At 38.5% G+C, this 144,179-nt stretch overlaps 1 protein-coding gene across 1 annotated transcript; it reads left to right on the top strand.

Moving 5' to 3' along the window:
- Positions 1–70,324: 70,324 nt before the first annotated feature.
- Positions 70,325–143,534, top strand: LOC130911236 (hepatocyte nuclear factor 1-beta-A-like). The gene is made up of 10 exons (XM_057829069.1): positions 70,325–70,991; positions 74,081–74,280; positions 84,537–84,804; positions 87,841–88,067; positions 115,794–115,942; positions 125,590–125,716; positions 125,784–125,966; positions 126,040–126,158; positions 131,740–131,784; positions 143,370–143,534. Exons 1-10 carry the CDS (start codon positions 70,570–70,572, stop codon positions 143,388–143,390), a joined length of 1,761 nt encoding a protein of 586 aa, XP_057685052.1. The 5' UTR covers positions 70,325–70,569; the 3' UTR covers positions 143,391–143,534.
- The last annotated feature ends 645 nt before the right edge of the window (positions 143,535–144,179 follow it).

Below are 144,179 nucleotides of genomic sequence, written 5' to 3'. Positions count from 1 at the left end.
AACTCATAAATGCAGGTGTTACAAGTTTTTTGTTCGTTCGTTTAGAGGTGGGATGCGCTATTGGAGCTGGAATTACCGAGGACAGCGGAAGAAAGCCCGTCTGGAGGCCGTAATGTTGGGTGAAAGTTTGGCGAGGTTCCGGAGCTCTGCTGTCTGATATCGCGTTCTCGTATGCTATTTTTCTAATAATTTTATGAATTGTGATTTGTTGACCTGTTTTGTACATGCACCAATCGTTTAAAATAAAACAAAAAATGGAATCATGTTGTCCAACTGTTTTATTGCGATCAATATCTGCAATTGTATTAAAAAAATACATACAGTACTATTTTTGTTCATATGTACATAAAAAAATCTGTGTCAGTCCTTCTGCATTGGGCAAATGTAATATAATTTGTAATATCACCTCATTTTGGTCACTCAAGTGGCCGGCGTATCAATCTATACCTCACGTCAACACGGATTGACAAGTTGTTATAAATTTGTCCACGAATGATCAACGAAGTGGTAAGAACAATCATACAGTCTCATCTACGTCGTGCTGAATCTATTTTTGAAGATTCTGTGAGTTCCTCTGGCTTGATTTTGCTGCTTTAAATAGGAGTGGGAACCTCTTGGTACCTCACGATACGATACGATTTGCGATACAAAGCTCACGATAACGATGATCTGACGATATGGCGATACGACGATTGTTGATACATTGGTCAGGAAATCATTCTAGGATATTCTACAAAAAACTAATAAGCAGAAAAACAAGTTTTTGCTGTGAATTGGAATGAGTTTACCACAAGTAGACGTCCAATCCATTTGAAATGGACTTCAAACGGATTAAATGTCTATGGCTGTCAGTGGTAGCCAATGCCAGTCAATGAGGTAATTTTGGGCCATTTAAGGTCATTTACCTGTTGATTTTGGGGTATTTTAAGGGTCACTTCCTGTTTGTTTTGAGTTACAGAAGAGGAAGTGACCTGAGAATCACCCAAATGAATAGGCAGTGACTCAAACTCAACAGGATATGACCCGTAAATGCCCTAAAATGAACAGCAAGTGACCTGTAAATGCCCCGAAAATTGGACCGAATGACTGTGAATGCTCTGGTTTTGAATGAACAAGCTTTCCCAGTCTAAATGGATTAGGCGTCGAGCACCGTCAATGGCAGCCTTGGACTTAACCGAGACACTATTATGGTGGAAGATTTTGGTAGCAATTTTATGGTTCCTTCTATTCTTGACAAGGGCATATCGATAACCTTTTGGGATACAAAGTATCACGATTTTTATATTTTGTCACATCCCTAGTTTTAGATTTGTCAACAAACTGCTTACTTCAACTGCAATTCATGTTCTTTCTAAACCGGAAGTTCGGAGCAGACATTTTTCAAGATGGCGCCGCCCATATTTCGCTCAAGAAACTTGTCTATTGCTCTTGGATTTTGTAGTCTTCAGTGCAAGACTAAAGGGCTGCTTACATGGTGATGCTCCAAGAATACGACACATTTCATGTTTGCATCTACATCAGGGGGTGTCCAAACTTTTTGCAAAGGGGGCCAGATTTGGAGTGGTAAAAATGTGGGGGGCCGACCTTAGCTGACATACTAGAACAATATATTTAAGCAAATTTTAGCAAGCCATTCTGTGTGTCACATTTGCTTTCTTATCATTTTTAATAATTTCAACAATCTCGCAACCGGCCTTTGTAGTGTTCTCTTTCGACTCTCGGGCTCTTGCGAAATACTGGTGCTGTGGAATTAAACTAGCTTTAAGTTGCTTCAATTTCTCACTACTTATCTTCCTGTGATATTGTCGTACATATCAGAGTGTCTTGTTTGGTAATATCGCCTCATATTTAACACTTTAAAAACAGCGACTGTCTTTTTGCAAATGAGGCAGACACAGTTGTTGCGTATTTTAGTGAAGAAATAGTTCAATTTCCACCTATCCTTGAAGTGTCGGCCGTCGCAGTCAAGTCTTTTTTGTTGTCGCAATTGTAGAAAATTGGGAGTAAAGGGTCACACGAGGTAATGTTGCTTAAAGTGCTGTTGCCTTTTAGTGGGTAAATGAGGAGTAGCATTTAGTGTTTAAGCTACTTCATATGCTGGTAGCAGTACTGCTAACCAATTTATTAAGTCTGTGTGTGGGCCAGACGTTATTGATTTTATGACAAAGGCTGGGGGCCGGATGAAATTTGACCACGGGCCGCATTTGGCCCCCGGGCCGGACTATGGACATGTCTGATCGACATGGTTCCGTCTCCATTGAAGGATGTTGCAGTTCCGTGTATAAACGATGTAGTATCCAGGCCAGGCCCGAGGGAGCAGTGCAGTTTTACAAGATGACAGCCAATGATGCACTTCCTTGACAACAACCTCCTCAGGCTGGAAGACCACATACCCGCCCACTTAAAGCAATGATGTCCGCAAGTTTTTTTCCTTTTGCTTCAAAACGCACAAAAACACGAACATAAAATATATTTAAATTAAAAATGTTATAAAAACAGTAAATTAAAGCCAACGTTCCACCATGTTTGCTGTTTTGAATGTTTGACAGCATGACTGCACATGCCCGAAGTGACCTGTGCGAGTGCTGATGTCATCGGAGCGAGAGCATTCCATTCATATAGTTACATAGCAATTCCCGCAATCGAATAGTTCCGCTATGAGGCCGGAATCAAAAGTTTGCATCTTTGTCGTCACCGTGTAAAGGCGAGGCTATTCCGCAACACATTCCTTGCGTCTTGGTTTTGCAGCGTAACCGTGTAAATGGCCCCTAAAAGTGAGGACTATATTCTGGATTCCTTTAACTATAGTTTTAAATTGTGTTATTCTCGGAAAAAAAGATAGTCATACTACAAAATATTTATAAAAACTGACACTACAACTAATTTTCTGGGAATTACACTTAGAAATTTTACAAGAGTACTTTGTCATATTACTGCAATTTATACATCTTGATGCTCTTATCCTCTAAAAAGAATTTTTGGGGTCAGAAAATAAAACAGTTTCTCCAAATAGAATAGAAATAACCTAAAAAAAGAAAAACGTGAAGATTCTCGGAGAAGAAAACTGTCAGAAAAGTAATTTAACAAATACATAGCATTATTTTTTAGATTTTTTATGAATTTATACCTCTTAACTGTTTTATTCATGTAGTACTGTATATTTATAGTACAAGTGACCATAAGAGGGCAGTCTTGTCCTTCACCATGTGAAGTCATACGTCAACTTAAGAGTACAGTAAAACAATACACAGTGCATAAAAAGTATAAACTTGTAGGGCTGAATAAAACCCAAATCAATTATAAATATGGATAATAAACACACAAATCTACCTCCATCATAGGCGGAGTTTGACTTTTTTGGGGGGGGGGGGGGGGGGGGGGGGCACAAGATGTTGATGACCCCGAAACGCAGTGTCAGCAATAAAATTAACTTACAAGATTATTTATAGTAATAAGTTGACAATGAGCGTTTTTTGTTTACGATCATTCTTAAGGAGAATTCTAAGTCAGGCTGCCTAGGCAATACTTTTAGTCAAGATCGTCATCCATTGAATATGGAACCCCCAAAAATTGTATCCCCTGGGTGGAGCCATATGGACGTAGATTTGTGTCTTTATTATTTAATCAAAAAAAAAGTTGCTTCAATTAAAAAGAAAAGTTGTTGCAATCAAAATAATGCATGTGAAAGCTATTTTTCCTTTGAATTTTATTTTTTTAAATTGAAGTAATGGTAATTTGTGTTTGGGCCACACTTTGGCTAGGATGTTTTTGTCTTTATTATTCAATCAAAAAATAAGTTGCTTCAAAAAATATAGATTTCAATCATGGAAAACGTTTTTAATGCGAACAAATATTTGAGATTGAAAAATTTGCATTTTAATACTTAATTTTTCATTGAAAAAGTTTTCTTTGATTGAAGCAATCCTTCGGGCCATATTATGGGTACGACATTTGTGTCTAAATCATTCAATCTCCCCCAAAGTTGCTTCAATCAAAAGAAATATTTTCAATCAAAGAAAAAAATAATTTGAAAAATAAAATTGCCCTCCCCTATTTTTTTCCCTTTTTTTTTTAATGCAAAGCAAATGACCGTCTAAGGTGCTAGTCACATGATCTGTTCGAAAAATAATTTTGACCCATTATAAAAATGTATTTTTTTGTTCATTTCATTCATTTTTATTGCTTTACAACAATGCTATGCTACCATGTTAGCAAAATGTTCCATGCAAAGGCGTAGGTTTGATCTCAACATTGGTAGGGACGATAGAACAGCATAACCTGCATGTGCAGGTTTTGCCTGCGATGGGACATTAATTGGACTAAACAGATGGGGTGAACAAACAGACTCTAAACAGCTTCTTGCGCACGTATTTCATGGTTCTATAGTTTCCAGCAGAGTTCACTAGACTTTTCACAGTTTACTTAACGTTAACAGTAAAAAACACAAACAGAAGAACACTTCTCTCTAAGCAGCATCCTACTCGAGTTTTGCAGGTTAGCAAGTACACACAGTTTAATGTTATGCTAACTCTGATGCAGGTCGGACTTTCAGTAGCAAAATTAATGGTGTGTTTCCCTCTTCCACAACATTGGCGTCTTTTTAAATTATAGTGGCTGCTGATGACCGAGAAAAAAACAATATCCCGCCTTTTGGAAGAAGGTGGAGGAGGCGGCATGTTGTCGTCATGTATTTCTGTCGGGGCTGTGTGAGTGTGAACATGCGTGTGCGTCAGGGGTGGGTCAAGTCATCAGCCAATCAAACGTGCATTTGGGAGATTAAGGGTGGGGGCATAGCCCCGCTGGTGGCCAAAAATGTCATTGCATGTAATTGATTTTCCTATATATGAATTTAAAATGAAGATTTGCCGGTAAAATTTTGTCTATAAAAGTTGTAAAGCAATTAAAAAAAAAAAAACGAAATGGACAAAAAAAATTATAATGGGTTAAAATTATATTTCGGACACATCATGTGACTAGCACCATAGAGACTGCCATTTGCTTTGCTTAGTCAAAACCACCTGAGGACAGATTCTGGCTGGAATATTCAGTCAAAAAGGATGCGGCGCCTATTTCTCCACTAGGTAAGACAGAAAAACGCGCACGCTCACGCACGCGCACACACAGCTGGAATGCCAGTATGTACTAGCATGGGCTAAGCTACTATCCGAGCATATATCTTGTAAGTTCTTTTTAATTGCTGACACTGCATTTTGGGGTCATCAACATGTTTTGTCCCCGCCACAAAAGTCAAACTCTGCCGATGAACGACGCATTCAGCAAGTGAAAAGGGGTAAATGTAAGTTTGAACAAATAAGAATAATTCACTTAATAATGGCAGGGTCAATTCTATCCTTACAACATATGGAAGGCAATCTAAATTTCCTGTAAAACTGAACTCATTATATAATGCATTTAAGGTTGCTTAAAGGTTGATGGGGACAATTTGAGCACCTTGAAAATTTGGCAGTGTTACAGTGGGGCTAATAAGTATTTAGTCAACCAACAATTGTGCAAGTTCTCCTACTTGAAAAGATTAGAGAGGCCTGTAATTGTCAACACAGGTCAGTCGTCCTGGTCCCTTTGCAGAAAAACATCCCCAAAACATGATGTTTCCAACCCCATGCTTGACAGTGAGTATGGTGTTCTTTGGATGCAATTTAGTATTCTTTCTCCTCCAAACACGAGAACCTGTGTTTCTACCAAAAAGTTCTATTTTGGTTTCATCTGACCTTAACACATTCTCCCAGTACATTTCTGGATCATCCAAATGCTCTCTAGCGAACCGCAGACGGTCCTGGACGTGTACTGGCTTCAGCAGGGGGACACGTCTGGCAGTGCAGGATTTGAGTCCCTGGCGGAGCATTGTTTTACCGATAGATGCCTTTGTTACTGTGGTCCCAGCTCTCTGTAGGTCATTCACTTGGTCCCCCCGTGTGGCTCTGGGGTTTTTGCTCACTGTTCTTTTTATCTTTTTGACACCACGGAGTGAGATCTTGCATGGAGCCCCAGATCGAGGGAGATTATCAGTGGTCTTGTATGTCTTCCATTTTCTAATAATTGCTCCCACAGTTGATGTCTTTACGCCAAGCGTTTTACCTATTGCAGATTCAGTCTTCCCAGCCTGGTGAAGTTTTACGATTTTGTCTCTGGTGTCCTTCAACAGCTCTTTGTTCTTGGCCATAGTGGAGTTTGGAGTGTGACTGACTGACATTGTGGACAGGTGTCTTTTATAGACCCTACTCACATGACGTCACAACCACGCCTCCGCGCCATATTGTCCGTCAACTCGTCGTGTTGACGCATTACCGCTACGTAAATTCCTCCTATTATGGTGTGTTTTTCTGCTCGTTAACATTAATAATCAAAATGGTGAAGGTGTGTGTGGCGGTTGGATGCAATAACAGAGAAGATAGACGGAGAGACTTGAAGTTCTACCGTATTCCGAGAGACCCGGAGAGGAGAGCGAGATGGACTGCTGCAATTCGACGTGAAAACTGGGCTCTAAACGATTACCACAGATTATGTAGTAGTCATTTTATATCTGGTAAGATGCATTTAATATATATTTAGAGGGCTTGGGGCTGACAACCACAATTAAGATCCTTGCGAGGCTAATCGCCGACAACATACAGTTTCAAATTCAAGATGCTTATTTCTTCCACCATCATTACATTTTGAATAATATTTAGCTGGTACCAAGTGAAAGAAGCTGGCCTCGTCTTCGGATCATCAGTCAAACAGGTGTGTCCAAGCCTTTTGCAAAGGGGGCCAAATTTGGTGTGGTAAAAATGCGGGGGGCTACCTTGGCTGATTCACATAGAACAATATATTTAAACAAATTTTAGCAAGCCCTTCTGTATGTCACATTTGCTTTATTATTTTTTTTAAATTCAAAATTTCAACAGTCTTGTCTTTGTGGCGTTCTCTTTCGACACTCGGGCTCTTGCGAAATACTGCTGCTGTGAAATTAAACTAGCTTCAAGTTGCTATAATTTCTCGCTGCGTATCTTCCCTGTAATGTTGTCATACATGTCAGCGTGTCTTATTTGGTAATATTGCGTCACATCGAACTCTTTGAAAACAGCGACTGTCTCTTTGCAAATGAGGCAGACACAGTTGTTGCGTGTTTTATTGAAGAAATAGTCCAATATCCACCTATCCTTGAAGCGTTGGCCATCGCAGTCAACTTTTTTTTTTTTTTTATTGATTGTCGCCATTTTAGAAAATTGGAAGTAAAGAGACACGGGGTAATGTTGCTTAGAGTGCTGCTCTTAAAGTTTTTCAAACTTTCGTGAGAATAGGCTGATTTTCTGTGGACAAGATAGTTGTAGATATCAGGGTAGCAGATGTCAGGCAGAGAGGGCGAAGACAGCGGGTCGAAAAATATCGATTTAGGCATCAAATATGGATCTGGCGAATGGATAGACTGAAGCTTTTCCACATAACGCCTTTTATGCAACGCATCCAATGAGTTTACAGCGTCTGAAAGCACCGGGGCTTCCATGAATTGCACTATAAATTGCACGACAAATTGAAACCATTGAGAATACGGATAAACAATGATGGAAAATATGGCGGCCGGATACAGCGACACGTCATTCTGTGACGTTGGTGAGTAGGGTCTATACCGATAATGAGTTAAAACAGGTGCCAATACAGGTAACGAATGGAACTTTGTTACACCTTGTTAGAAGAAGTTAGACCTCTTGAACAGCCAGAAATCATGTTTGTTTTCCACTGTAATACTTATTTTCCACTGTAATTTGGAAATAAATCCTTTAAAAATCAAACAATTAGATTTTTTGGTTTTTTTCCCCACATTCCGTCTCTCACGGTTGAGGTTTACCCATGTTGACAATTACAGGCCTCTCTAATCTTTTTAAGTAGGAAAACTTGCACAATTGGTGGTTGACGATATACTTATTTGTCCCACTGTATATAATTATCGGATTGCTTTATCAGTTGATTTTATAACAATCTGGATTATCTGTGTGACGTCATAAATGCCATTATCGGCCGATAACTATCGGTAACCGATATTATCGTGCATCTTTACTAATGAGTTAAATGACTCCCCTATAAAGGGTGAATTATTGTGTCCAACATGCACGAATGAGATTTTTGTCCTTGTGTGTAGGACACCCAGTTGGTTGGGGCAAGACATGCTTCATAAATGACACCCCCTCCCTACCAGGTTTGCTTTGCTGCACCATGGAGCAAATCTGCGAATCGGTCACCCCTTGCAGTTTCGTTCAGTTGCGGTATCACTCACATGCTATTAGGCGCATTAATGGAGCCAGTCAACAGATTAGGAAGGAAACCAAAGGAGGGGCATTCACATTGCAACAGCAAATAAGGACACCACACTGAATCTCAAATTACAAAAAGAGAAATGAAAAAACCCAGGTCATTTTCAAGTAGATATCAACCAATCAGCAATAGGTTGCTTGGCCAAAACCGATGTTGTAAAGCTTTTTATGGTTTTACGTTGCCCAACATCACATGCTTGCCCGCCGTTTCGCGATAGGACGGGAGATAAGAGCACAATGTCGCCTGAAACTGGACATTTGGATCAGAGAGTATCATTAATGATAACCATGTCATGATTGATTAAAATTCTTCATCTACTTTGAAATATCCTAATGTCAACTTGCTGTATTTGAGCATTTTATACGTTGTGGTCGCGCCACTTCTATTGAAGTACAAGGTGTGAGTACTTTTGCTGCCTGCATAAATCATGTGTTTATGATAAGTCGCTGATTTTATCCTTGACAGCAGCGGGATTACGAGGCGATGCGATTATGAGGTGATGAGGTGACGCTCCATAAAGGGTTCGGCACTGATAAGAAGGCTTTTTGTTTGACTTAGGGACAGAAGATTGGTCTCATTTCCTTGACTTCAACAAACTACGGGGAAAAAAACAAACACATGGGATGATGATGATGTGATCCAATGGAATGTACTGTTCATATCTTGGCATGTATGTAGCGTGTTGTACGTCGCGTGTGCTATCAGAGCAATCCATAAAAAGATGGCGGCGTCATGAAAGGAAGCAATGTTGGACCTTTGAACTCCACAGTTGGGAATCACTCCCTATCTACTATACTAGGGGTGTCAAACTCCTTTGTCGTGGGACACGGTAGTTCTGGTTTCCTTCGGAAGGCCACTGGGTCTGCTACGATGAATCCACTGATCAACTACTAATGGATGATTAAATGGATCGATAATTATTTTGACGATTGATGAATTTCTTTAAAACATTGTTGACATAAATTCCAATCCTTTTTTGAGCTTCTTAACACATTGGCTTCCATTGATAGGGCTAGATATCTAATCCATATGAACTCGAAGGGCTGCAACCCTTCCAATTCAAATGAAGTGGACATCAACTAGTGACGAACTCATTTAAATTCATAGCAGAAGGGCAGGACTGGACAACACATGATTGGACATCTATCATTGTAAACGGCACAAAAAGAGCTAATAGCAATTACTCGCCTATATTTTTATTTTTGAATTAAAAACAATGGAATAACACTCAAATGTTTTTAGTAAGTATATGGCAGAAAACACAGACAAAACTGAAAAAGCAGTTTCTGCTCTTGCACCCCTCTTTAAAATAAACTCCTGTATTTTAAGCCAGAAGAACTGTTGTTTGATAGGACAATATGTCGATATGCTGCCATAGCAGATTCATAGAGCATTAACCCCCCGAACTTGTCCGTTTTACCCTGGAGACCGCCGTTTACAGACCTCGCGCAACTGCTTTTGTTTCAACCTAGCCATAAAAAGAAGGTAATTATATTTATTATTTGAAATGTCCATCATGTTTAGCTTAGAATCATTAATTGATGTCTAATATTTGGTTAAAAAAGAAAACGACATTAGAAAATTATTCACTCGCATATTTTAAACTTTTAAACAAATTATGCCACAATGAAAAAATGACGTCTGTATATAAGTCGCGGATATCTACCTCAAAACTATCGCTTAATTGTATTTTTTTTTTTTTTGTTACTGTCGGATTTTCCCCGATATGTTAGATGATACATAATCGATTCAAACAAAACAAAAAAAATGGGGGAAAAAAATATTTAAAAGGGTGAATATATGAAAAAGAAAAACTCGCCCACTTCTTGATGTCTGCGATTTTATGGAGGTAGATTTGTGCCTTTTTTATTCAATCCAAAAAAAGTTGCTTCAATCTAAATATACATTTTCAATCGAAGAAAAAGTCACTTCAATCAAAAAAATGTGTTTGAATGCAAAAATAAATTTGAAACTCAAAACAATGTGTTTGAAAACTATTTTTCTTTGATTGAAAAAAATTTTTTTTGATTGAAGTCAAGTTTTTTTTTATTGAAGGAATGTAATTTTGAATTTGGACTACATTTTGGCTAGGACATTTGTGTCTTTATTATTCAATCAAAAAATAAGTTGCTTCAAAAACAAATATATTTTCAATCGAAGAAAAAGTCACTTCAATCAAAAAAATGTGTTTGAATGCAAACATAAATTTGAAACTCAAAAAAACGTATTTGAAAACTATTTTTCTTTGATTGAAATTTTTTTTTTTGATTGAAGTCAAGTTTTTTTTTTTGATTGAAGTAATGTAATTTTGCGTTTGGACCACATTTTGGCTAGGACATTTGTGTCTTTATTATTCAATTAAAACATAAGTTGCTTCAAACAAAAAAAAAAATGTTTCAAAAGAAAAATCACTTCAATCAAAAAAAAAAAAAAAAAAAAAAAAAAAATCAATTGTAGAAAAACAGGTTTTGAATGTGAAAAAACAGTTTATATTCTCTATTTTTTATTTTTGTTTTATGTACATGTTTTCATAAAACAGAAAAAGGAGAAAACCAGTAAATATTCTTTCTTTTTTTATTTTAGTGAGAAACATGCAGTCTCTGCACATGATTTAATTTCACGTGCAACACAAAAATAATGTGGCGAACCGTTGATGTCGTGTTTTTTTTTTTTTTTCTGGAAAAATAGATTTCGGCAGTTTCACCTTCAACTCATTTCCCTAAAAACCTTCTAAGACCCTAAAACTGTGTTCTACGACTTGTATTTCTTTAGTTTTGGATTTTTCGTCAACCACGACAATGCATCGTCACAGTCGGTGTCAGACAGGTAAGTGATGGCCTATAGATTGCCCCCAAGTGCCATAAAAGTGACTTTTTTATTTGATTGCTTTTTAGTCTGTCCCTGACTCGAGTCAAGGTTTATTTAAAGACAAAGGACACAAGGTGGTATGTTGCTGTGCGAGGAGGGTCACGCAGGGGTAAGTCACACAGGTAGGGAACACGGACACGGGCGGTCACCGATTCTAAATCTACAAACTGGATCTGCATGAGTGGCCCCGGCCAAGCTGCCTAATGGCCCCCAATTATAGTTTCTCTGTCCTCCACAAAGCAGTCAGTGTTGCGTAACCTCAAACACCCCCCTAATAACTCTTCCCCATCAGCCAATGGCAACAAATGACAGGTTAAGAAAAAGAGATGGATACAAGCGCTCATGATAAGTTGATGTGGTATTTGAAAATTCAGCCCCTGGAGCCTGTTTGACTTACCAACATGGAATTAGGTAGGCATGTCCGTCATGAGTAGATCCACAAAAAAGTCTCAAAAAACCAGGGCTAAAAATGTACAGGAAGTTGGCTATTTGCCATTAATTTGTGCTCTTCATAGAAAAAAACTTCTCATGAGGAGACCCACAAAAAAGTCTCAAGAGGTCATGCCAAAAAAATTCATAGGAAGTTAGACATTTTTCATTGAAGCAGCCATTTTGCCATTCATTTGTCCCAGTCAAAAGAGAAATTTACCTTCACGAACAACTTTTAAAATTCAGCCCCTGGAGCCTGTTTGACTTAGCAACATAAAGTTTAGTAGGCATGTCCATCATGTGTTGACCCACAAAAAAATCTTTAGAATTTTTAAACCTGTCCTGTTCAGGGGTTTGACACGGAGAATGGAGGTCTAAGTGCCCAGTTGGTCTGAACAGTTTTAAAGGGATCCTCTATTTTTAAGACAAGTAGTTCCTAAAAGATAAATGTTAGTATGAGTTATAATAATTTGGTATTAAAACCCCTCTTAATGTTTTTCTTTTAATAAAGTTTGTAAAATTATTTTAAGTGATAGGTCGCCATTCTTGTTATGGCGCAGTGCGTGACGTCACTGGTCCAGTTGCCGAAATTTCAGCGTGTCACTCGTTAGCTCTCCCAACATGTCGTCAGTTCTTCCCTTCCTATTTGAATCAGTTCTGAAAAGTGAAGAGCAGGAAAGCACTGTCAGTCGTTCACAAGACGAGCTTCAGGGAAAAATGCGTGCAACAAATACCTGATAAGACAAAAGTTGGGCAAAACTGGTGATGCGAGAGTGTATGCTGTTTGGAACTCCGGTTGGAAGCGAGAGTGTATGCTGTCCGATTTTATTAGCAGATATTCAAGGTAAGCATATTGCGTTTTCAAACTTATCCCAATATAATTGTGTAGATTGTTAGCATCCAGAGCTGTCGTGTGCTTTACATACAGTACAGGCCAAAGAGCACACCTTGTGTAATCCATGTCTTGTACATTGTAATGCGTGGTAGCTAGGATACGTGTATAAAAGTACGAAAAAGGGGAGAAGCTTCCACTATGCACATTTATTCACAAAAAATATTTCCACCTTGACCACTATTCACTCGGGAGCTCAGCAGTAAGCAAACACGCGTTCCCTGACGAACTCCAACATTGTTGTGAGGTCCACGTCAGAGTCATTGTCATCACTGTAGCGTGCCACAGTGCTTTAATTATTTAGTATGATTTGGGGAAAACTCCCACGAAGAATAGTCAACATAAAAGATAGCAATAGTAATCCAAATCCGTTTTTTACTCACTCGAAGATCCAGGAATTAGACCGATCCCATGGCAATGTCGCAGCCGTCGATTCCACAAAATAGACTGATCCGAAAAGCTGCTGTGGGACCGACGAATAAAAAAAAATGGACAGATCCGAAACCAATATTGCAGACGTGGTGGGACAGTCGGATCCAGAAAATAGACGGATCCCTTACTTGACTGAGGATCCAGGAAAAATGTTCGGGCGCCAGTTGTAACGCGTGGTGGGTAGGGTACGTGCATACAGGGACCAAAAAGGGGGAGAAGCTTCCACTTATGCACATTTATTCACTAAAAATAATAATTCCACCTTGACCACTCACTTCACTTCCCTTGTTTCCATTTGACTGGAAATGGCATCCAAAAGCAGCACATCGTGGCATTTTACTTCGGGAGTTTAGGCAGCAATAAGCAATTGTTTAACATTGTTTAACAATTGTGGTTTATCAGAGCCTACATGTATTTAAGTTAGAGGATCACTTTAATGTTTCACATTGAGAGTATGGCATACTCCCATTGTGATCATTCAACATACCTCATTTATTATGACAAAGCAGCGAACAGGAAGGGGTTATGGGTGAAAAGAAGAAAAGAAACACAAACAACACCAAGAAATACATTGAACGTCTACACTAACTACTAATATGTTGGTGCTATCGTCAGCTAGATGTATTTCCGGTTGACACCATGTGGGGGGCCTGTTGATTAGGGATAGAGGGGGACGGGGGTAGGGGAGTCTATACGCTAAGTGGTTGAAAAGGGGTAGAGTGTACACAAATCAGCTCTATGATCTGTAACCCAGTAATCGTGTGAATCCCTTGTGAGTGTAAGCCCGTTGGCGACCGACCCTACGCCGCCCCATCGGCCCTCCCGGCACCGGGACCCCCCACCCGAGCGCGCTTTATCACATCCAGCTGCATGCGAGCCCCACCAAGCGCGCGACAGCCACGCAGACGAGCGGAGACGCCACGCAGGCGCCAACCCCGAAGTGTGGAAGTGCCACATTTTTCCTTGAAGCAGCCATTTTACCATTCATACGTGCCATTCAAAAGAGAAACGTACCATTTCTAATAAGTTTTAAAGTTCAGCCCCTGTTGCCTGTTTAACTTAACAACATCCCAGATAGCAGACAGACGTTGAAATGATGTTGAATCAACATTCCGCTGTCAATCTTGTGTCGTTTAATCAACGCTAGGGTGACCAAACGTTCTCTTTTGCCCGGACAAGTCCTACTTTCACATAGTATCCTCGTCGTCCAGGCGGGTTTTATAAATTCATAAAAATGTCCGTTTTTTATGATTTTTCACGGGACCAATTTAAAGAGAATCCCTCCAGCTGCTGGGTGGCAGCGCCTGCCTGCGATGACATGGCTCCTAGTAGTAGGAAGGGAAGAAGTAGTTCTTCTTGTTTTTTTGTTTTTTTTGGGCAGTTTACCCCTATCATGAGGCATTACCGCCATCTACTGGGTTGACGATTTGGCCACAACGCCTGCCCAGTTGTTAAGATTTTTACGATGAATACGTATAAAATGGCAACTGTTGAGTTCTGTTGGAGCTTTGACTGTAAAATCCCGTTTGGTGTCGCATCGTTGCGCTGCCGATGATTGTAAACTTTTATAACAAAGTTTAATTTTTTGCCTCAGCTAGCTATCAGTAAGCTAAACCACGCTAGGCATTATGGGAAACGTAGTTTTGAACTGTTACGTTTGTAAACATGCTGGTTGAATAGTTTGTCAGTTTATTTCGGTTATTGTTTGTGTGCAATCTAGAACATTGAATGAGAATATCAATTGAATGGGAATAGCAATTTGTCAAGGACAATTGTCGTGATAGTAATTTATAAAAATGTTTAGTTGGCACGTAGTCTACTGTCTGTATGTGTACTGACTGGACTACATTTCCATGGGTCTGTATTATATACACTCACCGGCCACTTTATTAGATACACCTGTCCAACTGCTGGTTAACACTTAATTTCTAATCAGCCAATCACATGGCGGCAACTCAGTGCATTTAGGCATGTAGACATGGTTTAAGACAATCTCCTGCAGTTTAAACCGAGCATCAGTATGGGGAAGGCAACGTTTTTCCAATCTTCTATTGTCCAATTTCGATGAGCTTGTGCAAATTGTAGCCTCAGTTTCCTGCACCCGGCGTGGTCTTCTGCTGCTGTAGCCCATCTGCCTCAAAGTTCGACGTACTGTGCGTTCAGAGATGCTCTTCTGCCTACCTTGGTTGTTATGGGTGGTTATTTGAGTCACTGTTGCCTTTCTATCAGCTCGAACCAGTCAGGCCAGTCTCCTCTGACCTCTGGCATCAACAAGGCATTTCCGCCCACACAACTGCCGCTCACTGGATATTTTTTCTTTTTCGGACCATCCTCTGTAAACCCTAGAGATGGTTGTGCGTGAAAATCCCAGTAGATCAGCAGTTTCTGAAATACTCAGAACAGCCCTTCTGGCACCAAGAACCATGCCACGTTCAAAGTCACTAAAATCACCTTTCTTCCCCATACTGATGCTCAGTTTGAACTGCAGGACATTGTCTTAAACCATGTCTACATGCCTAAATGCACTGAGTTGCCGCCATGTGATTGGCTGATTAGAAGTTAAGTGTTAACGAGCGGTTGGACAGGTGTACCTAATAAAGTGGCCGGTGAGTCTATATGTGCGTATATTTTAGTCATGATTTTTTTTTTTTTTTCAAACTGCATTTTTCTATCCAGAGTGAGGAGTCACACCTTAAATATATTAAAGTGATATAGGCATCTTTGTGTGAACTTTGAGTAAAATTCAAGTATCTTGAGGCCGGGCTGAGTGTCCTCTTTTTTGGAACTCAAAATATGGTCACCCTAACCAACGCTGACACCCGACGTTGATTTGTCGTCACTTTTGCACCCTCGATTAATGTTGTTCCAACTTTGAAATCCTAACAAAACCAAAACGTAAGTTCGATTATTAATAATATTAACGCGGTCTGGTGCATAGCGTAGCCACTTCTGCACAAAAGCAGCACCCTATCTGCCTCTTCAGCAAATCTGAAAAATAGCAAGGAAGACCATATCAAGGAATTCAAGCAGTTATCATGAGATAGTTTAAACATACTTTTAGTTTAAACATACTTCAGTATTTTGTAGTGAAGTGAGTTTCTCAACCAATCCCAAACCAAATTAGGGCTACATATGGGAACAGAGGTGGCTGGTTAGCTACCTACGATGGAAAAATGACCGCATTGACTTGGGTGTTCAATAAATTTGTTCAGACAAGGCTCCATTGTGTCATATCTAGTGATTTTAGCGATTTAATGGAAAAAAAGAATTATGTTTGCCTGAACTAAGTCCTACTTAGCTAACATCTAGGCTAAGTAGGTCTTCGCTTGTATGTCGATGACAGCAAATGCACCGTTTCTTACAACTTCGGCAACTTTGTCACGTCATGTCAGGCAAACCGTTTTATATACAACTTTGAAGTCCGGTTATTTCTACCGTAAGACATTATTGCTGATAAAGGCAATGAAGAAAAGCAACCGGCTTACCTTTAAATATGGCTATCCTTAAATGAGGCGTTTCCAGTGGAGTTTGTTTGAGGTGATATGCTGTCTACCCACTCAACCATGAACACAACTATTTGTTGACCATAACTCCCTCTCATCCATAATTCGAAGACTTTTCAATCTTACTGTGGTATGGAAAAGTATCTGAACCTTTTGGAATTTCCCACATTTCTGCATAAAATCCGCATCAAATGAGAAATCTTTGTCAAAATCACACAGATGAAAAAACAATGTCTGCTTGAACTAAAACCACCAAAACATTAATAGGTTTTCATATTTTAATGAGGATAGTTTGCAAACAATGACAAGCAGGAAAAATAAGTAACTGAACCATCACATTTAATATTTTGTGGCCCCTTCCTTTGGCAACAATAAGTTCAACCAGACGCTTCCTGTAGCTGCAGATCAGTCTGGCACATCTATCAGGACTAATCATGGCCCATTCTTTACAAAACTGCTGTAGTTCAGTCAGATTCCTGGGACGTCTGACATGAATCACTGTCTTTAGGTCATGCCACAGCATCTCAATGGGGTTCAAGTCTGGACTTTGACCTGGCCACTCCAGAACATATTTTTGTCTTCTTAAACCATTCTGAAGTTGATTTACTTCTGTGTTTTTGATCATTGTCTTTTTGCAGCATCTATCCTCTTTTTAGCTTCAACTGTCTCACAGACGGCCTCAGGTTTTCCTGCAAAACATCCTGATAAACTTTTGAATTTATTCTTCCATTATTGATTGCAAGTTGTTCAGGCCCTGAGGAAGCATAACAGCCCCAAATCATGATGCTCCCTCCACCATGCTTCACGGTGGGGATGAGGTGTTAATGTTGGTGAGCTGCTCCATTTTCCCCCCACACATGACATTGTGTTTTACTCCCAAACAATTCAACTTTGGTTTCATCAGTCCACAAGATATTTTGCCAACACTTCTGTGGAGTGTCCAAGTGCCTTTTTGCGAACACCAATCTTGGCCATAGTTTTACATATAGTTGATGTGTGCACGGAGATATTGGACTGTGTCAGTGATTTCTGTAAGTCTTTAGCAGACTCTCTAGGGTTCTTTTTTACCTCTCTGAGTATTCTGTGCTCAACTCTTGGCGTCATCTTTGGTGCACAGCTACTCATTGGGAGGGAAGCAACAGTGCCAAACTCTCTCCATTTGTAGACAACTTCTCTGACTGTCGATTAATGAACATCCAGACTTTTTAGAGATGGTTTTATATCCTTTCCCAGCTTCATCAGGGAAAAATTAATAAGATCCTCAGCACCCCCTGCTGTGAGTGTCTTCCAGCGCCCCTGTGTATAGACCAGGGGTTGTCAACCCAAAATGTTGAAAAAGCCATACTGGACCAAAAAAACAAAAAACAAATATGTCCGGAGCCGCAAAAAATTAAAAGCCTTAAAGTGCCTGCGACAGCAGGAAAAAAAAAATCTTAAATAGCATTATTATTTGAATTATAATCATATTTTTTAGACGATTCAACTGTATAAAACAATTTGACAAAGTGCAGATGACGAGAAATTAGTCTCTTAATCTGCCGTTTAGACCTGCCTGTCAGTATAGCGCTCTAGCGTCCACAGTTTCAGTCTCTGTACTCCAATATTTTTACAGGACATTCTTTTATCTAAGTATTTTTCCCCAATTTCTAAATAAATGGTATGGTCATGACTCATGACAAATAACAGTCGTGTGCTAAATGGAATACGAAATATTAAAAATGCAATGATTCAGTACGACAGGGCAAAATTACTGCATAATGGTCAAAACCGGCAACTTCTTCCCCTCCCGAATGGTATTTTATGCCACCGGGGTTAGTCCGACTTTTGTCATTTCCCTGCCCCGGCTTCAGAGACAGAGGACAGAGGGTTGTTCTGCTGCAGCCCCAGTGCTCGTCGCTGGAAACAAAAACCGAAAATAGCCAGTATTTGACATAATATAAAATACGTAGCTTATTTCTCTCAAGCACCTTTGTCCATTTACAAACATGTTTGAAAATGCTCCAGGGAGCCACTAGGGCAGAGCTAAAGAGCGGAATGCAGCTCTCAAAACACGGGTTGCCGACCCCCGCACTAAATCAAAGATTAAGCCTAATGTCAAAAATTCTGAATTTCGGGTTAGGATTTAGAAGTTAGGGTTAACAGCATATCAGTGCTAATGTAAAACAATGCAAATTGCACAATAATCAACAACACACCAATGAATTGCACAGTGCAATAAACACAAAGGTGGGGGTGGGCGCGGATGCGTGCGCACAACCCGGAAGTACGGCGTACACACACACACAGTCAATTTGGCTACAATACGTGGCGGCAACTTAGCACTATACACTCAATTGGACTTACAACATATCCCAAAGAAGCGAAACGAAAACGTCACCCCGCGGCATAAATGTACAACACGAATATTATATAAACAATGCTCGCCGATGAGTACCTGCCGTTGCAACGGCAAAGCCACGCAACAGTCGCGCATGTAACAGCTCCAACTATAGCTGGAACCCTCCAGAATGAAGGAAAAATATGTTCATTCATGAACACACACAAATCAACATTATCTCACACATCTCAACAGGTGGCTGCACATTGCTCGAATGTGCACTGGCACACGCCCAAAACACTCAAGACCACAACAGGAAGTAACTGTGAGTGGTTACCATGGAAACGAACATGTAGTGCGAAACTCTTACATTTTCTATTCAAAATACTCTTCGTAAATGACAACAATACTCTTTATTCTACATACATTATGAGGCAATGACAAAATAGTAACGCACATACACTAAGGAAACTAACTTTAATCCGAAAAAATGAACATGTTACATTACTCATTACTCATTACTGAAAGAAAGTAATCCGATTACAGTAACGCGTAAGTGACAACATTGGTATTGATTAGAGTGGAACCACAAAAAAATCTACAAAGCCATACTCAAAAAGACTCAGGAAGTCTGCCATTTTGACTTGAAGCTTCAAAGATGATTCCCCCAAGAGATTTTGTCTGATTGCTTTGAAATGTGGGAAATTCAGCCTCCAAAGTTAGTTTAATTGAGCAACATGAAATTTGGAAGACATCTTTATCATATGTAGACCGGCAAAAGTCTAAATAGCCAAGCTCCAAAAGACCCATGAAATCTTGCATCTCCTCATGGAGATTTTGTCAAACTCGACTTCAGGGCAAACTTAAATCGTGCTGGATTAGCTGAAAACACACAGGAAGTCTGCCACTGTTGAGTCAGTTTTTGCGATTTCATTTCGCGATTTTATTTCATGCTTTAAAAAAAAACATTAGAAAGAAGCTTCCCAGTTTCTCCGCTAAACCAACTGCGCCATTGTGGGAACGTAACCCAGAGTGAAAGGTCAAACTGATGTTTTGCCATTGAGCTACAGACATTTTTTCCAATAGGATGCCTCCTGAATTCGGAGGGGGAGGGGGGCTTAATGTGCTTGGTGGGCCACTCGGAGATGTGCATGTGAATTAATTTTCGGGATGAGCAGAGAAGCGTGGAGACTGATGGACAGAGTCCACTGGAGGAAAGGTGCTGGGGGGGGGCCAGGAGGGCAAAGTCTTATACAGTGTCCACCTGATAATGACAGAAATCAGCAATTGGCACCTTCAAGATGTACAGTGGGGCAAATAAGTATTTAGTCAACCACTAATTGTGCAAGTTCTCCCACTTGAAAATATTATGAGAGGCCTGTAATTGTCAACATGGGCAAACCTCAACCATGAGAGACAGAATGTGGGGGAAAAAAACTCAACATTGTTTGATTTTTCAAAGAATTTATTTGCAAATCATGGTGGAAAATAGGTATTTGGTCAATACCCAAAGTTCTTCTCAATACTTTGTTATGTACCCTTTGTTGGCAATAACGGAAGCCAAACGTTTTCTGTAACTCTTCACAAGCTTTTCACACACTGTTGCTGGTATTGTGGCCCATTCCTCCATGCAGATCTCCTCTAGAGTAGTGATGTTTTGGGGCTGTCGTTGGGCTACACGGACTTTCAACTCCCTCCACAGATTTTCTATGGGGTTGAGATCTGGAGACTGGCTTGGCCACTCCAGGACCTTGAAATTCTTCTTACGAAGCCACTCCTTTGTTGCCCTGGCTGTGTGTTCGGGATCATTGTCATGCTGAAAGACCCAGCCACATCTCATCTTCAATGCCCTTGCTGATGGAAGGAGATTTTCACTCAAAATCTCTCGATACATGGCCCCATTCATTTTTTCCTTTACACAGATCAGTCGTCCTGGTCCCTTTGCGGAAAAACAGCCCCAAAGCATGATGTTTCCACCCCCATGCTTCACAGTGGGTATGGTGTTCTTCAGATGCAATTCAGTATTCTTTCTCCTCCAAACACGAGAACCTGTGTTTCTACCAAAAAGTTCTATTTTGGTTTCATCTGACCATAACACATTCTCCCAGTCCTCTTATGGATGATCCAAATGCTCTCTAGCGAACGGCAGACGGGCCTGGACGTGTACTTTCTTCAGCAGGGGGGCACGTCTGGCAGTGCAGGATTTGAGTCCCTGGCGGCGCATTGTGTTACTGATAGTAGCCTTTGTTACTGTGGTCCCAGCTCTCTCTCACTAGGTCCCCCTGTGTGGCTCTGGGATTTTTACTCACCGTTCTTGTTATCATTTTGACGCCACGGGTTGAGATCTTGCATGGAGCCCCAGATCAAGGGAGATTATCAGTGGTCGTGTATGTCTTTGTCTATGTCTGCCATTTTCTAATAATTGACATTTTTCTAATAATTGCTCCCACAGTTGATTTCTTTACACCAAGCGTTTTTATCTAGTTCAGATTCAGTCTTCCCAGCCTGGTGCAGGTCTACAATTTTGTCTCTGGTGTCCTTCGACAGCTCTTTAGTCTTGGCTATAGTGAAGTTTGGAGTGTGACTGACTGAGATTGTGGACAGGTGTCTTTTATACCGATAATTAGTTAAAACAGGTGCCATTAATACAGGTAACGAGTGGAGCATCATTGGACCCCGTTCGAAGAAGTTAGACCTCTTTGACAGCCAGAAATCTTGCTTGTTTGTAGGTAACCAAATACTTATTTTCCACTCTAATTTGGAAATAAATTCTTTGTGTTCTATGGGATTCAGGTCTGGCCACTTTAGAAGTCTCCATTGCTTTCTCTCAAACTATTTTGTAGGGCTTTTTGAAGTGTGTTTTGGGTCATTGTCCTGCTGGAAGACCCATGACCTCTGAGGGAGACCCAGCTGGGCCCTACATTATGCTGCAAAATGTATTGATAGTCTTCAGACTTCATAATGTCATGCACACGGTCAAGCAGTCCAGTGCCAGAGACAGCAAAGCAACCCCAAAACATCAGGGAACCTCCACCATGTTTGACTTTGGGGACCGTGTACTTTTCTTTGACGGCCTGTTTTTTTTTCCCCTGTAAACCCTATTCCCAAAAACTTTTGTCTCATCTGACCAGAGAACATTCTTCAAAAACGTTTTTGTCTTTCTCAGCTAGGTTTTGGCAAACTCCAGCCTGGCTTTTTTTATGTCTCTGGGTCAGAAGTAGGGTCTATCCTACCATAGAATCCCTTTTCATTCAGACGCTGACGGATAGTACGGATTGACAGTGGTCTACCCTCGGACTGCGGGACAGCTTGAACTTGTTTGAATGTTAGTTGAGGTTCTCTATCCACCATCCGCACAATCTTTCGTTGAAATATCTCGCCATTTTTTTCTTTTCCGTCCACATTGTGGAGAGATTAGGGCTTTACACTTTTTGATGACACTGCGCACGGTAGACACAGGAACATTCAGGTCTTTGGAGATTGACTTGTAGCCTTGAGATTGCCCATGCTTCCTCATAATTTTGCTTCTCAAGTCCTCAGACAGTTATTTGGTCTTCTTTCTTTTCTCCATGGCCAGTGAGGTACACACAAGGACAGAGGTTGAATCAACTTTAATCCATTTTAACTGGCTACAAGTGCGATTTAGTTATTGCCACACCTGTTATGTGCCACAGGTAAGTAACAGGTGCTGTTAATTACACAAATTTCACAAAAGAAGCATCAGATGATTTTTCAAAGGGTGCCAATACTTTTGTACGGCCCAAATTTGGAGTTTTTTTTTCTTTTCTTTTTTTTCCAATTCTCTTTTGTGTTTTTTCATTGCAAGCAAAATAAATGAAGATATTACAAAAAGCATTTGTAATAGCAAACATTTTCTGGGAAAAATTGAGCATTATCTGACATAATTGCAGGGGTGCCAATACTTTTGGCCAGCAGTGTTTGTACAACAAAAGAACAATTGGCTAACTTACATCGCAAAAGTTTGCTAGCTTGAATGCTATAAAATGCTAACTTAAAATGTTTTTTTTTTTCCCAATGCTCCAAACAAATGGTTCAAACACATATTTCCACAAAAAACTGCTAAGTATACCAATAAACAATTTTTTTTTTTACAATGCTCTTAACAAATGCTTCAGACACATATTCCCACAAAAAACTGCTAAATATACCAATAAACTAAATTAAAAATGCATTAAAAAAAAAAATTAGCTCAAACAAAAACTTGTTATGTAAAAGTAGTTTGTTTATATTGGTCTTAACAGGGAGCAGCTGGATTCAGTGTCAGATTAACTGTTGCCACTCGAGGGCAATGTATCCACCCAAATCAATAAAACTAAATGCAAACACTTTCAAAACAAACCATTACAACAAAAGATGTCCCGATTGATCGGAAAGTATCGGAATTGGCAAAAAAACATCGGACATGCCTTTTTAAATTTTTTTTTGTTTTTTAATTAAATTGTTTTCTAATTGCATTTAACGTTACAGACAAAATATCTTACACTCATCCAGAGTCTTTAGTTTTGGCTTAAAGTTGGGCTATCAAATTTATCGCGTTAACGGCGGTAATTAATTCTTTAAAAATTAATCACGTTAAAATATTTTAACGCATGCGCTGCGCGACCCACTCATGCATTGTCGCTTACAATCTATGATGGCGCCGTTTTACCTATATATAAAGCTAAAAAGCAGCGTAAAATGAGTAGAGTGGATTTTGGCAGTCTTTGGAGCCTTTTTTTAGTTGGCTAAAGCCTTACAATCCCTCTCCCAACAATTAGAAATATCGTTGGAAGCAACGTGGGGGAGAAAGGTAGTAGTTGATCTTTTTCTTACCACCCTGTTATTTCCCAATGCAGAGAAGATATATCAATTGGTGCCACTACGCACAGTCATGGTTGCACTTCACATCATGCATTTGGGCAGAACAGTTACTAAATGGCTACAGTATCATTTACTGAAAGCTCAACAAATATACTAGATGGCAATATTTAGTCACAATATACAAAGTCACATTTATCCTTTAAGAATTACAAGTCTTTCTATCCGTGGATCCCTCTCACAGAAAGAATGTTAATAATGTAAATGCCATCTTGAGGATTTATTGTCATAATAAACAAGTACAGTACTTATGTACTGTATGTTGAATGTATATATTCGTCCGAGTTTTATTCATTTTTTTCTTAATGCATTGCCAAAATGTATATGATCGGGAAAAATTATCGGGAATGTTTGGAATTGAATCGGGAGCAAAAAAAAAAAAAGCAATTGGATCGAGAAATATCGGGATCGGCCGATACTGAAACTAAAACGATCGGGATCGGATCGGGAGCAAAAAAACATGATTGGAACAACCCTAATTACAACACCACTTTAATTAAACGAATACTTTAATTCGAATCTTTTTCCTAATCAAATTACTCGAGTTGATCGATTTATCGGTGCAGCACTGGTTCCCTTTAAGTAAAAAGTATAGACACCCCTGCCTAAAACTAATCTTCTCCACATCGCCAAAAAATGGATTTGTGAGTGTCAGATTAAAGAGTAACAGAAATTTAACCGGATTAGAGAGATGAGAGTGTGGAACGTGAGGCGGACAGTGCTTTAAGACACCACACCGGGACGAGACAGACGTCACGGTCCACTGAGTGTGAAGTCGTTTGTCTTCACTCGTGAAATAATAGATAACCATGGCTTGCGCATTAGGTGGCGCCGAGCCAGAATCTTAATCGTTCTGTCAGTGACTTGAATAAACAAACAAAAAAAAAGCAGTAGGATGAAAGTTCATATTTACTGTCAAAATTATAAGAAATATCAATACAGCTTTAGCCCGTTTGTTTCTTGAAGGATTTGTGGCGTATAGTCATGGTTCAGTGCCATTGACGGCGATTGCCAGTTACCAGTTCAAATGGATTGGACGCCTGTGGCCGTCAATGGCAGCAAATGAGTTTAAAATGCATAGACATCATCACTATTGACGTGTCACTTTGACATTCTTTGCGCGACGCCTTATCAGAGGTGGCCGAGCTTCATTTAGTAATAGCCGAAGACGGCACATGTCGGATTTAAGCTTGGATTTACTTACGATTGGATTTAACTATGAAAGCTGTATCGCATACAAACAGGAAGAATTGTCTCAGGAGTGATTTGTTCGAGGATTCAGGTTAAGTATTATATTTTTCGTACCATGCATGCGTGATTGAAGCATTTATTCGCAGGAATTTTCTTCTTTGTTTACACATAGAGGCAGCTTTTTTTTTGTAACTGACTAGGCTCATAGTTGGCAATATTTACGCGAAATAAATGCTACCTGCACGTTTTCTTTGCTTTTAACCAAAAATCGAGACTGTTTTACATCCATATCGATGAAGAATTTGGGGATTTAAGCAATTATTCACAAGAATTTTCGCCAGAAAATCTCCTTTTACGCCAGGCGGCCGCTAGCCTCTTTCGCTAACATAGTAGCATGGTACTTCGTCAATATACGTAAAATAAACGCTAACTGTATGGTTTCTTTGCTTTTAACCAAGAATCGAGACTGTTTTACGTCCATATCTATGAAAAATTGAGTAAATTTATTCACAAGAATGTTCGCCAGAAAAGCTCCTTTTACGCCAGGCGGCCGCTAGCCTCTTTCGCTAACATAGTAGCATGGTACTTCGTCAATATACGTAAAATTAACGCTAACTGTATGGTTTCTTTGCTTTTAATCGAGAATCGAGACTGTTTTACGTCCATATCTATGAAGAATTGAGGAAATTTATTCACAAGAATGTTCGCCAGAAAAGCTCCTTTTACGCCAGGCGGCCGCTAGCCTCTTTCGCTAACATAGTAGCATGGTACTTCGTCAATATACGTAAAATAAACGCTAACTGTATGGTTTCTTTGCTTTTAACCAAGAATCGAGACTGTTTTATGTCCATATCTATGAAGAATTGAGGAAATTTATTCACAAGAATGTTCGCTAGAAAAGCTCCTTTTACGCCAGGCGGCCGCTAGACTCTTTCGCTAACATAGTAGCATGGTACTTCGTCAATATACGTAAAATAAACGCTAACTGTATGGTTTCTTTGCTTTTAACCAAGAATCGAGACTGTTTTACGTCCATATCTATGAAGAATTGAGGAAATTTATTCACAAGAATGTTTGCCAGAAAAGCTCCTTTTACGCCAGGCGGCCGCTAGCCTCTTTCACTAACATAGTAGCATGGTACTTTGTCAATATACGTAAAATAAACGCTAACTGTATGGTTTCTTTGCTTTTAACCAAGAATCGAGACTGTCTTACGTCCATATCTATGAAGAATTGAGGAAATTTATTCACAAGAATGTTCGCCAGAAAAGCTCCTTTTACGCCAGGCGGCCGCTAGCTTCTTTCGCTAACATAGTAGCATGGTACTTCGTCAATATGTAACATAGTTAAATTAGAGTTTTATAAAATCCAGTTAAATTGAGAAATGCGTCATCTTGTGGTGCAACCGCGTAATTGCAGGTCCCTTTGCTGCAAGTGGTTGTGGGAACGTATCCACTTCAGTCGTCATGGATTCGTTCTCAAGGTAGCATGTTGCTGAAGTCTGTGGGCAACGTTTTCATGATTTAATTGAGAAATAAGAACATTGAAGTGGGTGGCTTCGTTTAGTTAGCGTATGTGAGTCTCTAGGTGATATCAGTGTTCATTTTTTTTGTGTATATTGCACCGTTTTATCCACTACATGAGCGAAGCCATTCACAAGTATTGAGTTGCTAAATGCTAACGCAATGCTATTTTTCTAGATGGTTCTGTTGCCCACGTGACGTTGCCTTTTTCTTTTCCCCCTTGCTGCAAATGCATAGGTAGGTTGCAGAAGTTTGTGCAAACATTATTTTGTATTCAATTTGCAATTGCTCAGTGTAAAATGGAAAAAAATGTTGCTTTATTTGTTGGAAACTACAGTGTATTTTTGTTTATCGTAAAAGAAATGTACCACTATACGATCACAATAATGAAAGTCAGTCGTCATGGATTCGTTCTCAAGATGGTTCTGTTGCCCACGTGACGTTGCCTTTTTCTTTTCCCCCTTGCTGCAAATGCATAGAAATGGTCAACAATAAAGAAAAGCTGTCAACACAAGTCACAAAGTCTCCTCGGTTCCTTCGTGAAGGCATCCCAGAAGACAGCGTTACAAATATACGTAAAATAAACGCTAACTGTATGGTTTCTTTGCTTTTAACCAAGAATCGAGACTGTTTTACGTCCATATCTATGAAGAATTGAGGAAATTTATTCACAAGAATGTTCGCCAGAAAAGCTCCTTTTACGCCAGGCGGCCGCTAGACTCTTTCGCTAACATAGTAGCATGGTACTTCGTCAATATACGTAAAATAAACGCTAACTGTATGGTATCTTTGCTTTTAACCAAGAATCGAGACTGTTTTACGTCCATATCTATGAAGAATTGAGGAAATTTATTCACAAGAATGTTCGCCAGAAAAGCTCCTTTTACGCCAGGCGGCCGCTAGCCTCTTTCGCTAACATAGCAGCATGGTACTTCGTCAATATACGTAAAATAAACGCTAACTGTATGGTTTCTTTGCTTTTAACCAAGAATCGAGACTGTTTTACGTCCATATCTATGAAGAATTGAGGAAATTTATTCACAAGAATGTTCGCCAGAAAAGCTCCTTTTACGCCAGGCGGCCGCTAGCCTCTTTCGCTAACATAGTAGCATGGTACTTCGTCAATATACGTAAAATAAACGCTAACTGTATGGTTTCTTTGCTTTTAACCAAGAATCGAGACTGTTTTACGTCCATATCTATGAAGAATTGAGGAAATTTATTCACAAGAATGTTCGCCAGAAAAGCTCCTTTTACGCCAGGCGGCCGCTAGCCTCTTTCGCTAACATAGTAGCATGGTACTTCGTCAATATACGTAAAATAAACGCTAACTGTATGGTTTCTTTGCTTTTAACCAAGAATCGAGACTGTTTTACATCCATATCTATGAAAAATTGAGGAAATTTATTCACAAGAATGTTCACCAGAAAAGCTCCTTTTACGCCAGGCGGCCGCTAGCCTCTTTCGCTAACATAGTAGCATGGTACTTCGTCAATATACGTAAAATAAACGCTAACTGTATGGTTTCTTTGCTTTTAACCAAGAATCGAGACTGTTTTACGTCCATATCTATGAAGAATTAAGGAAATTTATTCACAAGAATGTTCGCCAGAAAAGCTCCTTTTACGCCAGGCGGCCGCTAGCCTCTTTCGCTAACATCGTAGCATGGTACTTCGTCAATATAGGTAAAATAAACGCTAACTGTATGGTTTCTTTGCTTTTAACCAAGAATTGAGACTGTTTTACGTCCATATCCATGAAGAATTCAGGAAATTTATTCACACAAGAATGTTCGCCAGAAAAGCTCCTTTTACGCCAGGCGGCCACTAGCTTTATTTGCTAACAGTATATAGCACAGGTCGGGAACCTATGGCTCGTGAGCCAGATATGGCTCTTTTGGAAAAAAAAAAAAAAAAAGTTTCGTTATATAATGGCAACGGCGGAAACCTGGCGGGCGTAAGAGCCACAGGGGAAGTGTTAAAAAGAGCAACCAGTAAGGGGCGCTCACATTTTTTCCATTGGCAAACCCAGTGATCAGGCGACATTCGGGACACTACAGACACTACAGGTGCGGCAGTGGAGAACGTCTGAAGTCAGATGATGCGTGTGGCAGTCAGTTGAAATAATAGCTATGGATCTGTAGCGTGGTGCGGACAGGGATGAAATGCTTCAGTCTGTTGCTTCACATTTAATTTGGCTTTATTTTCATTTTTCTTGTACAGCTGAAACAAGAAAAAAATAAAACAACGTCCGTCTCGCATTGCTGCACACAGACGGCTCATTTCTTATTCACTCTAAAATGTGGACTCTTACATAATTATATTAATAAACAAATACAAGTTTTTGTGACAAAACATTTAACTTCTGCATTTTAGACACTACTAGTATTCACTCGTCATCCGCTCGCGATTATGAACACATCTGCAGTCACACATAAACATACTGTAATAGCCCCGAATGGGGAAATAGGAAGGAGTCGGTGATGACTTTCCCACTTTATTGTGGCAATCATAGAAATAATAAACAAAATAACAGCGTTATCCGCAACATGCTAACTTTGCTCTCACGGCGTACGCTCTCTCCTCCTTGCTTCCCGCTACGTCACTACTCTGCCGTCTGATGGCCTCTTCAAGGGCCCACAAATAGTTACGGACATTACAATCCTTAACGATTAACATATTTCTGAACAATATTAACACACAGCACACATCACAATCATCATAAAATAAAGCAATCGGCTAATATACACAGTCAAATTATACTCTTTTTCTCACCTCAAACAAGAAAAAAATACTAGTTTACAACGTCCGTCTCAAATTGCTGCCAAGACGGCTGATTTCTTATTCGCTCTAAAATGCGAACATTTATTGCCCATGCACACCACGTAGTGAACGCCTCCCCCCTGCTGGTTTAAAACCGTAAGTACAACAGTCTATCTGTGGACACAAAATATTAAAATAATTATTTTTAGGGCTGTCAAACGATTAAAATTTTTAATCGAGTTAATTACAGCTTAAAAATTAATTAATCGTAATTAATCGCAATTAATCGCAATTCAAACCATCTCTAAAATATACCATATTTTTCTGTAAATTATTGTTGGAATGGAAAGATAAGACACACGACGGATATATACATACAACATACTGTACATCAGTACTGTATTTGTTTATTGTAACAATAAATCCACAAATGGCATTAACATTCTTTATGTTAAAGTGATCCACAGATAGAAAGACTTGTAGTTCTTAAACGATAAATGTTATAGTTACAAGTTATAGTAATTTTATATTAAAACCCCTCCTCAAGTTTTCGTTTTAATAAAATTTGTAAAATTTTCAATCAAAAGTAGAGTTAATATAATAATAATAAGAATAAAAATAACAATAATAAAAATAGAGTGACCAAAGTCTAAATTTTACGTGTATTTTGCATAGCTATTTTGATATGGAATGCCAGTTCATTTTGCATTGTTGTTTAACTGCGTGTCAGAATAGGGCCTCAATTACTATAGACTGAAGTGCTTTTCTTTTTGTGAACATTATTTTTTTTTTGGAGAGGAATATTATTTTTGTTGTGCTTTCACTAAAAACGATACTTATGTTTGTTGTGAAGTAGTTGCCAATAAACGGCGAGGTCCAAAGAACGCCTGTGTCCACTCGCCTTTACTGTATAACATATATCTGTACATATCTTACCCAAAATACAACAAGAGACACATAATTGCCACTAAAAGAAAGAAAACTTACCGAAATATGTGTGGAGCACAAATAGCAATTTGCATTGCATTGTGAATACAGCATAAACGTCTCACAACTACTAATTCTCCCATGTTTAGAAGAAATAACATGAGTATGAAACGGTGCTGCCCCCAAGTGGCCGGTGGCATTCTCTTCACTATTAATGTCCATAAACGGCCTCATTGTAATCTGTTTGAGGCAATATGCGAGCTGGTCATTCATTGCATGTGTTAATTGCGTCAAATATTTTAACGTGATTAATTTAAAAAAATAATTAACGCCCGTTAACGCAATAATTTTGACAGCCCTAATTATTTTATTTAATTATTGTTATTTCTAAACTATTAAAAATAATTCAGAGACTTATTGTACTTTAAAAGTGTTGAAATTACATAAAATGCACATATTATTTGTATTTTTAGTTTTAAACGTATTGTATGGCTCTCACAGAATTACATTTAAAAATATGTGGTGTTCATGGCTCTCTCAGCCAAAAAGGTTCCCGACCCCTGGTATACAGTGTATAATGATAATAAAGGCCTATTCTATTCTATAATAAGTTGTGATTCTATATAGAATTTATTAATGATCTATTTACATATTATTTATGAGATTCTGCATGTTGTCCTCAAGTATTACGTGTCTGATGTTAAATTGAGTGATTTATTAGCTGTTGAAAAGTTGCGGTAAATAGAAAAAAGTTGCTATTTTCGTCAAAAACTTGTATGATATGTTAAATATTGCTATTGATCCTTAAAATATAGGTGATAATCTCTGTTTTTGGTGATTTTTGTGCATCTAGTGTAAAATCTGAGGATTTTATAGCCATTTTAAATTGCGATATACAGGAAATAATTAGTAGGGATTTTATAAGGGAACGACTTTGAATTTTTTTATGCCACTGCTCACGGAGACTCATATATGGCTGTCAAAGAGGTCTAACTTCTTCTAACGGGGTCTAACGAGGCTCCACTTGTAACCTGTATTAATGGCACCTGTTTTAACTCATTATTGGTATAAAAGACATCTGTCCACAATCTCGGTCAGTCACACTCCAAGCTCCACTATGGCCAAGACCAAAGAGCTGTCGAAGTACACCAGAGACAAATTCGTAGACCTGCACCAGGCTGGGAAGACTGAATCTGCACTAGGTAAAACGCTTGGTGTAAAGAAAGCAACCGTGGGACCAATTATTAGAAAATTGAAGACATACAAGACAACTGACAATCTCCTTCGATCTGGCGCTTCATGCAAGATCTCACCCCGTGGCGTCAAAATGATAACAAGAACGGTGAGCAAAAATCCCAGAACCACACGGGGGGACCTAGTGAATGACCTACAGAGAGCTGGGACCACAGTAACAAAGGCTACTATCAGTAATTGCCAGACGTGTCCCCCTGCTGAAGCCAGTACACGTCCAGGCCCGTCTGCGGTTCGCTAGAGAGCATTTGGATGATCCAGAAGAGGACTGGGAGAATGTGTTATGGTCAGATGAAACCAAAATAGATCTTTTTGGTTGAAACACAGGTTCTCGTGTTTGGAGTAGAAAGACTATTGAATTGCATCCGAAGAACACCATACACACTGTGAAGCATGGGGGTGGAAACATCATGCTTTGGGGCTGTTTTTTTGCAAAGGGACCAGGACGACTGATCTGTGTAAGGGAAAGAATGAATGGGGCCATATATCGAGAGATTTTGAGTGAAAATCTCCTTCCATCAGCAAGGGCATTGAAGATGAGACGTGGCTGGGTCTTTCAGCATGACAATGATCCCAAACACACAGCCAGGGCAACAAAGGAGTGGATTCGTAAGAAGCATTTCAAGGTCCTGGAGTGGCCTAGCCAGTCTCCAGATCTCAACCCCATAGAAAATCTGTGGAGGATCTGCATGGAGAAATGGGCCAAAATACCAGCAACAGTGTGTGAAAAGCTTGTAAAGAGTTACAGAAAACATTTGGCCTCTATTATTGCCAATAAAGGGTACATAACAAAGTATTGAGATGACCTTTTGGTATTGACCAAATACTTATTTTCCACCATGATTTGCAAATAAATTCTTTAAAAATCAAACAATGTGATTTTCAGTTTTTTTTTTTTCCACATTCTGTCTCTCATGGTTGAGGTTTACCCATGTTGACATTTACATGCCTCTCTAATATTTTCAAGTGAGAGAATTTGCACAATTAGTGGTTGACTAAATATTTATTTGCCCCACTGTAGGTGCCTGTTTTGGTTTTTGGTCGGTAGCAGCTTTGGTTTTGTAAATATTTGAAGTTTTTGAAAATAGGCCCTCTCCGAATCGGCCCCGTTTCCCGGGTCATGTCAATAGGTTATGAAGTCTATGTTAAAATGATACGCAAAAATCAAAAAACAAGTGAGGAATTAGGGAATAACAATCGTATGTTTTTATGATCAACAAGTATAAGCAATGTACGGAAGATGAATACATGAATGAATAAATCAGTCATTATACTTTTTTTTTTTTTGCATTGAACGTTGACAACGACACCGTTGATCGAGCTTGCATCGATCAACGTATGACGAGGAGGAAATGTGCTGATTCCTCTGCAGCCAGGTTATATATTAACTGTCAAGGCAGAACAAGAGAGAAGGAAATAAAATTAAAAAAAAAAAAAAGAAAAGAAAAAAGAGAGCTGCCAGGTCTGCTACTTGAGATAACCTGCTACTGCGTCTTGTCACATCAATGGCTGACAGAAAGAATAATCTCCACGCTAAAGGTCGACACGGCTACCGTCACATTTTTCTGCTTATTGGACATTTTACGGCGCAAAATAAAACGAGACGCTCTGCTCGTAAATTTAAGTGAGGCCAAGGAGTATGTCGGCAATCGTTTTGTTTCACGCTTCAAGCAGGCGACAAAACAAAAGAAATAACACGAAAAAAATGAATATGATTCTTGAAATAATTGCAGGTGGATTAAGAGAATGAAGTTGGAATATTATGAGTGAAATTTTTGGAGACAGGCAATGGCGTAGGTTTGCATAGGGACAGTCGGGACATGACACGACCAACTTTTCAGTAGGGATGGGAATTGATAAGATTTTTACGATTCCGATTCCATTATCGATATTGCTTAACGATTCGATTCTTTATCGATTCTCTTATCGATTCTAATTTGGGGGGAAAGAAGAACAAACGTTTTGATTGGCATCGAGTTTGTTTAATCAGAAGTCACAACCTTACAAACTCACAACGAGATCAAAAGAGGCCCAAAGCCTCAATGTTAACTGTGGCAATAAATGGCAAATACACAAGAATGTGTAAAATTTTACTGAAACATTTATCTAATAGAAATAAAAAATATTGGTATATATTGGCAGATAGGTTTTTGTTCTGCATTTGGCAATATGAGTTAAAGCAGGGGTCCCCAAACTTTTTCCTGTGAGGGCCACATAACTTTTCCCTTCTCTGATGAGGGGCCGGGGTCAGTTTGTAACAGAAAAAGTGTGACGATTGCAGAAGTGCATAAATGTAAAAAATTATTTTTTTTCAGAAAGCCACAATCAAATAACCCTTTCTGAATTCTTAATAATAATAATAATTAATAATAAAAACACTATTAATTAAATAGATAATAACCAAATAACCCTCTCTGAATTCTTCAAGGAAAAGGCCAGAAAATAAATAACACGATTGAGAAAAAAAAAAAATTCAAAATGGCCGGACCAAATGTGGAGGCGGGCCGTATTTGGGCCGCAGGCCGCAGTTTGGGGACTGCTGGGTTAACGTGTATTATATTACCATTACATTGAATTGCGTGCCTTTTAGTTTTTGTGGCGCTTACACGCTCAAGTGGGGGCGCCCTTGCGCTTCCTCACGCAAAGACGAACGTGCTCACGTGAATAAGAGCTCGCTTACACCCAAAGAAGAAATGCCGCATCCAAGTGAGTGAGCGAGTTAGTGAGAGAGGGAAACACTTCTACGAGCCTACGTTCTTTGTTAATGTTAATATCTACAGAGGCAACGCCTGTATGTATCATCTTTTGTGTTGTTGTTGTGTTTCCACTCGCGATCGGACACTTAAATCCAGTTGTGTAGTGGTTTGAACGATGTGCTAATGCTAGCGAACGAATGCTAACCATACTGTTATTAGCAGCTAATCATCGCTGATTTACGTTGATGCAAACCTGTTTGTTATTGGGGACGAAATTGATTTGTTTCATTTCTATTCTTAGTTTCACTCTTCAAGTGATGGTTGAATAAAGTCAGCAAATTATACCAACGTCTTCTGCATCGTCATTTGGGAGTTTAGCTAGCTGTATAGCCAGGACTGAGCCTTAGCCTCTCTGTGAGGACAGCGCAGTCGTATTCCCTCCCGATGCAGTTATCTCCACCTTGCAATGACTGCAAGTCGCTTTGTTGTAATTTTTCCTCGTGAAGTGCAGACACACTTTCGAGCGTTTGAACCTACGTGCTGTCATTGTTATGTTTATGGCTGCAATGCTCGTGCTTACCCGTCGTAACCTTTCATTTTCATACTCTTTCCTGGTGCAGTGTAGTCAAACTTTGGAGCGAGTGGTTCTTGGCGCCATGCTAGTTTGATGCGTCTGGACAACAACACACGTCACGTCGCAATATGCGTCTTTAGGAATCGTTAAAGGGATCGTTAAGGCTTTTTCATTGTGATGTCGAGGCCTCGAAACACTCGGAACCGGTTCCGAATTGGAATCGGATTTCGATTCCCATCCCTACTTTTCAGGATGCTCAAATTATCCCCACCAATTTTTAAGCAACCTTATTTGCATTGTATAATGACTTCAGTTACAGTGGGGCAAATAAGTATTTCGTTAACCACTAATTGTGTAAGTTCTCCCACTTGAAAAGATTAGAGAGGCCTGTAATTGTCAACATGGGTAAACCTCAGCCATGAGAGACAGAATGTGGAAAATAACCCTGAAAATCAGATTTTTAAAGAACTTATTAGCAAATCATGGTGGAAAATAAGTATTTGGTCAATACCAAAAGTTCATCTCAATACTGTGTTATGTTCCCTTTGTTGGCAATAACAGAGGCCAAACGTTTTCTGTAGCTCTTCACAAGCTTTTCACACATTTTTGCTGGTATTTTGGCCCATTCCTCCATGCAGATCTCCTCTATAACAGTGATGTTTTGGGGCTGTCGTTGGGCAACGAGGACTTTCAACTCCCTCCACAGATTTTCTATAGGGTTGAGATTAGGGATGGGAATTGATACGATTTTCACGATTCCGATTCCATTATCGATATTGCTTAACGATTTGATTCTTTATCGATTCTCTTATCGATTCTAATTTCGGGAAAAAGAAGAACAAACATTTTGATTGGCATCAAGTTTGTTTAATCAGAAGTCACAACCTTACAAACTCACAACGAGGTCAAAAAAGGCCCAAAGCCTCAATGTTAACTGTGGCAATAAGTGGCAAATCCACAAGAATGTGTAACATTTTACTGAAACATTTTTCTAATAGAAATAAAAAATATTGGTATATTTTGGCATATAGGTCGTTGTTCTGCCTTTGGCAATGTCCCCAAACTTTTTCCTGTGAGGGCCAAATAATTTTTCCCTTCTCTGATGAGAGGCCGGGGTCAGTTTGTAACAGAAAAAGTGTGACGATTGCAGGAGTGCGTAAATATAAAAAAAATATTGTTTTTCAGAAAGACACAATCAAATAACCCTCTGTGGATTCTTCACGGAACAAAAGTAAATAAAATAAAAATAATAATATAATAATAATATATAATAATAGCACTATTAATTAAATAGATATATATAATAGAATAACCAAATAACCCTCTCTGAGTTATTCACTGAAAAAGGCCAGGAAATAAATAACACTACTGAGGGAGAAAAAAAAAAAAAAAAATCAAAATGCTCTCTGGAATTTTTCAGGCGGCCGGACCAAATATGGAGCCGCGGGCCGTAGTTCGGGGACCCCTGTTTTTATTTACCAGTATATTGAAATGCATGCCTTTTAGTTTTTATGGCGCTTTCACGCTCAAGTGGTGGCGCCCTTGCGCTTCCTCACGCGAAGAAGAGCGCGCTCACGTGAAGAAGAGCGCGCTTACATGCGAAGAAGAAGAAATGCCTCATCCAAGCGAGTGACCGAGTTAGTGAGAAAGGGAAACACTGCCACGAGCCTACGTTCTTTGTTAATGTTTATAAAATATCTACAGAGCCAACGCCTGTAGGTATCATCTTCTGTGTTGTTGTTGTGTGTTTCCACACGCGATCGGACACTTAAATCCAGTTGTGTAGTGGTTTAAACGATGTGCTAATGCTAGCGAACGCATGCTAACTGTTTGTTGTTACTGTGTTAGCAGCTAATCATCGCTGATTTACATTGATGCAAACCTGTTTGTTATTGGGGATGAAATTGATTTGTTTCATTTCTATTTTTAGTTTCAAGTGATTGTTGAATAAAGTCAGCGAATTATACCAACGTCTTCTGCACCGTCATTTGGGAGTTTAGCTAGCCGATAGCCAGGACTGAGCCTTAGCGTCTCGGCGAGGATGGTGCAGTCTATTCCCTCCCGATGCAGTTATTTCCATCTCGCAATGACTGCAAGTCGCTTTGTTGTAATTTTTCCTCGTGAAGTGAAGACACACTTTCGATCGTTCGAACCTACGTGCTGTCATTGTTATGTTTACGGCGGCAATGCTCGTGCTAAACTATCGTTACCTTTCATTTTCACCCTTTTTCCTGGTGAAGTGTAGCCAAACTTTGGAGCGAGTGGTTCTTGACGTCATGCTAGTTTGATGCGTCTGGACAACAAGACACGTCACGACGCAATATGCGTCTTTAGGGATCGTTAAAGGGATCGTTAAGGCTTTTTCATTGTGATGTCGAGGCCTCGAAACACTAGGAACCGGTTCCGAATTGGAATCGGATTTCGATTCCCATCCCTAGTTGAGATCTGGAGACTGGCTAGGCCACTCCAGGACCTTGAAATGCTTCTTACGGAGCCACTCCTTTGTTGTCCTGGCTGTGTGTTTGGGATCATTGTCATGCTGAAAGACCCAGCCACGTCTCATCATACAGCAATACAACAGAAAATGATGACAGTAGCTCAATTGTGAATGAAAGTAAAGACATCAACACATTAAGTAGAGAACAAAACAGTCACATGTACTGTGCACACAATAGCACTCATGCTTTTTTGATCCTCAAATGTTTTCACCAAATAATCTGTGAGAATTGGACCATTGCTGTTTCTTTTGGAGAAAGGTCATTACCTGCACAGCGTGTCTCATTAATGCAGCGGCACGCACAAGCCAACTTAGCAGCAAGCTAGCGCCACGGATGGAATGTTCTAGACAAACATTGCATGCTAAAGGACATTAAAAAATATATGCCAATATTTTTACTTGAATGTTCTGTTAATTTTAATAATGATAAAAAAAAAAGATAATCATAATATGATGATTATTTTAGAATGAAAGGTTTGTGCTCAAAGAACATGTTTGGTTTTAAAATGAAGTCTTGTTATGAGTTTATATTCAGTGATGGAATTAGACGACTAATCTATTTGCCTGTGAGGGCAATCAGTGATCATTCACTGCCAATCCTCTCAGTCCAACGTCTATTGCCGTCAATGGCAGCCAATGAATTAAAAAACAAACAAACAAAAAAAAAAAACAACTCAAATGTCAATGTAAAATTTATTTTTCTAAATACAATGGGGCAAATAAGTATTTAGTCAACCACTAATTGTGCAAGTTCTGCCACTTGAAAATAGTAGAGAGGCCTGTAATTGTCAACATGGCTAAACCTGAACCATGAGAGACAGAATGTGGGGAAAAAAAAAAAAAACAGAAAATCACATTGTTTGATATTTTAAAACAATTATTTGCAAATCATGGTGGGAAATAAGTATTTGGTCGATACCAAAAGTTCATCTCAATACTTTGTTATGTACCCTTTGTTGGCAATAACAGAGGCCAAACGTTTTCTGTAACTCTTCACAACTTTTCACACACTGTTGTTGGTATTTTGGCCCATTCCTCCATGCAGAATCTCCTCTAGAGCAGTGATGTTTTGGGGCTGTCGTTGGGCAACATGGCCCTATTCATTCTTTCCTTTACACAGATTAGTCGTCCTGGTCCCTTTGCAGAAAAACAGTCCCAAAGCATGATGTATCCACCCCCATGCTTCACAGTGGGTATGGTGTTCTTCGGATGCAATTCAGTATTCTTTCTCCACCAAACACGAGAACCTGTGTTTCTACCAAAAAGTTATATTTTGGTTTCATCTGACCATAACACATTCTCCCAGTCCTCTTCTTGATCATCCAAATGCTCTGTAGCAAACCGCAGATGGGCCTGGACGTGTACTGGCTTCAGCTGGGGGACACGTCTGGCATTGAGGGGTTTGAGTTCCTGGCCGCGCATTGTGTTACTGATAGTAGCCTTTGTTACTGTGGTCCCAGCTCTCTGTAGGTCATTCACTAGGTCCTCCCGTGTGGTTCTGGGATTTTTGCTCACCGTTCTTGTTATCATTTTGACGCCACGCGGTGAGATCTTGCATGTAGCCCCAGATGGAGGGAGATTATCAGTGGTCTTGTATGTCTCCCATTTTCTCGTAATTGCTCCCACAGTTGATTTCTTTACACCAAGCGTTTTACCTATTGCAGAGTCTGTCTTCCCAGCCTGGTGCAGGTCTACAATTTTGGAGTGTGATTGATTGAGGTTGTGGACAGGTGTTTTTTATACCGATAATGAGTTAAAACAGGTGCCATTAATACAGGTAACGAGTGGAGCCTCGTTACACCTCATTAAATCTCGTTAGAAGAAGTTAGGCCTCTTTGACAGCCAGAAATCTTGCTTGTTTGTAGGTGACCAAATACTTATTTTCCCACTCTAATTTAGAAATAAATTCTTTAAAAATCAAACAATGTGATTTTCTGTTTTTTTTTCCCCACATTCTGTCTCATGGTTGAGGTTCACCCATGTTGACAATTACAGGCTTCTCTAATCTTTTCTAGTCGGAGAACTTGCACAATTGGTGGTTGACTAAATACTTATTTGCCCCACTGTATTTCATAATATAGAAATAACTGATTATTTGATCAATAATAAAATTTGATTATATAATTCAATACATATTTACAGGAAACATAAAGCAAATGATAGGCTTCTTATAATAATTAAAACAGACTAATAATAACTATTGTAATCATAACAGTAAAGTAATAGAACGTTACATTTAAAAACCTGTGTAGTAGATGAATGAACACTGACAATATCTTTAAAAAATAATAATAACATTTAAAATGCAAAAATAAAGATAATGATAAACCCTAGAAAATACTTTAAAATTTACAAACCTAATATTTATCATGATCAGCAAACACTAAAAATATATCACAGTGTTATGAATAATAACCACTAGTACATTCTGAAATACTTAGAAAATAAAATGAATAAACATAGTCACAAAAAAAAAAAAAAAAAAAAAAACACGCATTATATTTATAACTAATTTCACATCCCTGAAAAAGTACGTTTTAAAAAGTCTTTAGACTAATTGTCAGATTTATTCCCGTACGGTACACTAGAGGGCAGCAGTGAGTTCAGCCACAAACCATTCAAAAAACTGCTTCCTTCCAACACAAAAGATTATTGTGCTGTGATGTCTGTCCTGTACTCCACTAGCACCAGCACTCCACTGTATGCAAAGTGTAAACTTATGGCAGCTTCAGCTGCTGCATGCAAATATCAAGCCTCACTCACAAAAATGTATTTAAATGGGCAGCTATTGGACACATGACTATTTTTTGACTAAATTAACCCACTGAAACATTAGCATTTAAAGCCAGTCCTCACAGTTTAACCCTTTAAGGTCTGGGCCTATTTTGTCTGATTTTGCATGCCTTTGAAGTTGCCTTTATATTTCAAAGAAAGAATTGTTTACAATGGCCTGGTTTGGTCCCTTTTTTTGTGGCACCTTGAACTTCATGTCCAAATTGTTGTTTCCTTCACTGATCAATTATAAATCATCATTTTGGGCCCAAAAAGACCAAAAATTCCAAAATCGTTTTGTCAAAATTTTTAATATTGATGTCCAATTGACAACCAAACATGCGTAACGAACCGTTTTGAAACTTTGTAATATTTATTCAACATGTTAGGATGAACATTCAACCAAAAAAAATTTGAATAAATAGTCTTATATTTGACAATTCAACATAAACAACAGGTATAGCCATAGGCGTTTTTTGCCTATATACATGCTCCAGTCAAAACAGGTTATATACAGCAGACCTAACAGTGAAGAACAGTGAAAAAATATATACCATCTAACACAAAAAGTGTTTAGAGGCCATCTCTTTATGAGTTTAGGTATTGCGGCCAATCGCCTGATGAAAACTATGTACACACAATCAAGCTTCTTGAACACACATTTATATACACAAATTGAGAAGATTGATGTGGGAAAAAAATATATATATAACATTGGGGGGAAAAAAGCATTTTCAAAAATATTTACAATAAACAAGTTAAATTTTTTTCAGTCATGCCACTCCGAAAAGCAGTTTCGTCCTGGAATTAGACATGGCTACATCACACAGCTCACACTTCCATGGGGTGTCGGTCCTCTTTCCACCCTTCCATTTTCATTTCACTTTGCTTTCATTGTCACTATAAATGTACATGAAAATAAGTCAGTATTTATGAAAATAATAAAGTATAAAATAAAAATATATACAGCAATAAATAATAATGGAAATCTATATGTATGACAATAGAAAGAATACCATAGATGAATATGTGCTACATCCCTAATCTTCATATAGAAAGAAGAACACCACAAATTATAAATTCCTGCCTGGGATACCCACAGTGCACGTACGACTTTGATCTGATATGCACATTTTATTATTATATACACAAACACACACTTATATTGCATCAAAATTAACTTTGTCTTGCAATATCAAAAGAAACTTTCAAAAGAAACGTTTTCAGCATGAAAAAAAAGAGTGAGTTGGTTTACCTCTGCTCGTCGATGGCGTCACCCACGTGTTCAAATCCGTCACTATCTTCACTCGAGGACTCTTCCGAAGAAGACGATGATGACGAATTTGGACCATCCTCTTCCTCAAGTTGATCAGAAGCACAATTGCTTGCGCTAAATTTAGTTTTCCGTTCATTGTCAAAGTCACACAAAGTCGCTGCTCGATCCAGCAGTATCCAACTGGCCGTCGCTCGCCACCTCGCTGCTTCAGAACACTCCTCCTCCCTCTCGTTCGGTTGAACCTCGCACCGCAGTTATATTTATAAAAAAAAAAAAAAAAAAACGCATTTTGTGCTTCCACTGTGACTTCGAAAGGGTTCGTTTGATTTGTGTTTTTTTCATGGAGCTTCCGTTTTGAAAAAGGACTAGAAATGATGGAAATATAGACATAAACAAATGATCCATGCAGCGTTTTAATGTTTTTTTGAGAGGACAATAAAACTATAAAACTTAAATGACAATATCTCACGTTCTAGTTGGTCGATTGACTTCAAATAATAACGAGAGTAAACCGCAACTTCCGCACTTTAAAACGAGACCAACCAACGGCATGTGGGTGACGTAATTAAAACGTGAGGGCGCTTCAAAGACGACGTGCGCTGAGGACGCGCCGGCGCGTCCTTCGACTCTCAAGGGTCAAAGCAACACTTTTACTTACTTTTCAGTTTTGGTTGATTTTAGCGACGCCGGTGGACAAAAGCGGTAGTTTTTTGCCTGAAATTCCCTGTGACAGCATAAAAAATATCTTAAATAGCATTATTATGTGAATTAGAATCATATTTTGAGACGATTCGACTATTTACAACAATTTGGCAAAATGCAGATGACGAGAAATTAGTCTTTTAATTTGCCGTTTAGTCCCGCCTGTCATGATAGCTCTCTAGCTGGATGATGACGTCGGCAAGATCACGATTTCATCTGATTTAGAATTCAACCCATTGAGGGGGAAGATTCAGAATGAGGAAAATAAGACACAGAGCAGCAAAATGTAGTCATTGTTTCAATCTTTCAACTCCAATATTTTTACAGGATATTCTTTTTATCTAAGTATTTTTTCCCAATTGCTAAATAAATTGCATGGTCATGAGAAATAACAGTCTTGTGCTAAATGGAATATGAAATATTAAAAATGCATTTATTCAGTATGACATGGCAAACTTACTCCATAATGGTCAAAACTGTCCACTCCATGCACCTCCCGAACGATATTTTATGCCACCGGAGTTAGTCCGTCTTTTGTCATTTCCCTGCCTTGGCTTCGGAGACGGAGGAAAGAGCGTAAACAAAAAAGGAGGTGTGACAGCTAACCCACATGCTAACCTGAACTGAGCAGAGTTTCCAAGTCTTATTCTCGCCTTTCGAAGCGAAAAATCACACAAAACTACCCCGATCATGTCCACGACGGCGGGGTTGTCAATTGTCTTCACCAATAAGCAACCCCACCCGGCGTTGAGCAAGTTACAGCTCGTCGTTCCCCTGCTGCGGGCAGGAGAGCTCGTTTGCAAGGGAAGCAGCCGGAGAATGACTGCCGGACAAACCGGCCGACGTCAGAGCGGGGAGCTGCTCGTAGCAGAGCCGAAGGAAGCGCACTCTCGGCGGGCACGCCTTTATCGTCGGTCGTGTGGCGTTCTCGGTGGACTAGGGGTATTTTCACCCACAAAATGCAAGTCATATCCTTATTAAAACGTGTGCCATGATCCTAGCATTTGACATAATATAAAACACGTAGCTTACTCACCTCACAGTTGTCAGACTTGTTGTGGCCATTATCCGCTGTGGACGGGAACATTTTGAAACCCAAAAGGCTCACACGCCTGTCCCTGGTGCAGCAACAAGAGCCTGCAGCACACAGGGCTGGTGTGATGCGAAAAACGAAATAATCCGCAAAATAGGCTGAATCCGCAGGTGTTCTGCATACTGCAGTATTGGCTTTATACTGAAGATGATTATCCCGCTGACGTCACATTCGCAGTCTTTGTTAATCCAGGAAGTCACTGATTTTCGTGACGCGGGATTTAAAAAATTGAATAAATGTATCGGTCGCTTCCACACACATCCAAGTGGTCCATGTCATTCAGGAGCATAAAATACCACGGGAAATATGAAAAAGGCATGCTTTTTGCTGTCATTGGCACTTTAAAGAAGACTACGTTTCCCATGAGGCTCAGCGCACACCCGTACCGTGTCGTAAAATCATCAATCACTCAAAAATCAATCTTCCCATCACCTGCAGATGGATGAAAAAACATTTGTGTTTCCAGCAGCTGTCTGAAGGATGAATAGTGATAAGGTAATTAATACGGTGGTGGCTAAACAATAGCATATGACGGTAAGCAACCGTGTGGCTTAGTGTGGCTAAACTCCCAAACCTTCCGAGTTCGGTTGAGGTGGGTGTTGGCGTCACGCCAGCGAGTGTAAACCGGGCCAATGTTTATCCTGTATATCCAGGTAGCCTGCCTTTTGCAATTATTCATTAAAAATATAGAAAAAAATATTAATAATAAAAAAATAAAATAAAATCATAACTATAATAAAGACCTGACATCCACATATGTGGACATCATATTTTGGGTCATGTGGACCACACTATTATTGTGGCCTAAGTATTGCATATGTTACACTCATCCAGGGTCTTTATTTTAGGCTTAAGGTAGGGTAATCAAATTTATCCCAATGATGGCGATAATTAATTAAAAAAAAAAAAAGTATCACGTATAAATATTTAACACAATTAATGCATGCGCTGCACGACCCACTCATGCATTGTCGCGCTCAATCTGTAATGGCGCCGTTTTACTTATATAGAGAGATAAAAGGCAGCGTAAAATGAGTAGAGTGAATTTTGGCAGCCTTTGGAGCCTTTTTTTAATTGGCTAAAGCCTCACAATCCCTCTCCCTACGATTAGAAATATCATGGGAAGCAACGTGGGGAAGCAAGGTAGCAATTGATCTTTTTTTTTAACACCTTATGTTATTTCCCAACGCAGAGAAGATATATCAATTGGTAGCACTATGCATAGTCATGGTTCCACTTCCCATCACACATTTGGACATGGCTATAGCATCATTTACTGAAAGCTCAACAAATACGCTAGATGGCAATATTTCGTCACAATATACAAAGTCACAAGTCTTTCTATCCATGGATCCCTCTCACATAAAGAATGTTAATAATGTAAATGCAATCTTGAGGTTTTATTGTCATAATAAACAAATACAGTACTTATGTACTGTATGTTGAATGTATATATTCGTCCGAGTTTTATTCAATTTTTTCTTGATGCATTGCCAAAATGTATATGATCGGGAAAAATTATCGGGAATGATTGGAATTGAATCGGGAGCAAAAAAAAGCAATCGGATCAGGAAATATCGGGATTGGCAGATACTCAAACTAAAACGATCGGGATCGTATCGGGAGCAAAAAAACATGATCGGAACAACCCTACATAGGACATGGTTGCAGTAATTCATGTGTTTCATTGACGTGTCTTCAGCAAACTGTTTGCGGGCTTTCTTGTGTACCGTCTTGGTCCAGGTCTCTTAGATTTGATGGGTGCCTTCTCCAAACTGCCATTTTCAGATCGCTCCACAGGTGTTCTATGGGATTCAGGTCTGGACTCATTGCTGGCCAAGTCTCCAGTGCTTTCTTTCAAACCATTTTCTAGTGTTTTTTTTAAAATGCGTTTTGGGTCATCGTCCTGCTGGAAGACCCATGACCTCTGAGAGAGACCCAGCTTTCTCACACTGGGCCGTACATTATGCTGCAAAATTTGTTGGTAGTCTTCAGACTTCATAATGCCATGCACGTGGTCAAGCAGTCCAGTGGCAGAGGCAGCGAAGCAACCCAAAAAACATCATAGAACCTCTGCCATTTTTGAATGTGGGGATTGTGTTCTTTTCTTTGAAGGCCTCGTTTTTTTTCATGTAAACTCTAGGTTGATACATTTCGCAAAAAGCTCTACTTTTGTCTAACCAGAGAACATTCTTCCAAAACGTTTTTGACTTTCTCAGGTAAGTTTTGGCAAACTCCAGCCTGGCTTTTTTATCTCTCTGGGTCAGAAGTGGGGTCTTCCTGGGTATCCTACTATAGAGTCCCTTTTCATTCAGACGCTGATGGATAGTACGGGTTGACACTGTTGTACCCTCGGATCGCAGGACAGCTTGAACTTGTTTGGATGTTTGTCGAGGTTCTTTATCCATCATCCGTGTCATCTTTCGTTGAAATATTTCGTCAATTTTTCTTTTCCGTTCACATCTAGGAAGTTTAGCCACAGTGCCATGGGCTTTACACTTATTGGTGACATTGCGCACGCTAGTCACTAGGGATGGGAATTGAAATCCGATTCTAATTCCGAACCGGTTCCTAGTGTTTCGAGGCCTCGACATCACAATGAAAAAGCCTTAACGATCCCTTTAACGAGTCCTGCAGACGCATATTGCGTCGTGGCTGTCTTGTTGTCCAGACGCATCAAACTAGCATGGCGCCAAGAACCACCCGCTCCAAAGTTTGGCTACACTTCACCAGGAAAGAGGGTGAAAATGAAAGGTTACGATGGTTTAGCACGAGCATTGCAGCCGTAAACATAACAATGACAGCACGTAGGTTCAAACGCTCGAAAGTGTGTCTTCACGAGGAAAAATTACAACAAAACGACTTGCAATCATTGCCAGGTGGAGATAACTGCATCGGGAGGGAAGGTGGCGATAACTGCATCGGGAGGGAATAGACTGCACTGTCCTCACTGAGACAGCTATACAGCTAGCTAAACTCCGGAATGACGATACCGAAGACGTTGGTATAATTTGCTGACTTTATTCAACCATCACTTGAAGAGTGAAACTAAAAATAGAAATGAAACAAATCAATTTCGTCCCCAATAACAAACAGGTTTGCATCAACGTAAATCAGCGATGATTAGCTGCTAATTCAGTAATAACCAAACAGTTAGCATGCGTTTTCTAGCATCGCTTTCAAACCACTACACAACTGGATTTAAATGTCCGATCGCGAGTGGAAACACACAACAACAACACAAAAGATGATACATACAGGTGTTGCCTCTGTAGATATTTTACAAACATTAGCAAAGAACATAGGGTCGTAGCAGTGCTTCCCTCTCTCACTAACTCGCTCACTCACTTAGATGCGGCATTTCTTCTTCTTCGCATGTAGGCGCGCTCTTCTTCACGTGAGCACGTTCTTCTTCGCGTGAGGAAGCGAAAGGGCGACCCACTTGAGCATGAAAGCACCATAAAAACTAAAAGGCATGCATTTCAATATACTGGTAAATAATACACTTTCACAGGGGTCCCAAAACTACGGCCCGCGGGCCGGATACGGCCCAGCCCGACATTTGGTCCGGCCCCCTGAACAATACCAGAAAGCATTTTGAAATTTTTTTTTTTCTCAACAGTGTTGTTAATTTTCTGGCCTTTTTCTGTGAAGAACTCAGAGAGGGTTATTTGGTTATTATCTATTTGATTAATAGTTTTATTATTATTTATTATTATTATATTATTATTTTTATTTTATTTACTTTTGTTCCATGAAATATCCAGAAAGGGTTATTTGATTGTGGCTTTCAGAAAAACAATTTTTTACATTTAGGCACTCCTGCAATCGTCACACTTTTTCTGTTACAAACTGACCCCGGCCCCTCATCAGAGAAGGGAATAGTTAGGTGGCCCTCACTGGAAAAAGTTCGAGGAACCCCTGCAAGTTTAACACGTATTGCCAACGGCAGACCAACGACCTATATGCCAATATATACCAATATTTTTTATTTCTACTAGAAAAATGTTTCAGTAAAATGTTACACATTCTTGTGCATTTGCCACTTATTGCCACAGTTAATATTGAGGCTTTGTGCCTCTTTTGACCTTGTTGTGAGTTTGTAAGGTTGTGACTTCTGATTAAACAAACTCAATGCCAATCAAAACGTTTGTTCTTCTTTTTCCCCAAATCAGAATCGATAAGAGAATCGATAAAGAATCGAATCGTTAAGCAATACCGATAATGGAATCGGAATCGTAAAAATCCTATCAATTCCCATCCCTAGTAGACACAGGAACATTCAGGTCTTTCGGGATGGACTTGTAGCCTTGAGATTGCCCGTGCTTCCTCACAATTTTGCTTCTCAAGTCCTCAGACTATTCTTTGGTCTTTTTTTCTTTTCTCCATGCTCAATGTGGTACACACAAAGACACAGGACAGATGTTGAGTCAACTTTAATCCATTTTAACTGGCTGCAAGTGTGATTTAGATTTTGCCACCACCTGTTATGTGCCCCAGGTAAGTAACAGGTGCTGTTAATTACACAAATTAGAGAAGCATCACATGATTTTTCAAAGGGTTTTGTGTAAAATGATAAGATTTAATTTTTTTTTTCATTGCAAGCAAAATCAATGAAGGTATTACTACCATTTTCTGGGAGAAATTGAGCTTTATCTGACAGAATTGCAGGGGTGCCAATACTTTTGCCCAGCAATGTAGATTGTCGACGGTCACTCTTGTTTAGGTACAACGTTAGCTGCACAACGGCCACTCCTGATGACAATAGACGTGGAATCCATTTGAACTCAATCCCCGGGAACATATTTTTTCATTGTCGTGATTCATAAAGTTCAAAGCTGCCACGTAGTGACTCGATTTAAGAAAAGAAAAGAACAGGAAATACTCAATCCTTGGCCACACTCACACATACAAACTTTGTACAGAGTCAACAGAGCCGAGTGACTTTCAAGTCTCGGGCCTGATTCCGATCTGCACACACACACACTTTGCTGTGTTGACAGAGCGCACACGTCGCGGCCTACGAGATCGCTGGCCTCAGGCAAAACCAGGGATCAGCTGCGGGTCATGTTTAGGAATCGGGAGGAGTGCTCGGATGCCGGCCTCCTCCATCACTTTCCTCACCTTACAAAATAAAAGCCTCAAGATACGATACGATTTGCGATACAACGCTCACGATGACGATGATGTGACGATATGGCGATACAACGATTATCGATACATTGGCCAGGAAATCATTTTAGGACATTGTAAAAACAACTGATAAACAGAAAAACAAGCTTCTGCTGTGAATTGGAATGAGTTTATCACAAGTAGACGTCCAATCCATTTGATCTGGGAGGGTGGCAGTGAATGAACATTCCCTCCCACTTCAAACGGATTGAACGTCTATGGCCGTCCGTGACAGCCAATGCCAGGCAATGAGGTATTTTTGGGCCATTTAAGGTATTTTACCTGTTGATTTGGGGGTATTTTATGGGTCTATAACAGTTTCTTTTGAGTTACAGAACAGGAAGTGACCTGGGAATCACCCAAATAAATAGACCCCACTCACCAACGTCACACAATGACGTGTCGCTGTATCCGGCCACCATATTGTCCGTCGTTGTTTATCCGTATTCTCAATGGTTTCAATTTGTCGATTCATGGAAGCCCCGGTGCTTTCAGACGCTGTAAACTCATTGGATGCGTTGCATAAAAGGCGTTATGTGGAAAAGCTTCAGTCTATCCATTCGCCAGATCCATATTTTTTCATTGATGCCTAAATCGATATTTTTCGACCCGCTGTCTTCGCCGTCTCTGCCTGACATCTGCTACCCTCATATCTACAACTATCTTGTCCACGCAAAATCAGCCTATTCTCACGAAAGTTTGAAAAAAACTTTAAGAGCAGCACTCTAAGCAACATTACCCTGTGTGATTTCTAAAATGGTAACAATCAACCCAAAAAATAAAAAGTTGACTGCGATGGCCGACGCTTCAAGGATAGGTGGATATTGGACTATTTCTTCAATAAAACACGCAACAACTGTGTCTGCCTCATTTGCAAAGAGACAGTCGCTGTTTTCAAAGAGTTTGATGTGACGCGATAATAACAAGACACGCTGACATGTACGACAACATTACAGGGAAGATACGCAGCGAGAAATTATAGCAACTTGAAGCTAGTTTAATTTCACAGCAGCAGTATTTCGGAAGAGCCCGAATGTCGAAAGAGAACACCACAAAGGCGAGATTGTTGAAATTATTCATTCATTTTCCATGCCGCTTTTCCTCACGAGGGTCGCGGAGGTGCTGGAGCCTATCCCAGCTAACTACGGGCAGTAGGCAGGGGACACCCTGAACTGGTAGCCAGCCAATCGCAGGGCATATGGAGACATACAACCATTCACGCACACACTCATACCTATGGACAATTTAGAGCAGGGGTGTCCAAACTTTTTGCAAAGGGGGCCAGATTTGGTGTGGTAAAAATGTGGGTGGCCGACCTTGGCTGACATGCTTTACGTAGAACAATATATTGAAGCAAATTTTAGCAAGCCATTCCGTGTGTCACATTCGCTTTATTATTTTTTTAAATCAATAATTTCAACAATCTCGCAACTAGCCTTTGGTGTCGTTCTCTTTCGACTCTCGGGCTCTTGCAAAATACTGCTGTTTTAAAATTAAACTAGCTTCAAGTTGCTTTAATTTCTCACTACGTATCTTCCCTGTAATCTTGTCGTACATGTTGGCGTGTCTTGTTTGGTAGTATCGCCTCACATCGAACTCTTTAAAAACAGCGACTGTCTCTTTGCAAATGAGGCAGACACAGTTGTTGCGTATTTTAGTAAAGAAATAGTCGAATTTCCACCAATCCTTGAATCGTCGGCAGTCAACTTTGTTTTGTTGATTGTCGCCATTTTAGATTTTAAATTGGGAGTAAAGGGTCACACGGGGTAATGTTGCTTGAGTGCTGCTGCCTTTTAGTGGGTAAATGAGGAGCAGCATTTAGTGTGTAAGCCACTTCATATGCTGGTAGCAGTACTGCTGACCAATTTCTTAAGTGTATGTGCGGGCCAGACATTATTGATTTTATGACAGAGGCTGGGGGCCAGATGAAATTTGACCAAGGGCCGCCGGACTTTGGACATGTCTGATTTAGAGTGTTCAATCAGCCTACCATGCATGTTTTTGGGACGTGGGAGGAAACCGGAGTTCCCGGAGGAAACCCACGCAGGCACAGGGAGAACATGCAAACTTCACACAGGAAGGCCGAAGCCCGGGATTGAACCCTTGATCTCAGGACTGTGAGGCGGACATGCTAACCACTCAGCCACCGTGCCGCCATTGTTGAAATTATGAATTAAAAAAAAAAAATACTAATAAAGCAAATGTGACACATAGAAGGGCTTGCTAAAATTTGTTTAAATATATTGGTCTATGTTAATCAGCCAAGGTAGCCCCCCCGCATTTTTACCACACCAAATCTGGCCCACTTTGCAAAAGGTTTGGACACACCTGTTTAACTGATGAGCCGTAGACGAGGCCAGCTTCTTTCACTTGGGTACCAGCTAAATATTATTCAAAAAATAATGATGGTGGAAGAAATAAGCATCTTGAATTTGAAACTGTATGTTGTCGGCGATTAGCCTCGCAATGATCTTAATTGTGTTTTTCAGCCCAAAACCCTCTAAATATATATTAAATGCATCTTACCAGATATAAAATGACTACTCCATAATCTGTGGTGATCGTTTTGTGCCCAGTTTTCTCGTCGAATTGCAGCAGTCCATCTCGCGCTCCTCTCCGGGTCTCTCGGAATACGGTAGAACTTCCAGTCTCTCCGTCTATCTTCTCTGTTACTGCAACCAATCGCCACACACGCCTTCACCATTTTGATTATTAATGTTAACGAGCAGAAAAACACGCCATAATAGGAGGAATTTACGTAGCGGTAATGTGTAAACACAATGAGCTGACGGACAATATGGCGCGGAGGCGTGGTTGTGACGTCATGTGAGTGGGGTCTATAGGCAGTGACTCAGGGGCAGTTTACATGGCGACACTGCGACACAAAGAAGCAATTACTGAGTAGCGGAATGGCCTCGCGTGAATGTGGTGTCGGCGAAGACGAAAAATTCTGAATCCTGCCTCCAAAGATTGCGGGGGATTGAGGGGGGCTTGCTCCGCATGCATTATCAATGGCTCCCACGGCGTGAGACCGCGCCGATAACGTCAGCACTCGTGCACGTCCCACTGGGCGTGCGCAGCGGTGCTACTCCGCATTAAAAACAGCAAATATGGCAGAATGCCGGCTTTAATTTACTGTTTTAATAATATTTTCAAATGTGTTTAAATTAGGGCTGTCAAAATTATCGCGTTAACGGGCGTTAATTTTTTTTTTTTTTAATTAATCACGTTAAAATATTTGACGCAATTAACGCATGCACTCAATGACCCGCTTGCACATTGCCTCAAACAGATTACACTGAGGCCGTTTATGGACATTAAGAGTGAAAAGAATGCCATTGGCCGCTTGGGGGCAGCGCCATTCCATACTAATGTTATTTCTTCTAAACGTGGGAGAATTAGTAGTCTTGAGATGTTTATGCTGTATGCACAATGCAATGCAAATTGCTATTTGTGCTCCTCACATATTTCGGTAAGTTTTCTTTCTTTTAGTGGCAATTATGTGTCTCTTGTTGTATTTTGGGTAAGATATGTACAGAGATATATATTTTATAAAGTCGAGTGGACACAGGCGTTCTTTGGACCGCGCCGTTTATTGGCATAAACTTCGGCAACTCCTTCACAACAAACATAAGTATCGTTTAGTGAAAGCACGACAAAAATAATATTCCTGTCCCTCTCAAAAAAAAATAATGCTCACAAAAAGAAAAGCACTCCAGTCTATAGTAATGAGGCCCTATTTTCAAAGTTAAACAACAATGCAAAATGAACTGGCATTCCGTATCAAAATAGCTATACAAAATACACTTTCAGACTTTGGTCACTCTATTCTTATTATTGTTATTTTTATTGTTATTATTATTATATTAACTCTACTTTTGATTGAAAGTTTTACAAATTTTATTAAAACGAAAACGAGGGGTTTTAATATAAAATTACTATAACTTGTAACTATAACATTTATCTTTTAGGAACTAAAAGTCTTTCTATCTATGGATCACTTTAACAGAAAGAATGTTAATAATGCCATTTGTGGATTTATTGTTACAATAAACAAATACAGTACTTATGTACAATATGTTGTATGTATATATCCGCCTTGTGTCTTATCTTTCCATTCCAACAATAATTTACAGAAAAATATGGCATAGTTTAGAGATGGTTTGAATTGCGATTAATTACGATTATATAATTTTTAAGCTGTGATTAACTCGATTAAAAATTTTAATTGTTTGACAGTCCTAGTTTAAATATGTTGAATGTTTCCATTTTTGTGCCTTTTGGAACAAAAGAAAAATGCCATTGCTTCGACTGGGCGGGCATATTTTCTTCCGGGTTGAGGAGCTTGGTGCGGTCAAAGTACATCATTCGCTGTCACCTTGTAAATCTGCACTGCCCCCTAGGGCTTGGCAGGAATACGACATCCTTTTCATGTGGAATTGCAACATTGTTCGAATGGAGACGGGCCCATATAAATGCAAATTTGAAATTTTTCGTATTCTCGGAGAGTCACCATATAAACGGCCCCTCAAACTCAATAGAAAATGACCTGTAAATGCTCCAAAATGAGCAGCAAGTGACCTGTAAATGCCCTGAAAATCGGACAGAATGACTGTGAATGCCCTGGTTTGGAATGAACGAACGTTCCCACTCTAAATACCAGTTTGGTAAAAGTATGTCAATGTAAACCAGCAATCATCACCGTACTCTAGAGTCCTTTCTGGTGTGCCACAAGGGTCGGTCCTCGGGGCCATCTTGTTTACGCTGTATTTGCTTCCTTTAGGCAATATCATCAGAAAACATAGCATTAACTTTCATTGTTACGCCGACAACACACAACTGTATTTATCAATTAAACCTGAGCATATCAGGCAAGTGGATAAACTGAGCACCTGCATCCGAGATATAAATACCTGGATGAGCACTAATTATCTTCTACTTAACCCTGAAAAGACAGAAGTCCTTATAATAGGCCCAAAAAGTGTGAGAGACTCTTTAACTGTCCAGATAGTTACTCTGGACAATGTAAATGTAGCCTCCAGCACCACAGTTAAAAACCTAGGAGTTCTAGACTTGCATGGAGACTTATCATTTAAAGCTTATATTAAACAAACCTGCAGAACGGCCTTTTTTCACCTGCGCAACATAGCCAAAATTAGAAATATTTTATTAAGGTCCCATTTACCTGTTGATTTTCAGTTACTTCCTGTTGATTTTGGGGTATTTTATGGGTCACTTCCTGTTTATTTTGAGTTACAGAACAAGAAGTGACCTAGGAATCACCCAAATGAATAGGCAGTGACTCCAACTCAACAAAAAATGACCTGTAAATGCCCTAAAATGAACAGCAAGTGACCTGTAAATGCCCCGAAAATCAGATAGAATGACTGCGAACGCTCTGGTTTCGAATTAGTGCTGTGAAGATTAATCGATTAACTCGAGTATTCAATTAGAAAAAAAGATTCAAATTAAATTTTGCTGCTCTGAGTATTCGTTTACCGTATTTTTCAAACTATAAGTCGCAGTTTTTTTTCATAATTTGGCTGGGCTTGCGACTTATACTCTGGTGCGATTTATGTTTGAAATTATTAACACATTATTATATCACATCTAGGGTTGTTCCGATCATGTTTTTTTGCTCCCGATCCGATCCCGATCGTTTTAGTTTGAGTATCTGCTGATCCCGATATTTCCCGATCCGATTGCTTTTTTTTTTGCTCCCGATTCAATTCCAATCATAAACAATAAATCCTCAAGATGGCATTTACATTATTAATTCTTTCTGTGAGAGGGATCCATGGATAGAAAGACTTGTGACTTTGTATATTGTGACTAAATATTGCCATCTAGTGTATTTGTTGAGCTTTCAGTAAATGATAATGTAGCCATGGCCAAATGCACGTTGGGAAGTGGAACCATGACTGTGCATAGTGGCACCAATTGATATATCTTCTCTGCGTTGGGAAATAACATAAGGTGTTAAGAAAAAGATCAATTGCCACCTTGCTTCCCCACATTGCTTCCCTTGATATTTCTAAACATAGGGAGAGGGATTGTAAGGCCTTAGCCAATTAAAAAAAGGCTCCAAAGGCTGTCAAAATTCACTCTACTCAGTTTAAGCTGCGTTTTATCTCTCTATATAGGTAAAACGGCGTCATTACAGATTGAGCGCGACAATGCGTGAGTGGGTCATGCAGCGCATGCATTAATTGCATTAAATATTTTAACGTGACACATTTTTTAAAAAATTAATTGCCGCCGTTATCGGGATAATTTGATAACCCTACCTTAAGCCTAAACTAAAGACTATGGATGAGTGTAACATATTATGTCTGTAACATTAAATACAATTAGAAAACGATTTAATTAAAAAAAAATTTAAAAAAAAAAAAAAATATATATATATATATATATATATATTTAAACCAGGCATGGTCGATTTTTTTGCCGATTCCGATACTTTTCGGACCCGATCGATCGATCGGGACATCTCTATCAGGTACTTTAATTTTTTATGTTCCTTATCCGATTACTCGATTATTCAAACTAAATAGTTCATTGATTAATCGACTACTAAAATAACTTACTAAATTAAGTTACTTCCTGTTGATTTTGGGGTATTTTATGGGTCACTTCCTGTTTATTTTAAGTTACAGAACAGGAAGTGACCTGGGAATAACCCAAATGAATAGGCAGTGACTCAAACTCAACAGGAAATCACCTGTAAATACTCTAAAAATCACAGAATGACTGTGAATGCTCTGGTTTCGAATGAATGAACGTTTCTAGTCTAAATGGATTGGCCGTTAAGCACCATCAATGCAGCCTTAGTGTTAACTGAGACACTGTTATGATGGAAGATTTTGGTAGCAATTTGTTTGTTCCTTTTTATTTTTTTAGACATTGACACCTTTTTGAAACGATATCTCTATTCTTGGCAGGAGCATATCGATAACCTTCGGCGATACAATGTATCACGATATATCACCATTTCGATATTTTGTCACACCCCTAGTGACCAGTATCATCGCGCCACTGTGGTTACGATTGGCCATCATAGGCAACCGAGTGATTAAATCTGGGATCAGAGCTGCTGCTAGTGTCGGGCTGTGATGCAATCACAGCTTATAAGGGACAGAACAAGATGGCCGACGCATGATTAATTGAGTTTTTGTGCGATCACGACAACGACGACCCAGTCTTATCTGGGACTTTTATGAGGCGTTCGCTGCAGGCAGGAATCTGCCACTCCCTTGCTAGTGTGACTGAGCGAGTGGACGAAAGACATTCAAACACAAAGAGGCAATGTGTAAACTTTCTATGCTTCCTGGAAGCAAAAAAAAAGTGCTTATGTTGGATTTTTATCAAAGGGCAAAAACGTCCAATCATACATATAAGCAAATATTTTCATGACAAATGTCAATAAAGTTTATTTTATCATTGACAATGGCATAAAAATGGAACAATTATAAATAAGTAGACTACATCTTACTCAAAATGCAGCCACTTTTTTATATTGAAATGAATTCAAATGTAAAAACATATTTCACTAAAAATACATGAAAAAAATACATAAAATTGAAATGAATGAAATACATAAAATAGAAAAATATGAAATCAATAAAAGACAAAATAAAATGAAATCATTTAAAAATAAAAATAAAAATAAAGGAACCATTTTAAAAGCTGAATACAGAACTTTTCAAATGAAAAACTATGACATCCAAACATCAAAACTAATAATCTATATGTATATATATATATATATATATATATATATATATATATATATATATATATATATATATATATTTTTAAACTAAAAATACGTCCACTTTTTTTTATATTGAAATGAATTCAAATGTAAAACAGTATTTTACTAAAAATACACGAATAAAAATACAGCAGATAAAATCAAAATGAATGAAATACATAAAATAGAAAAATATGAAATCAATAAAAGACAAAATAAAATGAAATCATTTAAAAGATAAAACAAAAATAAAGGAACCATTTTAAAAGCTGAATACAGAACTTTTCAAATGTAAAAATATGACATCCAAACATCAGAAATAATAATTTATATGTATATCTATGTTTTAAAAAACTAAAAGTACATCCACTTTTTTATATTGAAATGAATTAAAATTGAAACAGTATTTAACTAAAAATACATGAATGAAAATACAGTACATAAAATCAAAATGAAATAGATGAAACAGAAAAATATGACATCAATAAAATACAAAACAAAATAAAACAAAGTAAAATCATTAAAAGAAAAATTAAATTAAAAAAAAAATTAAAAGAACCATTTTAAAAGCTGAATATAGAACTTTTCAAATGTAAAAATATGACATCCAAACATCAAAAATAATAATTTATTTGTATTTTTTTTAAAATCAATCTTAATTCAAAAAATAAAAAGATAAACTGTATGTCTTTTGAAAAAGATAAATTTATTTTAATAGGGCAATAAAGGCAGATTAATATTGAACTTGAATTTACATATTTAAATGAATTAAAACAGAATTAATGAAAAATAAAATTAACATAACTATTTAAAAAGCATGAAAAACAAACATTTATAGTAATAATTACATATTTTTTTCCACATTTCTAAACAAAAACATCAAGACACCGATAATATTAACAAATTCATTATTTACTAAATAATACTTTTTTTTTTTTTTGAAAAGGTATTAAATGAATAAAACAAAAAACAACTATAAAAGCGATTAAGTCTCTACTTATAAATACGTGACTAATGATGTGATTAATCTGCTTGCTGCCCGAATGATCGTCTGGTGTCATGTGATAGCATCAATGCAAATGACCGTAATGGAGTGCTTTAATTGCATTATGTGCTCAAAAAGTTGGCAGTTAGACTAATCCTCAAGTGGGTGGGGTGGAGGGGCTGTCTGACACTGCCTGAGAGTTCAGGTCGAGGCTAAGGTCCGACTCACTGTGCGGAACGCTACTCGACCACTAGTTCCTGAATCTCACGCACAGGCGATGTAGCCCTTGCCCTTTGGAGCTCACTAACGCTCCCTACGTTCCGCTCCCAATGTTCCGCTCCATGCACCGCTGTGGGTTTCCAGCCAGAAAGGTCGTTGAAGCTCCTGGAACCTGTCTTTTGTTACGTGCTTGGTGCAGATGCAGCCACATCTAAATTCTAATTCAAACTAAATATCCAATTTTTGATTTTTCAGATTTTTTGTAGTTTTACTCATGATTAAAATGTATACCCAACTTCATATATTCAGGGGCGGATCTAGAAAAAAAATGTATGTGGTGTCCAGAGGGGGAAAGGAACTTTTTGAGGGTGGCAAAGATTTCCTGATGGTATAATACATCATTGATTATTTGAACATTATAAGATATTCTGAAACGATTAGATTCGAGGGCCTTCGATCGATTTAATACAAAATTATGAAGATATTTAACACAATCAGTTCCAATTTACCTAAAAAAAATACAGATCAGTTTTAATATGTATGACAATTACAGGTAATCCACGGGTTACCAATCCAAAAACATGTATTATACTTCATTGTACTGTCCTCGTCAAGACGTTGGAGCCAAGTCCTGGCTAGATAGCGAACTAAACTCTGAAATGACGATGTTAGACGTCCGTGTGGTTTCCTGACTTTATTCAGCCGCTCATGACATCAGCACTTGCACAATGAAACTAAAATAAAAATGGAATTAATTATGTTTCATGCACAGGACATTTCCTCCAAATGTCCCCAAATGACCTGATATGACCAGGACATGTCCCCCAAATGTCCCCAAATGACCTGATATGACCAGGACATGTCCTCCAAATGTCTCCAGATGACCTGATATGACCAGGAAATTTCCTCCAAATGTCCTCAAATGACCTATGACCAGGACATTTCCCCCAAATGTCCACAAATGACCTGATATGACCATGACATGTCCCCCAAATGTCTCCAAATGACCTGATATGACCAGGACATTTCTCCCAAATGCCCCCAAATGACCTGATATGACCAGGACATGTCCCCCAAATGTCCCCAAATGACCTGATATGACAGGACATGTTCCCCCAATGTCCCCAAATGACCTGGTATGACCAGGACATGTCACTCAAATGTCCCCTAATGGCCTGATATGACCAGGACATGTCCCCGAAAAGTCCCCAAATGACCTGATATTACCAGGATATGTCCCCCAAATGACCTGATATGACCAGAACATGTCCCCCAAATGACCTGATGTGACCAGGACATGTCCCCCAAATGTCCCCTAATGATCTGATATGACCAGGACATGTGCCCGAAAAGTCCCCAAATGACCTGCTATGACCAGGATATGTCCACCAAATGTCCCCAAATGACCTGATATGACCAGGACATTTCCTCCAAATGTCCCCAAATGACCTGATATGACCAGGACATGTCCCCCAAATATCTCCAAATGACCTGATATGACCAGGACATGTCCCCCAAATGTCCTCAAATGACCTGATATGGCCTTGACATGCCCCCGAAATGTCCCCAACTCAACAGGAAGTGACCTGATATTGTCCCCAAAATGTCCCCAAATCCACCTGGGCGGGGCTAAGATCTGTATCTCCCCACAGCAAAGCCCCATAGTAATTTCTCGAGAAATTGCACTTTCTAGTTATTATTACAAGGATCCTAACTGTCACTACTACAGCGGTACCTCTACTTACGAATTCCTCTACTAATGGAATTTTCAGGTTATGACACACCTCAATGGGAAAATATTGCTTCTTGTTAGGTGAGAAATTTCAGGATACGAGAGGCAAAAATACAATACAGTACTGTAAAAGATACGTATGTACTTTCTGCTTTTAAATGTCGTAATAATGCCATAAGTTCCTGCTGCCCTGCTGGTCATAATCTTTCCCGTTATGCTTCAGTATTTTGCTCTCCTATTGGCCTATTGTTGATGATGTTTCAATTTGGATGTCGCAGTATGATGACGTGCACAGGGGCGACGGTGTTGTTGTTGGTATAGCTGGCTTGACGTCTTCGCCAAAAGAGCACAAATCTCGCGTTTTTGTATCATTTCTACCAAGCTCTATGTTGCGAAGTAACACTACATTCAGGGGCCTAATTTTCAAAAATAATTCAGGAAGCCTTAAATATGTGAAAATTGAATCAAAATGTCAGGCCTGTGTTTTTGTCAGCTGTGACTTCTCTAGACTTTTTGTGTGTCTGCTCATCATAGATATGGCTGCCAAATTTGGTGTAAAATAGATAAGTGAAACGTGTTTGTGAAGGACTACTACAAATTGTCCAATTGACCCTAAAACATATGCTTCAAACCAAAATCACAGCAACGTCTTTGTGTGTTTCTTTTGAACACTTTTTTTGTGGGTCTGTTCATAATCGACATATTTACTATATTTCATGCAACCATTGCTTCTTGAAACGTTTTTTTTTTTGTGGGATTATTTTTAATAGACATTCATGACGTTTTCAACTTTCAAAAATGTTTTTTTTTTTTTCCCGTTTCATCCACAAATTGTGTTTTTTTTCCTTTAAGGTTTTTAAAACATTCATAGGGTCTCAAACCTGTAGTCCAGGGCCCAATTGCGGCCCACAGGACAACATTTTGTGGCCCACATTTGACATCCAATTGTAGTATTAGTGTAGCCACCACGTAATTTGCCATGGCAATCGAAAAATATATGAATAATTCAATAAAAGAATAAATGAATAAATAAATGAATTAAGATTATATATATTTGAAAAAATGGAAACTAAAAAAAAAGACGAATAAAAATATAAATGACTCAGAATATGTTAGAGTTAATTACATTTTATTAAAATAATTTTAAAAAATGTAATAAAAAAATATTTTTAAAAAAATGCAAATTGTAAAAAAGCTACGAGTAATAAAAAAAAATATAAATAAATCAGAAAGTAATACCATTAATTATGTTAAAATTGAAAAAAAAAAAAAAAATTCAAACACATTGGAATAAAATAAAAAATTTTGGCTGCTGTTGACGGCAATAGACGTCCAATCCATTTCAGCCAGTTTAAATGGATTGGACATCTATTGCTGTGTTTTCAATATCAAATTCCCTCTTTTACTAACTACCGGAACACATACTCAGTGACCCGGGCTGACAATTTGTTAAGACAACAATAATAGATGTCCACTGAAGTGACTACTGTGCCTGAAAGGGTTAAAATAATAAAAGAGATTTTACATATGAGCAAACATTAAAATTTCCAACTGACTTGTCCAAAGAACAATAAAGAGCAGCAGTGCACGCAAACAGATGACACGTGTGGTGAGCAGTGGATGTTCTGAGGCTCGCTCCAGTGCGCAGGTCGCTTTCACAACAGGGCGGGATGCTCCCCCGGGTACTGGATCAACTTTTCCCCAGACTTTTTGTTATTATTTGCAGTTAATGGATGATGGATTTTGTCATTGTGGAAGCTTAAGAACGTGTCATGGCGTATGTGTGCATGTGTCATCTTCGTGTGTCCTCCCGACGAAACCTTCTGAGTCATGCTAAAGTCACTGGCTGCTATTGACAGCGATAGACGTCCAATCCATTTTGACTGGGATGAGCCGCAATGAGAGTGAATTCCAATCACCTGTAAAAAGAAAAAAATCATTGATTTGATTTCATTTAAATTATATATTTTTTCAATTTAAAGAAGGAAAATAATCTTTATTTGCTACATTTTTCCCATTTCTATTTCACTCTCAACGCAATCTTGCCTTTTTTCAAGGGCATAGGTTTACACAGGGACGGTAGGGACATAACACTACCAACTTTTTAAGATGCTCGAATTATCCCCACCAACTTTTAATCAACCTTATTTGCATTACATAATATACATTTTAGGGGTGTCAAACGATTAAAATTTTTAGTCGAGTTAATTACAGCTTAAAAATTAATTAATCGTAATTAATCGCAATTAAAACCTTCTATAAAATATGCCATATTTTTCTGTAAATTATTGTTGGAATGGAAAGATAAGACACAAGATGGATATATACATTCAACATACGGTACATAAGTACTGTATTTCTTTACTATAGCAATAAATCAACAAGATGGCATTACCATTATTAACATTCTGTTAAAGCGATCCATGCATAGAAAGACTTGTAGTTTTTAAAAGATAAATGTTAATACAAGTTATAGAAATTTTATTTTAAAACCCCTCTTCATGTTTTCGTTTTAATAAAATTTGTCAAATTTTCAATCAGAAAATAAACTAGTAGCCCGCCATTGTTGATGTCAATAATTACTTACACAATGCTCATGGGTGCTGAAGCCTATGAAATCAGTCGCACCCAAGCGCCAGCAGAGGGCGGCAAAACTCACCTTTCACTCTGCTGTCATTTTAATCTGTTTGAGCGGGGCATTTGTGCGTTAATTGCGTCAAATATTTTAACGGGATTAATTGAAAAAATGAATTATCGCTCGTTAACGCGATAATTTTGACAGTCCTAATACATTTATTAATTTTTGTTATACCCTGACTAAAACGTTTTTTCAGTTATATTTAATTCATTTATATATAGAGAATGTTGAGTGGCCTTAAGACAAACGTTGTTTTGTTTTTATTTATTCATCTAGTTATCTTTGTATTTACTGTACATTTGAATTTTTTTTTAAATAGATTATAAAAAGACAATTTTCTCATTTTAATTCATGTTTTTCAATTTTACTTAAGGAGAATTTTTTTTTTGAAAAAGGGTAAATATTCTAAATAGTGTTATTTTGATTATTAATATTTGAATAAAAAGATGAAAACAGACAATTTTCTTTTTTTGATTCATTTTTATTTTTATTTTTAATTTATTTAAAGAATAAATATAACCAAAAAACAAAATCTTGTTGCTATTTATTTATTTATTTATTTTACATTTTTATTATTATTTGTTCATTAAAAAAAAAAAAGAAAAGAAACGCTATCTCTCCAAGTCGGAATGGATTTGACGTCTCGCCTCAATAGTACTGGAACATTCACTAGAATTCTCATTTCAAATTTGGGTGAGTTAAAATACAAAATTTTACAAATACACTCAATGAAAAACAAGAACAGTGGAAATTATGTTAAATACGCTTCAGCAGAGCTCATTGCTGCCTCTTATGTTGTGGCGCAGTACTACATTTGAAGTCTTCAATTTAAAATGGGGAGCTGTCTGTATAAACCCATAAAAAATGATGGATTGGAAATAAAATGGATATTGCTGAGATGAACTGTATTGTTCTTTATCACTGAGCGAAGGGCAGTTCAAGTGTGCATCTGCAACTTTATAGAACAATAACAACAATAGGTGCAGATAAGGTAAGGTTTTTGATGGCGTAGGGTGATAATTTTTTTTTTCACCTCCCACTTTAACGTTGTGCACCATTTATGACCTTATGTTTACATGGAAGTTGGCTAATTTAGCAGCTGATTCACAAGAAAGCATTCACACAGTATTACTAATGTTCAACTCTTTTGATACTACAACCAGTGAGTGCTTTTAGCCTACAGTAGCAGGGGAAAATATTGGTTCCCGTTTGTTATCGTGCAAACAAAATAGAGGAAAAGTTGTCAGGAAGCGCAACATACAGTCAAACGGCGTGTGTACATTTGTGAGCAATATGTTCAAATGTTATTGCAATTTGTAGAGTTAAATGGGCTTAAGAGGGAGTTTGAAAAAGTCCACGGACTGTCCGGGTTTCAAGCACATTAGCTTAGGTTGAAGCAGGAACATGCTGGAAGATCTGAAACAGTTGAAAGAACATTTTGAATTGATCAAAATGTATTGCAAAAAGAAACAAATTCACAATAGTCCCTTTTTTTCTCGCCCAAATATTTAAAAAGTCTAATTTAGTCTTGTAAGTAATGGAAAATTAGAAAAATAAGTGATTGATATTTTATTTGTTGATATATCCATAAGATAAATAATCATGAAATGTAATTATAAACATACAATTCAATATAATGCAACAAAATTTGTTTGTCTGTAGTTTACATACATTTATTCAATGATATTTTGACCAAAAAAATGATTATAAATGGGAAAAATATGTTTTTACAAAAGGAATTCAAGATTAAATACACATTTAATATGCAAAACAATTCATGCCGCAACCACTGACCTATACAGTGCTGGCCAAAAGTATTGGCACCCCTGCAATTCTGTCAGATAATGCTCAATTTTTCCCAGAAAATGATTGCAATTAAAAATGCTTTGGTAGTAATATCTTCATGTTTTGCTTGCAATGGAAAAACACAAAAGAGAATGGGAAAAAAATTAAATCATTATCATTTTACACAAAAACTCCAAAAATAAGCCGGACAAAAGAATTGGCACCCTTTCAAAAATCATGTGATGCTTCTCTAATTTGTGTAATTACCAGCACCTGTTACTTACCTGTGGCACATAACGGGTAGTGGCAATACCTAAAACATACTTGCAGCCAGTTAAAAAGGATTAAATTTGACGCAACCTCTGTCCTGTGTCCTTGCGTGTACCACATTCAGCATGGAAAAAAGAAAGAAGACCAAAGAACTGTCAGAGGACTTGAGAAGCGAAATTGTGAGGAAGCATGGTCAATGTCAAAGCTACAAGTCCATCTCCAAAGACCTGAATTTTCCCGTGTCTACCGTGCGCAGTGTCATCAATAAAAGTAAAGCCCATGGCACTGTGGCTTAACTCCCTAGATGTGGACGGATGTGGACGGGAAAGAAAAATGGACAAGAGATATCAATGTAAAATTGTGCAAATGGTGGATAAAGAACCTCGACTAACATCCAAACCAGTTCAAGCTGTCCTGCAGTCCGAGGGTACAACGGTGTCAACCTGTACTATCCGTCGGCGTCTGAATGAAAAGGGACTCTATGGGAGGATATCCAGGAAGACCCCACTTCTGACCCAGAGACATCATAAAGCCAGGCAGGAGATTGCCGAAACTTACCTGAGAAAGCTATAAATGTTTTGGAAGAATGTTCACTAGTCAGATGAGACAAAAGTAGAGCTTTTTGGGAAAAGACATCAACATAGAGTTTACAGGGGGGAAAAAACGAAGCCATCAAAGAAAAGAACGTGGTCCCCACAGTCAAACATGGCGGAGGTTCCCTGATGTTTTGGGGTTGCTCCGCTCCTTCTGGCACTGGACTGCTTCACTGTGTGCATGGGATCATGAAGTCTGAAGACTACCAACAAATTTTGCAGCGTAATGTAGGGCCCAGTGTGAGAAAGCCGGGTCTCCCGTAGAGGTCATGGGTCTTCCAGCAGGACAATGACCCAAAACACACTTCAAAAAGCACTATAAAGTGGTTTGAGACAAAGCATTGGAGGCTTCTAAAGTGGTCAGCAATGAATCCAGACCTGAATCCCGTAGAACACCCGTAATTTTGCTACTGCTACAGTGCTTCAAGTTGATTTTACTCAATGAGATTTCTTGAAAAAAGAAACACTTAAGACTTCTTTTAAGGCTTATTTTAAGCAAAAAGTTTTTATATTTAATCTTAAAAGAGTAACTTGTTTGTCAGAAATGTTCTTAATTAAAGAATATTGTTCAAAACATTATTTGAAAGATTTTTTTTTCTTGATTTAGGTGAAAGATGACCAACTTTTAGATGTATGGGCTCAATACGAACAAATAGTAATATTTACTCAAAGTAAGTGGAAGAATCTGACGTATTAATCTGTTACAGTGGGGCAAATAAGTATTTAGTCAACCACCAATTGTGCAAGTTCTCCTACTTGAAAAGATTACAGAGGCCTGTAATTGTCAACATGGGTAAACCTCAACCATGAGAGACAGAATGTGAAAAAAAAAGAAAAGAAAATCACATTGTTTGATTTTTAAAGAATTTATTTCCAAATTAGAGTGGAAAATAAGTATTTGGTCACCAACAACCGAGCAAGATTTCTGGCAGTCAAAGAGGTCTAACTTCTTCTTACGAGGTCTAACGAGGCTCCACTCGTTACCTGTATTAATGGCACCTGTTTTAACTCATTATCGGTATAAAAGACACCTGTCCACAAAGTCAGTCAGTCACACTCCAAACTCCACTATGGCCAAGACCAAAGAGCTGTCGAAGGACACCAGAGACAAAATTGTAATCTGCAATAGGTAAAACGCTTGGTGTAAAGAAATCAACTGTGGGAGCAATTATTAGAAAATGGAAGGCATACAAGACCACTGATAATCTCCCTCGATCTGGGGCTCCATGCAATATCTCACCCTGTGGCGTCAAAATGATAACAAGAACGGTGAGCAAAAATCCCAGAACCACATGGGGGGACCTCATGAATGACCTATAGAGAGCTGGGACCACAGTACCACCATCAGTAACACAATGCGCCACCAGGGACTCAAATCCTGCACTGCCAGATGTGTCCCCCTGCTGAAGCCAGTACACGTCCAGGCCCGTCTGCAGTTCGCTAGAGAGCGTTTGGATGATCCAGAAGAGGACTGGGAGAATGTGTTATGGTCAGATGAAACCAAAATAGAACTTTTTGGTAGAAACACAGGTTCTCGTGAGGGAGGAGAAAGAATACTGAATTGCATCCGAAGAACACCATACCCACTGTGAAGCATGGGCGTGGAAACATCATGCTTTGGGGCTGTTTTTCTGCAAAGGGACCAGGACGACTGATCTGTGTAAAGGAAATTTTGAGTGAAAATCTCCTTTCATCGGCAAGGGCATTGAAGATGAGACGTGGCTGAGTCTTTCAGCATGACAATGATCCCAAACACACAGCCAGGGCAACAAAGGAATGGCTTCGTAAGAAGTATTTCAAGGTCTTGGAGTGGCTTAGCCAGTCTCCAGATCTCAACCCCATAGAAAATCTGTGGAGGGAGTTGAAAGTCCGTGTTGCCAAACGACAGCCCCAAAACATCACTGCTCTAGAGGAGCTCTGCATGGAGGAATGGGCCAAAATAACAGCAACAGTGTGTGAAAAGCTTGTGAAGAGTTCCAGAAAACGTTTGGCCTCCGTTATTGCCAACAAAGGGTACATAACAAAGTATTGAGATGAACTTTTGGTATTAACCAAATACTTATTGTCCACCATGATTTGCAAATAAATTCTTTAAAAATCAAACAATGTGATTTTCTGTTTTTTTTTCTCCCACATTCAGTCTCTCATGGTTGAGGTTTACCCGTGTTGACAATTACAGGCCTCTCTAATATTTTCAAGTGGGAGAACTTGCACAATTAGTGGTTGACTAAATACTTATTTGCCCCACTGTAACTAGCCTTTAACACTCAAAAAAGATGGATAAAATTGACTAGATTTGAAAAAAATTATTAGATTGAGACATTATAAATCTGCAGTGTGAAAGTTAGTATAGGTTCATATTAGTGAGAAATGTAGCCCTGACCCCCGTTCACTCAATCTGTTTGGTCTTATTAATGTCCCGTCCCCAGCAAAAAGTGTACATGCAGGTTATGCTGTGATATCGTCCCTACCAATATTAAGACCAAACCCAAAATAAAAAAAAAATACAATAATCGAATTATTTAAAGTTCGTAAAACTTGAAATAATTAACTAAATTGCAAAATTGTATCTGATTAATGTAAGTAACATAAATCACATTTTCTAAGGTAGCAAGTTTGATTTTTTTAAAGTAAAATCAACTTATCATATTTTACAATGTACGTATACTTATTAATGTTGTGACCTGCCCAAATCAACCCAAAATATGATGTCAAGTCAAGTTCATTGGGGTCAAGTTATTTATTTATTATTTTTTTTTACATAACCAAAATAATCATGTGTGTTTATGTAGGAGTGGGAACCTCTTGGTACCTCACGTTACGATACGATTTGCGATACAAAGCTCACGATACCGATGATCTGACGACATGGCGCTATAACGATTATCGATACATTGGTCAGGATATCATTCTAGGATGGTAAATGGTAAATGGTGTTATACTTATATAGCGCTTTTCCACCTTTCAAGTATTCTAGAAACAACTAATAAACAGAAAAACAAGCCTCTGCTGTGAATTGGAATAGGTTTAACACTAGTAGACGTCCAACCCATTTGAACTGGGAGGGTGGCAGCGAATGAACGAACTCCATCCCTCCCACTTCAAACGGATTGAACGTCTATGGCCATCAATGACAGCCAAAGCCAGGCAATGAGGTAATTTTGGGCTAATTAAGGTCATTTACCTGTTGATTTTCAGTTACTTCCTGTTGATTTTGGGGTATTTTATGGGTCACATCCTGTTTATTTTGAGTTACAGAACAGGAAGTGACCTGGGAATGACCCAAATGAATAGGCAGTGACTCAAACTCAACAGGAAATAACCTGTAAATGCCCTAAAAATCACAGAATGACTGTGAATGATCTGGTTTCCAATGAACGAACGTTCCCAGTCTAAATGTATTAGGCGTTGTGCACCGTCAATGCAGCCTTAGAGTTAACGGAGACACTACTATGGTGGAAGATTTTGGAAGCAACTTGTTGGTTCCCTTTTATTTATTTATTTTGTGAATTATTTATTTGTGACACCTTTTTAAAATGATATCTCGATTCTTGGCAGGAGCATATCGATAACCTTTTGGGATAAAAAGTACAATATCACGATATATCACCATTTCGATATTTTGTCACACCCATAAGCGGAGTTTAAGGGGAGGCTAGGGGCAGGCCCCCCTAATGGCCAAAAAGTGTCATTGCATGTAATTGACTTTCATATATATATATATAAATATGTATATATACACACACACACACATATATATATATATATATATATATATATATATATATATATATATATATATATATATATATATATATATATATATACAGGGGTGCACATAAGTGGTCCGCATGCGCGCGGACCACCGTATTTGCGGCGGACACGAGAAAATAACTTCTCAAAATGTCAAAGAGGCAGGCCACACTGAGTAATTACTTCCGTGTTCCCCCACCCCCGTCAAAAGACAGACAAACGACAGAGACGTCACCGGAGCTACCGAAAAAAAGGACTTTTGCTGAAAAGTAGGGGGTACCATGGCTAGAAGCAAATGATGCTCGCACGCAAATGCGGTACAAAATGTGCTGTGAGAATCCCAATGTCGCCGATAAGAGCAGCGCATTTTAAGTAGGGTCAAAGAATTTCAGCCATCCAAACTTTGAAAAGCACGAAAAAAACAGAGCATGTGGCAATTAAGCAAACTATCGATATCAAACAGGACCCCGCTCGCCCTATGGACAAGTGGCGGAATAAAGGTAATGAACAGCGACATGCACTGACAAACGTGTTTTTGCTCGCATTTTACAAAGCTAAACATGCATGTTCAATGAGGTCTTATGAGGAGGACATCCCACTTTTAAAAAGGCTTGGAGTTAACGTGGGAGCCGCATAATGCCCTTTATTTTGAATTGGTGCTTTTTATTTCTTTACATTTCACTTCAAAGTAATGGCAATTTTGTTGTGCCAGTTGATGTTAATCAAGCATTAATTGTTAATATAATTAATTAAAGTTAATTGGCTCTAAGTAAAGCTTGTCATAAATTTATCGCATCAGGCGGGTCGGCTCTCAAGCTCAATGAGGACCAAGTCACATCTCCAGGTCCTCCTCTGAGAACCTGGGCCAAAAAAAATATGTGCACCCCTATATATATATATATATATATATATATATATATATATATATATATATATATATATATATATATATATATATATATATATATATATATATATATATATATATATATATATATATATATATATACATACATACATACATATATATATATATATATATATATATATATATATATATATATATATATGTACAGTAGGGAGAACAAGTATTTGATACACTGCCGACAGTCAATGGGAAAACCCATCGGCAGTGTATCAAATACTTGTTCTCCCTACTGTATATATAATATATATGTGTGTGTGTGTGTATGTATACATTTAGCTGTATATAGTTGCAAAGCATTAAAGGAAACAACAAAAAATAGTAAATGAATAAAAAAGATATCTTTATAATGGGTCAAAATAATTTTTCAAACAGATCATGTGACTAGCACCTTAGACGGTCATTTGCTTTGCATATTATTTTAAAAAAAGAAAAAAAATCGGGGAGGACAATTTTATTTTTCAAATGATTTATACCTTTGTTTGAAAATACTGTTTTTTTTTTTTTTTTTTTTTTTTTTAATTGAAGCAACTTTTGGGGGGATTTAAAGACTTAGACACCAATGTCCCATAATATGGCCCCTACACAAAAAGGATTGCTAAAATCAAAGAAAACTTTTTTAAATTAAAAATAAATCTGAGTCTCAAATATTTTTTCGCTTTCAAAAACTTTTTCTATGATTGTTTTTTTTTTTTTTTTTTTTTTTTTTTTTTTTGATTGGAGTGATTTTTCGTTTGAAAATATATATTTTTTGTTTGAAACAACTTTTTTTTGGATTGAACAATAAAGACACAAATGTCCTAGCCAAAATGTGGCCCAAACGCAAAACAACATTACTTCAATTAAAAAAAAAAAAAAAAAAAAGACTTCAATCCCCCCCCAATTCAAAGAAAAATAGCTTTGAAATGCATTTTTTTGAGTTTCAAATTTATTTTTGCATTCAAATACATTTTTTTGGATCGAATAATGAAGACACAAATCTACCTCCATATGGCTCTGCCCAGGGGATACAATTTTTGACTGGGGTAACGACATTGGCACGACACTGGCGGGCGTACCATATTCAATGGATGAAAAGTATAGCTGTCCTAAGCAGCCTGATTTAGAATTCCCCTCAAGAATGATGGGTAACAAAAAACGCTCATTTTCAACTCATTATTATAAATATTGTTGTAAGTTAATTTTTTTTGCTGACACTGCGTTTTGGGGTCATCAACATGTTGTGCCCCCCCCCGGCCCAAAAGTCAAAATCCGCCTATGATCACACCCTAATATATACACTTTTTTTTTTTAAGAATAAGAAACAAAATATTCTCCATGTCCTCCGCGACCCTCGTGAGGAAAAAGCGGCATGGAAAATGAATGAATGAATGAATATTCTCCATGTTCCACAAATACTTGAATATTGTTTCCAAACATGAACTCACTCGGATGAGTTGTTTCCAAGTGGAAGCTCGCATGCAACCGCGTTAGTACACGCTCTCGTTTCTCTTTTTACGGCTCATAATAAGCCGTCCAAAGTCCATCCAAGTCTCTCTGATAAGAGGAACCAATAAAAGCTGCCGCAGCCTCTCAGTGTAAACACCTCAGCCCGAGTTCATGCCTCCTTCTTTTCTTCTTCTACGACCTTCTCCTTCGTTTTCTTAATTCTTCTAGTCTTGTATTTACATATAAGGCCGCCATCAGCCGGCCCACTCATTAGCATCTTTTATATCCTCGAGCCAGGCGGGGGCATCATGGCAAAGTAGATCCATCCGCCTCGCCTTCAAACAGGTGTCAGTCGGACGCAGCTCCAGCGGAACTTTTAACTTTTTTTATTTTCATTTTTTCCCTTCTTCTTTTATTTTTTTAATGTTCTCCAACATGGTCTCCAAGCTGACGTCCCTGCAGCAGGAGCTCCTGAGCGCACTGCTGGACTCCGGACTCACCAGGGAAGTTCTGATCCAGGCACTGGACGACATGGACCCCAACTCGGCCATCGGCTTCGGGGTGAAGCTGGAGCGGCTTCAACCGCCGCCGTCACCCCGAGCTCACAAAAACAGCCATCATCATCACAACCGCAACGACGGCCACAACGCGGGCGGAGAGTGCGACGCCAAGCCGGTCTTCCACACGCTGAGCAACGGGCACGGGAAGACGGCCGCCAAGCTGTCCGGCGACGAGGGCTCGGAGGACGGGGACGACTTTGACACGCCGCCCATCCTCAAGGAGCTCCAGTCACTCAACACGGAGGAGGCCGCCGAGCAGCGTGCCGAAGTTGAACGCATGCTAGCGTGAGTAACCACCGAAATGGATCGCGACTAACTCACTGCCATTGACGGCGCTAGACGTCCAATTCATTTTCACTTGGAAAGGCCAGCGGTGAAAAATCGCCGTAATATCTCCCAGTCAAAATAGATTAGACGTTTCGTCAATGGCATAAGTTAAACGTTTTTTTTTTCTTCTAAATTACCCCCCCCCCCCCCCCCACACACACACACACAGTTTTTATGAAGTAAATTAAAATGTAGGTCACGCTCCACTAAGATTAGGATGCAAGGCCTTCTAGTGTGAGTGACCATTTTTAACGATTTTGACCTCGAAAAATAACAAAACCGAAGTTCAAGGGAAAGTTTGAGAACTAAAGTGTATTATTATTACACTGTTACTACAATTCAAACTAATATTTCATCATAGAAACCTACTAATATCTATTTCCCAACAAACAATGACAAAATTAAGTTGAAGTGAAACTTTGACAAAATTGTAAAGGAATATAAATTCTCATTACCAGAACTGTATTTAGCTTAAATTGCATCGAATACTAAATGAAAATAAGAATTTTAGTTCCAACATCAAATTTATATATATACATAAAAAACTACTATACTCCAAATACTATAATAAATACAGGGAGGAAATGTTCGTTTCACTTAAGAAAAATTTTGAAGGGGAACTAAAGCGTGATCACTGATCTTGTTGAGAATGGCAAACTTTATTTTTTTGCATGAGTTTTTTTTTTTTTTTTTTAAGCTGATTTTATACAATTGTTGCTCGCTGATTTCAAACCTGCCATCAGTTTTTTTCCCCATGCATGTACTCTATAGTTTTCATGCAATCGGCATTTGTGATGTTCTTATCATAGTGGTATTTTGTTTTGTATTTTCACACAAAAACAGGTTAAAATTTCAGTTCTTTGCATAGTTATATAATTTTTCTAAACCATTGTCAACAGTAATTTGCCGCAGTTCGCTGATTTTAATATATTGAGCATTTTGGCAGTATTGCTGTACAACAATCTCGTGTCTGCAGTTGTCTAACAAACATAAAACAAATACGAACATGATTTGTGCTACATTTGAGCTCATTTTAAGAGGCACTTTATTAAAAATATGGCCTTCCAGATAATTTTGCATTGCAAAAAAAAAAAAAAAAAAAAAAAAACAAAACTACAATTTAAAGGCCAGATTTGGATTCAGCTGTTTGCATCTAACACAATTTTTTTTAGTTGACCTGTTAAAATAAGTATATAATTTGTACTTTTCTCTGTATAAATATATATTTTTAAGAAACGACAATATTTGATTTTTTGGACCATTTATATAACGAATAACACTGCAACTGTTAAAAATATAAACTACTCGTATATTACTGCACTGGCGTTGATACACTACCACCAATAATGAAATATAATTGACTTACCTTCTCGCAACGACAACAGAAATATCCAAACTAACAAATTTAAAAAAAAAAAGACTCGTGAATCAAATTTTGCGACGATGAAAATAATCCCAACAGCAGCAGTACGACCAGCAGGCCACCGAAAGCCCAACTAAAAGCCACGTGTAGCGAGCGCGTAGAGTTATTATTAATTTTATTCTATAAATCATCAACTGGAAGACACACAGTGTGGCGATTAGGCTTCAATGGACATCTGGTTATTCATTGTCAAAAAAAAAAAAGTTATAAACTAACAAGTCTCACACTTGCACTGCATGCACACATTCTCAAAACAAACACACGCGCGCGCCTGTGGCTATTTTTCGTTATTAAATGACAAAACTGAAGCCCACGTGACGTCGTGTCATTAATAAGTCTAACGGTCGAATTCATTAACTCTTTAGGGCTTGGTATTGGATGCCACTGACCGGGCTAAACGTCCATTCCGTTTTGACTGGGACCTCACAGTCAAAATGGATTGGACGTCTAGCACGGTCAATGGCGCTGAAAGGTGAGTATTCACAGTTTGAATGACAACTTTAGAGTGTTACTGGAGGCCATAACCAGAGCGTATTTCTGTTACATTCATTTTAATTGTCCTAATTTTTTATTGACGATTTATTAATGAATCATTGTTTTTATTCATATATGTTTTTGAATAATAATGATTAAAAAAAAAAAAACCAAAAAAAAACAAAAAAAAAAACATCGAATTCCCAGTTAGGAGACCGAGGTTGAAAAGATGTTGGATCAACATTCCGCTGTCGATCTTATATCGTTGAATCAATGTCATTTCGATTATTAATAATATTTGAACAATGCTGAACCAATGTTATGTTTTCGACCAAAACGCACGCTCATCCTTAATTCAATTGACTTTTCAATCATATTTCCCGGCAATCAAAAATCAACAATTTGTCAACATTAGTTCATCAACTATAAAATAATGTTTACCCAACCATCGCCTGACATACCATAGAACAACGTTGTTTTAACGTTGAAAATTTCGATGTCAACCATACTGATGATTTTGATGGAACATCAACGTTTATTCAATGTCGGTCTGCTATCTGGGTTGTAATTATTGACACATTTTGGGTAATGTTGCCCACGTATTCAAAATGATGAGTAATGTCCACATGCAGGCCTTTAAAGGGTTAATTTATTGTTGTTGTTTTTTTAATTACCAAAAGAAACTCCCTTATTTTTCTTTTAATTATCAAAAAAGTCACTTGCTCTTTAAAGGGTTAAACGCTTCTTTTAGTTATACGCCACGACTCATTGTTTGATTTCGGCTCACAAAATGGCTGCCGACTGTTCAGAGAAATGCATTTTAAACCCTCTTTTGTTATTTATATCGCGATTATTTTTCTGATTTATAATCTGGCGTCTTTCTTCTTCATTTCCTGATGATATTCCTGAAGACATTTTTGACATTTTCCACCTTTGCCATCCCAAATCCAAAGTTTTCCAAGCGGCATTTGAACGCACCTTTTGAAAATATTTACAAGCTGATAGCGTGGCCTCATTAAAAAAAAAGGGGGGGGAAAGAAGTCATAAAGCTCCTCCAAACAGGTCAGCGGACATGAATATTCACCCTAAAAAACGATGAACCGTTTGAGTGCCGAGAAAAAACGAAGTTTTGCGATGTGGCTGCATGCAGGGAGGATCCGTGGCGAGCGGCCCGGATGATCAAAGGTTACATGCAGCAGCACAACATCCCGCAGCGGGAGGTGGTGGACATCACCGGCCTCAACCAGTCGCACCTGTCGCAGCACCTCAACAAGGGCACCCCGATGAAAACCCAGAAGCGAGCCGCCCTGTACACGTGGTACGTGCGCAAGCAACGGGAGATCCTCAGACGTAAGTAAAAATAATAATAACAATTCGTTATTTTTTAGGAGTTGCCTATACATGAAGGGCGTAGGTTTGCATTGGGACGGTAGGGTAGGGGGACCAAACGTCCTCTTTTGCCCGGACAAGTCCTACTTTCACGTAGTATCCTCGTTGTCCGGGCAGGTTTTATAAATTCATAAAAATGTCCGGTTTTTCTGATTTTTCACGGGACCAATTTGAAGAGAATTCCTCCGGCCGCTGGGTGCCAGCGCCTGCATGCGATGACATGACTCCTAGTAGTAGAGAGGGAAGAAGAAGTTCTTCTTGTTTTTGTTGGCAGTTTACCCCTATCATTAGGCATTACCGCCATCTACTGGGCTGACGATTTGGCCACAACGCCTGCCCAGTTGTTAATTTTTTTACGATAAATACGTATGTAATGGCAACTGTTGACTTCTGTCGAAGCTTTGACTGTAAAATCCCGTTTGGTGTCGCATCGTTGCGCTGCCGATGATTGTAAACCTTTATAGCAAAGTTTGATTTTTGCTTCAGCTAGCTATCAGTAAGCTAAACCACGCTAGGCATTATGGGAAACGTAGTTTTGAACTGCTACGTTTGGAAACATGCTGGTTGAATAGTTTGTCAGTTTATTTCGGTTATTGTTTGTGTGCAATTTAGAACATTGAATAAGAATATCCATTGAATGGGAATAACAATTTATCAAGGGCAATTGTCGTGATTGTAATTTATAAGCCTACTGTATGTATGTGTATTGACTGGACTACTTTTCCATGGGTCTGCATTATACTATACTATATTTATATATATATATGTATTATTTTATTGTCATTATTTTATTTTATTTTTTTCATACTGCAATTTTCCATCCAGAGTGAGGGGGCACACTCTAAATATATTAAAGTGATATAGGCATCTTTGAGTGAACTTTGAGTGAAATTAAAGTATATTGAGGCCGGGCTGAGTGTCCTCTTTTTTGGAAATCAAAATACGGTCACCCTACGGTAGGGACATAACACTACCAACTTTTCAGGATACTCAAATTGTCCCCACCAACTTTTAAGCAACCTTATTTGCATTTTATAATTAGTTCAGTTATATAGGTAATTTAGATTGCCTTCCCATATGTTGTAAGGATACAATTGACCCTGCCATTATTGAGTGAATTATTTTCATTATGTTCAGACTTTTATTTACCCCTTTTTCACTTGCTGAATGTGCTGGTCCATTTCCCCCCCTCAAACTCACGTTTGATTGGCTAATGACTTGACCGACACACACACGCCCGATAAAAATACAGCATGTTGCCAACATGCCGACTCATCCACCCCCTTCAAAGAGGGATATTAAAAGTTTGTAAGAACTTGTCAATGTTAATGAGGAGGGAAACACACCACTAATTGTGCTCCTGAAATTTTGCTAGAACCTGCATCAGACTTTGCATAACATTAAACTGTGTGAATTTGCTAACCTGCAAAACTCGAGCAGGAAACTGGTAAGAGAGAAGTGTCCTCCACTTTTGTGTGTATTTTCTGCTGTTAACTTTAATTAAACTGTGAGAAATGTAGTGAACCGAGGTTTACCCCCTTCTACCCAATTTTCATTTTTGTTTTGTTCATATCTTATGCTATTGTTTAGCCACAACTGGATTCATTACCTCATTACTATTCACACAGCCGCTGGAAACAGAAATGTCGTTTAATCCCTCAGCAGACGACCGGGAGATTGATTTATGATTGGTTGATAATTTTACAACACAGTGCGGGTGTGTGCTGGTCGTCATGGGAAACGCAGTCTTCCCTAAGGCAAAATACCGGTGTTGCAAAAATCGACCAAAACTGAAAAGTTATGTAGTGTTGCTTTAAGTATTTTTTTCCGTTCAAATCCCTATCCTAAAGGGACATCGACAGAAATAAAATAAATTTAAATTATCTGGTGCGCACCAAATAGTATGTGGGGCTACCAGAAACAATGTGGTAAACGTTAGCATTCTTTAGATTTTAAGCTAGCGGACTTTTGCCATGTGAGTTAGCCAATTTTTCTTTTATAAGTCATTTATTAAATCTGATATTTTAATTTGTTGTCATTTTTTAATGTTTATATCGGTTGAGGCTAAGTCCAGGCTTGCATCGGACACCAGCAGTTTCGATGTGCTAAAAATGATAATACAGGATTTATTTGAGCTTTACTTCAATCTTGGACTCAACTAACAACTGAGCTTAGCTTCAAACGATATAGAAAATAAATAATTGAGGATCTAAGTACAACAAAAGAACAATTGGCTAACTTGCATAGCCAAGTCCACTAGCTTAAATGCTATATAATGCTAATGTTTACCAGATTGTTTCTGGTGCGCACCAGATGGTTTAATTTTATTTTATTCCTGTCAATGTCCCTTTTGAGGCTTTGTAGTTTGGTGAATATTTCTTATAATTACAACTTTCTTGAAAAAAAATTAAAATATCTATTTATTGTATATTATATTTAAAAACGTTTGATTTTTAAAGTTACAGATTTATGATACATGATGTCCATTAGCTACATAGAAGGAGTGTAATGATGTGTACGTATATTTAAACATGTATATATGATTCGATATATCGCTTGTTTTCACAATGATCAAATCAAATCAATCGAAACACAAAATGTGAATGCACATAAATAATAAAAACATGGATATAGAATGTATAGGTTGTTAACCATTTTGGTTTAAAGTGACGTTTTGGGGTGTCAAAGTGTACGAAAAACAGTAGAGCCTCCATTAGCAGTCCAATTTACCTGTTCATGAAATTCTGCACACGTATTAACCCTTTATTGTGCAAGTGACTTTTTATTTATTTTGTTTTGAAAGAAAAACTCATTAACTTTAATTGTATTTGTGTTATTAGTATTTTTATTTTCATATCATTGTATTTTTATACAATACAGAAATTTATAAACAAATAAAGTGTTAATAAAAACTAAAATAATATAATTAAAATTGACCAAAAAAAAGAAATTAACCAAAGATAGAGCTGCAATAACGATCTAAAGTTGAGTTTTTTAAAAATTCTTAGTATTCAAAGGGATAAGTCATTGGCTGCAAATGACGGTGATAGACATCCAAGCCATTTGAGCTGAAAGAGGATGGCAGCGACATTGGACGTCTATTGCCGTCAATGGCAGCCAATGAGTGAATCATGACAGAGCACACTAACTAACTAGAACCATTTTAGTCAAAGGTGTAGGTTTGCATAGGGACGGTTGGGACAAAACACTACCAACTTTTTAGGACGCTCAAATTGTTCCCACAAACTTTTAAGCAACCTTATTTGCGTTATGTAATGACTTCAGTTATATTGGTCATTTTTATTGTCTTCCCATATGTTTTAATTGTTGTAATTGACCTCACCATTATTTAGTGAATTATTTTCATTATGTTTAGATTTACATGTACATCTTTTCACTTGCTGAATGTGCATTTTTTTCCTCCTAAACGCACATTTCAGTGGCTGATGACTTGACCCTCACAGACACGCACATTAGATATTAGAGATATGACTGCAGGGGTGAAAGTGGGCCGGAACGCACCAGATCGGCGTTCCGCCAAGAAATACGATGGCGGAATGCCGTTCGGCATACAGTGCTTTGATCCCGAAAATATGAAGGCAACTGTCAAAACCCAATGTTTACAAAAAACATTAAAAAAAAAAAAAAAAAAAAAAAACCTGCCACCAATGTTCCCTCTAAGCTGCGCGCGTGCACAATCGCGCACTGCTGGCACCTACTCTGCGCACAAAAAAATTCAATGCTGCGCACAAAAAAAAAAAATCAACAGAAACGTATGTTGTAACTCGGTGAGTGACAGGTGTCCAGCAAATGATACGATAAGGTTCACTTCCGCTACGCAGCCAATCATAGCATTGACATTGCTTGTGTATTGCCCAGCCTACACGCGCGGTGTAGGTTAGCAAGCTGACAACAGTGCGTGAGTGCGGCGGAGTTGAGAGACGTAAAGGCCAACCCCTTATCATGGCGAAACGAAGGGGCAGCGACACATCCACTCACCAAGCCAAAGTAAAAAAGAAATGCGGTTCATATAAGAAGGAGTGGCTGTCGGAGCGTGTGCAAATAGACGAACAAGTGGTGAAACTGAATCCAAAGTACCAACCAGAGGGAAAAATGTGGACTGAATGGAAGTTGGACTACCTCAAGCGTCATTCAGCATAAAAGTCATTTGAAAGCTGTTGAAAATTACAAAGACTCAAGATGCGACAGGGGATTGGTACATTATTGCGGGAGAATGCAAAAGACCGACAGAAGAGAAACGAGCTGTCCCACAAAACAAAATCTGACCCAGAGCAAGTTGTAGTTCTCATTGATAATATTTTACTTGCCATCGAAATGAATGCGTCAATGGTGTCAGTTCAACAAATCCGCAATCACATGGCAAAGTATGTGAGTATACCAAGAAAGCTGGTGAAGTAAAAACTATGCCTTTGAATTTGTAAACTCAATCAATGATATAGTGGAGAACGAGACTGTGCAGTGTTAAAAATGCACCCTGGCATACACTGATAGTAGATGAGAGCACTGACATATCAGTACACCAAATGCAAGTCCTATATATTAAGACGTGAAAAATAAGGTACAATTTAAGTCAGATTGGTGTGTATTCCTGTGACATTTATTAAGATATTTTAATTATGGATATTAATCATTAAATGCTCTTACTACTAAATAATTTACGGGCAGTAGAAATGCTAATAGGCGTGAAAAGGCGTGATACTGGTGTGTGGCCGCCATGTACCGTATTTTTCGGACTATAAATCGCAGTTTTTTTCTTAGTTTGGCAGAGGGTGCGTCTTATTTTCTGGAGCGACTTATATGTGAACTTATTCACACATTATTATATCATTGTTGCTAGTTAGCATGTTCTTTATGCTATAGTTATCTGAATAACTCTAAATAGCTATGTTACATTGACATACCAGGCATGTTCTCAGTTCGTTGTTTATGAGTCATGTAATGTTATCATACCGTACACTTATTCAGCCTGTTGTTCTCTATTGTATTTTTATTAGGGCCCGAGCACTAAGCGTGCGAAGACCCTATTGTTTTGCAAAGGATTGTTATTAATTAAAAATTTTTTTTTTTTTTTTTTTTTGTCAGGGCAAATGAAAACGGCCAATTTGGAGGCCTGAACATGCACGAAAAGTCACCAAAATTTGCACATACATGCGTAAAATTGTAAATTTCGATAATTTTGCAACGTTGCAAAAAAAAAAATTAACAAAATGGCTCAGTGGCGCCCCCTTGAAATTTTAAAATTGGCCTATAACATTAGGGTCTGTCAGCATAGAGCAATGAAATTTGGGGAGTCTATACCTTGTCCAAAACCGCTCCAAAAAAGCATTTACACCCATATTCCAAACCCAACAGGAAATCAGTTATTTTGGATCGAATATGAAATTTTTATCGATTTACAGGGTGCACATTTGAGACCTTTTCGTCGAGGGAGTTAGTTGGATCATCTTCAAAGTTGGTGAGACTGTTCAGGAGACATATGAGATCTTAAGTTTTTAAAATGGTGCGGTTTCATTCACGGGTTTGACCTGGGCGTGGTGCCAAAGTCGGCCATTTTTTCGGCAAAATGACAAATTCAGTAAATGACTAATAGTTCCTTGACACAACGTTCAAACTTTTTCATATCTGGCATGTATGTGCGGTATCCCACCCTTAACACGAGTGCATTGAAATATTACCCATTAGGCCTAACGCCCCCTAGTGAGAATAGGAAATGCCTTTTTTTACGAGACAGGTTCCTCCTCCAAAGGAAAAAATTCTGTTGACCTCAAACCTGTTTCAGGGGAGCCTCAAGACATGTGTTCAGGTGCCTGATGAAAAATATTGAGGTTTCGTTGAAGCGGAGAGGTCCAAACTGGAAGTGAAAATGACCGTCAACAATTTGTCTCGCCAAAAACTTTGAACAGTCATAACTCGGCAGATATACAACATATCTGCGCCAAACTTCCCGTGTTTGTTGAGAGTCATACCCTGAAGGTTCTTGTAGGGGTCATTTGCATCAACTCTACAGTGCCAACTAGTAGCGACAGAAAGAAGTTTTAAAAAAGGCCTTTCCTATTCGGTTTTTTCAACATAGAGCGAGGAAATTTGGGGAGTAGTTACCTTATGCAAAACTGCTCCAAAAAGTCTCTTGCACCCGTATTCCAAATCCTACAGGAAATCGGGTATTTTGGATCGAATGTGAAATTTTCATGGGTTCACAGTAGGAGTTAACATTTGGAGGCTTGAATATGCACAAAAACTCGTAAAAATTTGCACATACATGCGGCTTTGGATAACGTTCGATAATCTTGCAATGTTACGAAAAAATGTAACAAAATGGCTCGGTGGCGCCCCCTTGAATTTTTCAAAAAGGCCTCTCCATTTAGGTTTTTTTAACATAGAGTGATGAAATTTGGAGAGTCAAAACCTTGTGCAAAACTGCTCCAAAAAGTCTCTTGCACACACATTCCAAATCCTACAGGAAATCGGGTATTTGGGATTGAATGTGAAATTTTTATCGATTTACAGTGTGCACATTTGAGACCTTGGCACGGAGGGAATTAGTTTGATCATCCTCAAAATTGGCGAGACTGTTCATGAGACAAATGAAATCTTAATTTATCAAAATGGTGTGTTTTCATTCACGGGCCTGACCTAGGCGAGGTGCCAAAGTCGTCCATTTTTTCGGCTAAACGCCAAATTCGGATAATGACTGATAACTCCCTCATACAACGTTCCATCTCTTTTAAATCTGGCATGTGTGTGAGGTATCCCAGCCTGAACAGGACTGGATTGAAATATTACCAATTGTGTCTGGCGCCTCCTAGTGGGAACAGGAAATGCACTTTTTTACAGGACACACTCCTCTAAGGGAAAAAAAAAATCAATCAACCTCAAACCTGCATAAGGGAAGCCTTAAGACGTGTTGAGATGGCTGATGAAAATTATTGAGGTTTGGGTAAAGCAGAAGGGTCCAAAAGGAAAGTGATTATGACTGTCATCATTTTCTCTCTCCACATATTTTGAACAGTGATAACTTGGGAGATTTAGAGGGAAGCTGTCTGCCACCACCCCGACCTGCATGCCGTCAGAGTTTGCGTGGCGTCCGAGTTGCGCCAAACTGCGAGGGCCCGTTCAGTCCTGCTTGCAGGCCTAGTTCTAAATTGCCTTTCAAAATGACATGTCTGTTCTTGGTGGTGGATTATACCAAATAAATTTACCCCCAAAATACAACTTATATGCCGGTGCGACATATATGTTTTTACCTTTTCATTGCGCATTTTTTGGCTGGTGCGACTTATAGTCCAAAAAATACGGTGCGCATCTGATGTTGCTCACTGTGGGCCGCAGTGTGCTCAGGGAGATTGTGTGTTTGCTCAGACACATGAAAAATTAGAGGGAACATTGCCTGCCACGTTGCCACACACGCATCCCCAATAAGAACAATCTACTAATGTCAGATTTACATACACAAGTGTTAACAATACAAGCCTAATAAAGAGCTTGCTTAGCGTCATCCGTTTTCACTGATTTTTATTATTCATTTATTCTACGTAGTTCTCCCCAACGTCTCTCTCTATCTGACAAGTCGCATTGCCTGTAGCCTTTTTCACACATATTACCTGGGAATTTCCCGTATAAGGTAACGCAGGATTTACTCTCGTCATTGCTTTCATGTATGAAAAGATTCCGAGAATGAAGCCGGTTGGACGCTTTCACAGACTTGACCTGTGTTGCCCACTGGCACTCTCTGTGCGTGGAAGGCTGCTGGGCGATTTTATAACCTGGACATTACGTCATTTTTGGTCAGCATTGTCACAATGTTGGTCAAATCCTGTCGTGTTTTGTTCCGGAGGGAGCGTTCCCCGACGTGTAACTGCAACCAATTTAAGGTCATCAAGAGGTAAGATCGGGCCTAAAAAAATCCAGCCCGACCCGACCCGGGTCCGCTGGTATTAATGCCCCACCCGCCCGAGCCCCATCAATTAAATTGATTTGCAGACCCGAAAAAACCCCAAAATGTTATGTTTTATTTGTAGGCCCGAGCCCGGAAAAAAAAAACGAAATTTTATATTGTATTTGTAGGCCCAAGCCCGAGAAACCCCCCCTCAAAATTCTATGTATTATTTGTGAGGAGGAGAGGGAAGGGATGCTCCAGTCAGACCTGGACAGATCACTGCTTGCTGCTTGGAAAAACGGACTGGTTGCTTTTTGTGTGATCACATTTGGTGACAATGCCTGCGCAGTAAAGCCTGTCTTTTGTAACGAATTCTCAGTTGGCAGAAAAAAACCGCAACTTTTCTTAATGTTTAAATAGTCTACATATTTTTATGATACTTTTAAATGCATTTGCACAACGAAATAACGCTGGAAAAGTTTGTAAAATGTAAATAAACAGATGCGGTTTTGCATTGCAGAGGAGAAAGAGTAAAAAGAGGGCGCATGGCACGCTCTGGCTCTGCAATGACCATACAGCGCCTTGTCTTTTTTATCCAAATTATTTATTTGATAAGTATTCCTTTGTTTAACATCTATACATCGTTTTGGTATACGTATATAAATTTATATTTATTTTTAAAAATTTAGCGAGAACCCCGACCCGAATGTAATGATTGACATTTTAATTTCGTTATGTTTTCAGTTTAATTTAGCCATTTCCAGCTTGCCATGTTTATAGCCCTGCTTTCACACACACCAGGAGAAAACCAACGCAGGCATGGTGAGAACATGCAAACTCCACACTGGAAGGCCGGAGCCCGGGATTGAACCCTTGGTATCAGAACTGTGAGGGGGACGTGCTAACCTCTGTGAAACCTGTTGTGTTTTATTGTGAGTTATATTTATAACTGTGCCAAAAGTTCTTGCATTTTGGTGGTTTTAGGAGGTTTAAGACTTGGGGTGCGTTCAGGTTCGAGAATAGCGCACGTACTTCTGACTCCAAGCTGTTTGTCCCTGCTCATTCAATTAGACAATGCTTTCCAGAGTTTGGTAACGTTTCTGTGTTTGCTACACCTGATGCTAGCCTCGTTCCCATCTCCCACTGTCAGCCAGCAATAATTCTGCTTCCATCTTGAGGACGGCAGACGGTTTGAAGGTGACGTGAATTGTCGGGAAACGAGTCTACCTGAATGTGGCCCCTCGAGAGATGCGATGGAAGTGATTGTGATTGGCTGAGGGTTAGAGTCATGTGTCATGGTAAGCCAATCAGAAACGGTGACTTCACAAGCAAACCGGAACAGCGAGTGCGGCAAACACACACACACGCAAAACAGATGCACAGGGTCGGGATGGCAGAGCATTCAGAAGAAAAAATGTCCTTTAAGAGGTGGAGATATAGACACTATTCCAAGTTTGTCGTAATTAAAGAAAAGAACCTGCATGTAATGTGTAATTTATGTCCCGGGGCAAAGCTTTTGTCGACATCTTTGGTAAGCAATTCAAATCTGCTAAGTTAACTACCTGTCTGTTCTTCTCTATTCCACTGACTCGAATACTGCTCAGAAAATTTCAAATTCTTTGACATACAACAAGTTCTTTTTAAAGTAACGGAAATAGTTACTTTCCCTGGTAACTAGTTACTTTTACTATAGAGTAATTCAGTTACTAACTCAGTTACTTTTTGGAAGAAGTAGTGAGTAATGTAACTAATTACTTTTTTAAAGTAACATGCCCAACACTGCACACAACACAACATACACACAACAATCATTAATTAACTATGTACATTAAAAAAAAAAAAAAAGAAAGTATTTTGGGGGGAGTGCCGTGAGCTACCCACACTAGCTTTGCGATTGACTGGTCGATTGTGATCGACGTCATGAGCACCCCTAATTTAGCATATCAATTAATTAGGTTCATATTCATAAGAAATTTAGCCCTGACCCCCGTTCACCCAATTTGTTTGGTCTTATTAATGTCCCATCCCGAGCAAAAAGCGTACAAGCAGGTTATGCTGTAATTTCGTCCCTACCAATGTTGAGACCAAACCTACGCCCTTGATTTTAGTTCAAAACTGCTGCTTTAAAGACGTATTTTTAATGACTTCTCAAAATGGTGTCCGGTGCTATCCATAGGTCATAGGTTATCCAACCCTGCTGTTGTGTTGTCACGCTATTGGATTGTCTTGGAGTTTTCCTTGAGTGTCTCGACAAACATTGCGCAAAGCTTTCCCAGCCGTCGTAATGTTCATGCGTGTGTGTCTCTTGGTATTTCCGCAGAGTTCAACCAGGCGGCGCAAGGTTCTGGCAGCAATATGACAGACAAGGGCAATCAGGATCCGGCCTTTTTTTTCCCAGAGTTCAACTCGTCTAGTCAAGGCATGGGTCAGACCGGCGACGATGTCGGCGGCGAGCCGTCCTCCAAGAAAATGAGACGGAATCGATTCAAATGGGGGCCAGCCTCGCAGCAGATCCTCTACCAGGCCTACGAGAGGCAGAAGAACCCTAGCAAGGAGGAGAGAGAATCGCTAGTGGAGGAGTGCAACAGGTTTGTCGCTTTTAGTTCGTTTAGCGATATGTCATCATGAATAGATGCACAAAAAAAAGTCTCATGAAGCCATTCCTGAAAAAGACATGCATGGGATGTCTGTCAATTGGTTGGTTTTCCAAGAGCAGCTTTCATTAACCTCTAAGTAAAAAAAATTCAGCCCCTCAAGCTGGTTCAATTTAGCAACATGTAATTTTGTAGGTATGGCTAGCATGGGTAGACCCACAAAAAAAGTCTTAAAAAGCATAGGCGGAGTTTGACTTTTGGGGCAGGGGGGGCACAACATGTTGATGACCCCAAAACGCCGTGTCAACAATAAAATTATTTTACAAGAATATTTATAATAATAAGTTGACAACGAGCGTTTTTTTGTTTCCCATCATTCTTGAGGGAAATTCTAAATCAGGCTGCTTAGGCAGTACCAAGATCGTCATTCATTGAATTTGGTACGACCGCCGGTGTCGTGCCAATGTAGTTACCCCAGTCAAAAATTGTATCCCCTGGGCGTAGATTTGTGTCTCTATTATTCAATCCAAAAGAAAAGTTGCTGCAATCAAAATATATATTTTCAACCAAAAAAAGTCGCTTCAAAAAAAAAAAAAAAAAAAAGTGTTTGAATTCAAAAGTAAATTTCTGAAACTCAAAAAACTAAACAAGAAAAAATGCATGTGAAAGCCTTTTTTTCTTCGATTATTTTTTTTTTATTTATTTATTTTTTTGATTGAAGCAACCTTTTGATTGAAGTAATGTTGATTTGTGTTTTTACCCACATTTTGGGTAGGACATCTTTCTCTATATTATTAAATCAAAAAAATAAGTTGCTTCAAAAAAATATAGATTTTCAAAAAGAAAAATCACTTCAATCAAAAAAAGAAAAATTTAAATCATAGAAAAAAGTTTTTGAATGCGAAAAAATATTTGAGATTGAAAAATTTGCATTTGAACACTTACATTTTCCATGAAAAAGATTTCTTTGAAAAAAAGCAATCCTTTTTGTGTTTGGGCCATATTATGATTACGCCATTTGTGCCTAAATCATTCAGTCCCCCCAAAAGTTGCTTCAATCCAAAAAAAAAAAAAAAAAAAAAAAAACATTTTTCTCCTATACATATATATATATATATATGCAAAGCAAATGACTAAGTTGCTCGAAAAATAATTTCGACCCATTATAAAAATGTTTTTTTGTTCATTTCATTCATTTTTGTTGCAGTTTTTATTGCTTTACAACTTTTACATATACTGTGTATATGTCAATATATCTATAAGTCAGTTACATGCAATGACACTATTCGGCCGCCAGGGGTGGCCTGGACCCCCTGGCCCACCCTTAAAATTTGCTTATGGTAGAAAGTCATACTCTAAAACAGTGTTTATCAATCTTTTCTGAGTCACGGCACGTTTTTCCATTGGAAAAAATCTTGCGGCACACCACAAACTAAAAATGTTCCAAAATGACTTTCTGCACAGTATATTTAATTATCATATAATTTCTCAGTATTTATACTTACTCCGTCTGATATTTGATGGAACGTGAAACATAATGGAGTAGGTTTCCTCTCACCCCTGGTGACAGTAAATCCGAACGAAACATAGCTTTCACTGTATTGCCTTACCTTTGAGCTCTCCGTCTTCACTTTTTTTTTTTTTTAACCACAAATCATAATAGAGCCATTGGTCTGGGTCAGGCACTTGTCCAGGTCTCAGGATTTCGAAGTTGCCCTTTTTAAAAACTTGTTCATGACTGCCACCACGATTTCCGTGTAGGTCACAAGGAAGGTTCTTGGTCGCGTGCGGGCAAGCGAGGTAAATACTTGTGTTGCCTTCACGAACTGTTCAGAATTATAGCCATCAGGCACCTTGCTGTCTGTGACAATATGGACCCCAGGCTGTCTACTGTACATTTGATTAGATTCGTGAAGTGTCGATTTACACGAAAGTTTCCTTTCCATTTTATCCATATGTGCTGACCGTCAATCCTCCCTTTGCGTTTTATTCCAACACATTGTCATGGACAGCAAGGTGGCTGAAGGCTAGAAATCCGAGCAGTTCTTGAACGCGACACGAGCAATAACTTCAACACCATCCACCTACTCCTTCCTTCCTACTGCAACTCCGCCCGATGACGTCCGTGTGCTGTTAACAAGGCCAAGTGTCCTTCAAAATACCACCAGGGGCCACTCTAATAATGTTATAATTTTTTTTTTTTTTTTTAAGTGATATTGGATATTTTCTCACGGCACACTAGTGTGCCTTGGCACACTGGTTGAAAACACTGCTCGAAAAGATATAGGAAGTATGTCATTTTGGCTTGAAGCTTTAAAGACAAATTCGTCTTTGTGTTTTTTTTCCCCCTAATTGCTACGAAATTTGGAAAAATCAGCCCCCAAAGTTAGTTCACGTTAGCTACATGAAATGTGTTTATCATGAGTAGACCTACAAAAACTTGACAAATACAAAGACGATCAAAAAGACAAAGAAATACTGCCATTTTGCCTTGAAGCTCAAAACTCATCTTAGCATTTATTTTACAAGTGTGACCAAATTTAGAAAATTCAGCCCCAAAGTCAGTTCAATTAAACAAGAGGAAAATTGACAGGGATGTTTAGCATGAGTGGACCTAAATAGGCTAAAATACCCAGAAACCGAATTCCACGTCAAGTTTGTTCACGAGAATCAGACGTTTCTCCCTATGGTTGGAACACCTGATATCGTGAGGCTAGGTTTTGATTGCTCAATATCTTGTTCACCTGCCTAATCTTACCTGTACTCGTGTTGCTATCTCTGGTGCTCAATTACGGTACAGTAACGAAGGACTTCGTTACATTGCACTACAGGAAATCGGCTTCGTTTGGCTCCATGAAATTTGACAAACACGTTCTTTTCCCTCCAACCAAACTTTGACACAAAAATAATTTTTTAAAAAATAGTTAGCCCACTTCTCCTTTCTCAGTATAGGTGAATTCTTACAAATGGCTTTGTAGCGAAGCAAAATTCTGGCACTTCCTAATCTTGTGAATCTGGTCATTCCTTTAGAGCCGAGTGCCTTCAGAGGGGTGTGTCGCCGTCTAAAGCTCAGGGCCTGGGCTCCAACCTGGTGACGGAGGTGCGTGTGTACAACTGGTTCGCCAACCGACGGAAGGAGGAAGCGTTCCGACAGAAACTGGCCATGGATGCCTACAGCACGCCCGCAACGCATAGCATCAACCCGCTGCTCTCCCACGGCTCACCGCACCACCCGCAGGGAAGCACTTCACCACCAAGTAAGATTGGCTACTCCAATACTTCTTTGTGTTTCTGCTAAAATAAACGTACCTGCTTCTCATGAACTCATTGATGGCACTAGACATCTAATCCATTTTGATGAATATTTATTCACCTCTCCCAGTCAAAACAGATTGGAAACCTAGGAACGTCAATGGCACGGAAAGATAAGCGTTCACAGACAGTCCTTTTAGTTTAAATGAACTAGACATCTATTGTTGTTAGGCCTGTCGCGATAACAAATTTTAGTGTGCGATAATTATTCTCATAAATTATTGCGATATGCGATATTATTGCCCCCCCATTTTTTTTTTTTTTACCAATTTACAATAACACAGTGAGAATACAGTATATATTAATCGATCAAGTACACCCATTTAAATGCGCTAAATATTTACTCTTCAATTGAAAAATACTTAAGAAATCACAACTAAAAACAATAGACCAGTGGCCTATACTACGAAGCCGGTTTTCTGGCTTAGCAGGGTAACTTCGAGAGTAACTTTATCACGTGCGACGTAAGTTCGCGGCTATGCGAGACTACGAAAGGTGGATATGTTGGAACCGAGAAGTGTTGCCATGGCAACACACGCCACACGCCAAACCTGGTCGTGTCAGAGTTAGATCTTGCTTAACATCAGGATTCCAATTAACCACGCTCTATTTAAACAGCACTCCTCCGCGGACGTGTCCTCTTGACAATGACAGCGTACTTGGACGACCCATACGACATTGGCGCGCGGATTGTGAGGGGCTCTCTCCGGAGGGCACGGGTATTTCGGGAACGCCAGAATCCGCTGGCGTACCCGGAAGATGTTCTCCATGAAAGATATAGTTTTTCAGCTGAGGGAATTCTTTACCTGTGCCAACTGATCTAGGCAGACGTCACTAATGTAACCCGCCGAGTCAGGCCCTCACAACCGCGCAGATTGTGTGTGCCTGTCCGTGCGCTCTTTTGCCAGGGACAATATATGTATTCCATCGGTGATGCTGAACATCTGCGTAAGAACACTCTATGCTGTGCGATTCGGAGTGGGGTATGGAAACGCTTCAAATTGATGCATTTATAACAATCTTAGAAATATGTAGACTATTTAAACATTGAGAAAACTTGTGTTTTTTTCTGCCAACTCGAGGAGATTAAATTAAATGTCAAATCCACTGATAGGACAGACGCACAAATATAAAAGACATAAATGTTTATTGAATATGCATCTTACAGTCTTGTTTAACTGTGAAAAATCGTTACAAAAGACGGGCTTTTATTTACGCAACAACGCATGGCATCCCCGCATTTCCTTCTTCTCCTGAGTCCTCACAAATATAACATAATTTTTTTTGGGGGGGCGGGGTTGTCGGGCTCGGGCCTGCAAATCAAGTTTATTGATCGGACTCGGGTCGGGTCGGGCTGGATTTTTTAGGCCCAAACTAAAAAAAAAGAACATACGTATTCGTACAGTCAAGGGGACTAAACATACAATCATCCTGTTTCGTGTGGTGATGCGTGACAATTATTTCTTACTGTTAATGTACCAAATCTTATTTTATTGTCCTGACAGCAGGCTTTATTTCTTTTCATGGACATAAGTAAACTGGCATATTGACGCATTCACAAATCACACGATCTGTAAATTCGCTGTCAACAGACCCGTTGCGCTCTACTCGCCGAAGCGGTGTTGGATTTCGCGGTGAGGGTGGATTTTAATTCCTCATAATTCCGCATGATCATCGCGCATTCCTCCTCCGTGAAGTAAGGTGCCCGTGCCATCGTCACAAGTAGTGTTTGACTCTGGTCACCGCCCCCTTTTATGTGAACGCGCAGTAACTCTGACTGGGTTGACACAGGTTCGACTAATCAACCTCATAATCAGCGTCGTAGCACCGATTGACCACAAACTAGACAACCAGGTTTTGTCAACTCCGGTTACCCGATGGTAAACTGGATTACTTCTGGGGAGGTTGAACTCGGTTCGTAGTATAGGCCACATGCCTCTTAAGTAAAAAACAACAATATTGATACAGCACAGAAACACAGAATAAATGAAATGTGTTTAAAAAATAGAAAATTACACTTCATAACTTAAGCATTTAGGCAAATGAAAACTTTTCCCGTCATAGCGTCTGCAATGGTGTTCCATAGGGATGCAACGATACAGTTAAGTCACGGTTGGGTACAATTTTTGATACGGGGGACACGATTTTCGATCCGATTCAATACATTTAATGCTGTGTAAAAAAAACAAAAAAAACAACAACAAAAAACATTTATTGTTTGTTTTTTTGTTGTTGTTGTTGTTGTTGTTTTTTTTTCACTAACATGCATTTTAGTGCATAATATTTATGTGCTTACTTCTTACTGATCTGAAAAAAATCTGTATAAAAGTGCTGAGAACAATCTTTACTGTTTGTAAAGTGAGGCAGGGCACACTGTTGATTGCTACAGCTCTCTTAGCAGCTAGGTTTACTACATGAGCAAGACATCCTATTTGTGGTCCGAATCCATCTGTGTCACGTACTGAATTAACAATATTTGCAACATTACCTATAGTCACTGGCATGGAATGATTTGGCCTTCTTGACTTCCATTCAGTCATGACAGTTTAGAATTCATCGATGTAATATATGGACTACGTGTCCCATAGTCACACTGGGCTCACGTAGCCAATGGGATGGCACATAGCACATCTAGTTTGCCATTTCATGATATCTAGTGTGTGCGCGCATTAAAAAAGTTAGCAAACGCCGCTCAAGTCACGTCTGCTCATTACTGCACAACACCAGCATATGACAATCGACTTTCATAAACAGGACGAGTTTGAAGCACAGCGCCCTTAATTTCATTCAGGTTGTTCGTAGCAGCCAAGTCGGTAACAATGTTGTGCACGCACACGTGCACACGAGGCGATAAATCGCAGCGGAAAAATTACCGCCTTCATTTTTATTTATCGCGCGATAAATGGAATTATTGCATATTGCGACAGGCTTAATTGTTATCCTGTTGTTATACTTTATGTGGACATGACATTTTTGGTCATATAGGCCACACTCTTACACCAATTGCGCCAGGTCTTTATGAGGTTATGTTTTTTTCTTAAATTAACGAAAATGGTCACTTAGAAAATGTTTAAAGTAAAAATTGTCGTAAGCAGTAGGGGTTTAACAATACACTGATCTGGATTGATAGCAGGGCTGGTTGTAGGCAGGCATGTATGAGGAGGCAGTCAGATACAGCGTATCACAAAAGTGAGTACACCCCCTCGCATTTCTGCTGATGTATAAGTACTAGTATATCTTTTCATGGGACAACATGGACAAAATGACACGTTGACACAATGAAAAGTAGTCTGTGTGCAGCTGATATAATTGTGTTCATTTATTTTCCCCTTAAAGTAACTCAGAATATAGCCATTAATATCTAAACCCATGGCAACAAAAGTGAGTACACCGTGAGTACACCTGCTGAAGACTTGTCAACAAAGCACATGGATTACTGGAACCATGTTCTGTGGTCTGATGAGCCGGGCGGGCTATCTTGTGGACCGTCTTCAGAAGAGGCTTCCTCCTGGGGTGACAGCCATGCACACCAATTTGATGTAGAGTGCGGCATATGGTCTGAGCACTTACAGGCTGACCCCCCCACTACTTCAATCTCTGCAGCAATGCTGACAGCACTCCTCTAATGAGTCACATGACATTTTGGAGGGAAAATGACAAGCAGTACTCAATTTGGACATTTAGGGATGTACGTAGTTTCTATGCGGTGTACTCAATTTTGTTGCCAGGGGTTTAGATATTAATGGCAATGTTTTAAGTTATTTTTAGGGGAAAATGAATTAACTCTATTACGTAAGCTGCACGCAGACTGATTTTCAATGTGTCAAAGTGTCATTTTGTCAGTGTTGTCCCATGAAAAGATATACTTAAATATTTGCAGAAATGTGAGGGGTGTACTCACTTTTGTGAAACACAGAATGTGAAGGGGGCATCACACTCAGCACAGACCTTTAAAGGCTAAAGCAACATGGCATATCTTTCTTGCCAAGATGAGAAAACAAATCTTACCGTGTGTTTAAAAAAAAGCAAGCCTAAAGCGCAGCTTGAAGCACCTTTAAACACGGATGAGCACTGCTAAAATGCAGGCTGACATACTCCACGTACAGTATTAAAATGTCACGCATTGTGAACATACAGTGGGGCAAATAAGTATTTAGTCAATCACCAATAGTGCAAGTTCTCCTACTTGAAAAGATTAGAGAGGCCTGTAATTGTCAACATGGGTAAACCTCAACCATGAGAGACAGAATGTGGAAAAAAACCCCAGAAAATCACATTGTTTGATTTTTAAAGAATTTATTTCCAAATTAGAGTGGGTAATAAGTATTTGGTCACCTACAAACAAGATTTCTGGCTTTCAAAGAGGTCTAACTTCTTCTATTATTTCCAAACTAGAGTGGATAATAAGTATTTACTACGAACAAGCAAGATTTCTGGCTGTCAAAGAGGTCTAACTTCGTCTAACGAGGTCTAACGAGGCTCCACTCGTTACCTGTATTAATGGCTCCTGTTTTAACTTTAGCGGTATAAAAGACACCTGTCCACAACCTGTCAGTCAGTCCCTCTCAAAACTCCACTATGGCCAAGACCAAAGAGCTGTCAAAGGACACCAGAGACAAAATTGTAGAGCCTGCACTAGGCTGGGAAGACTGAATATGCAATAGGTAAAACGCTTGGTGTAAAGAAATGAACTGTGGGAGCAATTATTAGAAAATGGAAGACATACAAGACCACTGATAATCTCCCTCGATCTGGGGCTCCATGCAAGATCTCACCTCGTGGCGTCAAAATGATAACAAGAACGGTGAGCAAAAATCCCAGAACCAAACGGGGGGACCTAGTGAGAGCTGGGACCACAGTAAAAAGGCTACTACCAGTAACACAATGCGCCACCAGGGACTCAAATTCCGCACTGCCAGACGTGTCTCCCTGCTGAAGAAAGTACACGTCCAGGCCCGTCTGCGGTTCGCTAGAGAGCGTTTGGATGATCCAGAAGAGGACTGGGAGAATGTGTTATGGTCAGATGAAACCAAAATAGAACTTTTTGGTAGAAACACAGGTTCTCATGTTTGGAGGAGAAAGAAATACTGAATTGCATCCGAAGAACACCATACCCACTGTAAAGCATGCTGTTTTTCTGCAAAGGGACCAGGACGACTGATCTGTGTAAAGGAAAGAATGAATGGGGCCATGTATCGAGAGATTTTGAGTGAAAATCTTCTTCCATCAGCAAAGGCATTGAAGATGAGACATGGCTGGGTCTTTCAGCATGACAATGATCCCAAACAAACAGCCAGGGCAACAAAGGAGTGGCTTCGTAAGAAGCATTTCAAGGTCCTGGAGTGGCCTAGCCAGTCTCCAGATCTCAACCCCATAGAAAATCTGTGGAGGGAGTTGAAAGTCTGTGTTGCCCAACGACAGCCCCACATCATCACTGCTCTAGAGGAGATCTGCATGGAGGAATGGGCCAAAATACCAGCAACAGTGTGTGAAAAGCTTGTGAAGAGTTCCAGAAAACGTTTGGTCTCAGTTATTGCCAGCAAAGGGTACGTAACAAAGTATGGAGATGAACTTTTGGTATTGACCAAATACTTATTTTCCACCATGATTTGCAAATAAATTCTTTAAAAATCAAACAATTTGATTTTCTGGTTTTTTTCCCCACATTCTGTCTCTCATGGTTGAGGTTTACCCATATTGACAATTACAGGCCTCTCTAATATTTTCAAGTGGGAGAACCTGCACAATTAGTGGTTGGCTAAATACTTATTTGCCCCACTGTAAATCTTTATTGACTTGAACTAATACATATGAAAGTTAATATAAGTGATGCATCGTTCGATTCAGCCTTTGTTTTCAAAAACTACTAAACAATTTGTAAACTTAAAATGTCTGGATTTTTTTTTTCTAGCAAATTTAAATTGCAATACTTGAACAGAATTTAAATTATATTAACATACACAATAATATTTTCAAGTGGGAGAACTTGCACAATTAGTGGTTGACTAAACACTTATTTGCCCCACTGTATGACAGAAACTACGTTGCATTTTTGTCCTGTTGTCATCTCTTCACACGAAATCTGGCATTTGTTCCGTTATGTTTTAGTCTCCCAAGTCATGTTTTAGCTCGTCATCGTCACCCAAAAAAATATTCGTCGACGAAACATTTTTAGTTATAGTCATTGTTGATTAAAACAACAATGCATAGCACCTTTTAAATCCTTCGAAGGCCCATGAATCGGATTGAATGGTGGCTGACTTTGCAATATCAGCAAATATCGTACTGTCGCCCAAAGAGTATCATCTTAGGATCGGCGACTCACACCGCTAGTAGGGAGGTATCCCAGCTGTTCGACGAGGCCACATGCGTTGATGCGATCACAGAGCGAGAGAAAGACAGACGAGTGATCAATGAGCGTGAGTAAGTGGAGCTGAGCAAATGCCATTGTCATTCGAATCTTTGACAACACACTGAGAACAATCCGCATTGTACCTGCAATCTCCACTCCAAAGTCAGCGCCGGCCGTCCCGTGACGGGGTCGCGCCGGGGTCAGCGGGTCGCTGCTTTTAGGGAGAGGGTTGCCGCCAGCGCCAACATTTTCAAGGAAAGGCCGTCGCCCGCCGTGCGGCTGTGACCATTTCACCTCAACGCTGGTGTTTGCCTTGCGGGTGATTAGTGTTGACAAAGTCTACCTGGCGTGTATACGACATAACAACAAAGCTGATAGCTTTATCCGCCGCGCCATCACTCACCCGCCATAAAGTGGCGGCGAGCGGCCCATTGTATCCACTCGTGTCCGAACACGAGAGAAAACAAACTGTTTGCCTTGGCTATGCTCTTTTACCTTTGGATTAAGTACTCGCTGCGGAATCTGTTTGTCTTCTTTCTTCTAGTCGGAGTGAGTTATATCACCTGAACCCTTTCAGGGACAGTGGTCATTACAGTGAACATCTATTTAAAGTTATCATGAGCTTAACTCATTCACGGAGTTTGTGTTGCGGTGGTTAGTAAAAGACGGAAATTGAATTTGAAAGCCCCTTCACGGCAATAGACGTCCAATCCAGTGGCGTAGGTTTGCATAGGGACATAACACGACCGACTTTTCAGGATGCTCAAATTGTCCCCACCAACTTTTAAGCAACCGTATATGCACTAGGAGTGGAAACCTCTTGTTACCTCACGATATGATACGATTTGCGATACAAAGCTCACGATAATGATGATCTGACGATATGGCGATACATTGGTCAGGAAATCATTCTAGGATATTCTACAAACAACCAATAAACAGAAAACAAGCTTCTGCTGTGAGTTTGAATGAGTTTATCACTAGTAGACGTCCAGTCCATTTGAACTGGGAGGGTGGCAGCGAATGAACATTCAAACCTCCTTCATCCCCTCCGACTTCAAACGGATTGAACGTCTATGGCCGTCAGTAGCCACGTTTACATGCTGACTTTTATTCATACCGATTCAAATCATTCCGAATGGAAATTTCACATCAGCTGTTTACATGTCACTTCATCTATTCCGATCCAGCGTTTACATGTGACTGCCTTTATTCCGAAAGGACGTTTGACAACTGCCGTCTGACATGCGCAGATTAATCAAAACAAAGTGTCACGTTGCAAAACATGGAGATCGATCGTCAGATCAGCTGCTGTTTTAACTTTTCGAGTGGAAACAAAACTTCAGAATGATACGCCGTTCATTTAAAAAGTTGTATGGGTGCGCTGTGCGTGTGCTTGGAAGCCATGTTGCAAGTGACGTTACTTACGTCACCAAGTGACGTCACCACGTCAGTACGGAGCATGCGCAGAAAGAACGCAACCAGACACCATTCCGCTTCCCTGTTTACATGATATAATTTTACTTCTAATCGGTTTGGGAAAAGGAATATTCCACCCCTGTGAATCGGAATGAAATTCCATTCGGTTTGGGCCTGTTCATTCCGAATGAGGTGTTTATATGGAACACATTTATTCGGTTTGAACAAATATTCCGATTGTAATTGGAATATTTGGCTCCATGTAAACGTGGCAATTGACAGCCAATGCCGGGCAAGGAGGTCATTTTGGGCCATTTAAGGTCATTTACCTATTGATTTTCAGTTACTTCCTCTTTATTTGGGGGTATTTTATGAGTCACTTCCTGTTTATTTTGAGTTACAGAACAGGAAGTGACCTGGGAATCACCCAAATGAATAGGCAGTGACTCAAACTCAACAGGAAATGACCTGTAAATGTCCTAAAATGAATAGCAAGTGATCTATAAATGCCCTGAAAATCGGACAGAATGACTGTGAATGGGCTGGTTTCCAAGGAACAAATGTTCCCAGTCAAAATGGATTGGGCGTCGAGCACCGTCAATGCAGCCTTACAGTTAACTGAGACACTATTATGGTGGAAGATTTTGGTAGCAACTTGTTGGTTCCTTTTTAAAAAAAGAAAAAACATTAAAAAAAAAAAAAAACATTGACACCTTTTTAAAATGATACCTCAATTCTTGGCAGGAGTGTATCGATAACCTTTTGGGATACAAAGTATCAAGATATATCACCATTTCGATATTTTGTCACACCCCTAATACGCACCATATACTGAGTTCAGTTATATAGATCAGGGGTCCCCAACCTTTTTTGCACCACGGACCGGTTTGATTTGGGTCTATTTTTTTCACGGACCGGTGTTTTGACAAATTTTGCAACCCATCAAAAACTGCAACTATGTGGTTCTGCGCATGCGCGTAACATTAAAAATGGCCGCTAATGCAGCGATTCCAAAGTAAACACTACAAACTTTCTTCAAAGAAAGGAACATTAACTTACGTTTGATCGTGGATGGACAAAAGTTCTCTTCAGACCCATCCTGCCATGTTAGCTGCACACCGCTAGCTCACCGTTAACGCCTTTGCCGTGTCGTTTAGCATTAATTAAGGAGTCCTCTTCACAAAGATGCGATGTTGGAAATTGTAGCAAGGTTTTCAGTGTTCTCGTAGCGCTGTCAGGATATTCTGGAATGACTTTAATTGTCTCAAATGTACATTTAAGGTCGCCGTCATTTGCGATCTCTACAAGCTGATCCTCCTGTTGCACAGACATGCTCGGATCACTCGGTTTATTCACAAACGGGTCACGAATCAACTCTTTTGCAGTTCGTGGGTCTTCGAGGTTATAGGCTCATCTTCTGGCTCGTCAGGTGCCCTTTTTCGCCGTAAAAAATCTCTCCAAAGACGTCTGTTTTCCAGTCATTTTCGCTAGTGTGGGGGAACAAATGTGCTGCTTAGTCATACGTTATTATGGAGGACAAGCGCACATAGATATATTATACATACAAAACAAGATGTACTGCTTGCAGTCCAATCAATGGATTTCTATGACGACGTTCTAATCTACACTGTACTATTATATCTAGAGTAGACAGTGATATTGATGTGTTAAGCAGAGGCACAGGCCAAAGTTAATTCGGCCAGAATGCGGTCGTTAATAAAATATTATTTCTGTGCGGCAGGTAGCAAATGCACCACGGACCGGTACCGGTCCGCGGCCCGGCGGATGGGGACCCCTGATATAGATCATTTAGATTGTCTTCCTATTTTTTGTAAGGATAGAACTGACCGTACCAAAATAAGTGAACTATTTTCATTATGTTTAAACTTACATTACCCCCTTTCACTCGCTAAATGTGCCGGTCCATTTTTACCCCCGTCAACGCATGTTTGATTGGCTGATGACTTAACCCACCCCCGAAACAAACACACACACGCACACTCTTCCTCCTCCGACCCCTTCGTAGAGGAGGGATATTATAAGTTTTTTTCTTTTTCAACCAGCAGCAGCCACTGTAAGTAATTTAAAAAGACACCGATGTTGTGGAGGTGGGAAACACACCACTAATTTTTAGAGATGCCGATCGATCGGGTCCGATCACGTCATTTTCAAAGTATCGGAATCGGCAAAAAAATATCGGACATGCCTTTTTTTTAATATATCTATATTTTAATTAAATCGTTTTTGAATTGTATTTAACGTTACAGACATAATATGTTACGTTCATCCAGAGTCTTTAGTTTAGGCTTAAGGTAGGGTTATCAAATTTATCCCGTTAACGGCAGTAATTAAATTTTTTTTTTTAAATTATCACGTTAAAATATTTAACGCAATTAACACATGCGCTGCACGACCCACTCACGCATAGTCGCGTTCAATCTGTAATGGCATCGTTTTACCTATATATAGAGCTAAAAGGCAGCGTAAAACGAGTAGAGTGAATTTTGGCAGCCTTTGGAGCCTTTTTTAAATTGGCTAAAGCCTTACAATCCCTCTCCCTACGAGTAGACATATCGTGGGAAGCAATGTGGGGAAGAAAGGTAGTAATTGATCTTTTTCTTAACACCCTATGTTCTTTCCCAACGCAGAGAAGATATATCAATTGGTACCACTACGCACAGTCATGGTTGCACTTCCCATCATGCATTTGGGCAGAACAGTTAAATGGCTACAGTATCATTTACTGAAAGCTCAACAAATACACTAGATGGCAATATTTAGTCACAATTTACAAAGTCACATTTATCCTTTAAGAATTACAAGTCTTTCTATCCGTGGATCCCTCTCACAGAAAGAATGTTAATAATGTAAATGCCATCTTGAGGATTTATTGTCATAATAAACAAATACAGTACTTATGTACTGTATGTTGAATGTATATATTCGTCCGAGTTTTATTCATTTTTTTTTAATGCATTGCCAAAATGTATATGATCGGGAAAAATTATCGGGAATGATTGGATTTGAATCGGGAGCAAAAAAAAAAAGCAATCGGATCGGGAAATATTGGGATCGGCAGATACTCAAACCAAAGCGATCGGGATCGGATCGGGAGCAAAAAAACATGATCGGAACAACCCTGCTAATTTTGCTACTCAATGTCCGACCTGCATCAGATTTAGCTTAACATTAAATTGTGTGAATTTGCTAACCTGCAAAACTTGAGTTAGAAGCTGCTTAGAGAGATTTGTCCTGTTTGTGTTTTCTACTGTTAACGTTAATTAAACTGTGAGAAATGTAGTGAACTCTTCTGGTAACTATAGAACCAGTAAAATGTGAGCAGGAAGCCGCTTAGAGAGAGAGAGAGAGAGACAGAGAGCGAGAGGGGTGCTGCGTAATCTCATATGTTGCTCACACAACACAACAGACAACATAATCATAATTAACTATGTACATAAAAAAAAAAAAAAAAATTAAAAATGGGTGTGAATGCCGCGAGCTACCCACACTAGCGTTGCGATCGACATAATGAGCACCCCTGACTGAGCATATCAATTGATTAGGTTTATGTTCGTGAGAAATGTAGCCCTGACCCCCGTTCAGCCAATTGGTTTGGTCTCATGATTGTCCCATCCCGAGCAAAAAGTGTACATGCAGGTTATGCTGTTATATCGTCTCTATCAATGTTGAGACCAAACCTGCACCGTTGGCCCAACCCATTTGAATGTCTACTTGCGTCAATGGCAGTCAAACATTTAAGCTATGTGAGATTTATAAAACAAAACACCCCAAAATAAAAAATAAGATTCCCAGAGAAAAATACAGACAGGTCATACGTACAGTACTTATGTGAGATTATCTTGTTAATTCTATTTTTTTCAATTGATCAGAATTCATTTTATTTTTAGTTTTTTTATTACTCATGGCTTTCATGCATTGTTTTTTTAATTTATTTTATTTTTTTTATCGCAAGCAACACGTCATTTTTGCTCATTAATATTCATGAGGTTAGCAATTGTGGCTAGGCGGGTCAACCTCCCGTTTGTCCCCAATAGTAAAAGCATGGAAATAGTGTACGAACGAGATGTTTACTGAGTTAAACCTACCAATTCTGTCCGAAAATGATGTTCCTGGTGCCAAATTCCCTGGTGAAGATGTGGAAGAACATACAAATGTTCAGTTAATAGATGGCTTGAGTGTCGAGGGCTGAAAAAGATGAGAGCCGACGTGATCCAGAGCTTTTTTATCGACACCTTTTTCTCGTGTGCATTGCGTTACGCCACTGACAATGACATTCTCCTGTTTCAATAATCTACTCTTTACCACCATATGCCCTGTCTTTCTAATATATATTATATCCTCTGGTTGTCTTACGTCTCTGACTGTTCTTGAGGGCAATTTACATAGCTATTTTTGTGTAGCGATCGCAAATGCTAATCAGTGACAGCCAACACTTTTAATTTTTTCTTTAATAATAAATCTTAATTCTATGATTTATTTACTTCCCCCTTACTAAAGTTGTGTTTTACAACAGAAAATGTATCAACAGTGGCAGTCAGATACCATTTTTTAATTTTTTTCAGGTCATTCATTGTCAGACAGAAGCAGCAACGCAAAAGGCCAAGCCAAAAATAAGTACAAATATCATAATGGCTACTAACCTCTTTGTCCTCTGTAAGACCGTGGCCCCCAACAAAATGTTTACTGCATAAGAAATGTGAATGGTTTCACCTTGCTGGCGTTAAACCAGTCTTTTTGACGTCCGCGCAGGTTGATCCATTTTTCACGTTTTCCTCCGAGTTTTTGGTTTCGGGAAACGTATAAAGAAAACATCCTTCATATGTCGTAATGTCTAGAGTCGTTTCTACAAGTTCCATATCAGCAATGTTCGATCAGCATTTTCCTTTTTGAAAGATTACCGGAGAAAAAAAGCAAAAATAACTTTGATTGTATGCAAGGACGTGTCAAAAATGTCCCACTTCCGCGTTACGATGGCGACGTCACGGTCTAAAAATAGCATTCGTGCGGTACGCTATTTAATTCATGTTATTCAAAATTATTTATATACAGTATATTTATTTTTGAATTGTCCTTCACAAAATTCGTGCGGGTAGCACTACAATTGGATGCAAGGGCGTAGATTTGCATGGGGACGGTAGGGACATGACACTACCAACTTTTCAGGATGCTCAAATTTTCCCCACCAACTTTTAAGCAACCTTATTGTCATTATATCATGAGTTCAGTTATAAGGATAATTTAGATTGTCTTTCCATTTGTTCTATGGATAGAATTGACCCTACCATTATTAAGTGAATTACTTTCATTATGTTCAGGCTGACATTTACCCCTTTTCACTTGCTGAATGTGCTAGTCCATTTTTTCCCCTCAAACAAATGTTTGATTGGCGGATGACATGACCCCTTCCCCCCACACATACACACACACGCACTCACAGGCCAGACACAGATACAACATGTCGACAACATGCTGCCTTCTCCGCCCCCTTCTAAGATGGGGGATATTAGAATTTTATTTCAGCCAGCAGCGGCAGCAACCAGTGTAAGTAATGTGAAAAGACATCAATGTTGTGGAGGTGGGGAACAAACCACTAATTTTGCTAATGAAAGTCCAGCCTGCATCAGAGTTAGCATAACATTAAACTGTATAAATTTGCTGACCTGCAAAACTTGAGTAGGAAGCTACTTAGAGAGATGTCCTTCAGTACGTTTTCTACTGTTAATGTTAATTGTGAGAAATGTAGTGAACCGAGGTGTAACCCCTTCTCCCCATTTTTCATTTTTATTTTATTTATGTGATCTTAAAGCAGCCCAAAGGAGCTTTCTTTTTTTTTGTTGAGTTTGGTTGTGTTTGGGGACAAAAGCAGTTGTGTTTTACCTGAAGGAAGGCTCCATTTTTATTTATTTTTGTTATACGGTAAGATGTTTTTTCAGTTATATTTATTTATTTAGACGACGTTGATTGGTCTTCAGACAGTTGTTCATTTTTTGCATTCCTGGATAGTTAAGAGATTATTGTGTATGTTAATATAATTCAAATTCTGTTCCAGTATTGCAATTTAAATTTGCTAGGGAAAAAAATCCAGACATTTTAAGTTTTCAAAATGTTTCTTTAGTAGTTTTTGAAAACAAAGGTTGAATCGAACGATGCATCACTTATACTAACTTTCATATTTATTAGTTCAAGTCAATTAAGATTTATTTTGCATTGATCATTTAGCCTATCAATTAATTAGGTTCATATTCGTGAGAAATGTATCCCTTACCCCCGTTCACCCAATCTGTATGGTCTTATTAATGTCCCGTCCCCAGCAAAAAGTGTACATGCAGGTCATGCTGTTATATCGTCCCTACCAATGTCGAGACCAAACCTATGCCCTTGATTGGATGTCAAATTGGGGCCGCAAAATATTGTCCCATGGGCCTCAATTGAGAGACCTGACCAATAAGAATGTAATAAAAACATTTAAGAAAGAAAAAAAAAAATCATGATTCGTAGAGGCGTGCAAAATGTCCGATTCTTAGATTATTCGTGATTCGGCCGTGGAAGATTCGAGAACGATTCACAAACATCCAAATTCCGATTATTGAATTATACCAGGTAAAGCGGAAAGAAAATGCAGTCAGCGCGGTCTTCTGGACGCAATGAGGAACGGACCGAGAGTAAATATCATGTGCAGCTAATGCCGCTAGGTAAAAAACCCCACAATAATACCTGACTGCGGCCGTCAGCCGCTACAAACAGCGCCCAGTTGGTAGTTGCTACAAACATACGGCAACATACGGCTATGGTAGATATCACATATAGCTAGACTAGATGTGAAATGACAGACTTTCCCGTGCTAGTAAACAGGTGCCATCTTAAAGCAGTAGACTTCTCTAGAAGGCTCTGTTATAGAGAACCTAATTACTTTTTATCTAAAATACCCCTAAATCGGCAAAATCTTGACTTGAATCTATGTTTAAGTGATGAAACAGTTTTAAAACTTTCACATGTCGAAAGTAGACATGAGGGAAATTATGGAATAACGGGCGCAATTTTAACAATTTTAACAACTTTAACGGTTGATTCACAACATTAAATTAATTGAATGTAGTTTAAAGCTGCTGATACAGAATGGGGACTTGAGTATTTTATTTACTGTTTTTAACCGGTAACTTGATACTAAAATAGTAATTTGGTTTATTTAGCCTGAGAGGATTTTTGAACAATTTTGGAACAAATATACAAAACATTTTAAAAAATTCAAAAATGGGGGTGGGGGATCAATAATCGATTTCTAATCGAATCGGAGTCTCTGAATCGTAATCGTAATCGAATCGTTAGGTGCCCAAAGATTCCCACCTCTAATGATTCGTGTATGAAAGGGTTCCAATAAAAAGTTGCGTTGCTCATTCAAGGTCCACCATATCGAATTCTGAAGCTACCCCAAAAAATGTCCACCCTGTCATTTCTAAAATATTCTCAATGCAATGACAGTGAATAGATATTCTCAACATTTCGCTCATTCAGCTCAAGCTTGTTGTGGTCCTTGTTGTGGGCCCACCTGACCAGGCGTTGACCTCCGTGTCAAGCCTTGCTCTCAGCTGGCCACTTACAAGGCGTCCCGCCGGTGTCCCGCCGACGACATCAGCTGTTTTTCAGTGTCGGGCCATAATGTCTCGGTGGGGTGTCTCATTGCGTTGCTGGGGCACGGCCTGTATTATGCATGCCTAATGGACAATTAAAATCCTTTGCTACTACATCTCCCAGGCCTTTGATAAGGGGCTCCTTGGACTATACCCTTCCACGGCGGGGGTCCCTATTGTCTGCTGTATTAGAAGACTGCACTGACTGCAAACTAGGTTCATTTATCTCTGTTGGGCTCTCAAGGAGTGGGGGTCACATTTTACACCCACCTTTTTTTTTTTTTTTTTTTTTACCTTTATGGGCTGCAGTGGCTGGTTACAGACTTGGAGCAGCAGGAGCTGTCCACTGGGGTATTGGCTCTTTTTGGGCCAGACAGGACTGATGAGCTCTAGAAGAGGGTGGGAGATGCTAATCTGCCCCCCCAACACCCACTCACACACCCACACACCCTCTTTCCTTCGCTGGACCTTCAGTCACACACGAGAGTTCACCGGTGGGTCGGATCGAAGAATCCTTTGGGAGATTCATTGATTCCAAAGGCTCTGCTGTACAGTCGGACCAGATCATTCATCTGTTTCTAGGGTCATTTAAAGATGTAAAAATCTAGGTGATTTTGTTTCATTCCTATTTAACAAACAAGTGGTGCAAAACTGCTACAAATGGACATTTTTGGTATTGGTTGCGTCAGAAAAGTTCGATGACTCAAATGGCATTGGAGAATTCAGCCTCCAAATTTAGTTTCACTTTGCAACACGAAATTTGGTAGTCATCAGAGGTGGGTAGAGTAGCCAAAAATTGTACTCAAGTAAGAGTAACGTAACTTCAAAATAATATTACTCAAGTCAAAGTAAAAGTAGTCATCCAAAAAAATGGACTCAAGTACAAGTAAAAAACGCATTTGGTGAAAAGAATACTCAAGTAATGAGTAACTGCTTACAAATTAGATTTTTTTTCTCAGCACCAAGTTATCTATTTGCACTGTTGGTACAATGATACTGTAGAATAACCCATTACATAACCAAATTAAGCCAAAGAAATACAAAAAAAATAAAATAAAATCATTGAATGCCGGTGAGAGGAAAAAATGTAGTGGACAAAATAATTCCTAGTTTGAATAGCGAATACTGTAGTTCCTTCATGGTTATTATTATGAAATTGAAAGGATCATATCTCCGGTTTTCCGTCGTCAACGGGTGCCAAATAAAGACTGGGAAAGAGGTTAAAATCCACGCTTTCGAGCAGTGGTATTACCAGGATGCCAGGTGTGGATGGGCATTAGTCTTACCTGGGGGGGGGGGGGCAAAAAAAGCTACAATGCTCAAGTAGGTCGAAATCCAGCGTAGGGCTACTGCACCTTAAAGACCAAATGTGAAGTAATTTCATAAAATGCCAAATAGGGTCACAATTAAAGTAATTAAACATTGTCCAACAAATAAAGCATGAAAAATAATTTATATGTTGTATATTTCACAAAATAATCGCGTTTCCGAAGTTCGAGCCTGAAAGGGGACGAACCAGGAAGTGATACGTCACACTGAGAACAGCGATGGCAGCGCTCCATACGGCCGCCCTACAAAGCCCTTCAAACATTGATTCAAACAGCGATAGATCGAGCGCAAGTGAGGAGATCCAAGTTTTTGAAGAGTTGGAGGAAGAGGAGGAGGTTGGAATTTTATGTTGGAGTGTACATGTATTAGCCAGACGCCAATCAGGATGCAAACAATGTGCCCAGACTACCTGACATGGAATGGAGACAAGACCCATTGAGATTACAATATTGGTAAGATATAGGCTGTTATTATTTTTATGATTTGAAGCATGTCAGGTAAATAAACCACCTACTATTGCCTGGGATAAAAGAAAAGTTTTGACAAATCCCCGATCATGTTGTGGAATGAACAGTAGAAGCTAGCGACGTTAGCTTTTATTTACCTGACATGTTTCGGAGAACACCTCTGCCTTCGGACCCTCTGACAAAGGCAGAAGTGTTCGCTGAAACATGTCAGGTAAATAAAGAACCTACAATTGCCTGGGATAAAAGAAACATTTTGACGAATCCCCGATCATGTTGTGGAATGAACAGTAGAAGCTAGCGACGTTAGCTTTTATTTACCTGACATGTTTCTGCGAACACTTCCGCCTTCGGACCCTCCGACGAAGGAGGAAGTGTTCGCCGAAACACATAAATAAACCACCTACTATTGCCTAGGATAAAAGGAAGGTTTTGACGAATTTATAAGTGTAGGAAAATTGCCACGAGTTAGCTTTCGGCTAACGTCGCTGGCGTCTACTGTTCATTCCACAACGCGATCGGGGTTTTGCCTCGAGTTACCTTTCGGCTAACGTCGCTACCTTCTACTGTTTATTCCACAACAGTTGGCAGCTCTGCTTTGACAAAGTAGTCAGTCATCTATCCAAAAATCACACTTACTTTTTGGCAAATCCTTGATCACAAGCAGACCGGTTAAGGAAGCAGGCATCTTCGAAGTGTTTGCAGCAGAGAACACTACTCATTGATGGCGTGAAATTCATTCACTTCGTGCGAACGAAAGATGTCCATTTACGTGCCCTGCTATCCTTTGGCCACTCATACAACTTTTCTTTAGATTGAGAACAATACATCGCCACACACCGCCGTGGCATCTTACCGAGAAGCAATGCCTCAGTACTGTTCTATGGCGGACTTCCCTCGCAGTTCTCTGTGTGACGTAATTTCCGAAGATTTCCGAAGATTGTCGAAGAAAAGCATTTTTGTTGTCAAGGGCGTTGCTATGGGTTAAACAAAGAATCTGGAAGGATTGCTTTAAAAAGAATAACGAAAATATGCTTATAATTGTTTAGCCTTTGATATTATTCAAAAACATGGTTGGCCAACCTTACTTCACATTTGGTCTTTAAAACATGTTTTGTTTTCTCCTTGAGATAACTGTTGTTGTGATTTGGTCAAAACAAATAAAAGTTGATTTGATTTTATTTGACTTGCAACACATCCATAACTGACAGTTACAGTATGGACATGCAAGTGACAATGTTTTTTTTCGGTAACCTATTGTGGTTCCTGGGTTTTATTATTATTTTTATTGTTATTCTTTGTTCCGCAGCCCTTTTGAGCTCAATTTGACCCCCTTAGAATGCTTCAAAATGCACCAAAATCGGCAGGCAGGTCAAGGACGAAGGCAGTCTGAACGGGCACCAAAATCGGCAGGCAGGTCAAGGACGAAGGCAGTCTGAACGGGCACACCAAAAAAACAGATATGACAAAAAAATCGGAATTGTGCATTACGACCTGCGGTATGAACCTAGCCTTAGAAATTTTGTCCGATCACTGCCAAACTTGAACCAGAAACAGATGGATGAAGCTAAAGATCTGAGATTTAATTTCAATGTCTTAATGACCAGCCGTAGTATCAGCCAACAACAGCAGCATGTTAAAGAACTTCACAGTGAGGCAAAGACAACACAACATGAGGACTATTTGGCTTCAAAATGTCAAATCAAGAGACAAACCAGTTGTTTAACTGTGATTTATTGTCCCGGAGCGTCCGTCTTCCATTTTGTTCAACTTCATATTGTCTGGGCGGACATACTGGAGACCCCCGCAACCCTCGGCCGGGCCTTGTAAACACGACGGCGGGACAATAAAGCACTCCATCGGACCACTGACCCCCGCTCGGCATACAATGGAAGGGCGCTCATAAAAGGGCAGTTATCTGGACCGCTTTGTTGCTGCTTGGTCATAACTCCAACTGCTGGGCGGCAACTTGAGGGACAGATTTGGTCTGAGCTGGAGTCTGACGCGGGCCATCTCTTTTCTAAATATGGCACTACCCTCCAGCCAACCTGAGGTGGTCCCCCCTCGGATGTGAGCCACTAATTCCGCCCCTCCCAACTGCAAACAGAAGGCTATTGCGTGGCACTAACTCATTTGGATTTTGAGAAAATGAGTTAAATTTTTATTTTTATTTATGCAGTATTGACTCTTTACCTTTTATAAGGCTGTCCATAGACTTCACTATCAGTTGACGGGACATGGGGCTCGGAGCCGATCTGTAGGGGGCCTATTTTCAAAAACTCAAAATTCAAATATTTTCAAAACCAAAGCCGCTAGCGACCCAAAACCAAAACAAGCACCTCCTTTAGGCATATACGAGTCTCCATGAGCAGCAACATAAAAAAAATTCAAAGTCAGTCCCTAATAAAATCCAGATTTTTTATTTTTTTTTATACTAGTATAACAAAACTTAAAATGGCAATAAAATTCTCCAATTTTATTTTTTATTTTATGCACAAAAATCACCAAATGCAGAGACAATCACCTATATTTTCAGGATCAATAGCAATATTTAACATATCATATACCGTATTTTTCGGACTATAAGTCGCACCTGAGTATAAATCGCACCAGCCATAAAATGCCCAACGAAGAGGAAAAAAACATATATAAGTCACACCGGAGTACAAGTCGCATTTTTGGAGGAAATTTACTTGATAAAATCCAACACATAGAAAGGCAATTCACAATAAAAATACAATAGAGAACAACACGCTGAGTAAGTGTACATTATGATAATGTTACATGATGCATAAACAACGAAATGCGAACATGGCCGGTATGTTAACGTAACACAGCTATTAAGAGTTATTCAGACAACTATGGCATAAAGAATACTCTAACAAGTTTACCAAACCGTCAGTGTCACTCCAAAACACCAAAATAACATGTGAAATGGTATAATAATGTGTTAATAATTTCACACATAAGTCGCTCCAGAGTACAAGTCGCACCCCCAGCCAAACTATAAAAAAACTGCGACTTATAGTCTGAAAAATATGGTAAGTTTTTGCCCGAAATAGTGACTTAGGTTTTTTAAAAATTTTATTTTGTGCAAGTTTTCAACAGCTAATAAATCACTCAATTTTCACATCAGAAACGTAATACTTGTGGAAAGCATGCAGAATCATCTTAATTTTACTTAACAAAAGCAAAATTAGCATTTTTCTATCGACAATGGTAACTTATTTAGGTTAAATTCCGCTATTGTGTAGAGATACAAAATCCAACATGACGGCCGTCACAAAGCAGAGCTTTTTAAGTTGACAATTCTTGTAAATAAATGCTTAAATCGCGGATATGAACGTAAAACATTCTAGATTCTTGGTTAAAAGCAAAAAAAAAAAAACCCAAAAAACGGGCAGTTATTGTTCATTTTACTTAAGTATTTCAAGCCGAAGTTACAGTATTGTGTAATCCAATTTGACGGCCGTCACAAAACAAAGAGCTTTTTAAGTAGAAAATTCTTGTAAATAAATGCTGAAATTGCGGAATTTCTATCGATATGAACGTAAAACAGTCTAGATTCTTGGTTAAAAGCAAAAAACTGGTAGTTATTGTTCATTTTACATAAATATTTCAAGCCGAAGTTACGGTAATGTTTAATCCAACGTGGCGGCCGTCACAAAACAAAGAGCTTTTTAAGTTGAAAATTCTTGTAAATAAATGCTCAAATCGCTGAATTTCTATAAATATAAACGTCAAACAGTCTAGATTCTTGGTTAAGAGCAAAAAACGGGGAGTTATTGTTCATTTTACGTAAATATTTCAAGCCGGAGTTACGTTATTGTGTAATGCAACGTGGCAGCCGTCACAAAACAAGGAGCTTTTTAAATTGAAAATTCTTGTAAATAAATGCTTAAATCGCGGAATTTCTATAGATATGAACGTAAAACTGTCTAGATTCTAGGTTAAAAACAAAAACGGGCAGTTATCGTTCATTTTGCGTAAATATTTCAAGCCGAAGTTACGGTATTGTGTAATCCAACGTGGCGGCCGTCACAAAACAAAAAGCTTTTTAAGTTGAAAATTCTTGTAAATAAATGCTTAAATCGCGGAATTTCCATAGATATGAACGTAAAACAGTCTAGATTCTAGGTTAAAAACAATAACTGGCAGTTATCGTTCATTATACGTAACTATTTCAAGCTAAAGTTATGGTATTGTGTAATCCAACATGGCGGCTGTCACGAAACAAAGAGCTTTTTAAGTTAAAAATTCTTGTAAATAAATGCTTAAATTGCGGAATTTCTACAGATATGAACATAAAACAGTCTAGACTCTTGGTTAAAAACGAAAACGGGCAGTTATCGTTCATTTTACGTAAATATTTGAAGCAAAAGTTACATGATTGTGTAATCCAACTTGGCGGCCGTCGCAAAATAAAGAGCTTTTTAAGTTGAAAATTCGTGTAAACAAATGCTTAAATCGCGGAGTTTCTACAGATATGAACACTGGAAACATGTACAATAAAAATTAATGATTAATATTAATAAAATACAATTATTAATCATGTTCAAATCAAGTTTTAGGTTATATTGGTGTCTACGAGCTTTTTTCTGTGGATGTGTGCGTGTGTGTCCATATGACAAACTAGGCATGGGGAGTAGGGATGCAAACATACCACAGCAGATGTTCATTTGAATATACTGTACATGACTACAAGTAGCGCTACGAAGCAGTCATGTTTTTACTTGTGATTTATTTGAATGAAATAATACACTTTTCTAGCTATTTAGTTGCTGTGAGAATAATGAAGTTCTCTTTATATAAAAAACAAAGATGAAATCTGTCTACAGTGTTTGGTTGCTATGTTGTGAGTAAATGAAGTGAAGTGAATGTGTTTGTGGAGATTCACACCTCACTGTGAACTCCCCCAAAACAAGATGGATGACTTAATTAAGCTCAGTCAACACAATTAGCAGACACTTGGGCAAATATCGTATCAGGACACGCAAGGTGCACCTGTCAGCACAATATTAGCTAAGTTACTCCCTGCCATTGACGGCCGTGCACGTCAAAACCATAAAACCATTTTGACTGGCAGCGATCGGATTTTGATGGATTACTACTTGAGAACGACAGAAATTGGAGTTTATTTACGGTTTTTCTTTATTTTTCAAGTAAAAAAATTTGAAATATAAACCATTTAAAAAATAGAAATAAGAAAATACACTAATACACCTTGAAAAAAAAGTATTTTAAATAAATGCAATTTAAAAAAAAATGAACAGAGAAAATTGTTTGTCTTTACCTTTGTTTTTTTTTCCATTTATTTATTTTTTGTTATTTAGATAATTTTCGATTTATTTGATCATCAATTAGTTGTCGATTAATTGTAATTTACTGGGATTCTCTTTACTGCCCCCCCTTTTTCCCAATTGAAGCAAATAAATAAAAATGTAAAAATGAAAAGTTTTTGTTTAAATTCTTTTAATCAATTAAAATAATTAAAAAAAAAAAAAAACATCTAAATGCAAAATTTCAGTAGAAAGTGCTGGAATTTATGAAAAGTATTTACACCTGAGCACTAGTAGAGGGCAAAAAACAACAGAAACACAGGCAGGCAAGAAGTGGACATAATAGCACTGCCATATAAATATTGGCCCAAAACCGATAATGACAGAGGTGGAGTTTGACTTTTGGGGGATGGGGGGCACAACATGTTGATGACCCCAAAACGCAGTGTCAGCAATGAAATTGACTTACAAGAATATTTATAATAATAAGTTGACAATGAGCGTTTCTTTGTTTGTCATCATTCTTGAGGGGAATTCTAAATCAGGCTGCTTAGGCAATACTTTTCGCCAAGATCGTCATCCATTAAATTTGGTAACACCGCCGGTGTCATGCCAATGTAGTTACCCCAGTCAAAAATTGTATCCCCTGGGCGGAGCCATATGGAGGTAGATTTGTGTCTTCATTATTCAATCAAAAAAATGTGTTTGAATGCAAAAAATAAATTTGAAACTCAAAAAAATGCATTTGAAAGCTGTTGAATTTTTTGGGGTATTGAAGTCTTTTTTTTTTATTTTATTTTTTTTATTGAAGTAATGGTTGTTTTGCGTTTGGGCCACATTTTGGCTACGACATTTGTGTCTTTATTATTCAATCAAAAAGTTGCTCCATTAAAAAAAAAAAGTTGCTTCAATAAAAATGTATATTTTCAACCAAAACAAAGTCGGTTAAATAAAAAAAAAAAAAAAAGTGTTTGAATGCAAAAATAAAATTGAAACTCAAAAAAACTAAAAAAAAAAATGCATGTGAAAGCTATTTTTTCTGATTATTATTTATTTATTTATTTTTATTTTTTTTTTTTTGATTGAAGCAAATTTTTGATTGAAGTATTGTTGATTTCTGTTTGGGTCACATTTTGGCCAGGACATTTTTCTCTTTATTATTCAATCAAAAAATAAGTTGCTTTAAAAAAATATAGATTTTCAAAATTAAAAATTACTTCAATAAAAAAAGAAAATTTTCAGTCATAGAAAAAAGCTTTGGAATGCGAAAAAATATTTGAGATTGAAAAATATGCATTTGAACACTTAATTTTTTTAAGCAATTGAAGCAATCATTTTTGTGTTTCAGCCATATTATGATTAGGACATTTGTCTCTAAATCATTCAATCTCCAAAAAAGTTGCTTCAATCAAAAAAAAATATTTTCAATCAAAGGAAAATTCAATCCAAAAAAAAATATTTTCAATCAAATGAAAAAATCATTTTAAAAATTACTTTTTTGTTTTATAATTATATGCAAAACAAATGACTGTCTAAGGTGCTCGAAAAATAATTTTGACCCATTATAAAAATGTTTTTTTTTGTTCATTTTATTCATTTTTGTTTAAGTTTTATTGCTTTACAACTATATATATATATATATATATATATATATATATATATATATATATATATATGTGTGTGTGTGTGTGTGTATTAGGGCTGTCAAACGATTAAAAATTTTTATCGAGTTAATTACAGCTTAAAAATGAATTAATCGTAATTAATTGCAATTAATCGCAATTCAAACGATCTATAAAATATGCCATATTTTTCTGTAAATTATTGTTGGAATGGAAAGATAAGACACAATATGGAAATATACATTCAACATACGGCACATAAGTACTGTATTTGTTTATTATAACAATAAATCAACAAGATAGCATTAACATTATTAAAATTCTGTTAAAGCGATCCATGGATAGAAAGACTTGTACTTCTTAAAAGATAAATGTTAGTACAAGTTATTGAAATTTTATATTAAAACCCCTCTTAATGTTTTCGTTTTAATAAAATTTGTTAAAACACTCAAAAAATAAACTAGTTGCCCGCCATTGTTGATGTCAATAATTACTTACACAATGCTCATGGGTGCTGAAGCCTATAAAATCAGTCGCACCCAAGCGCCAGCAGAGGGCAGCAAAACTCCATAAAACACAATTAACATGTGGGCATTTAACTGTACTATCATTTTAATCTGTCTGAGCGGGGCATGTGCGTTAATTGCGTCAAATATTTTAACGTGATTAATTTAAAAAGATTAATTACCGCCCGTTAACGCGATAATTTTGACAGCTCTAATGTGTATATATATATATTTTTAAAAATCGCCGGTATGGTCTCTCCTCTCAAGCTCAGGTCCTCTACCAGAGGTTCTGCGTAGGATCTTCGCTGTCCCTAGGATTGCGCTCTTCTGAACGGCGATGTCGGTCGTTGTCCCTGGTATCTGTTGGAGCCATGCACCCAGCTTGGGGGTTACTGCCCCCAGTGTCCCGATCACTACTGGCCACTCTTGCCTTCACTCCCCATATTTTCCCCAACTCTTCCCTCAACCCTTGATATTTCTCCAGCTTTCTGTCTTCTTTTTTCCTGATGTTGCTATCGCTCGGGATTGCTACAACTATCTCTACTGCTTTCTTCTGATGTTTATCCACCACCACTATGTCAGGCTGGTTGGCCATCACCAGTTTGTCTGTCTGGATCTGGAAGTCCCACAGGATCTTGGCTCGGTTGTTCTCAACCACCTTTGGAGGTGTCGCCCACCTTGACTCCGGGTCTCCTGTCCGTACTCGGCACAGATGTTCCTGTACGCCTGCTACCTGGTTATGCCATTCCATGTATGCCTTGCCTGCCAGTATTTTACACCCTGCTGTGATGTGCTGGACTATCTCAGGCACCTCTTTGCATAGCCTGCACCTGGGGTCCTGTCTGGTGCGATAGACCCCGGCCTCTATTGATCTTGTGTTTAGGGCCTGTTCTTGTGCTGCCATGATCAGTGCCTCCGTGCTGTCCTTCAGTCCGGCCTTTCCCAGACACTGGTATGTTTTCCCCATGTCAGCTACCTCCTCCATTTGTCGGTGGTACACACCATGCAGGGGCTTGTCCTTCCATGATATCGCCTCAGGGTCCTCCTCCTTACTGAGCTTCTGTTGCCTGAGGCATTCACCGAGCAGGTCATCACTGGGAACCAATTTCATGATGTACTCTTGGAGGGATGTAGTTTCCTCCTGGATAGTGGCTCTGATGCTCACTAGTCCTCGGCCTCCCTCTTTCCGCTTTGTGTGGAGCAGGGGTGTCCAAACTTTTTGCAAAGGGGGCCAGATTTGCTGTCGTAAAAATTTGGGGGGCCGACCTTGGCTGTCGTTTTTTACGTAGAACAATTAGGGCTGTCAAAATCATCGTGTTAATGGGCGTTAATTATTTTCTTAAAATGAATCACGTTAAAATATTTGACGCATTTAACGCACATGCCCCGCTCAAACAGATTCAAATGACAGCAAAGTGTCATTTTCACTTGTTACTTGTGTTTTTTGGTGTTTTTCCGTCCTCTGCTGGCGCTTGGGTGCGACTGATTTTATGGGTTTCAGCACTTTCAGGCTTCAGCACCATAATTATTATTGACATCAACAATGGCAAGCAACTAGTTTATTTTTTGATTGAAAATTTTACAAACGTTATTAAAACGAAAACATTAAGAGGGGTTTTAATATAAAATTTCTATGACTTGTACTAACACTTATCTTTTAAGAAGTACAAGTCTTTCTATCCATGGATCGCTTTAACAGAATGTTAATAATGTTAATACCATCTTGTTGATTTATTGTTATAATAAACAAATACAGTACTTATGTACAGTATGTTGAATGTATATATCCGTCTTGTCTTTCCATTCCAACAATAATTTATAGAAAAATATGGCATATTTTATAGATGGTTTGAATTGCGATTAATTACGATTAATTAATTTTTAAGCTGTGATTAACTCGATTAAAAAATTTTAATCGTTTGACAGCCCTAAGAACAATATATTTAAGCAAATTTTAGCAAGCCATTCTGTGCGTCACATTTGCTTTTTTATTATTATTTAATTATTTAATTAATAATTCCAACTATCTCACAACTAGCTTCTCTTTCGACTCTCGGGCTCTTGTGAAATGCTACTGTGAAATAAACTAGCTTCAAGTTGCTTCAATTTCTCACAACATATCTTCCCTGTAATCTTGTCGTACATGTCAGCGTGTCTTGTTTGGTAATATCGCCTCACATTGAACTCTTTAAAAACAGTGACTGTCTCTTTGCAGATGAGGCGGACACAGTTGTTGCGTATTTTAGTGAAGAAATAGTCCAATTTCCACCTATCCTTGAAGCGTCGGCCGTCACAGTCAACTTTCTTTTTTTTGTTGTTGATTGTCATCATTTTAGAAAATTGGGAGTAATGTTGCTTAGAGTGCTGCTGCCTTTTAGTGGATAAATGATGAGTAGCATTTAGTGTGTAAGCTACTTCATATGCTGGTAGCAGTACTGCTGACCAACTTATGAAGTCTGTGTGCGGGCCAGACGTTATTGATTTTAGGACAAAGGTTGGGGGCCGGATGAAATTTGACCACGGGCCGCATTTGGCCCCCGGGCCGGACTTTGGACATGTCCGGTGTAGAGCGTCAGGATGCTGTATTAATATATATATATATTATATTACAGTATATGCTCTAAAAATACGTTCACTTTCATTTGAAGTGGAGGCTTGGCAGCAAATGAACGAATTGACTGCCAAACTTCCTCTTCAAAGAGATTGGACGTCTATTGCTGCCAGTGGCAATGGTACATGGTCATCCACTGCTTTTGTGGTGTGTGTATTATGTCGGAAGGTAAGTAGGGCGTTCCTACTGTCACGCACGGGTCACGGACGAAGAGGAAGAGGGACATCTGGAGCGCAAACATTGTCTGTGTGTGGATAAGAATGTGTTTGACATTGCTTGTAATTGGGTAATGTTGACTTTTGATATCACAGCGGGACGCTCGGAATTGGCAAACAGTCCACTGTCAGTCAATGTTGTTGTTTAGTTTTCCATTCGGTATATAGTAATTGTTGTTTTTCAATAAATATGTGTGCTCATCTTTGATTTGTTGCATATTTCAGTGCGATACAGTCAAGGCCCGGGCGAGGTGACGTCGTCCACCGGCATAAGCCACCACAGCGGCATGACCGGCGGCCAGTCGGTTCTTCAGCAGGTGTCTCCGGGGGGCCTGGACCCCAGTCATAGCCTGCTGTCACCCGACGCCAAAATGGTGAGTGAGCTCGACCCTCAGATTAGATAAGGGCGTCCCCGCATTTTAGCACCGTGTCGCTCCCTTGCCGGACAAAGAAACAGTCTGTCCTCATCGATTTTAACGCCGTGTCGGTGGATAGATGACGTGTCCGTTTATGTTTTTTTTTTCTCAAAGTTTCTCCACTGCTTCAATATTTGCTTTGTGACAAAGAAATAGTGTTAGAAGCAGTGTTGTTTTTGGCAGTCTCAGTCTTATATTTTACACGAAAAAAACTTGATTGTCGTAATCATGTTTTAGTCATTTCAAAATATGTTTGTCTTCATCTAGTTTTCATTGATGAAAACTCAGCAGGAAATAGTCTAGTTTTAGTTGACGAATACACAAACTGTTTTTGTCTATGAAATTCAAAATTTTTCATCGAAAAATGAATAAATAAATCAGGGTGTCCAACGATTCCGAATGGACATTGACGGACAAACACACATTGTAGCTTCTCCAAGGACAATGCCAACTTTGTGATGAAATTAAACACTTTGGAGGAAAGAAGTACATTATTTTCAATTGATTATACCCTCCTGGACGCCGCGAACTTCGAATAGTTGTCCGAGAGTTTAAGAGGACGCTCGCCACGCTAAAGTTTAAGTTAATGCTGACGCGAATGTGAATGCTATGCTAACACTACGAGTTTTAGCGTGTGATGATCACTCATCACAGACCGTTAAAGGCTAAAGCAATATTGGACATTCTCGCTTGCAAAGATAAGAAATAATTATAGTATATATTAGAGATGTCCCGATCGATCGGCATCCCCCGATCGATCAGGTCCGATCACGTCATTTTCAAAGTATCAGAATCGGCAAAAAAATATCGGCCTTGCCTTTTTTTAATATGTACCGTAATTTCCGGATTACAAGCCGCTACTTTTTTCCCTCATTTTGAATCCTGCGGCGTATCCAATGATGCAGCCAATTTATCAATTTTTCTAACGACCGCCAGGAGCGCTAGAGCATAAAATGTAAGCATAAGACACGTGCAATATATGTGTCGAGGAAGACGCTAGTTTGCACTCTTACCCGTATCTTAATTTTGTGCTTTGTGCACGAATAAAAGTAGCAGACCCTCATCGTTGTGCATTAGTAAAATTAGCATACCTGCATGATGGAAAATGCTAGAAGGAATGGATATGACGTGCCGAGTTGAATTGAAGGCTTGGATGGCCAGCGGCGTCAGAACTTTTACAAAAGTGGCCGTATGCGAAGAGCAACTTTTGCAAAAGTCTGACAGCGTGGAGCAGCATGAAAAAAATCCACCATCACCAACGGGTTTCCAAAAGCCGGTCTGCTGCGTGACGAAGAGGACGACACACGCTTATGAGTGAGCTTGAGGAGTCAGCTAAGTGCCGTGCTGCTGGCGCTGTTTGGAAAAAAAATTTAAGGTATTGTAACGATGACAAAGAGTAACCCGCTAAGTTAGGTTGCAATTCTTTATTTTGGAAACTCGTCGAACAACACACGACTGCTGCCTCTAGCAGCCGACGCGCACACACAGACACACCCGCAACAACAGCACGTCTCTTGCTCTTCTGCACCTCCCTTACCTGTATGTCACGCGCTATATCATAACCCGATTCGTTAAAGTATGGTATTAAAACTGTGTATTCCTTTATAATTATTTCAGTTTATTATGTGGGCACATGCGGCTTATAGGCAGGAGAGGCTTATGTGTGTACAAAATGCTTTTTTCTTTAAAAATGTACTGGGTGAGGCTTGTAATCAGGGGCGCTCAATAGTCCGGATTTTACGGTATATATTTTTTAATGAAATCGTTTTCTAATTGTATTAAACGTTACAGACATAATGTTACACTCATCCAGTCTTTAGTTTAGGCTTAAGGTAGGGTCATCAAATTTATCCCGATAACGGCGGTAATAAGTTTTTTAAAAATGTATCACGTTAAAATATGTAACGCAATTAATGCATGCGATGCACGACCCACTCACGCATTGTCGCGCTCAATCTGTAATCGCGCCGTTTTACCTATATCGAGAGATAAAAGGCAGCGTAAAATGAGTAGAGTGAATTTTGGCAGCCTTTGGAGGCTTATTTTAATTGGCTAAAGCCTTACAATCCCTCTCCCTATGATTAGGAATATCATGGGAAGCAATGTGGGGAAGCAAGGTAGCAACTGATCTTTTTCTTAACACCTTATTTTATTTCCTAACGCAGAGAAGATATATCAGTTGGTAGCACTACGCAGTCATGGTTCCACTTCCCATCATGCATTGGGACATGGCTACAGTATCATTTACTGAAAGCTCAACAAATACACTAGATGGCAATATTTAGTCACAATATACAAAGTCACAAGTCTTTCTATCCGTGGATCCCTCTCACAGAAAGAATGTTAACAATGTAAATGCCATCTTGAGGATTTATTGTAGGGCTGCAGCTATCGAATATTTTAGTAATCGAGTAATCGACTGAAAATTCTATCGATTAATCGAGTAATCGGATAAAACAAATATATTTTTAGGTGAAGCGCAATTATAGATATACATGAGAAAACAAGACATTTTATCATTTTCAGTCAATCAATGTCTTTATTTTTGATGTATATTGTTGAAAACAGCCAACAATTGCATCTCAGATGTAACTAGAATTTAAAAAAAATGACTAATTCACTGCTTTCACTCAAAAAACCTTTAGATCTTATTTAAAAAAAAAAAAAAAAAAAAAAAATATATATATATATATATATATATATATATATATATATACGCCTAAACATGCCTTTATGCTTGATAACACACATCACTTAAAAGTTAGGATTTTTTCCCACGTTTTTCAATTGAATTTCTATTTGTGTCAAGCCATTTTTAAGTTCTAGTTAAGTTTTAAGTTAGTCTAAACTGTAAGTCCTGATAGGATTTTGAGTTTTTGCACTGTTCAAAATAAATGTATGATACAGGCTGTATTGGAGCACATTAGGGACTAGTGCTACTTGGTGTTTTATCCAGCAATGACTACTGAGCTAAAATCGATAGTTAGCATTATTGAGTTTTTATTTGACACCCCCATCACTCCACAACGCTATGTTATGTTAAAGCCTGTATGTAAGACACGTTAGCCACGCATCGAAAGTGGTCTTAATTAATTGAAACCTAGTCCTCCGCAGGGCTAACGTAAGATGAGCTAGTAGTGACAGTAACGTTAATCTTATATATTAGCGCTTAGCGCTCTTTATTAGCGCTTAGCGCTCTACTGCTTTAAGATGGCGGCTGTTTGCTAACGCTGCCCAGACGCGGCCTAGTCTGTCATGTTCATCTAGTTCAACATACATGTGATCTCTATGAGACTCATCAGACGCTAGCTGCAACTAACGTACGTATGGGCTAGTATTTAGCAACGTCGGCATCGTTTGTAGCGGTTGTTGGCTGCAGTAAGTTTTTTTTTTTTTTTTGCTTCTTCCTCTACGCACGTGACATCAGCGCGTTGTCCCGCATTAAAAGTAGTCCGAGCAAAACGTGATGCTTAGAGCTGTCAAAATAAACGATTACTCGAGGTGAATAAAATTACTCGGATCAGTTTTTAAACTCGAGTTACTCGAGTTGCTCGAGTATTCGTTTCAGCTCTAATTTATTGTCATAATAAACAAATACAGTACTCATGTACTGTATGTTGAATGTATATATTTGTCCGAGTTTTATTCATTTTTTTCTTAATGCATTGCCAAAATGTATATGATCGGGAAAAATTATTGGAAATGATTGGAATTGAATCAGGAGCAAACAAAAAGCAATCGGATCGGGAAATATCGGGATCGGCAGATACTCAAACTAAAATGATCGGGATCGGATCGGGAGCAAAAAAACATGATCGGAACAACCCTAGTATATATATTATAGATAGAATAAGATATTACCGTTCATTTCAAAACAAGCAAGCCTGTAGCCTGGAGAGGACACCGGTGAGTGTGTGTGGAGCGGGGAGGAGGGGCATGTCACATGAGTGACACAACCAAACACTGCTACGAAGTAGGCTGAAAACACGTACAATAAGAAAATATTACACATTGTGAACATATGACGCAAACTATGGCGCATTTTCATCTTGTTCTCGTCTCGTCAGAAGAAAACTGGCACTCATCTCCCTATTCCCAATAAAAACCCCTCTTAATGTTTTAGTTTTAATAAAATTTGTAAAATTTTCAATCAAAAAATAAACTAGTAGCCCGCCATTGTTGATGTCAGTAATTACTTACACATTGCTCATGGGTGCTGAAGCCTATAAAATCAATCGCATCCAAGCGCCAGCTGAGGGCGGCAAAACTCCATAAAACACAATTAACAAGCAGTTGACTGTACTGTCATTTAAATCTGTCTGAGCTGGGGGAGTGCGTTAATTGCGTCAAATATTTTAACGTGATTAATTTGAAAAACTAATTAACGCCCTATAACGCGATAATTTTGACAGCCCTAATATTTAAATGTTCAGATATTAAGATTTGAATGAGGCAAAATAACATGCTTTTTCTCTCAAAAATATTGTTATAATTATTTGTTTCAGATGTACTGTAAAGTCTTTTTTCAAACTTAAGTCTTGAAAAAGAGGGGGTCGGCTTATAATCAGGGCCGTCTTATATTTGGGCTAATACGGTACTTATTTATTTATTTATTTATTTTTAAGATTCACCACACTGCTCATCTCGTTGTGTTTTCGTCTTCCCAGACACATTTTTAGCTCGTCACGTCATCGTCATGAGAAGTATTGTTCCTCGACGGTATATTTTCTTTACTGTCATTGTTGATGAAAACAACAATGGCTGGAAGGCGCAGCAACTACACTAAAAGGACATATGAACTCGTTGGCTGCCATTGTCGGTGGCGGACATCCAATTTAATTAGAATGGGAGAGTTAGGAGTGATTTCATATTGATTAATTGTAAAGATAATAACTGGGAGTGATACTAAACAGAACATATTTACAGTTTTTTTTTTAAAGAGACCCTAAAGGGACATAGACAGAAATAAAATAAACAATCTGGTGCGCACCAGAAACAATTTGGTGTGCACCAGCTTGTTTTTAGTGCGTCCCGAGACAATTTAATGGTGACGATGTGCAAGCAATGCACAAATATCTGTGTGGTTGAGTCCAAAATTTGAAGTAAAGCTCAATTAAATTGGTCATCTTAACCACCTGGATTTTTAGCAACTTAGCTTCAATATATTCCATATTAGGGCTGTTTTTTTAGGCAGTTAGCATCTAAATTGTTCATCTCCTTTCTGAGCTTGAAAGAGGGGGAAAAATATGCTGGAGGACCAAAAAAAGGCAGATATTTTTAGCTTGACTTTTTTTTCAAACCACCTTTTGTTCCTTATCAGTGTTTGATTACATGAGTGTGTGGTACCTACATAAATACACACCCTTCTATGAAAGAATTTGAACAGTCAACAGAAGTCAACATGTACATTCAGTGGAGACAACATTAAGGATACCTGCACTTAACCTCCACTGACATCTGAATGCCACATTTTTTTTGGTTGTTTTTTGTTTTGTTTTACCTTTTACATACTTTAGCATTTTTCTTCCAGGACATTTTCTAATTAGCATTAACTCTCTCAGGGAAAATGGTAACTACAGTGGAAAGTTGGTAAAGAGTTGACACTTAAGACCGTTGACTCTTTATAGGATAAATGAATGTTTTTGGTCATATAAAAAAATTAAAAATATTATTATTATTTTAGATTTGGCTTTAAATGTTTTGCAAAACAAAGCTCCCTACATATATTTTTTTCCCCTGTCCACTTTTTCGGCACAGCTCACACACTTTGACTGATTTTCACCATTCCAACTTCGAAATGTCCCTAAAATTCACATGAAATGGTATTTCTTTGGATTTTGCCAATTTACGGCTGTAGCAAAAACAGGTTTTTCGACAAAAAAAAGCCTCATTCGTTTTCAACGGCAAAAACATTGAAATTTTCAAATTTCAAAATATACTCTCATCCTACATTTTTAAAAAATCCATTTCACATAATATACATTATACACATTTTTTAAAAATCCGGAAATCAAGGCACACAAAAGTTTACAGTTTTTGCCAAAAAACGACTCAAATTTGACAAAAACATCCCCATTTATTTCTAACGGCCCCATTCATTTTCAATAGCGTACCACAACACGTCACTTTTGCTCCTTACTATTCATGACGTTAGCAACTGTTGCTGGGGGGGGGGGGGGTGTCAAGCTCGCATTTGTCCCTCATGCTAGATGCATATAAATAGTGTACGAACAAGGTGTTTACTGAGCTAAACCTACCAATTCTGTCCGAAAATGATGTCCCTGGTGCCAAATTCACTGGTAAAGATGTGGAAGAACATGCAAATGTTCAGTTAAAGAGTCGGCTTGAGTGTCGAGGGCTGAAAAAGATGGGGAAAAGAGACGACTTTATCCAGTGGTAGCTTTTTTATCGACGCCTTTTTCTTGTGTGCATTGCCTTACGCCACTGACAATGATATTCTCCTGTTTCAGCAAGCTATCCTTTTACCACGATATGCCCTGTCTTTCTTATGTATTATATCCTCTGTTTGTCTTACGTCTCTGACCGTTCTTGGGGGTCATTTATATTAATATTTTTGTGTAGCGATCGCAAATGCTACTCAGTGACAGCCATCGAACACTTTTAATGTTTTCAATAATAACAAATCTTAATTCTATTGATTTATTTACACTTCCCCCTTACTAAGGTTGTTTCTTTACAACAGAAAAGGTAAGCTGTTATATCTAGAGCCTACTTGTAGCCATGAACAGGCTTACTATACAAAAAGACCAAGCTCAAACATGGCTAATTTATTTAAGTAACCCAAAAACTTCAGGAAATGACCTGTAAGTACTCAAAAATTAGTAAAGAAGTGGTCTAAAATTGCCAACCATTGAAGACGATAAACATCAAATGACTGACTGCGAATGCTCATCTTCCAGGGGCCGTTTACATGGTATGGAGCCCCTAAGGTGACATGGAAGAAGAAAAAAAAAAGTTGACGTTGACAAAAAAAAAAAAATTGTGCCCCTAATGGGACACGAAAGATTTTTTTCTGTCAAAGCAAAAAAAAACACAAAAAAAAACACGAAATTTAAAAAAAAAAGATCTGAGCAAAAAAAAAAAAAAAAAAAAATGCCCCGGAAAGAAAAAAAGAAAAGACCCGGAAGTAAAAAAGAAAAGTTGAGGTTGAAGCAAAAAAAAAAAAAAAAAAATGCCCCGGAAAGAAAAAAAGAAAAGACCCGGAAGTAAAAAAGAAAAGTTGAGGTTGAAGCAAAAAAAAAAAAAAAAAATGCCCGGGAAAAAAAAAAAAACACGAAAGGGAAAAAAAATAATAATTGCCCTGAAAAAAAAAAATGAAAAAACACATAATTCCACTATTTTATACGTGCGTTTTGCAGGTAAACAATGGCAACAATGGGGCGGGATCACCCGTGGAAAAGCACTATATAAGTATAACACCATTTACCACAAGTTAATTGAGTTTTACTTTGGAATAGGCCTAAAATATGATGACATAAGATCAATTCTTGATATTAAGCACGGTTTCCAAATAAGCAGAAGACATTTGAAGTGAGTTTTAAACTCAACCGGACATTTTCGTCGGAAAACATTCTGTGATTTGGCGGTCCTTGTTGACTTCATTCGCTTTCCAAAACTCAAACTGACCTGGAGGCACAACTATCTTCCAACATTTTTTTTTTTTTTTTGCTTTGATGTTAACTTTTTTTTTCAAAGTTGTGTTTTTTTTTGTTTTTTTTTGCTTCGACGTAAAAAAAAAAATAAAAATAAAAAATCATTTGCTTCAACCTCAACTTTTCTTTTTTACTTCCGGGTCTTTTTTTTTCCGGGGCATTTTTTTTTTTTTGCTTTGACAGAAAAAAATCTTTCATGTCCCTTTAGGGGCACTATTTTTTTTTTTTTAACGTCAACTTTTTTATTTTCCTCTCTGTTTTCTTTTTTCTTCTTCCATGTCACCTTAGGGGCTGCGTAACATGGTGACTCTCCGAGAAGACGAAAAATTTCAAATGTGCATCTACATGGTTTCGTTTCCATTCGAACAATGTCGCAATTCCGCATGAAAACGATGTAGTATTCATGCCAGGCCCTAGGGGGCAGTGCAGATTTACAAGGTGACAGCGAATGATGCATTTTGACCCCACGGGGCTCCTCAGCCCGGAAGAAAACATGCCCGCCCATTCGAAGCAGTGGCATTTTCCTTTTGCTCCAAAAGGCACAAAAATGGAAACATTCAACATACTTAAATGTAAAAATATTATTAAAACAGTAAATTAAAGCCGGCGTTCCGCCATTTGCAGTTTTTAATGTTAAATAGCACCGCTGCACACGCCCAATGTGACGTGTACGAGTGCTGACGTTATCGTCGCGGGTCCGGCGCGGCAGTAGCCTTTGATATGCATGCGAAGCAAGCCCCCCTTATTCCCCCGCAATCGAATTCTTCCACTTTCGAGGCAGGATTCAGAATTTTGCGTCTTCGCCGACACCATATGCACGCGAGGCGAGTCCGCAACTCAGTCATTGCGTCTTTGTGTCGCAGAGTCGCCATGTAAACTGCCCCCCAGTGCCATGAACATTTGTTCATTCCCCCCTCAAAGTCAAAATGGATTGGACGTCTAGTGTCCTCAATGGCAGCCAATGAGTTAAGAAGGAAGTGACCCGAAAATGCCCGAAAAAGAATACGAAGTGACAAAAAGTCTACAGGAAGTGACCATCGGCGGAGTTTGACTTTTGTGGCAGGGAGGGGCAAAAATGTTGATGACCCCGAAACGCAGGGTCAGCAATAAAATTAACTTAGCAAGGTATATACTTATGTAGTAGCTTAGCCCATGCTCGTACACACTGGCATCCCAGCTGTGTGTGTGTGTTTTTCTGTCTTGCCAAGTGTAGAAGTAGAAGCTGCATCCTTTTTGACTGAATATTCCAGCCAGGAACATTTATAGTAATACATTGAAAATGAGCGTTTTTTTGTTTCCTATCATTTTTGAAGGGAATTCTAAATCAGGCTGCTTGGGACAGTTATGCTTTTGGCTAAGGTCGTCATCCATTGAATATGGTACGTCTAGTGGTGACTCTGTTGTACAATTGACGATTTTGGCGGTGCTCTCCGGCTTTTCATGGCCCACAGCTTCAATCCTTGGTTCTCGTTCAGTAGTTGTTGTCGCTTTTGAAAGTTAAGGTTTGAAAAAATTACGTATATCCATTTTGCCTCTTCTGTCCTCAGGTCACTAAGGTGCTAGTCAGATGTTATGTTTGAAAATAATTTTGACCCATTTTAAAACTGTTTTTTTTTTTTTCATTTGATTCATTTTTGTTGATTTATTGCTGTAAAACTTTTATGGACTAAGATTTTACTAATATAAGATTTTAACGGCAAAGTTTTAATTCTAAGATTCATATATTGGAAAGTCAATTACATGCAATGACATTTTTGGCCACCGGGTGGGGGGGCTATAACCCCATCTGGCCCGCCCTTTAATTTCTGCGTATGGATGTGACCTGAAATAGCATTTTCTTGTTACCTTGTGGACTGTTTTAGGTACTTTTGCTAGCGTAGCAACTTTTCCTTTGATCTTTTGGTGAAATTGACCATTCATGTGTGCTTTCAGATTTCAGGTTCGGGAGGCGGCCTTCCTCCAGTCAGCACGCTGACCAACATCCACAGTTCACATCACAGCCACCAGCAGACGCAAAACCTCATCATGCCGCTTTCTGGGGTCATGGCCATCGCACAAAGTAAGACCTTTCGAAGCCTTAACTCTATTTCCAAGCACTACTTTCACACTTTCTCTTTGGCCTTCAGGTTTGAACACGTCGCAATCTCAGTCAGTGCCGGTGATCAACAGTGTGGCGGGCAGCCTAGCGGCGCTGCAGCCAGTCCAGTTCTCGCAGCAGCTTCACAGTCCTCACCAGCAGAGTCTGGTGCAACAGTCGCCTGCTCACATGAGCCAGCAGCCCTTCATGGCTGCCGTTACACACTCGCACAGTCAGTAACAAAACGCCCCAAAGTGATTTTTCTTGTTCCAGAATCTACAATCCAACTTTTTGTCTCCCCGCAGTTTATCCTCACAAGCAGGAGCCTCCGCAATACTCGCATCCGTCGCGTTTCCCGTCGGCCATGGTGGTGACGGACGCCAACGGAATCGGGACGCTCGGTTCCATGTCGGCCAGCAAGACGGTCAGTTTCAAAAACTCTCCACTTCCTGTGCCTACTGTTCACTTCCTGTCACTTTGTTCACCTCGTGAGCACGTCGCTAACCTCTAATGTAGGATAGAACAGGGTTGGTTGCCTCGCTTGCTATAACTCTGCCACTAGAGTGTGGAGTTGCGCAATATCTTATGAAAATAAATAGAATAGATCTAGCTCAGTGGTTCTTAATAGGGTTGTTCCGATCATGTTTTTTTTCCTCCCGATCCGATCCCGATCGTTTTAGTTTGAGTATCTGCCGATCCCGATATTTCCCGATCTGATTGCTTTTTTTTTTTTGCTCCCGATTCAATTCTAATCATTCCCGATAATTTTTCCCGATCATATACATTTTAGCAATGCATTAAGAAAAAAAATGAATAAAACTCGGACGAATATATACATTCAACATACAGTACATAAATACTGTATTTGTTTATTATGACAATAAATCCTCAAGATGGCATTTACATTATTAACATTCTTTCTGTTAGAGGGATCCACAGATAGAAAGACTTGTAATTCTTAAAGGATAAATGTGACTTTGTATATTGTGACTAAATATTGCCATCTAGTGTATTTGTTGAGCTTTCAGTAAATGATACTGTAGCCATTTAACTGTTCTGCCCAAATTCATGATGGGAAGTGCAACCATGACTGTGCGTAGTGGCACCAATTGATATATCTTCTCTGCGTTGGGAAGTAACATAGGGTGTTAAGAAAAAGATCAACTACTTCGTTGCTTCTCCACATTGCTTCCCACGATATTTCTAATTGTTGAGAAGAGGGATTGTAAGGCTTTAGCCAATTAAAAAAAGGCTCCAAAAACTGCCAAAATTCACTCTACTCATTTTACGATGCCTTTTAGCTCTATATGTAGGTAAAACTGTGCCATTATAGATTGAACACGACAATGCGTGAGTATTTTAACGTGATTAATTTTTTAAAAATTAATTACCGCTGTTAACGCGATTAATTTCATAGCCCTACTTTAAGCCAAAACTAAAGACTCTGGATGAGTGTAAGACATTTTGTTTGTAACGTTAAATACAATTAGAAAACGATTTAATTAAAAAAAAAAAAAAAATTTTTTTAAGTCATGTCCGGTATTTTTTGGCCGATTCCGATACTTTGAAAATGACGTGATCGGACCCGATCGATCGGGACATCTTTAGTTCTTAACATTGTTAAAGGTACGGAACCACACGAGTTTCACGGGTTTATTCACCGAATCGTTCGGAATTTCATAATAAAGCCATTTTTTTAACGAATTAAAAACTTAGCAAGCTAGCATCTACATTTACATGGTGACTCTCCACGAATACGAAAAATTTCAAATCTGCATTTGCATTTGCATCTCCATTTCAACAATGTCGCAATTCCGCATGAAAATGATGTAGTATTCATGCCAGGCCCTAGGGGGCAGTGCAGATTTACAGGGCAACAGAGAATGACGCACTTTGACCCCACCAAGCTCCCTCAGCCCGGAAAAAAATATGCCCGCCCACTCGAAGCAATGTCATTTTTCTTTTGTTCAAAAAGGCACAAAAATTGAAACATTCAACATATTTATACAAAAATATTATTAAAACAGTAAATTAAAGCTGACATTCCACCATATTTGCTGTTTTTAATGTTTAGTAGCACCGCTGCGCACGCCCAATGTGACATGTACGAGTGCTGACGTTAACGGCGCGGTCTCGCGCCGCAGGAGCCCTTGATATGCATGCCGAGGAAGCTCCCTCAATCCCCCGCAATCGGCTTCTTCCACTTTGGAGGCAGGTTTATGAATTTTTTGTTTTCCCCTTCCGTCTTTGCCGACACCATATGCACGCGAGGCGAGTCCGCTACTCAGTCATTGCGTCTTTGTGTAGCAGAGTCGCCATATAAACTGCCCCTAAGTTAATTCTTGTTCAAATTCCTTCCAGATTTTAGATTTACTACAAATAATTTTGCCTTTTGCTGTTGATTTTCATGTCGGAATATGAAATGAAACTCAGTTAAATTCACAGGAGGAAGTCTCTTCTGAAGACGGTACACAAGAAAGCCCGCAAACAGTTTGCTGAGGACATGTCAACATAGCACATGGATTACTGGAACCATGTCCTATGGTCTGATGAGACGGGCGGGCTTTCTTGTGGACCGTCTTCAGAAGAGGATTCCTCCTGGGGTGACAGCCATGCACACCAATTTGATGTATGGTCTGAGCACTAACAGCCTGACCCCCCCACGTCTTCAATCTCTGCAGCAATGCTGACAGCACTCATGTAACAAGTCACATGACACTTTGGAAGGAAAATAACAAGCAGTACTCAATTTGGACATTTAGGGATGTACGTAGTTTCTAAGGGGTGTATTCACTTTTGTTGCAAGGGGTTTAGATATTAATGGCTATATTTTGAGTTATTTTGAGAGAAAACAAATGAACTATATTATATAAGCTGCACACAGACTACTTTTCATTGTGTGAAAGTGTCATTTTGTCAGTGTTGTTCCATGAAAAGATTTACTTAAATATCTGCAGAAATGCGAGTGGTGTACTCACTTTTGTGATACACTGTAACTTGTAGTGTTAGCGTAGCATCCGTTTTAGCATTAGCTTTAGCATGGCGAGTATCCTCTGAAACTCTCACTTGTTTACATCTTGTCGTGACGCCCCGGTGGGTTTAATTATCTGAAAATAATGTACTGTTCTTGCCGAGTGTGCATAATCATAAAAATAAGTGCTGTGTTCGTTGGTTTGGTAGCATTAGACCTAATTAATTCTTTAAGTCACTGGTTATCATTGTAAATTTGAAGCTGTTGAAGCATTTTTATTTTATTTTTTTAAATTTCATAATCTACATGCTTTAAAACAAAATATCGGCCTCAAATATCGGCTTACAAATCGGCTTTGGATATCGGCAATCGGCTAAAAAAAATTTTAGAAATCGGCATTAGCATTTGTACATTCCAAATTGGTCGACCTCTATTCTTCACCCCCTTCACTGGCAAATATTTTGGAACATTATCGCCACCTACACTTCTGGAGTACGGAAGTCAATTGTCACCCAAAACTCACTTTTACGTTATTAACTGTTTAAATGGCGACGACATGTAGGAGCGCTTTCAAGATTTCCACTCTGGAAGGCGTTTTAGAATTTTTGCCACATAAACGACTGAGAAGTTTTTGCCCCAAAGATGTGTTGATGAGAAGAAATCGTGACAACCAGCCCTGTTCTCTCTAACATGATTACTATATTTAACTGTGGGTCATCGCAGGGATTATGCAAGAATTTGACCAACAGTTTAATCAGGATGCTTTTAAACACTATTATAGCCTTTAGATACATTATAGCCTATTGTTTTATATTTATAGAAGGGGGGGAGGGTATTTTTTTTTTTACCATTTTCTGAAAATAAGATCTCTAAATGATGATGATGATGTTATTGTATTGGGACTTGGGAAATTCTGTTTATAGTAGTTTATAGTATAAAACCACTTTTTAGTTTATTTATTTATTTACTGTAACTCAAAAACCTCAATAAGAGATAACAATCATTTCTGGTCTCATTAGTATTTTATTTTTTTATTTTTTGGAATTAACATTGTATTAAATTAATATTTGAAAGGACTTCTGAACATGTTTCTGAGTATCTGTATTATCTCTATAAAAATGTTTTATATTTCTAATCAGGAATATTGTACATGGTACAGTATAGTAAAATTATGATTATTTGAAAGTTTCCATCGATAATAGACTAGTTTGATCAATTGATTTTCTTGAATGTTTCTTTGTAAAATGTGATTTTGTTTTGATCAAAATGTGGTCTTTAAACGCTAATAGACTGTATTAAAATATTTTTTAGCTTAAAGATATTTAATTGATAGATGCATAGACTCCATAGTAATATTGATGGGTCAGATTCCACCTTCACTGCGCCACGCCATCAAGTAGGGGGCCATCCCACAATCCGCTTCAGTTATTCGCAGTCGGTCGCAGCGACACATGCAGCGATCCAACGCCGGATTTAGGTTGAAAAAGTACAAAAGCTTTACCGCATACAAACAGGAAGGATTGTCTCGGGAGTGATTTGTTCAAGGATTCAAGGTAATTATTATATTTTTCGTTTTTTCACAAGAATTCTCAACGTAAAAAAAGCTCTCTGTTGTAAGGCTGCCGCCACATTATCTAACAGACTAGCAGCAGTCTTTAACATATTTATGTGAAATAAATGCTAACTGCCTGTTTTTTTGCTCTTTTAACAAAGAATCAAGACTGTTATACGTCCATATCTGTAAAGAGTTCAGGGATTTAAGCATTTATTCACAAGGATTTTCAACGTAAAAAGCTCTTTGTTGTAAGGCTGCCGCCACATGGTCTAACAGACTAGCATCATTCTTCTGCATATTTACGTAAAATAAATAAGATTCAAGACTGTTTTACGTCCATATCTATAAAGAATTCAGAGATTTAAGCATTTATTCACAAGAATTTTCACCGGAAAAGCTCTTTTTACATAATGCGGCTGCCACATTGACTAACAGACTAGCATCGTACTTCGACATATTTACGTAAAATAAATTCTACTTGCCTGTTTTTTTTTTCTCTATTAATAAAGAATCGAGACTGTGTTACGTCCATATCTATAAAGAATTCAGGGATTGAAGCATTTATTCACAAGAATTTTCGCTGAAAAGCTATTGTTTACATAAGGCAGCCGCCACATTGACTAACAGACTAGCATCGTACTTCGACATATTTACGTAAAATAAATGCTAACTGCCCATTTTTTTGCTCTATTAATAAAGATTCGAGACTGTTATACATCCATATCTATAAAGAATTCAGGGATTCAAACATTTATTTACAGGAATTTTCACCGGAAAACCTCTGTGAACATAAGGCGGCCACATTGACTAACAGATTAGCATCATACTTCGACATATTTACGTAAAATAAATGCTACTTGCACGTTTTGTTTTGTTTTTTGTTTTTAACCAAGAATTGAGACTGTTTTACGTCCATATCTATAAATAATTCAGGGATTTAAGCATTTATTCACAAGAATTTTCAACGTGAAAAACTCTTTGTCTGTGATTTCACTCGGTCACGCCAACAATGCAGGCCCCCATTAATCGTCCCCGTGTCCCGTCAATATCATTATGAAGTCTATGATAGATGTCTTTATAATAACAAAATCATGTTGAAAAACTATTATATTTGTAAAATATTCCTGTTAACTTTGGTTTAACGAATAGACTGATGGATGGGAAAAAAAATCTTAATTTTGATCAATCTCCTAACTTTCATCAACAAATGTATTTTTTCTTTTTATGTATTGTTTTCAATAATATTTTTTTTGTTTGCCAATTTCTCTTCTATACATTTACAACTATTTATTCTTTTACATTTCCCTTTGTGTTTCAATTATTCCATTAACATTATTTTTATTGTTGTTGTCCTAGCTCATTTCAGATATTCAGTCCTTAATTTCTCAATGAATATCACATGAGTCACAATGAAGACATGCACTACACGTGTTTTGCTACAATGGCGTGTTGACTTGTTGACTTCCTGTCATACATTAGGAGGCTCCGGTAAACAAGATGGTGCCGCTCGGGGGTCTCTCCTGGGTAAATACTGTTTTCTTAGTCCAGTAAATACACGCATACACATGCACTCCTCCGTCCTTTCATTTCCTGTCCAATCAGCTTCTTGTTCCTTGGAGCTGAACGCACGTTGATTGATGGCGTGAGGAAATGAGGCTCTTAATCCAACTTCTCAAGCTTGGTGTCATGCTACAGTTGATAGCACGCTGCACAAGTAGGGACGAGGGGGGTTTAAAATTGGCTTCTTTTTCCAAGTTCCTTCATACTGCTCCCTAGTTACCGAGGTGTGCACATTTATGCAACCTCACGGCTACATTTTATGTTCCTGTCTTAAATAAACTTGTTCTTTTCAATGAAATTGCACCAGCGGTGTGAAACTTTATGGTGCCCTTCAGCGGGACGTTGAGTACATTTGCCAACTAGGGCTGTGGTCATTAATCCACGTATTGACAACTAATCAAATACATCAACTATTTTGAAGGTCGATGAACCGTTTAAAGACAATGTTGACCTAAACGTTTTGCATATCTTTCATTTTTTAATCTTAGTAGTAAGTTTTGGCTTGTATTGTTTTCATTTTTTTGTTTTTTTGTGTTCATTCACATTTTTTAATTTAAAAAAAAAGAGGGGAATTCTTCTTTTTTTGTTATTATATATTTTTTATTATTATATTGTTTTTATTTAAAAAGACCAAAGTATTCTCTTATCATATTTTTTTTTACATTTCTAATACATTTTAATATAAATTGGTTATATATATATACATATATATATTTTTTTGCCTTTTTTTAATTGAAAAAAGTGAAAAAGTCCTATATGCCCTATTTTTATTATGTCTTTTCATAGTATTTTATTTTTAATTTAAAAAAGGAAAAAAGTATACTTTTTTTCATCTTATCATTGTTATTATTTTTTAATTATATTTTTCATTATTTTGTTTTTCTATTTAAAGCAAAAACAGTAAATATTCTGTTTATTTTTATTTTTTTTATTTTTTTGAAAGGAATTTTGTTTTTTTGTTTTCTCTTATTTATGTAGTCTGCAATCTTTCATTGACGATTATAGAAAATGTATTCAAATTTTATTTTCGCAAAAAACATGACATGCTAGGCCCGATCTAGCCCCTGGCTGCGAATTTGACAGTTTATATATAGGCCACCTGAAGTAGGGTGTGTAGACTTTTTTTTCCAAAATCCACTGTAAACATCGGACTGTGTTGAAATTGATAGTACTCCCTAATCCCTTTCAAAATAAAAGCACTTTTGATAAAGCCAAAAGAACAGTATGAAGCATAGATTTGACTGAGAACTCTTCCTCTAAAACATCTTTGTTGTCCACGGTGCGTTCACACGCTCAATTTCCCACGCTGAGCGAGGACGAGCGCTGATGGCTCCACGCCGAGTGACAGATGGGGGGGGGGGGCGACGTCCTGCCTGGCCCAAAAGGGAGGTCTTTAGTCCAGTGCCTACCGTGAAAAAGCTCTGGGTCGGAACATTTCAACTCAATTGATGCTGAGACACTGAAAAATAAAGTCACATGTATTAAGTCATTTTTAGGGGAAAACTCAAGCACAATCAATACAAAAAAAGAGTAAAATCAATCATTTGATTAGGGCAAACATTATAAAAAGCATTATTCACTATCATAACATTGAAATATGTAGTAAATAAATAATAGTACACGTCAGTGGAATAGTTGTGAGTACGGTAATAGAATAATTACAATCAAGGGCGTAGGTTTGCATAGGGACGGTAGTGACATAACACTACCAACTTTTCAGGATGCTTAAATTGTCCCCACCAACTTTTAAAGCAACCTTATATACATTATATAATGAGTTCTGTTATATATTCATTGTCTTTATATTTTGTAAGGATAGAATAGACCCTACCATTATTAAATGAATTATTTTCATTATGTTCAGACTTACATTTATTTCTTTCCACTTGCTGAACGTGCTGGTCCAATTTTTCCCCCTCAAACGCAAGTTTGATTGGCTGATGACTTGAATCACCCCCCCCATACAGATGCACACTCACACAGCCCCGACAGAAATAAAACATCCGAAGAGGAGTCATATTAGAAGTTTTTTTTCCGCCAGCACCATCCACTGTAAGTAGTGTAAAAAGACGTCAATGTTGTGGAGGTGGAGGAAACACCACTAATTTTGCTACTGAAACCCCGACCTGCATCAGAGTTAGCATAACATTAAACGGTGCGAACTTGCTAACCTGCAAAACTACAGTGGTGAGTCCATTCTCCACAAGGAACAACAAAGTCAAGCTAGCCGTCCCTCATTTGGATCATCGTTTGCATTATCAGCATTACGGCAATGCAACCCGGTGGCTTCAGAGTGCAAGTCCCTTTATTAAAAAAGACGGGGTGCTATTCAAGAATTCAAAATGTTTCTTTAAGATTTTTTGAAAACAAAGGTTTAATCGAACATTGTATCGCCTGAACCAATACACATGAAAGTTAGTATAAGTCAAAACAAATTTATTTTGCATTGATCATTTAGCCTATCAATTAATTAGCTTGATATTTGTGAGAAATGTCGCCCAGACCCCTCTTCAATAATCTGTTTGGTTTTATTAATGTCCTGTCCCCAGCAAAAAGTATACATGCAGGTTATACTGTTATATCGTCCCTACCACTGTTGAGACCAAACCTATGCCCTTGATTAGAATACATGTTAAATGAGAAATAACAGTGTGCTTAATCCTTTGTAGGGCAAGCGACTATTTTTGGTAATTACACACAAAAAAAAAACTTAAATCCATAAGGACCTATGTGGATGCCAGGTCTAAATTTTTTATTATATATACAGTACCGTATCTACAGTATACATATTTTTTTCAAACAATTATTCATTATTTTTTTATGTAAGAGGGTCATTCAGTAAATAAGGTGAATTTTTTGGTAAACGGACTTCTAATACAAATAGAAGCTTAATCACTTTTTACATCTTTTCAACGGCAGTACCTTAACTCAGGATGGGAAGGGGCGCGTTACAACAATTTGGTTGAATGAACCGCGAGTTGTTGTTTTGTCACAGCTTAGTGGGAGAGAGCAGAGCGAGAGGGGGTAGGAGGGAAGTGGATGGTGACGCTGTTGCAACGTGATGATTAGCTAGGTGGCTCGGAGCGTTAGCCTTAGTGCTGTAACCATTAATCGATTAATTCGGGTAATTTGATTAGAAAAAAGCCTCGAATCAAATTTTGCTGCTTTGAGGATATGTTTAATCAGAATAACGTAATGGTTTGTTTTGAAAGTGTTGCATTTCATTTTATTTATTTGGGTGGATACACTGCATTCTAGTGGCAACAGTGAATATGATATAACTCATCTAACATGGCTGAATCCAGCTGCTTCCTGTTAAGACCAACATAAGGTATGTTTTTGTTTGAGCTAATATGTTTGTTTATGCATTTGTTATTTTGTTTAGAAGTATATTTAGCAGTTTTTTGTGGGAATCTGCGTTTGAATGATTTGTTAAGAGCATTAAAAAAAAAATAAGGATAGCATTTAAGCTAGCGGACTTTTGCGTTACAAGCCAGTTGTTCTTTGCCTGTACTTGGATCCTCATTTATTTTTTTAATATGGTTTGAGGCTATGCTTAAGTATTTTGATTTATTTTGAAATTCCTTTATTACTCTTGTGAAATGAAAGTGCATTTCTGCATTGTTTGACGAAACACTCAGAAATTGTAGTTTATTATTTGCATTGAATGCTCTTTTGAAAGTTAAAATGAAATATTATTGCAAGCATAAACACTAGGGTGGTTCCGATCATTTACTTTTTATCCCGATCCGATCCCGATCGTTTTAGTTTGAGTATCTGCCGATCCCGATATTTCCCGATCCGATTGCTTTTTTTTTTTTTTTTTTTGCTCCCGATTCAATTCCAATCATTCCCGATAATTTTTCCCGATCATATACATTTTGGCAATGCATTAAGAAAAAAAAATGAATAAAACTCGGACGAATATATACATTCAACATACAGTACATAAGTACTGTATTTGTTTATTATGACAATAAATCCTCAAGATGGCATTTACATTATTAACATTCTTTCTGTGAGATGGATCCACTGATAGAAAGACTTGTAATTCTTAAAGGATAAATGTGACTTTGTATATTGTGACTAAATATTGCCATCTAGTGGATTTGTTGAGCTTTCAGTAAATGATACTGTAGCCATTTAACTTCTGCCCAAATGCATGATGGGAAGTGCAACCATGACTGTGCGCCATGGTACCAATTGATGTATCTTCTCTGCATTGGGAAATAACATATGGTATTAAGAAAAAGATCAACTACTATCTTTCTTCCCCACATTGCTTCCCACGATTATTCTAATCGTTGGGAGAAGGATTGAAAGGCTTTAGCCATTTAAAAAAAGGCTCCAAAGGCTGCCAAAATTCACTCTACTCATTTTACGCTGCCTTTTAGCTCTATATACTGTATGGGTAAAACGGCGCCATTATAGATTGAACGCGACAATGCGTGAGTGGTTAGTGCAGCGCATGCGTTAATTGTGTTAAATATTGTAACGTGATAAATGTGAAAAATATTAATTCTCGCCGTCAACGCGATAAATTTGATAACCCTACCTTAAGCTTAAACTAAAGACTCTGGAAGAGTGTAACACATTATGTCTGTAACGATAAATACAATTAGAAAACAATTTAATTGAAAAATATATATGTATTAAAAAAAGGCATGTCCGATATTTTTTGCCGATCCCGATACTTTGAAAATGACTTGATCGGCATCCCGATTGATCGGGACATCTCTAATAATGACTTACTTTCGTTTTGTGGCTGGGTTGAAACAAAAGCAGTTGCGAGACCTTTGTAAACAGGGGTCTACAGGGTAAAACGGACAAATTAAAAATAGTTCGGCGGGGGCTTAATGCACCATGAATCTGCTATGGCAGCAAATAGACATATTGTTCTATCAAACACGACAGTTGTTTTGGCTTAAAATACAGCAGTTTATTTTAAAGAGGGGTGAAAGAGCAGAAACTGTGTGTGTTGTGCTGTGTGTATTTGATACACTGCCAATGTGTTTTCCAATTGGCAGTGTATCAAATACTTGTTCTCCCCACTGTATATATATTTTAGTACCAAAAATAGTCATTTGCCCTAAACTTTTCTTGAATGGCATATCCATGAACCTTATGGGATGTTTATTTTAATCAAAACAACTAGAAGAAAGGCAGGAGATTCAGAGCTTCAACTGCGGATTTAAAAAAAAAATCTAGATATGTTAGGGGTGTGACGATACACGCAAGTCGCCCGTTCAGTAGGTACCTCGGTACGTGGGTCACGGTTTGGTGCGGGTTCACTACAATAGGAAAAACAAAAAGGCTTTTTTTTCTCAGATGATTTAAAAGTTAAAGTTTGTTTACCGTCACACTGTTTTATAGTGAAATCTAAAAATTTTTTTTTTTAAATGTAAAAGGTGACCAACGTTTTTTTTTAAAAGATCCGTTCAATTCCATCATTCAATACTGTTTAAACATCTTTGGTGCGAAAGATAGAATGTATAATTTAATAACGTGTAGAACATGAAAAGTAACATTAGTTACTTTGCTGAGTAACAAATTACTCTAACAATGAGTTAACTGAGTTGCTAACTCAATTACTTTTTGGAAGAAGTAATTTGTAACTAACTAATTACTTTTTTAAAGTATAATTAACAACACTGATCGTCACGTTCAAACTTCGTGCCACTTTTTCTGACATTTTTTTCCCGACTGAAACACGTGGCACCATACGCAGTTGACATTCACCTCTGAATTTCATCTGGTTTGCACCCTTCAGGAACCCAAAAACTTGATAACTGACCGCTGTTCAATTCTGGAGCATATTTCTTGGTCAACCATATTTGGCAATGTATATGAACTAGATGCGAAATGATACACTTGCCGCCATCTTAAAGCAGTAGACTTTTCAGAAAGGCTCTGTTGTAGTGAACCTTCCTAGCGAACCTAAGTAACTTTTTATCTAAAATACTCCTAAATCGGCAAAATCTTGACTTGAATCTATCTTCAAACAGTTTTAAAACTTTCACATGTCGAAAGTAGACAGAAGGAAACGAATGCAAAAACGGGAGCAATATTAACAACTTTAACAGTTGATTCACAACATTAAATGATTTCCAAACATAGCAAGGGTTACTATGTTTTTTGTTTTGTTTTTTTTTAAATGAAGAAAAAAAAAAAAACATGAAAGGTAACACCAGTTACTTTGACAAGTAACTAATTACTCTAACAGTAAGGGAAATGAGTTAATAACTCAATTACTTTTATGGAGAAATAATTTGTAACTGTAATTAATTACTTTTTTTAAGTAAGATTAATAACACTGGTCATAAAGATGCAGTCTGCAGAATGAAAAGCTATGCTGTGACGAAAGCGAAGATTTTATTCTGCCAATTTGTTGCCGAACACAATTTGCCTGCAACTAATGCTGATCACTTCTCAAAATTAGCAAAAAAAATGTTCCCTGACTCAAAGATTGCATCGGTAAGTTCATTTTATCAATTGACCTTTTTAATTTATAATCAAACTACAATAACGAACTACCTTCAAGTCAAGCTGAATTGCGAGCTGAAGTGCAGCCATCAAAATTGCCAAAAGTGCTGCTTACAATTATAAGAAAAGTCACTGTTAAATTTTAGTAATCATGATGTAGCTGAAGATATTGTTCTTTGATTGCACCAGGTTATATGTGACAATATTACCAATAAATTCTTATTTTGAAAATTGAGTTTTATTTTTGTTTCACATTGCACGTTATACAAAACGTAAGATTAGTCACCAATTTGTAAAGGCACACGTCACCATTGGTAAAATTGCCAACGGCCTCGGGTTGGTTGACAGGTATGTTTTTTACATTACTAATAATTAAAATGATAACGTGTTAATGAAAACCCAAAATTAATTAAAAAAAAAAAAATTGAAATGAGAAAAACTGAAATACATTCTGGTATTGGCGTATAAAGCTCTGAAGTTGATTATTTTTAATGTTTTGAATATCATACTAATTAACTTCTTGGCTGTCATAGACAGCACTAAACATCCAATCTTTTGTGACTGGGAGAGCTGGTAGCCATCATTTGCTTTATTTCTATTTGCTAGCATGTCATTCATTTAAGCAACAACAATTATCCAACGGTCCCTCCCAGGTATTTCCTTATCAGAACTTTATTTGGCCGAGTCCACCTTCTTCTCACGACCTTTTTTTTTTTTTTCTTTTACAACACTCCCTGTTTACCCACAAAGCCTCCATTATTGCACCTGACGCTGAGCACACCGCCCCACGGGTCACCTTTTTATCAGCTGTTTGCACCGCCATCTAGGTCCAAATAAATTCCACAAACAACTCAAAATGATTTCAATCTATTTGGTCAGGTGTGGAGGAAAAGTACTCAGTCTGTGCTCAGGTAGAACTACAAATAGGCATTCAATTTGTGTACTGAAGCAAACAAAAAAGGTGAAAATTACAACAACAAAAAAAGTAACGAATGGGGCTTGGGTTAGGGTTTATATTAAATATAAATATTGCAAATTTCAGCGTTGTTTTTGGCATCCCTATTCATTTTTGTCCTTGTCTTTTGGACGAAAATTCTTACCGAATATAAGGCGCACCCGTGTATAATGCGCACCCCAACTTTACTTGTAAAATCTAGGGGAAATTATTGTACCCGTTTATAACGCGCACCCTAATTTTAGCACCAATAAATAGAAGAATACAAGAAAACAGAGCTCGTGTACAGATACAGAAATGTCATTTTACTGACTAGTGAAACACACAAGCATAGCACATTGGTAGTTCAAAACATTACCATAAACTGACAATATTTACAGTAATAATATGATTTGACAACTTCTCCAACTTACCAGAATCTAGGAGAAAACAAAACAGATGTGACTTTTCTTTTAAAGGCTGCTGTATAACTTGCTCGTTTCATCATGATGAATAAATGTTTCTTCCATGGATTGATACAGTAAAATGAAAGTGAGAACGTAAGTCGGAAATCCTTGAGAGCTCATCGCTGTCGACACGACAGTAACAATAGGAACTATTGTTATTTGGGTTTGAGTTTCCCGAGGGACAGATATAGTTGACGGACACATGAAGTCTGTGTGCTTACGTTTGTTATGGTCTGAGTTGCGGAGCTGCAATAAACGTTGACTCAGATGAGTTCAAGAAACTAAATTCTGTGCTTTATGAAGAGTGAAAAAAGCAGAATTTAACACAGACGAAATTATTCGGCCGATTAGAGTGAACTATTACCGAAACAAAATCAGGATCATTATCAGGCTATTGGATAGCTTGCTGGTGAATTATTCCTTAAAAGAAACGGTAAGTTCAAACTTACCTGCTACTGTACGATGCCATTCTTCTTTCAGTTTCAAAGAAGACGCGTTGGCGCATGCGCAGTCTTGAGCACACACCTAATATTTTTGGGTAGATATTATCTTGTTTGTTCAAGTTGAAGTTTTTACTGATCAAAATTGGGTAGAGTTATTTCTAACCAATTTAATAACGTTCACTTGCTTACCAAAATTCTTTAAGTAATATAATTTATACAACTTTTATGGATCATAATTACTACTCACAAAAATCGTTTTTTATAGTGTATGTAAAACAGTTGCCCGAGCGTTTAAGAGGATGTTCGCAGTGCTGAAGTTGATGACAATGCTAATGCGAATGTTATGCTAACGCGATGAGTTACATTTGTGCAGTGTTTCTTAAATGGGGTTTGACCGATCCAGGGAGTCCGATGAGTAAGCTTCACGCGTTCGGTGAAGATTAAGAAACAGAGCCCTATTTTGTACGCTGACTTAATCAAAGCAAAGAGGCGTTTTATACCAGGTTTTGGACTGGTTTGCACTCCCATTTTTAGCGCTTATTCCATTTCTTTCAACTGCTAGTCCTCTAATGGAAGGAAAAATCGGTTTCCTCGGTGGAAGGTGACTCGCACTCGGTACGAGGAAGTATAACAGACTTACAGGCAGTGTGAACTGCGTAATTAAAAAAAAAAAAAAAAAAACGCGTCATTTTACGTCATGAAAATAGTATGTGGTGCAAGGATGCAACAATAAAATGAGAATGTAGACATGAATACAAAAGGAATAATGTGAAAAAAAATGAGTTTCATTTGCCAAAGTGAAAATGAACAACAAAAGGTTATTCGCAGTAAATTAGAAATCTGGAGGAAATTTGAACAGGAATTCACTTAGAAGGTTAGCTTGCTAGATTTTGAATTTGGGGGAAAAATGGCTTTATGATGACATTCCGAAGGGTTCGGTTAATGCACCTGTGAAACTCGTGGGGTCCAGTACTTTTACCAAGGTTAAGAACCACTGATTTAGTGTGTGATGATCAAAGGTGGATAGCGTAGCCAAAAACTTTACTCAAGTAAGAGTAGCGTTACTTTAAAGTAATATTACTCAAGTAAAAGTAGTGATCACACTACATTTTTGGGTCATGTACTGTAGGTACAGTGTGGCAAATAAGTATTTAGTCAACCACCAATTGTGCAAGTTCTCCTACTTGAAAAGATTAGAGAGGCCTGTAATTGTCAACATGGGTAAACCTCAACCATGAGGGACAGAATGGAAAAAAAAAGAAAATCACATTGTTCTATTTTTAAAGAATTTATTTCCAAATTAGAGTGGAAAATAAGTATTTGGTCACTTACAAACAAGCAAGATTTCTGGCTGTTAACGAGGTCTAACAAGGCTCCACTCTTTACTTGTATTAATGGCACTTGTATAAAAGACACCTGTCCACAATCTCAGTCAGTCACACTCCAAACTCCACTATGGCCAAGACCAAAGAGCTGTCGAAGGACACCAGAGACAAAATTGCAGACCTGCACCAGGCTGGAAAGACTGAATCTGGAATAGGTAAAACGCTTGGTGTAAAGAAATCAGCTGCGGGAGCAATTATTAGAAAATGGAAGACATACAAGACCACTGATAATCTCCCTCGATCTGGGGCTCCATCCAAGATCTCACCCCGTGGTGTCAAACTGATAACAAGAACGGTGAGCAAAAAACCCAGAACCACACGGGGGGGGGGACCTAGTGAATGACCTATAGAGAGCTTGAAACCACAGTAACAAAGGCTGCTATCAGTAACACAATGCGCCGCGAGGGATTCAAATCCTGTACTGCCAGATGTGTCCTCCTGCTGAAGAAAGTACATTTCCAGGCCCATCTGTGGTTCGCTAGAGAGCATTCGGATGACCCAGAAGAGGACTGGGACAATGTGTTATGGTCAGATGAAACCAAAATAGAAATAGAAATTTTTGGTAGAAACATAGGTGCTCGTGTTTGAAGGAGAAAGAATACTGAATTGCATCCCAAGAACACCATACCGTAATGTATCTACCGTACCGTACTACACCATACTGTGAAGCATGGGGGTGGAAACATCATGCTTTGGGGCTGTTTTTCTGCAAAGGGACCTGGACGACTCATCTGTATAAAGGAAAGAATGAATGGGGCCATGTATCGAGAGATTTTGAGTGAAAATCTCCTTCCGTCAGCAAGGTTATTGAAGATGAGATGTGGCTGGGTCTTTTGGCATGATCCCAAACACAGAGTCAGGGCAACAAAGAAGTGGCTTTGTAAGAAGGTCCTGGAGTGGCCTAGCTAGTCTCCAGATCTCAACCCCATAGAAAATCTGTGGAGGGAGTTGAAAGTCCGTGTTGCCCAACGACAGCCCCAAAACATCACTGCTCTAGAGGAGATCTGCATGGAGGAATGGGCCAAAATACGATCAACAGTGTGTGAAAAGCTTGTGAAGAGTTACAGAAAACGTTTGGCCTCCGTTATTGCCAACAAAGGGTACATAACAAAGTATTGAGATGAACTTTTGGTATTGACCAAATACTTATGATATGCAAATAAATTCTTTAAAAATCAAACAATGTGATTTTCTGTTTTTTTTTTTTTTTTTTTCCACATTCTGTCTCTCATGGTTGAGGTTAACCCATGTCGACAATTACAGGCCTCTAATATTTTCAAGTGGGAGAACTTGCACAATTAGTGGTTGGCTAAATACTTATTTGCCCCACTGTATGTTTACCAAATGTTAATTTTGTGGCCTACACGACGTTCATATGTCAAGCCAGGTTTTTCTGATTTACTTTACTGAAGATTTACTTTTTTTAAATTACCGAAAAAAAGTCGCTTACCTTAAAACAGGTTAATAATAATAATAATCAATTTTATATATAGAGCGCTTTTACCGATGCTCAAAGAGAGTTGAAAGAAAAGCAGCAAACAACGTGAGCAGAACCAAACAATAGGAAAAAGAATTATAACTTAAAAGTCAGTTTTTAACAGTTTTTGGAACGTAGGAAGGTCTGAACAGGCGCGGATGGCGTCAGGGAGTGAGTTCCAAAGGGAGGGGGCAGCAACGGAGAAACTATTAAACTTGAAACTATTCCACAAAATTTTAAAGAGTGTCACATTTTCACTTTAAAAAAGCGGCAGCCATTTTGTGTCCCCGAGCTTCCCGTTAGGTTGCCTTGCCCTACATTTTTATCTCACGCTTGCTGTGTTTTTCTTTATTTTGACAGTGTCCTCTCCAAGCGTGGTGAGAGCGTGTACACCTGACCTCCTCGCTGCCCGGCAACCCCCATGCATTTTTTCCCTCTTTTTTTTTCCACACTGCCTGCTTGCCCATCACCGTGGCGACGGACACCGAGTCGGCTGGGGGAAGCAAACACGATGACCCGTGTCGGATGTACGATTGGCTATTGAGGTAACGGTCTTTTCCCCGTGACGTCACGCGTACCTCCGGGTGGCAGAAGACGGAAAATCACCAAATTTTGTGGCAAGGATTGAAGCATCTTTATTGACCAAGTACGTTGGAAACACAAAAGGAATTCTTTTCCGGAAAAGGTGTATTGCGGAGGCCATATCCGACGCGACCGCACGGGGAAAATGAATCACGCCTTGGGACTGTGCGACAATCTTGACGCTTGTTGATCTGGCGGATTAGCGCCCTTACAAAGTCTTCCTGTTTGCCTTTGGCGCTCACTTGTGTGTGTATACTGTGATTTTTATTTTGGGTTTGTTGACAATCTTCTAAGGACTATGCAAATATTAAGTGCAGGAAGACAAAAAAATGAATATATACATATACTTTATACAAAATGTATATTTACACGTAGAGGGGAGAACAGGGTTGGTTGTCACAATTTTAAGTCTTTCATGAATATCTTCCCATGAAAATGACTACCTTAATTTATTAATTTATCAATCAAAGATCTCCTGAAACTTTGTGACATAATGCTGATTGTAAGGTTGCTCGTATCAAATGGGGTTGGTTCCCAGATAGCAGACAGACGTTGAAATGATGTTGAATCAACATTCCGCTCTCAACC

The sequence above is a fragment of the Corythoichthys intestinalis genome, unplaced genomic scaffold, assembly GCF_030265065.1.
Source record: "Corythoichthys intestinalis isolate RoL2023-P3 unplaced genomic scaffold, ASM3026506v1 HiC_scaffold_23, whole genome shotgun sequence".
NCBI classification, from domain to species: domain Eukaryota; kingdom Metazoa; phylum Chordata; class Actinopteri; order Syngnathiformes; family Syngnathidae; genus Corythoichthys; species Corythoichthys intestinalis.
The sequence above is the reverse complement of the archived record's forward strand: the minus strand, read 5'-3'. Positions and strand labels throughout refer to the sequence as shown.

What these genes read in the sequence shown, in the direction of transcription:
- LOC130911236 (XM_057829069.1), top strand. Translation starts at nt 70,570, where the DNA reads ATGTTCTCCAACATGGTCTCCAAGCTGACGTCCCTGCAGCAGGAGCTC. An exon ending in GAAGTTGAACGCATGCTAGC is followed by an intron (nt 70,992 to 74,080) that starts GTGAGTAACCAC and finishes GGCTGCATGCAG; the next exon opens with GGAGGATCCGTGGCGAGCGG. An exon ending in CTAGTGGAGGAGTGCAACAG is followed by an intron (nt 84,805 to 87,840) that starts GTTTGTCGCTTT and finishes TCATTCCTTTAG; the next exon opens with AGCCGAGTGCCTTCAGAGGG.